Source organism: Watersipora subatra, chromosome 11 (assembly GCF_963576615.1).
Source record: "Watersipora subatra chromosome 11, tzWatSuba1.1, whole genome shotgun sequence".
Classification (NCBI taxonomy): Eukaryota; Metazoa; Bryozoa; class Gymnolaemata; order Cheilostomatida; family Watersiporidae; genus Watersipora; species Watersipora subatra.
The window spans coordinates 26,838,336-26,982,514 of record NC_088718.1 but is presented as its reverse complement, the minus strand read 5'-3'; the positions used below and the strand labels follow the sequence as shown (position 1 = coordinate 26,982,514).

Below are 144,179 nucleotides of genomic sequence, written 5' to 3'. Positions count from 1 at the left end.
CAAATATATTTTCTGTGCATACTTTTTCTATCACCCAGGCAATGCCGGGCATTCAATTAGTATGTATAGATACACATATACCTATATACACACATATTTATAATACGTATATTTATATATGTATGTATATATACATATCCATAACATATATATATATATATATATTTATATATATAATATATGTATATATATACATGTATAACATCCATAATACAAGTATACATCCACGTAATCCATGTATACATCCATAACATGTATGTATATATATATATATACATATATATATATATACATGTATACATATAGTATGTATACATGTATATATAAATATATATATATATATATACATGTATATGATATTTGTATATATACATATGCATGAATTAATTTTCTATTTGAAACTTTTGTGTAAATTGGTAATCATTTGGATCTCATAATCTAACTAAACAATGTTGTCAATAGATTTTATTTCATTTTAATAGTAACTATAAAAATAGTTATTGCTGAATTACCTTCTTTTCCACTCTTTGATCTGTCAAACCCTCTGTTAACTATTTTACGAGCATTTGCCTCTGATGTGCCATGCCAAAGTGAGGTTTTTTCGACCTCTTCCTCTGACTCGGACAGCTTTTGCGCTACATCTTTCCTCCTCACCGCATATTGCATGTACAATGCTTGGTTTTGAATCCGTAGAATCTATCATGAAAGAGAAAGTGTATCTTTCAATTAAAAAGAATGTAAGGAAGTTTACATATGTTATAGCAAAATTTTTATATATAGAATAATATGAGATTTCAAGTTTGAGAAAATGTAAAAAATATTAAATTTTGGTTTTAGTATTTAAATTTTTATAAAACCTGCAATTAATTGTTTTTTGAATGTGAAAACTTCATAAACTCCTTGATTAGTTCAACTGACTTAAAAAATAACCATTTTAAAATCACATTAAAACTAATTTCAAAAAATGATAATGTTGCCTCCTAGACTGTTATACGCAGAACAAATCGTCATTGAATTATTCCATTTGTTCCAACTTCTGGACCTTCAGCCAGGATCAGGGGTTTTCTGTATATCAACAGTCTTCTATTATGTGTAATAGTTTTAGATGTGGAGGTGTCTATGCCCAGTTTTCAATGTCTTGCGTGATGTTTTCATCCAACCTGATCTTACGAGGGTCTCATGGACATTTTCATCGCTCGCACTCACTCATTGCTCGTTGTACTAGTGCTTCCTCAGGTAGGCGCATGGTGTGGCCATGTAGACGTGGCATGCATGTGTGGCCATGCAGACGTGGCATGCATGTGTGGCCATGCAGACGTGGCATGCATGTGTGGCCATGCAGACGTGGCACGCATGTGTGGCCATGCAGACGTGGCATGCATGTGTGGCCATGCAGACGTGGTCATCATTTGGCGATTTCTTTGTTTCATGATCTTTGTTTGTACTTACTGTACAGATTTGCAGAGCTGATCTTTCTTGGCCCTCGAATATCAATCACATTTTTTAGAATTCATCTATGAAATTTGTCAATATTGTTTGATATGTTCTTGAGTTACCAGACTGTGAGGAAGGCAGCTCATGGATTCTCCGTCAAAAGAAGATCTGCCATATTCTTTTAATCAAAGCAACAAGAGCTGAGCGCAATATTTCTTCTTGTGTCAGTAGAAATATCAACAATAAGAATGAGATGCTTAACAATGATGATCCACCTATATAATTCTCAGTGTATGCGTGTGTGTCCTTCGTGTGTCCTTCGTGTGTCCTTCGTGTGTCCTTCGTGTGTCCTTCGTGTGTCCTTCGTGTGTCCTTCGTGTGTCCTTCGTGTGTCCTTCGTGTGTCCAAATATAGCGGAAAAGTTATAGGAACAAAGAATCAGCATACGACTAGATTTGAACTCAGAACCTTTAGAGTCTGCAAACAGGCGCGTTATGACCTTTATGGATAACTGTGCACATAATTACTCAGCGTTTTCAAAAATACTATTGGTTAGTATTTTGCTTTACTGTTTTTGTATTTTCATTTAAGCACGCTTACTACGTTACGCTTGCTACGTTATGCTTACTAGGTTACACTTACTAGATAACGCTTACTACGTTACGCTTACTACGTTACGCTTGCTACGTTATGCTTACTAGCTTACGCTTACTAGGTTACACTCACTACATTACGCTTACTACATTACACTTACTACGTTACGCTTACTACACTACGCTTACTACGTTACGCTTACTACGCTACGCTTACTACGTTACGCTTACTACGTTACGCTTACTACGCTACGCTTACTACGCTACGCTTACTACGTTACGCTTACTACGCTACGCTTACTGCGTTACGCTTACTACGCTACGCTTACTACGTTACGCTTACTACGCTTTGCTTACTACGCTACGCTTGCTATGTTACGCTTACTACATTACGCTTACTACGTTATGCCTACTACAGTTACGCTTGCTATGGTTATGCCTACTACAGTTACGCTTGCTACGGTTATGCTTAATTATAGTCACAAGCTGGCTTACAAAAGCTTCTGACACGGCTCTTATTATAGTAAATATTTAGTCTATCTTAAGTTGCCCAAACTCATTGAGTAAAGAAACTTGGCCAATTTTAACTACATTACCTGCTACTGTTTTAAATCTTGAGCAAATGTGTAGCATAATTACTTTACTACTTATTTTTGTACATAATTATTTCATTACTAGTTACTTTATACAATAGCATCTGGTAAAAAGTGTATAGGTTTGTGCCGCACAGGAAAACTATGAACAAAACTGCCGTAAAAGGAATCGCTAGCATTATGGCATTGTAAGTATAATTCTAAAACAAACTAGTTTACACAATGTTTTAGTATAAGGACCTACATGACTTAAGTCATTTTATACAGTCAATCAGACTGCTTATCTATGATGTCATCCTTACGAAAGTTGGCAAATCTGTCAGCGCTAGCTTACAGTCAGCTGTTCTGGCTACGTAACATATGATCTGTATATGAATCTCCCAAGATGATTATAAAGTTAAGAAAAATGACTCCATTCATTTCAATTCTCATCAAAATATTAACAATTCAATTTTCAATTCTTTCAGTACCATATGTCATGTAAGAATCAATTTAATTCACAACTCATTGCAAAGACATCACAATTCAATTTTCAATTCTTTCAGTACCATATGTCATGTAAGAATCAATTTAATTCACAACTCATTGCAAAGACATCACAATTCAATTTTCAAGTCTTTCAGTACCATATGTCATGTAAGAATCAATTTAATTCACAACTCATTGCAAAGACATCACAATTCAATTTTCAATTCTTTCAGTACCATATGTCATGTAAGAATCAATTTAATTCACAACTCATTGCAAAGACATCACAATTCAATTTTCAATTCTTTCAGTACCATATGTCATGTAAGAATCAATTTAATTCACAACTCATTGCAAAGACATCACAATTCAATTTTCGATTCTTTCAGTACCATATGTCATGTAAGAATCAATTTAATTCACAACTCATTGCAAAGACATCACAATTCAATTTTCAATTCTTTCAGTACCATATGTCATGTAAGAATCAATTTAATTCACAACTCATTGCAAAGACATCACAATTCAATTTTCAAGTCTTTCAGTACCATATGTCATGTAAGAATCAATTTAATTCACAACTCATTGCAAAGACATCACAATTCAATTTTCAATTCTTTCAGTACCATATGTCATGTAAGAATCAATTTAATTCACAACTCATTGCAAAGACATCACAATTCAATTTTCAATTCTTTCAGTACCATATGTCATGTAAGAATCAATTTAATTCACAACTCATTGCAAAGACATCACAATTCAATTTTCAATTCTTTCAGTACCATATGTCATGTAAGAATCAATTTAATTCACAACTCATTGCAAAGACATCACAATTCAATTTTCAAGTCTTTCAGTACCATATGTCATGTAAGAATCAATTTAATTCACAACTCATTGCAAAGACATCACAATTCAATTTTCAATTCTTTCAGTACCATATGTCATGTAAGAATCAATTTAATTCACAACTCATTGCAAAGACATCACAATTCAATTTTCAATTCTTTCAGTACCATATGTCATGTAAGAATCAATTTAATTCACAACTCATTGCAAAGACATCACAATTCAATTTTCAATTCTTTCAGTACCATATGTCATGTAAGAATCAATTTAATTCACAACTCATTGCAAAGACATCACAATTCAATTTTCAATTCTTTCAGTACCATATGTCATGTAAGAATCAATTTAATTCACAACTCATTGCAAAGACATCACAATTCAATTTTCAAGTCTTTCAGTACCATATGTCATGTAAGAATCAATTTAATTCACAACTCATTGCAAAGACATCACAATTCAATTTTCAATTCTTTCAGTACCATACGTCATGTAAGAATCAATTTAATTCACAACTCATTGCAAAAACATCACAATTCAATTTTCAATTCTTTCAGTACCATATGTCATGTAAGAATCAATTTAATTCACAACTCATTGCAAAGACATCACAATTCAATTTTCAAGTCTTTCAGTACCATATGTCATGTAAGAATCAATTTAATTCACAACTCATTGCAAAGACATCACAATTCAATTTTCAATTCTTTCAGTACCATATGTCATGTAAGAATCAATTTAATTCACAACTCATTGCAAAGACATCACAATTCAATTTTCAATTCTTTCAGTACCATATGTCATGTAAGAATCAATTTAATTCACAACTCATTGCAAAGACATCACAATTCAATTTTCAATTCTTTCAGTACCATATGTCATGTAAGAATCAATTTAATTCACAACTCATTGCAAAGACATCACAATTCAATTTTCAATTCTTTCAGTACCATATGTCATGTAAGAATCAATTTAATTCACAACTCATTGCAAAGACATCACAATTCAATTTTCAAGTCTTTCAGTACCATATGTCATGTAAGAATCAATTTAATTCACAACTCATTGCAAAGACATCACAATTCAATTTTCAATTCTTTCAGTACCATATGTCATGTAAGAATCAATTTAATTCACAACTCATTGCAAAGACATCACAATTCAATTTTCAATTCTTTCAGTACCATATGTCATGTAAGAATCAATTTAATTCACAACTCATTGCAAAGACATCACAATTCAATTTTCAATTCTTTAGCTATTCTAACTTCAAATGACTCGATTCAATTCAATTCTTTCAAAGAAACAAAATCAGATCTCTATCAGTCCTTTTAAGTATTGACTCATAACAATATATTAAAATAGCAATAATCTACAATTGCTAATTTAGCTACACACATTAGTCGAGTCTATTGACTGTTTGTATGGAAAATATCAACTATTTCACTAAAGATTTTACTGTTTTTTCAAGTAGATTACATGTAAGTCAACCCTATATCATTTTTTGCTGGCATGTACCCGGAATTTTTTTTGTAAAAGCACCGTTTCTGTCCTATGACTTCAATTTAAAGTTTTTCAGAATAAACCAATAATTTTACACAAGAATCAATGCATTTGATGAACAAAAATAATGTTTAATATTTTTGTAGTTTAGTGAAACCGGCCGCAAAAGAAAAACGCAATCGTATTTGCAGTTTGACCAAAATGCAGACACACATTATCTAATCTAAACATGTAGTAGCCAAAAATATCAATGGGCCAGTGTTGAAGGATTTCACTAGCAGAAATACATTTGGGTCGCTGTATACAATATTTCTTTTATTAATCCTAAGCTGAAAATTAAAAAAAATTGAAACCACGATTTTATGCTGTGTTTCAGCGAGTAAAGGAAAAAATGGTTTGTTTTTGGCACAATAATAACCTAACTTCCTAGATTTTTTGTGGCAAAGTTTTGGGTGGATCTGTAAACACTGCAATCTGTGATTGCTGTTTTTGTATAGGTACAAAGGTAGAATGAACAATGTTTGGGAGCAGAAGCTGCGCACTGGCAATCTTCTATCTATCTACATATATATATATATATATATAAATAAATATATATATATATATATATATCTATATATTTCTCAAAGTTGGTCATGTGTTGTCTGTAGGTATGTCCAGTTATAGCTATAATGCAAGCTGATTATTTTACCGATGCGGCCACGCGTTACGATGCTCCTGTTAAGAAATATTTTTCGTTAGGTTCGATTACTATATCTGGGGTTAAGGCCAATTCTTCTCACACAGACACTTATATTGTCTCCATATCGTCGTAGTCAAAGTTTTGATGGATAGCTTTTGGTGGAACAGTAACCTTTTTTATACACACACACTTCTATGCATGAATTGTTATTATTAATTCTACATAATTATTCAGGATTTTCATTTTGTTTTCTCAGTTTGTATTAATTGTATCATTACCGAATCATCTTTTATTGTAATCATAGTAAAACAGGCTTAATTTAGCTACTACTTGCTAATTATCTCACATTTACATTTAAACACTTTTATAGTTGTTTTATTTTTTTAATTTTATTTGACCTGCACGAAAGAATTTCCTCATGATATGAAGTTTAAAAGTTGTTTGAAAAAGTTTGAAAACCTTGACAGTTGTTTTATTTCCTCTCTTAATTTATTTCAATTACACCAAACACTTTTCTCATGATATGTAGTTTGAAAGTTAGAATGGCAAATGTTGTTATACAGTATGTTAAATACAAATCGATTTTTTAAACAAAGACTTTTTTATTACCCGGGCAACGGCGCGTAGCACAGCTAGCAAGCTCATAAAAAAACTTATTGTCAGTGTGCAAGCAAACCATAATGCTAGTACATATTATTGACCAATAAAATATATGCAGGGTATTGAAGTCTTGTAAAAAAGTGTGCAGGTGGCAACATGGGACTGCACTGACATCTTTGCTTTAATGCACATCAAGTAACAGATTGTGTTGCTTAGGACATCACTGTCCGTAATGTATTTTCCTACAACGCAGTAATTAGAACAGGAAGGACTGGTGCATTTTGACTCAAGTCATTTTGCTTACTAAAAATAGATAATCAAGTCAATTTTTCCATGGAGACAGAAAAGACTAGATTCAACTCTTATTGGTTGGATTCTCCGACTCAATACAACTCTACAGTAAGTAAAAGATACCAGAGAACCGATTCTTTTCAATTCGTGAAGGTGAGCCTTAAGGCTTACTCGAGCAAGCATGTGCCCATCTCCCACATAAATACAAAAAATCAAACTACAAAAAATAGAATCAAAGATAATAAAGGTCAGGAAACAAATTTTACCTAATGAAAGAGAACAAGTTGTTATATATAGCCTACGGCTTCTGATCGCGGCGTAAGATATTAATCGATCAACTAAGCCTATAATTGTGAATAAAATTGGATTATTGACTTTTCTAAAATAAACAAGTTATGAAAGATGATTTAAAATATTTAAATTGATAATCAGAAAATTGAAGCTTATCTTGATATGTCCTCTGTTGGCTACGTTGCAACCTAAGACGCTAGTGTTCGATTAGAATGTTATGTTCCACCTATGAACCTACAAGGTTAAGAATCAACTTAGCAATTCCAAATAAAAAAATGATTATTTTAAGACAACTTTATAGGAAACCAAATAGACAAGATTTTATTAAAGCTATACAAATGACATATATGTGTACATTGAAAATATGTCATCGCAGATATTATGCAAAGAGTCCTGTCTCCACTTTTGCATTTCGTTACTTTATGAAGGAAGTTTTCTTTTCATTTTGACAAGTGTATATAACCATGCTGGTTTAAAAAGATTGCACTTTTTTTACTATTGATATAGCGCAAGTGCTATCTATCTACTTATTAAGAGCAAGTTATATAGCACCCTCAATAGCCCGTTTATGTCTTGTTCATGTCCTGGGCTAACTGACACTATTGCACTCCGACAAATGCTGGCAATGCTAAACTGGCCTGTTTGAATTTAGTTATAGTTTCATATCAAATCCAGAAGCTATAAGAAAACAGACAAAATATGCTATTATGTATGTACTACTAGCAAGGTATCTATAGGGAGTGTAAAATGTTTTTGCCGACTAATAATCTCCAATACTCGTACATGACCTGAGCAAGCCAATTGCCCACTTTTACATTCACTTTCACAATGGGCTACAGATTTCAACATCCTGCATAAACTATGCCTAGAAAATTTGTATTTATCCTTCCACACATATGACAACCATCTTTTTCTATTCTGTGACACCAACATACAACATGTACATCCACCATCATATGTTTCAGTTTATGAACTCTCTGCTACTACAACCTTCAATTCACATAACCGACTCCTCCGCAGTACTATTAGATTACCAACTTTCAGAACATGTCTCTTCAACTCACATAATATTTCCTGAGTTCTGTCTTTTTAGTTCAATAATTTAAATTCAATTGTTTTTTTCTCTATTTTGGCATGTAATAGAAAACATCATTTTGTTGATGACTATCAACGCCAATTAAAAAGTTGTACGTACGTACTTATACGTGGTTAGGGAAAAGAGAGTAAATTTTGTACGACACCAAACATAATAATTTTGAAGAGATTCGTGAGAAAAGCATAAAAGGGAGTATTTTCTATAGAGTACTTACCTTCACAAATTTTACAGAGCCGTTAGCAGTAATTCTAAACTGGGTTGTAACTTCATTCCATTCATTTGAGCCAGCTTCCACCGCAACCTCCACATAACCTTTGTTTTGCGGTTCCCAATGCATTGGAAGCTCTGCACAATAAATAAACACCATTAAGTCTTATATATTTTTATTGCGTAGGTTCATCGGTTGATAAATTGTCTTACTTTAGGAACATAATATACATACCAACGACTGCATTTTGTTGCTGTTCATCAGGTATCACAAATGGCTTAGCAAGTTTTTGCTTTTCTTTCGCGCTTGATAGCTTGACATGGAAGGCTTTTTCAAATTCCTGTTTTTAAACATTTTATGTTTATAAAGGTTCAGATCCAAAACTTGACAATCTTATTGAAAATAGACAACATACATTTAAAATGCCACAAATAAAAAGCTCGTAGAGCATCTAAACCAATTTGTGAAATGTTAAAACTCATGTAGCTGACAGCGTGTATATATGGCTCATCTACATGGCAAACTACTAAGAAATATGACTCACAGACTTTTTCATTTTACCTATTTACCCTTTGCAAACTTGAGCTCACTGGTTTGTGCAATGGTCTGTATAAATTGAGTTACATAGTTTTTACTCTATTGTTGCGTATATTTAATTTTAGTAAAAATGTGTGGCCAATGTATTGCAGGTGGCGCTTTGTTTTAAGGGAAGCGCGGTTTTGTTGTGCGTTCTCTGTTTTTGAACATTATGAGTGAGTTTCTTGGAATAAATACAAGTTTGTGAATTCTACTAGAATACAGTGACTTGATATATGTAACGTCAGCACACTAGACATTTAACTTAAGGTAGAATACACCATTTTCTAGCGACAAGAATGTCTGATTCAAAGGATTCAGCGAAACATGATGGTTATAGTGTCACTATTTCTGGAAGTGGTTGCAGGAAGTCAAGTGTAAAGATATACTTGTGTGCAGGTTTTAGCATAGCCTTCACCACCATTTCTGAATTCTTTTGGAGAGCTTAACATTCAGTATGATACATAGATCAAAATGTATGAGAACTTTGAGCTGATTGGTGGTATAGGCCAGACAACTAATGATTGTCACTTTATCTCCTACATGGGTTCTGAGGGACAACGTGTGTTTTTCAACCTAGAGGTTGCTGATGGTACTGTGAAGGCTGCTAAAGCTGAGGTAAGAGCTCATTATACAGCACTTACATGGGAAGAGATTGAAAAGTATAAATTCAAAGCTCATGCACATCTCCAGAATGAATCAATAGATGACTTCATCGCTGAGCTATGGAAACGTGGGATTGATGGTAAATATAGCTGTTACGGAGCTGATTGTGAAAAAGATATGCTGAAAGATCAGGTTGTGGAAAAAGTCAATAAGCCTAAAGTACGTGAAAAGTTATTATTGTGTGCAAATGGGTTGGGCCGACAGTTCTGTAGAATGACTTTACAAGGTACTATTGGTATCGTATGCGCTACTGAAGCAGTCAAGTGTGAGACAAATATCCTTTAGGGTAGTATAGCTCCATTATCAGGTAACCTTACTGTTTAGTCAGTAAACAAAGTCAAGGGTAAAGTCAAGTCTAAAAGACAGTCATCTGACAGTAAAAGTAACTCATCAAGAGTGTGTTATGCATGTGGTATTGCAGGTCACATGTCTAACGATGAACAGTGTAAAGCTAAGACTTGTGGATGTAATATCTATAAAACTCTAGATAATTTTGCTAATAGTAAGCTGTGTAAGAGTAAAACACAGTGTAAATGTATCAGTGATAGTAATAATGGTACTGGGCAAGTGTTTTAGATAAACAACAAACATGCTGCTAAACTATACTTCACCGCTAAAGTGGTCAGTTTGAGAGACACTACCTGTTTTTTGAGCACAAGTTTCAGATTAATACAGGTTTTAGTGTTTCAACACTACTACATGATCTGTACAGTGCCCACTTCTCTAACAAACTGGTTCCCGTTCCTCAGGCCTTGTTTGACTACTTTGGCAAGCTGATTTCTGTAGCTGGTTGTTTTGAAGCTCGCGTCAAAGTTTGAAGAAAGGCATGTAAAACTTTACTGCATATAGTATTTATAGAATGATGCTGCTTTGTTAGGTCTAGATGTCATGAGACTAACTAGTCTTGATATTAGTTGTGTGATGCAGGTGAAAGATTGACCAACCCAAGATAAAGTTGAAGGGTGGTGCCAAACCAGTTGTTCAGAAGTATCGTGCTTCACATGACAAAGTCAAGGCTGTGTTAAAGTGTCTTGAGTCTGAATGTGTGATTGAGACAATTGATTCTTTTGAGTGAGTGTTGCTACTAGTAGTCATTGGTAAAAAATCCTCTGGCGATGTAGGAACATGTATTAATTTATCTGCCCTGAAAAAGAATGTTGTGGGAGATTTTCATTCCTTACCACACATTGAAGAGTTGGTTCATTCTATGAATAATACTAAGGTGATTTCTACACTTAATCTCAAAGCAACGTACAACCAGGCTCTGTTGCCAGAAGATAGTAAAGATCTTACCACCTTTATCAGCTCCGAAGGTTTATTCAGGTGGACAAAAATTTTCTTTGGGTTAGCCAGTGCTTTGTCATTTTTCAGTAAGTTGCTGAGCAAAGAGGTAGATGGGTGCCATGAGTATTGTGTGTGGTACTCATATGATATTTGTGTATATCAGATGTCTCATGATTGGAATCTCAAACTTCCATTTTCGAATCGATTTTCAAATCGAAATTCGTCAAATCTCAAGTCAGTGATTAAAAAACTTGATGATGTAGGTTTTCAGTTGAAGTATTCAAAGTGTCAGACAGCCAAGTGTCCAACTTATGGTTGCAAGGCTAGTTTTGAGGTTATTTGCTTATTAAAGAACAAAGTTCACAATGTGATGCCTATAGAAGTGAACACAAAATATCTAAGCTGCAGTTACTCTTGGGGTTAACTCAGTACTATGCTCTTTTCATTCCGTCCTTATCTACAATGACAGTGTCTCTGAGATCAAAGTTACAGTCTGAGTCAATAAATGTAAAATCGACTAAAGAAACTTTAGTTGCTTTTACTGCAGTAAAAACAGGATATGGTTTGCAATGAGTTGTTAGCGTCATTTGAATGTAGTATCAGAACCGTTGTAACAACTGACACTAATTGTCTAGGTTTAGGCGCCGTGCTCAGTCAAATACAAAGAGATGGCAATGAAAGGGTTGTACCATTTCCATCGAAAACTCTTTTTGACACTGTGAGTAGCTATAGTTCGCTTGATCCTGAAGGTCTCATTTGTATTAGCTTTGAGCTCAAGCACAAATGCAAGCTTGTGGAAGCTGGCATGTGTACCTATTAGGTAGACAATTCACGCTATGCGCAGACCATAATCCTCGCACATCCCTCTGTGGTGATGTACTGTTGAAAAGAGCAGGTCACAGAGTTTCTCGCTGGCCTTGTGGACTCAAAGTATACAATTTTGAGGTCTCTCATATTAAGGGTAGAAATAACATTCCTGCTGATTAGAACTGTCTAGATTACCCACAGGTGAAAACACACCTGTTGACAATATTGAGGATAAAGTCATTGCCTCTGTTGCATCGGCTATTAGCCTGTCTCGACAAACTTGTTTTTTGCGGAGTTGTCCCCCCGTCGAGTGGGCGAGCAACACAACAACAAAAAACAATAGTTTGTCAAGACAGGCTAGTCAGCTATAGATCTGCATGAGTTTAGAGTGGTGATTTAATTAAAGCTCTTCAAAAAGCAATTGATTCAGGGTGGAGGTGCTGCCTGATGTGCTAAAGAAGTCATATTATCAGTTACGTGATGAGTTATCTATGTCTGGTGTCTACAGTCTCTGCAGGCTAAGTTTGTTGCATGTGGTCATGACACACACCAAGGCATGATGATGTGCAAGTGATATGTTAGAGGTGTATACTGGTGAAAAGGCATGAATATGCAAATAGAGCAATCTGTTCATGATTGTGCTGTCTGTAGAAGAGATGATAAGTGCTGTGCTCCTTTACAGCTAGTAAAGCATCTATCTAAGGCATGGGAGGTTGATATAAATGTAGTCAGCTTCTTTGTGGTTGCTCTACACAATCAGGGAGTTGCCGTGACTCTAGTTGTTTACAGGAGTAAGTGGCCAAAAGTATAATTTATGTTCAGCGTCACATCTAAAAATATCAATGCTTTTTTGTAAAGGGTATTCAGTCCTGAACACAATCATGAAGAACTCATCAGAATGGCTCACACTTTGTGTCTCTTGAGTTTGAGGAGTTTCTAGAGACTCAAGGTATAAAACACTATCATAGTTCCACGTACTATCCAAGAGCAAACGGTGAGGTCGAAAGTTCAACCGAATGCTTACACAAACAATTTGGGATGCTGTTAGTGAAAGTCAGAACTGGGATCGTGCTGTGAGTTCATTCCTGCAGATTTATTGAGCCTCTCTAAACTGTACCTCAGGAGTCTCACCTAGCGAACCTTTGCGCGATCAAGCTATGCATATCAAGTTTATGGTTGCCGATTGTTAGTGCCAGTCGAGAATACTAAGCAAGTTGATGATAAAGTTGATGAGTTCCAGTCTCGTTTAAAGAAATTGATGACTGCTGTGCAGCTGTTAACCTGGGATTTGAGGAGGTTGATCAGGTACAAGTTTGTCAGTTTTATGTTGTAAAAGGAAGGCCTCAGTTCTCGACTGCTTTGATAGTTCAGGGCTGTGTTGCTCCCAACACCTATGTTTCCAGTGATGTTCAGTCAGTAAACAAGTCACACATGCCTGAGCTTTTGAGCAACCAGTGCGTCAGAGTAACCACACTCATAAGAGACCTGCATATTTGAATACGTGCCTAGCTAAAGAATGGGGAGATGTAATGGGCTGCGTAAATTAAGTTATAGAGTTATTACCTCATTGTTATGTACATTGAACTTTGTTAGAGGGGTGTGCCCAATGTATTGTAGGTGGCGCTCTGTTTTAAGGAAGGAGCAGTTTTGTTGTGTGCTTCCTGTTTTTGAACATCACGAGTGAGGTGCTTAGACTAAACGCGAGTTTAAGAACATAACGTCAGTACAATAAATATTTAACTTAAGGTTGAATACAACAATTTGTCATACTAACTAAAAAACGTTTTGAAAGAAGAAATCTGTGTGTAAACTATACATGTAGGTAGAACTCATTTGCTAGCTCTATCTATTTGTTCATATAAAAATAGCAGCACTTGAGATATAAACTGTAGCCCTTGTGAAATCAACAACCCCATCAAGACAACGAAACAAGCTATCGTATATAGTATTGTGGAATTCCTTTTTGAGGGATTCCATCATAGTGGCTTTTTAATTTTAACTAATAGAATAAATAATTGTATATATATACACAATACATATATATATATATATATATATATATATATATACACAATACATATATATATATTATATATATTATATATATGTATATATATTATATATGTATATATATTATATACATATATTATATATATAAAATGAAAGGTATGCTTGTCGTATGTCCTGTTTATAGCGATTGGTTAAAATACACATGCTTGAACAACTAGAAGAACTTCAATTAGCATGCTTGAATTACTAGAAGAAGAATGTGTGCCCACACCGCTCCAAAAACAACACTTGCAGTCCGATACGCAGTGAAAGATCATTATGTGTAACGATTATAAGCCCAAATAATCATTACATTAGCAACCTTGCCACCGTGATGGCAAGGTGGCTGCATCGCCTAGTGGTAATGCTCTTGACTTCCCATTCGTGCATCTGAACATAGTGGTACAATTCCCATGTGGTACAATTTTTTTCTTATTGTCCAGATTGAAGGACAGACAGACAGACAGACATGGCTCTTATTATAGTAGAGATTTAAAGAAGTTTAAGTTACTAGCTCAAGTTGCTTGATTTTATTGGGTAAAATAACTTGACCAATGGCAACTACATTAACTGCCACTGTTTATAAGCTATTTTTGTGTAGTATAAGAAGTAAGAAATGTTTTTCAACAATCTGTTTTAGTGATGCTGTGAGCTTTCCAATATTTGAATTATGCATTGGTCAGACACACGTAAAAACAAGCAAACACCTTCATTTAAGAGTTTGAATAGCAAATGTGGTACAAGCTGATTAAAAATAAATTTTCTTTGCCCCAACATTTTTTATTTTGTGTGAAATGCTGGGCATTCAGCAAGTATATGTATATACATGTAGGTAGGCTATTTAGCATACAGACCTGACATAAAATCAATGCAAAAATCTTATAACTTACCTTGATCATTTGATATTGTTGATCAAATATCACAACCATAACAGTAGACAGATGGCTACAAGGAAATTCAGCTTCAAATTTAACAACTGCTGATTGAAAGCATCGTGCAACACAGTTTGGGGGGTAGCCAAGTGCACCCACTCCAAGCGCAGGAAAAGCAATTGATCTGGCGGCAATGTACTCTGCTTTACATAAGCATTCCTCAATCAGGCCTGTGAGCCTCTAAAACAAAGGGGATAGTGAGCTGCTCATGTACCAAGATCTACATCTAGCTATGCAGTGCTCTGAAGCCCAATGCTGTTTCCCAAAAAATTATGACCTCTAAAAGTTCAGTGGCAACAGGAAAAAAACCCAAAAATTAAAAGCTAAATCAATGAAGAATTATTTTACTTGGTTGAGCATTTCACATCGATGCCTTCATCAACGCAAAACATTGGCTTTTCTGATAATAAGTAAAATTTGCTTTCCACTAAAACTAGTTACCCTATCTACAACTAGTTTAAAAACTAAGTTTTATTAGATACGACTATACATGTTACATCTGTAACATTATTTAACAATCGCTTGATGCAGCTATAACATGATGTAGATATAGCATAATAAAGCTATAACACGATGTAGCTATAACTTGATGTAGCTATAATATTGTGAAGAATTTTCCGTAATACCCACGTATTAATACACCTTCAAAAACTCACAGGCTATAGTTTAACTGCTGTCAGACTAATATTAACCCTAATATTTAAATAGGCCTAGATAGCTACACTAAACTGTGATGAACAGTGTCAGCGTAGCCGCATAACCCTGAAAGGATGACTTCCTGGTTATTGATAATGCTCACAGCTATACTAAACTGAGATGAACAGTATTAGTGTAACCCCATAACCCCGAAAGGATAACTTTCGTGTTATAATTGCCACTTCAATAACGTAGTCCTATGTAATTGAGACAATCAATTGACATAGGATAATCAACTTGACATAGTGATATGATGACTATGGAAAGTTGTACAAATTCAAACAATATCTGAGATTATCAGATATTGATAGAACAACGCTGTTCGGTGATAAGCCGTTACAGCCTAGAATAGCATATAGCATGCGACTAAAATCGCTTATCCACAATTTAGATTGATAGATATATAACAACAAGCTTAATTTCACAGGTTATAATTCCTTTTATTTACTAATTCAGACTAAGACATACCTTGAATATAGAATAAGAGTTAAAATGATATTCAGATACGAGCAGGAAAAAAGACTGAGTAAAAATAAGGTAACACATTATTTTTATACCTTCTAAACATAAATGGTAGACCAATAAACTTAGTCTCTATATACTTGGTCCAATCATTATCTTTTCACGTGTAGGCTATGTAGTTCCGGAGTCAGCAGAAATACCAAGCTGACATCCGTTCTTAGCAAACAGCATGATTCACCATTTCGTAATTTCAGTCTAGCGGTTGTTTGTCAAGAAGAAGGCAAATTTCTCAGCCAAACAAAAATGGCCAACATATCACATACATAATATATGCTATAAATCCATCACACAGCCCCTTCCGTTGAATGACTTAAATTGAACAAGGCATTTTAAACAACAATGATAATAAAATTGTGTAACAGTAGACCTGTAATAAGAAGTAGGGTCATTCATATTGTCCGAAATTTATGCAATAAGACTTTTCTTGGCAATCTTTAGGTGTTCTTCTTTGGCAGCAATCTTGGCAGCGAGACGGCGTTGTATTTTCTTCTTGGCCGTTTCACTCTAGCTTGTAAGTGTGGTTAGGTCCTACCTTGATTTTTCGATAAGCACCCACAAATTTTGGATAAAGCTTCTCATTTTGTCCTTTGCATCTTCTCTTTCGGACCAAGCCGACTAGATCTCCAACCTCGTACAGTGGAAGCTCATCGGCATCCTCGGTCCGGATTTCCAGCTGCTGTTGTCGAAGTTTGTCATGAGCTTTGTGTAACCGCTCAAGAAGATTGAGGACATATTGCTGTGTGGTGGTATCTTTGATGTCAGGTGTGCCATACACAATTTGGTCGGGGAGTCGTGTTTCCCTCCCAAGCATCAAATAGTTTGCTGTCTCACTGGTCGTGGTATGGGGTGAGGCACGGAACCCTCTCATGATTTGAAGCAGGAGAAGATCTCAGTCTTCCTGAGATCATCCTATTAATAGACTCTGAAGCAAATCCCCAAGAGTGCTATTCATCCTCTCCACCATGCTATTTCCCTGAGGATGATAATGGGTGGTTTTACTTTTTGTCACCTTCCAAATGCGACATAGCTCTAGCATCAGAAATGACTAAAATTGGGCACCCTGATCAGAATGCATTTGCTCTGGCAATCCCAGGTAACAGAAGATGCAACTGTCCAATGTTTCAGCTACTATTGGGGCAGTAGCATCAGGGAGAGGTAGAGCATCTTGCCATCGTGTAAAATGATCGGTCATGAAGAGGATCCATTGATTCCCCCGTTCTGTCTGGGGAAGTGGCCCTACCAGATCTACGGCCACTTTCTGCCAGGGTCTACCACTGTATAGCTTTTGGCAGCTGCAAGATTTGGGAACTGTACTCTGTTTTGCTAGCTGGCAAGTTTTACAAGTTCGAATATGCTTGCGAATTTCAGACATCATGCCTGGCCAAAACCTTTTGCATACAAACGCAACGAGCAGTTCGCATTATACCACTATGGGTGAGACGATGAGTCTCCCATATAACTGCTTTTCGGGCAGTTGTCAGGAAAACAACACAGTTACACATTCGCCCGTTTGTCTTCATCTGCAATATTAGCTTTCTCTTGAGGATCTTCAGAGCGGGTAATAAACTATGTAATCTTCGCAGTTCCCTGCTATCATTTTCCAGTTTCTCTCGTAGAATATCTCGCCCACTTTCCACTGCTTCGTAGATGTTGGCAACATCATTCGGTTGTTGCTTTCGTAACCTTACAACTTTGTCATCTACAGATGGAGAGGTCATGGTAAAAACAGCAGGAGATGATTCCTCAGTTTTTACCGAATGTGAGGGAGATGAGACCTCAGTTGTTTTGTTCCCTGGTTCGCTATTTCTAAGAACAGTATTCTCCCATTCAATTTTCGAAGATCCAGGTGATAGTACCGGAGATGATCCAGTACTCTGATCAACGTTATCTGGTGAAATAGAGATGATCTATTCTGATCCACCAGAAGTTCTGTCACTACCTCAGCTTTGGTTGGACCTCCATCTCATGTTTCTATTCTTTTGCATTGTCTGCAATCCGAGCAAGTCATCTGACTCAACCCATCCGCATTCCCATGACGGACGCTTTTCCGGTGCTCAATATTGTATTGAAACTCTCCTAAGATTTTCAACCACCGAGCCACCTGACACGAAGGCTCTTTCTTTCTAGCCAACCATATCAATGATGCACGGTCCATTCGGACGAGAAACTGATGACCACACAGATAGGGTCAAAAGTGTTTAACACACTTAATAACAGCAAGAAGTTCCTTTCTAATTACGCAATAGTTTCATTCAGGAGGACTGAACGACTTGCTATAATAAAAAATAACTCTCTCTACCACTTTGAACTTGGAACAAAACTTCCCCTATACCTTCGGCACTAGCATCTGTGTCCAAAATGAATGAAAGGCTTGGGTTTGAATACCCGAGAGCTTCTGAAGTCACCAAACATTCTTTCAAAGTCTCGAACAATTTTTGACACTCAGGCGACCAACAAAAGGAAGCAGATGTAGATGTTATCCGATGCAAAGAACTAGCAATAACTGAGAAATTTGGAACATACTGGCAGTAATAGCCAGCTGTTTGGAGGAAAGCCTTCAGCTCACAGAAACATTTTGGAACAGGCCACTCTTTCACATCCACTATCTTTTCGGGTCTGCACTCACCACGTGACCAAGGTATTTCACTTCGGCTTTGAAAAGATTACATTTATGAGGCTTCAATTTCAGACCCCCTGCTGTAGGCGCTCAAATACAGCTGCTAATCGCTCTATATGCAAATCAATATCCTCACTGAACACAATAATATCGTCGAGATATAAAAGCAAGGTTTTCCAGTGAAGACCCCTCATCACCCGCTCCATCAAATGACTAAAACAAGCAGGAGCAGAGGTGAGCCCAAAGGGAAGCACAGTCTACTTCCACAGCCCATCCCGAGTTACAAACGAGAATTTGTTTTGTGCATCCTCATCTAAAGGAAGCTGCCAGTACCCGGATATCAAATCAAGGGTGCTGAATGTTTTACTCCCGGCCATTGCATCAAAACTTTCATCTATCCGCGGCAATGGACGACAGTCTTGTTCAGTGACGGAATCCAATTGGCGGTAGTCAATATAAAACCGCCAGTTTCCATCTTTACGTTTCACCAGGATGACTGGCGAACTCCAAGCTTTATTGGATGGGGTGATGAGCCCCTGCTCCGATAGTTCTTTTACCTGCCGCTCAACTTCTGCTTCCTTTTCAGGTCCGAGGCGTCGAGGTGGTTGCTTAATTGGCCGAGTTCCTGGTTTAACCGGTATCGAGTGCTTGACCAAATGTGTCCGGCCAACATCAGCATCAGACCTGCTGAAGTCCTGAAACTCTATCAGCAGCTTCTCAATATTATGTCTTTCTCTGTCAGTAGTGCAAAGTTTTATTGCTTCCTGATATACAGAGCACACATGTTCAGGCATAGAGCCTACTGAGAGATGATATTCAGTTTGACTGTTACCTTCATTTAACACATTTGTTATTTGATGTACTTCTACCTCCCCATCACTTGGAATCTCTACCACATGGAAAATCCCCACGCAACTGCCTGCATTTATCACGATCGGTGCTCGTGTTATATTAATGCAGCATATTGGGACTTGCAACTTCTCACCTACTTTTGCTAAGCATGTTCCCAGCAACAACCCAGGAGCAGCCTTGGGATTCTCCTCCCATTTGTCAACTACCCCAACTTGGTTTGTAGTTTTCCCACATAGTCTACCCTTCACTATAATTTCAGAATGGGATGAAATGGTAACTTTGCGAACCACTTGAACTTTGCTCTGCAGTCGATCACCGAACCGATTAGTGCACTTCAGCTCTCTGCCTTTCATTTTCAAACTCTGAAGTCTAAAATCCATGACACAAGCATTGTTTTCCAAAAATGGCATTCCTAGTATCGCATCCTCGGTGACGGGCATACTAAGAATTCAGACACAAAAGCAATATCTCCGAGTCTTCCTGACAACTCGATTCTCCCTGAGATCTCCATCTGACTACCATCTGCGAGTCTTTCTTGAGACTCATATGGCATCAGCTGATCTCTAACTCCTTTAGATATTCTTTCAAAAACATGCTGTGATATGATATTAGACATACAACCAGAGTCTATCAAAAAAATGAACAGGTCTGCCCGACACCTTCCCGGGAGGAAATAACTTGGGTTAATACGTGTTGGTTCAGTTACCTGTGATGAACGAAGTAACTCCCTATTGGTCCCATTTACCACCAAAGGCGAAAGACAATCATCGCCATTTTGGGGTGATGCCAATTTAGAAGCATTGGTAGATTTCTGACTTTTCGACCTATCGGTATTGCCACAGTCAGCAGGTCTTACTGCTGTGAACTCTCTCCGTTTCCCACCTTTGACTTTGGTGTTTTTAAAGTGGGACAGTTTCTTTTTAGATGAAGACCCCCGCATTCATAGCATTGGAAAGAGATTCTTGGTCTGTTATTTGAGGCTTGCCTGGAAGATCTACCCGTATCAATGGGTTTCTGCTGTAAAAGTTGCTGTACAACCTTTGTGTTAGTTTCCATTTGCTGCAACATCTCCATCACCAGCTCCATTGGTGACTTCTTTTCGAGTGACACCTGGTCAACTTCTACAGAAGCAATGTAGTGTTTAGATTTTCCAGAGTTGTTTCCCACTTGGAAATACTCTTGGGCAGCTGTCACAGCATCAGCTACTGACTCTATTTGGAACACCAACAGATGACGCTGAAGCACATTATGATTTAGTGCTCGGGTAAAAGAGTCGATAGCCAATGTTTTCCGAATTTCTTGGCCAGCAGCTGGGTAAGCAATATCTACCTATTGCTCTACTTCAGTTCTCAGCACATGTAATGATGAATTACTCTCATACCTTAGTTGTCCCAATTTGCCTCTAGCTTGTCTTGGACTAATTCCAAAGTGAGCCCGCAGACCTTGAAAGATGATTTCAAGTGTCTCACCGCGGCTGCATGCTGCAGCCACCCCTTCCAAAGCGCACTTTGGATGTAACAAGGAGGCTCCATTCTTCCATTGGTTAGCAGCACTGATGTCAACAAACTGATGAAAAGTATAATTCAACATCTCCCCTACCATCGTACTTGGGCAGCTTGAACGTTGTTCGCCTATTTAAATTTACGTTAGCTAAAACCTGAGCTAATTGGTCCATATTTGCGCCTCCTGTTGCCATTGGTTCAGGTGACGCTAGATGACGCCAATGTGGGGGCATTATAAACTATATAGAATCCCACTGCTGCCACCAGTGTGAAGGATTTTCCGTAATACCTACGTATTAATACACCTTCAAAAACTCACAGGCTATAGTTTAACTGCTGTCAGACTAATATTAACCCTAATATTTAAATAGGCCTAGATAGCTACACTAAACTGTGATGAACAGTGTCAGCGTAGCCGCATAACCCTGAAAGGATGACTTCCTGGTTATTGATAATGCTCACCGCTACACTAAACTGTGATGAACAGTATTAGTGTAACCCCATAACCCCGAAAGGATGACTTTCGTGTTATAATTGCCACTTCAATAACGTAGTCCTATGTAATTGAGACAATCAATTGACATAGGATAATCAACTTGACATAGTGATATGATGACTATGAAAAATTGTACAAATTCAAACAATATCTGAGATTATCAGATATTGATAGAACAACGCTGTTCGGTGATAAGCCGTTACAGCCTAGAATAGCATATAGCATGCGACTAAAATCGCTTATCCACAATTTAGATTGATAGATATATAACAACAAGCTTAATTTCACAGGTTATAATTTCTTTTATTTACTAATTCAGACTAAGACATACCTTGAATATAGAATAAGACTTAGAATGATATTCGGATATGAGCAGGAAAAAAGACTGAGTAAAAATAAGGTAACACATTATTTTTATACCTTCTAAACATAAATGGTAGACCAATAAACTTAGTCTCTATATACTTGGTCCAATCATTATTTTTTCACGTGTAGGCTATGTAGTTCTGGAGTCAGCAGAAATACCAAGCTGACCATCGTTCTTAGCAAGCAGCATGATTCACCATTTCGTAATTTCAGTCTAGCGGTTGTTTGTCAAGAAGAAGGCAAATTGCTCAGCCAAACAAAAATGGCCAACATATCACATACATAATATATGCTATAAATCCATCACAATATAATATAGCTGTAAATAATGTAGCAAGAACATGGTATAGTCACAACATGATGTAGCTATAACATGATGCAGCTAAAACATTATGCAGTTTTAAATTGCTAGATGATATGGCTTATTTCATAGTACTGCTATTCCCAATAATATTACTGATAATTCCTTTACATTATAAGTTAATTAGCAACCCCAAATGCCTGACATGCTATGCTCCATTTTTTGCATGTTCATAATGTATTACCTTTAGAAAACCAAATAACTGCTAAAATGTGCTATTAATAGAACATTCTATTAATAGAACATTCTATTAATTCTATTGAACTCCTTTGCTATATTTGAAATTATATTTTGATAAATTCTGCTTAAAAATACAACTGACTAACTTCAAGCTCACACTTTGGGCAACTTTTCAGCAATTTTTTCACTTGTTGTTTGTTTTCTAACTATTTTTGTAAAACAGTTTAGTCACTTTTAATTCCTTTCAGGCCTGAGCAGTAAATTGTGTTACTGGGAAACAAAGAGCTTTTTCTGGCACCATTCCATCAGTTATTTGTAATTTGTTACCAAAATTTACAATTACACTTAAGACTTAAACCAAACATTCAAATATTCATAGATTGACTAGATCAAATCAGAGTTGCTCTCCCAGATCTGTCTTAACTTACTGACAAATCAGAGTTTCTCTCACAAATCTGTCACAAATTGGTGACAAATCAAAGTTGCTCTCACAGGTTAGTTCGAATTTTGGGAAAACTTAAAGTTGCTTTAATTATACTGTAACTTCAATCTTACAGATTGTTATTAGCAAATACCTCAACTGAATCTTCTTCCTCCCAAGATGGGCATTTAACGTGTAGGACTTTATCACAAGAAAGGCCAAAGCCTTCAGTAACCATTATATCTCCAAGTTCCAGTGGACTGCTCTCCCAACACTCTTCCTGTAGATTTTCAACCGTCTGAGTCCGCAGTGCCCAGGATACCTTTCCACTTGACAGTGATAATTCTTTTGTAGTAGAGTTTACAAGTACGGTGGCCTGCATCAATATTTCAAACTATCTTACAAATAACAAAATAACCAAATTTTAACAAAATGACTTTCATTTTTATCTTGCGTGTACTCATTAAAACCGTAACCTTAAGGCCTACCTAATAAATAATTATTTTCAGATAACAATTTTTATAACAACCGGAAAACATGTTTTAAAGATAATATAATAAACATACAATCATGTGTTTAACTATCAAAAATGGTATGGACAGCGTCATGAAAGCTTTAAAAGTTAGTAGACCAGTTAAATAAAAAACCGCATTAATTTTTTGTTCTTGAGTTGAAGTAATTAAGAATTTGACAAACTAAAGTTTTCAAGCAGCTCTACCTACATAAGTTTCAGTTTATAACATAAGAGAGTGCTGGTTTTTAGAAAAACACATAATTCATTTTTTGTAAAAGAGTCTGTAGGCCTAATGACATCACACCAGTTATTGAAGCCTCAACTCAGATGTTATGGACTACTATAAAAGCTTGTTGTTAGCTGGTATAACTGAACCTTGCCAGACCTTTGTTTAACCTCTTGATGTTTTGGCAACCAATTGGCGATCAATTTCATTCTTTACAAAAAATATTTAAAAATAAATGACTGCTAAATTAAAGAAATTGTAAGAGTTGAATGGGGTTACTTTAGATGACTATCAAAAGTAAACAGGTATATTCTACCTTTGTTGTTTCCAGATCTCCTAGGCATACCTCAAAGAGGCCAACTCTCATGGTCTTAATCACTTGAGGTAGTTTCTGCCGGAATGTTTCAAATAACTATAAAATTATGAGCTTTGCATTACAATGGTATTCTTTTACGAGTAGCACAGAGTTGAACGAAAACTTAAAATAACAACTGAAAGTTTTTTTAGATGTTCTTTGTTTCTCTTTTCTCAGATCAAAGTTGTTTTTGATGAGATTTCACGCAATTTAGTAATTTACACAGAAGGCTGGTAAGTATCCTGTCAAGAAAGTCTTGCCAAACTCCAAAAAGCCTTTAAAAATTTTATAACTCGATTAGTAGCCATCCTGCAGAGGAAATCTTATTTTTGATTGGCTGACATGAAAGGTGCTCCTTTTAATGTCAGCCAATCGTTACAACAAAACATTAATCATACCTCAAACAGCACCTTTTGATAAAACTGTGCACATACATATATAGAATTTATACATAGTTGGTGATGTGTCTTACGCGCATTTTCACATGGATAAAAAATGTATTGTTTTAGAGTAGCTCCTCTAGTTAGATTAATTTGTATATTAGTAACTTATATATTAAATAATGTATATTATTTAATGCAATAATACATAATATATATTTCATAAAATAATAATAGTACACATTTAAAATGTTAACAATATATAATATTAGTTTTACAAATTATACTGTTTTATCATGTTAATATATAAATAGACATTTAAAATATGTTTCAGAGTCCTTAACATGGTTAGATTGCTCTTAAAGTGGTATGGTTCATTGGCGAACATCTGCCTACTGTGACAGACCTTAGCAAAATAGTTCACAAGTCAAAGAGCAAGAGTTTCAAAACACCAATTGCTATTTTTCAATCGAATAAGGAATATAATATGAGATTATCTTTTGTACTTGTGGACTACCGGTCAAGTACTCCAGCTTACCTTTATGTCTGTATTTTGCTTTGTACCTCATAGGAGTATCTGTTCACATTATTGAGTAAGATAGATTGAATTTATTTGTTCTATAAACAACACCTGGGCCAAACCCAAGTACACTACACTCACTACTCTCCATCAATCACATCGCAGAATCGTTGAACATAATTATTGCCTTATTCCCAACTTGCTCATTTCCGCATTTGTGTTACAGATTTCAAAATCCTGTGTAAACTATGCCTAAAATATTTGTATTTATTCTTCCACACATATGACAACCATGGTTTTCTATCCTGAGACACCAACATAACACATCTACCCCACGTATACTTACTAAATTTGTATTTATCCATCCACACATATGACAGACATTATTCTCTATTCCATTACACAAACGTACTACATCCACCATTGTATGTTTCAGTTTATGAACTTTCTGTAACTACAACTTACAATTTACTATCCTGACTCCTCCACAATAATATTAGATTACCAACTTTTAAAACACATCTGTCCAACTCACTTAATATTTCCTGATTTCTGTCTTTTTATTTTTTCTTTATTTTGGCATTTAGCGAAAAACCTCATTTTGTTGATGTCTCAGTGTCATATCATCAATGCCACTAAAAATTTATATATACATGTACATACATAATAGGTTAGCTGGTTTGAGTATGAGGCACGCTATTTTCACTTTTTGTTTTCTTCCATCTTCCCGGCTTGTTTTGCATTTGTGGTGTTTTTCTTATTGCTACTGTAACTACTGTTATTGCTACTGTAATTTTTAAAATGAAAATGGAAGTGCGAACAAACTGCTAAAGCTATACAATCAAGAGTAATACATGTGACTAAACTGTATTCTGTTTTACAACCAATGGATATCCATAATCAACCTAGCTACAATCTGTAGGCCTATAGATAAATCTCAAAGTTTGTGTGTACTTCCGTTTGTCTAAATATAGCTATTAATATATCAGAATGAAGAATCCATATCGCAAAAGATTTGATCTCGGAATCTCCCATTTTCCAGGCAAATTGTTTGCCAATTAAGTTACGCGAGATTGATGGATTCATTGGGTGATATATGTCGCTATGTGGGTGAAAATATGCTACCGCTCTCCGTTATGGCACAATGTAATTTTAAGCTTGCTCTCACGGTTCTTATTAGTAATCTACTCAAGTTAACCATTGGCAATGTGCCAGGCTAATGGCAAGTGGATGGCAACTACCTTACCTGTCACTGCTTATAAGCTGATTTTTAATATCCGTGCAACGCCGGCCATTCTGCTACTATTATATAAGTATGGTATCTATATATACATGTATATATATATATATATATATATATATATATATATATATATATATATATATATATATATATATATATATATATATATATATATATATATATATATACATGTATATATATATATATATATATACATATAAGTGCTCAACCAAACCGAAGTGGTTGAGCACAGAGTGCTCAACCACTTCGGTTTGGTTGAGCACTCTGTGAGAGGTGTGGCACTATTTGCCTTTGTGCAAAGCTCATCACTTTTGTGATTTGAGCACTCTGGTGCCAGCACATTGACTTTCTTAAAGTCTGTGAGGCAACCTAGTTGTTTCATGGCAGGAAGTCAACTCTCATTGGTAATGAGATTTGTGTCCCTTGCCAAAGCTCTGAGCTGCACTGATGAGGCTTCAATAGCCGAAACAGTACTGTCTGTAGCATGAGTATATGCTCCCTCACTTCGGTTTGGTTGAGCACTCTGTGAGAGGTGTGGCACTATTTGCCTTTGTGCAAAGCTCATCACTTTTGTGATTTGAGCACTCTGGTGCCAGCACATTGACTTTCTTAAAGTCTGTGAGGCAACCTAGTTGTTTCATGGCAGGAAGTCAACTCTCATTGGTAATGGGATTTGTGTCCCTTGCCAAAGCTCTGAGCTGCACTGATGAGGCTTCAATAGCCGAAACAGTACTGTCTGTAGCATGAGTATATGCTCCCTCACTTCGGTTTGGTTGAGCACTCTGTGAGAGGTGTGGCACTATTTGCCTTTGTGCAAAGCTCATCACTTTTGTGATTTGAGCACTCTGGTGCCAGCACATTGACTTTCTTAAAGTCTGTGAGGCAACCTAGTTGTTTCATGGCAGGAAGTCAACTCTCATTGGTAATGGGATTTGTGTCCCTTGCCAAAGCTCTGAGCTGCACTGATGAGGCTTCAATAGCCGAAACAGTACTGTCTGTAGCATGAGTATATATATATATATATATATATATATATATATATATATATATATATATATATATATATATATATATATATGCTGGAATGTAAGAATGCTGGAATGTAAGAACAACTGTAATCCCTGTAGTCATTGGGGCACTGGGCGCAATAACACCGGCGCATAAAATGTGGCTTGCCCAAATACCAACAACAATCAACTCAGGTGAGTTGCAGAAAAGTGCGCTATTGGGAACAGCTAAGATCTTGAGGCGAGTGCTCAAACTCCCAGGTCTCTGGTAGGAGATCCGAGTTAGAGCAGAATTTACCACCCATATGGGGTATCCGGGGTGAGGAAACAATTTTTTTTATATATATGTATATATATATATATATATACATGTATATATATATATCTGTGAGAAAACCGCACCATTAAGTTTTCTCACAGTAGTGGTGTGTGAGAAATCCCTCAAAGATTTGGTACGATGTCTGCTTAGCTTATTGTTATAAGAGCATTGTTGCACAAACAAAGGGTCTGTAATCTTGGCTAGACATGTCTGAGTCCAGTGACAAAGGAACCTCAATGACTGGAGACATGACCAGTTGTAGAGAGCGATTTAAAGTTGCATGTCATTCCTGTCGCCACCACTGGCCTTTTTTGGAATTTCTTGAGAATATTTTGAAAAATTTCTTTTTGGAAATTGAATTTAAACCTGTTGCTTGCAGTTTGGGCAATTTAGCCATGGCTGCTCTATGCACACAAAACAATAGAAGAAAACATGTGGAAACTTACATCTAACATCAGCTCTGCCTCATCGTCATTGGAGAGATATATCTGAACACAGATCAGCATACTGTCTGGATATTTTTTTATGAAGTCTCTGATGGCAGTCACAAAAGATTTAATAACAATGCCTGATGGGAATCCTTTGATGCCTGTGCCAATTGCTGGGAAAGCTATTGATATGTGCTGGCTCACTGCACACATCTTCAGGCAACATAGGATCATCCTATGTAGTTCCTATAAACAAGACAAATATTGAAGGTAAAAAGCATAATTTGAAACTTTTACAAGCTTTGTTCAAACTTTCAAACTCAACATTTTTAATCAGGTGAAAATACAATAGTGGTCTGTTTTTTTTAACACGGACTGAATTTAAATACAAGAAAAGACAACTCCGAATTTTATACTTGGTGATTTCAAACCATATTTCTCAAAAAACCTGATGTTTTAGTGATTGTATGTACAATCAATGAACTGTACAACCCCTCAAAGATTGAGTGGGATGTCTGCTTATCTTACTGCAAGCAGAGGCTGTGTGTTTAAGAGTCAGTGTTATACAAACAATGACTCTGCGATGTTGGCTGTTCAGTACATGTCCATACCCGCCAACTCTCACGCATTGGGCGTGAGACTCACGCAATCACCCAAAAAAAATGAATATGCTTGAGATTTTTGCCCCAACTTCCACAATTTTATATATACAGTACTATCATTGATACATCAATTGCCCCAAAAACCAAATCTCACGGATTGCCCACCTCTTGGGTTGGCAGGCCTGTACATGTCTGAGTCCAGTTGCAAGGGAACCGCTATGGCTGAAAACATGCCCAGTTGTAGAAAGCAATTAAAAATTAGATGTTATTCCTGTCACTGCCAGTGGCATGAATTCAACCCAAACCTGTTTTTTACATGTCAAATGATCTTACCGCTAGCCCATGGCCACAAATTGCATGTGATATCCCTAATTCAAATATATTAAATGTAATTCTACAAATGATAAAACCTCGGCTGGTAAATAAAATGTGAAATAGACAAAGTTGCAGTTGGTTGGAGATCAAAAATATTGGCAAAAATTATTATTTATGTACTCTAGTACGCTGGCAATCACATCCTCTGGATTATGGCAATCTGAAGTATGTGCGAAATTATTCTACAGGGCGGCAAGGTAGTTGAGTAGCACAGATGGTAGTGTGCTTGAGTAAAAAGCTGCATATTTGGGTTTCATTCACATGCGGTGAAATCTTTTTCCTAATGTTCTTATCGCCGCTACTGATGGACCAAAATGGCTCTTATTGTAGTAAAGATTTGCTATATTTTATTTTAAATATAAAGACTTTATGTCAATTTGCTCAGAATAAGTTTTTTTCAGCTGAATTACATATTTCATAATTCACATCTTAATATGGCCAATCACAAATATGGGCTGTACAAAAAGAGCACAAAATATCAAAACTATTGTATACAGATTTTTGTGAAAGAGCATATATATATATATATATATATACATATATATATATATATATATATATATATATATATATATATATATATATATGTATATATATATATATCTATATATATATATATATATATATATATATATATATATATATATATATATATATATATATATATATATATATATATATATATATATATATATATAGTTTGAGTATATATATATAGTTTGAGTATATATATATATATACTCAAAAGTGTACAGCAGACAGTGAAGGAGGAAAAGCAAAGCATCAAAGCATATGCAGCCTCTATGGCTATCTCAGATAAGTTGCTAGCTGAATTTCAATCGGCTGCTCTTACAATGGACTTTCGCCCTGATGATGAGGAAATTGACTGGCACACGAAACCTCTTCATGGTGCTTACCACCGACAAATATCTAAGGTTGGCGATCTTCACCAGACATATATGTGGCTGAACAAAGGAAACCTAACGGCCGATACAGAGTCGCTAATCATGGCAGCCCAGGAGCAAGTGCTCCCAACAAGGCAACTCCAAACAAAAATCTATCACACTAGAGACGATCCTAGATGCAGACTGTGCAAAGATGCACCTGAGACCATCCAACACATCATCAGTGGATGCAAGCAGCTAGCAAGAAATGCATACACTGAGCGGCATAATCATGTCGCAGGTGTTGTGTACAGAAGTCTATGTGACGAGTATGGCCTTAATAAACCACAAAACTGGTGAGAAACTCCTGGTAAGGTCAATGAAAATGACCGTGCTAAGATCCTCTGGAACTTCTACATCCGGACTGACAAGCATGTCTTAGCAAACCAACCAGATATAGTGGTGGTGGACAAGGAGAACAAGAGAGCCACTATAATAGATATAGCAGTACCCAATGACTACAATATAGACAGCAAAGAAAAGGAAAAGGTAGAGAAATATCTCCCTCTTGGAGAAGAGATTGAAAAATGCTGGAATGTAAGAACAACTGTAATCCCAGTAGTCATTGGGGCCCTGGACGCAATAACACCAGCGCATAAAATGTGGCTTGCCCAAATACCAACAGCAATCAACTCAGGTGAGTTGCAGAAAAGTGCGCTACTGGGAACAGCTAAGATCTTGAGGCGCGTGCTCAAACTTCCAGGTCTCTCGCAGGAGACCCGAGTGAGAGCAGAAACTACCACCCATACGGGTTACCCGGGGTGAGGAATCAATTTTTTCAATTTTTTATATATGTATAAATATTGTTTCCTCACCCCGGGTAACCCGTATGGGTGGTAATTTCTGCTCTAACTCGGGTCTCCTACCAGAGACCTGGGAGTTTGAGCACTCGCCTCAAGATCTTAGCTGTTCCCAATAGCGCACTTTTCTGCAACTCACCTGAGTTGATTGCTGTTGGTATTTGGGCAAGCCACATTTTATGCGCCGATGTTGTTGCGCCCAGTGCTCCAATGACTATTGGGATTACAGTTGTTCTTAAATTCCAGCATTTTTTAATCTCTTCTACAAGAGGGAGATATTTCTCTACCTTTTCTTTTTCTTTGCTGGCTATATTGTAGTCATTGGGTACTGCGATATCTATTATAGTGGCTCTCTTGTTTTCCTTGTCCACTACCACTATATCTAGTTGGTTTGCTAGGATATGCTTGTCAGTGCAGATGTAGAAATCCCAGAGGATCTTAGCACGGTCATTTTCATTGACCTTACCAGGAGCTTCCCACTAGTGTTGTGGTTTATTTAGGCCATACTCATCTCATAGACTTCTGTACACAACACCTGCGACATGATTATGCCGCTCAGTGTATGCGTTTCCTGCTAGCTGTTTGCATCCACTGATGATGTGTTGGATGGTCTCAGGTGCATCTTTGCACCGGCTGCATCTAGGATCGTCTCTAGTGTGATAGATTTTTGTTTAGATTTGCCTTGTTGGGAGCACTTGCTCCTGGGCTGCCATGATTAGTGACTCTGTATCGGCCGTTAGGTTTCCTTTGTTCAGCCAAATATATGTCTGGTGAAGATCGCCAACCTTACATATTTGTTGATGGTAAGCACCATGAAGAGGTTTCGTGTGCCAGTCAATTTCCTCATTATCAGGGCGAAGGTCCATTGTAAGAGCAGCCGATTGAAATTCAGCTAGCAACTTATCTGAAGTGGCCATGGAGGCTGCATATGCTTTGATGCTTTGCTTTTCTGCTTTCACTGTGTGCTGTACACTTTTGAGTCTCCTACCGCCATCTTTCCTATTGAGATACAATCTATTAGTATCAGATTTTGGGTGGAGTGCTCAATGCATGGTCAGCAGTTTATGAGTTGCTATATCTGTTTCCTTGATGGCTTCCTCGGTCCACTTTATTATGCCTGCTGGATATCTTATTACTGGCAGTGCGTAGGTATTTATTGCCATGACTTGGTTTTTGGCATTGAGCTGGCTCCATAGGACCTGCTAAAGGCGTTACTTGTATTCGATAATGGCTTTGTGACGTACCTCGGCTTCATGGTTGATGTTGCTTTGCATAATCCCCAAGTACTTGTACCCTTCTTTTATATCTTTGATGGTACCATTTGGCATTCTTAGGCCATCTGTGAGCATAGAATGGTCTTTCTTAAGAATTAGCCTTCCACATTTCTCAATACCAAAGGTCATTCCGATGTCCTTGCTGTACACCTGATGAGGTGTATTAGCGAATCAATGTCCCTTTCTTTGTTAGCGTACAGCTTGATGTCATCCATGTAGAAGAGGTGGTTTTATCTTGGTGCCAATCTTAAACTGGTACCCATATTGAGTCTCCCTTAGAATATTGCTTAGAGGGTTTAGGCATATGCTGAAGAGCAGCGGTGATATGGAGTCACCTTGATAGATACCTCATTTAATTTTTACACTCGCCAGCTTTTTTCCATTAGCCTCCAGTTTCGTCTTCCATTTGGTCATTGACATCTTGATGAATGCCACAAGAGCAGGGTGAACATTGTACATACTGAGGCACTCAAGTATCCAATTATGGGGAATTGAATCATAGGCCTTTTTGTAGTCGATCCAAGCCATAGCAAGATTGGTATGCCTTCTCCTGCTGTCTTGACAGACCGTCCGATCCACCAGTAACTGATGTTTGGCTCCTCGGGTGTTGCGCCCAATTCCTTTCTGAGCACTGGTCATATAGTGGCTCATGTGCTTTTTCAGTTTGTCTGCAACTATTCCTGAGAGCAGTTTCCAGGTGGTGGGCAAGCACGTTATTGGTCGATAGTTCTTGGGAATCGGCCCATGCTTTGGATCATTTATCAGAAGTACAGTTCGTTCTTTGGTCAGCCATTCCGAATGGTTGCCTTCTTCTATTAGGCATTCCATCTGCTTAGCCATTCTAGCGTGAAGTGATGTCAATTTCTTCAACCAAAAGGCTTGAAACATGTCATGGCCAGGTGCTGCCCAGTTCTTCATACGCTGCACTCTGCACTTGATGTCCACTTCGCTGATGGTGAGTCCTTGCTGAGCCACAGTGTGTTGGTGGCTCTTTTTAAGCCTCTTCAGCATTGGTGTTATGAGTAGTCTCTTTCTCCCAGATGTCCTTCCAGAACTTTGAGGTGCTGGATCGAGGAGGATCTGACATTGGCCTCCGCAGTTCACCTTTGAACTGAGAATACACTTTAGATGGATTATTGATGAACAGTTTGTTCATTCTCTTGTTATCCCGCTCTTTGGTGTACCGCTTCAGTCGTGTCGAGAGTGCTACTAGCTGCTGTTTGGCAGATTCTAGAGCTTCTATTGTGGCTTTCCTTTTTGGACGTTCCAAACTGTGGTTATATCTCTCACTGAGCCTACTAACTTTCTTGCGCAAGTCTTTGATCTTATTTTGTAGCCTCAGCTGCCAATATGGAATGACTTGAAGCCTTTTTGACAGTGGCTTAATACCCATCTCCTCCAAGACGACGGTTGCTGTACTGTAGATTAAGGCATTAGTATCACTGATCGATCCAGTTGAGATCGACTCCAGTGCCAAGTTAATGTCTTCTAACAGCTTCTTGGGTATGGTCTTGCTAACTCTCTGTAGTGGTACCCTGCTTCAATAATCATTAGCAGCTGGCATCTTGTTGATGATATTTTCCGCAAGCTCCTTCACCCTTGGGTCAAGGTGCATGTCTTCTCCAACTTGTGAGTCTTGTGTTCCCTTGCAACTTGTCTTCTCCACAAGATCGTGTATGTGTGACAGTGTGTGATGATATGCACTCCTCGTTGGCCGAGGTTACTTGAGTGAACTGTTCCCTAATTTCACCTACCTCAAGTTCTGATATGAGGTGCCGCTTGATTATGTTACTCCTCTGAGCTACAAGTTGCTTAGCGGTTAGTGGCAATTCAGGGCGCATGTTTATCCACAGTTGACGCATCTAGCCCATATAGCCCCACTTGTGAGGTTCACTCATAAAGTAGCACTGCATGAGGTCCGTGTTATCAGTCCGAGTCCATTTCATCCGTTTTGAACCAGTAGCCCATTTTTCACTGCCTTGTCCTGGTTCAGCTACAGCAGAGCGGACCATGTTTGACCGGGCGACGTCCGAGCCGGCATGGCTTTGGTTATTGCACTCATCATAGAGGTTGTAGATGTTATACAAGCAAGGGTCTTGTCTAAGGACTGCCAGAAGGGTGCAGTTGTTGGGGTTTGAACCTAGGACCTAATGATCACTGGCCCGACACCTTACCAACTGCACTATCCGTCCTGTATATATATATATATATATATATATATATATATACCAACTGCGCTATCCGTCCTGTATATATATATATATATATATATATATATATATATACAGGACGGATAGCGCAGTTGGTAAGGTGTCGGGACAGTGATCATTAGGTCCTAGGTTCAAACCCCAACAACTGCACCCTTCTGGCAGTCCTTAGACAAGACCCTTGCTTGTATAACATCTACAACCTCTATGATGAGTGCAATAACCAAAGCCATGCCGGCTCGGACGTCGCCCGGTCAAACATGGTCCGCTCTGCTGTAGCTGAACCAGGACAAGGCAGTGAAAAATGGGCTACTGGTTCAAAACGGATGAAATGGACTCGGACTGATAACACGGACCTCATGCAGTGCTACTTTATGAGTGAACCTCACAAGTGGGGCTATATGGGCTAGATGAGTCAACTGTGGATAAACATGCGCCCTGAATTGCCACTAACCGCTAAGCAACTTGTAGCTCAGATATCAACTTGTAACTATATATATATATACTAGCTGTGCCACCCGGCGTTGCTCGTGTAATAGAAGAGTTTTTGGACAGAAAATTGATTTGTATTTAACATATAACAACATTTACCATTCTAACTTTCAAACTACATATCATGAGAGAAGTGTGTCGTGTAGTTGAAATAAATTAAGAGAGAAATAAAAACAACTGTAAAGGTTTTAAAACTGTCAAACAACTGTACCTTTCAAGCTACTGGCCTGGCATATTGCCAATGAAAACTGCACTAAGTTAGTTAATAAGATTAGGCTTCCAATGACAGTAAGAATTCCATGAATTTCCATGAAATTCCATGAATTTGAGTCTTTATTGTCGTCAAGCTCAGCTGTTTTAATAATGGATATAGCCGGATTTTTAACAGACAGACGGAATTCCAACACACGTACTTTGAGAAATATATATATATATATATATATATATATATATATATTTATATATATAGGTAACCACAAACAATGGCTCCCAAAATGCAGACAAATGACAGAAGACAGACGACATGCTTTGAGATCTAATCAAAGTATGTCGTCTGTATATATATATATCTCAAAGTATGTCATCTGTTTTCTGTCGGTTGTCTGCATTCTGGAGATAGATCTGAAATTTTTGATGTTGAAATTCCGCATTCCGATGGTTTTGAACCAAAACCACCGGTTGTGACCAAACTCGTTTTCATATAACGAATACACCACTGCATGCTAATTATTTTAGCTTTAGGTTTTCGACCAAATATTTGTTCATATCGGAATTCGAACATAAATTCGGTTCTCAACCAAACCGGAGCATGCGCATTGAAATTAGCAAAGCTCCGGAAACAACGAACAGAGAATGTTTTTACGCTTCATAAATTGTCTACAAAAAGTGAGGAACTATCTGGGATGACGTCTCCCCTACCGAAGAAATTTGCTAGGGAGATAACCCTTCCAGTCGAGTTACACTAAATTGTTTTGGAGGAGAATTCTTCTTTTAAAATGTGAAGTAAATGTGCCATTGCTGTTTATATTTTCTTTTACCTACAAATTTTTATGTAACTGATGTGTTGCATTTCTTGCTGTTTCATTATCAATTTCTGCAATTTTTAGTATCGTATGTTAACCTTTAAGGTTTTTGATGTTTGAAGAGCCATATGAATTATTATAATATGAAGTGTTTACTTTTGTTTTCTTTTTCCATCATCATCATAAATAAAAAACTTTTTCTTAAAATTAAACACGATCTTTATCTACCCGTTTCTATTTATAGTATGCAGTATACAGTACAGCTTATTGTGAAAAATTTTGAAAAAATATTTTACCGAAGTTGTTGTTTTTGTCCTGGAACGCATTACATAATTTACATAGTTTTTTTTAATGGGAACAATTGTTTCGGATTTTGAACAACCTTCTTACAAGTCGCTGAAATTTATGAAATTTTAAATTTACAGTGGTTTGAAACCTTTGCAGTTGTTTTATTCATTTTTAATTTAGTTGTCCTGCACAAAACCTTTTCCTCATGATATGAAGTGTGAAAGTTACAGCTGTTTGAAAAAGCTTAAAAGCCTTTACAGTTGTTTTTATTTTCTCTCTAAATTTATTTCAATTACACAAAACACTCATGATATGATATGTAGTTTTTCATGATATGTAGTTTGAAAGTTAGCGAGGCAAATTTTGTTATTTGGTAAATAAAAATAAGTTATACTAAATTACAATGATATAAAAATAAAATATACTTTTTTGTTACCTTATTTATTAAATAATTTTTCATTGTAATCATAGCTAAACAGATTATATTTAGCCATTACTTGATAATAATTTCTCATTTACATTTAAACACTTTTACAGTTGTATTTTTCTTCCTAATTTATTTCAACAAAAAACTTCTTTCATGATATGAAATTTAAAAGTTGCAGTTGTTTAAAAAAGCTTGAAAACCTTTATAGTTGTTTTCTTGTTCCTCTTAATTCATTTGAACTGCTTAAAAATATTTTCTCATGATATGAAGCTTAAAAGTTATAATGGTAAATGTTGTAAACGGTATGTTAAATAAAAATAAATTTCAAATACTTTTTTATTACTCGAGCAACGCCGGGTAGTACAGCTAGTATATAACATATACCTACATATCTGATATCTATATATATATGTATCTCAAAGTCTGTGTGTCATGTGTCTGTATTCCGGCTATAGCTATTATTAGAATAACTGTAGCTGGACAACGCTGCCTGTCATGGCGTACTCTCATTAGAAACCTATCACTTAGCAAGCTTATGGAAATTTTCCATTGGCAATGTGCCAGGCCACTTGGCAATGGCTTGCCACTTGCTGGAGAGTTGCCTGCCAGCAAGTGGCTGGCAACTCTCATTACTTCTCATTGTTTATAAGTTGATTTTTAATTCCATTTTCCATTGGCAATGTGCCAGGCTAATAACAAATGGTTGGCAACTCTCATCACTTCTTATTGTTTATAAGCTGATTTTTAATACCCGGGCAACGCCGGGAGGCACAGCTAGTGTCTACTATATAAACGGCAATCGTTGTGTGTGTGATTGATTGTCCGCCTTATAGAGTACCGTACTTTTTGGACTACTACCCGCTACTAGGTATCTAGGGCGCGTTAACGGGAATTGACGGTTAATACACGCATCTATACATAACCTACCTATTCATCGGTTTTACACAAAATCACATCACCTTCGGTTAGCGCGTGCCTCTTTACGGCGCCCAACGACACTGGCGCGTTTGAAACAGTAAATTTGCTGCCATTTTATAAAGCACCGTCCTGAGTTCAGCTGCCTGTACAGCTATACAAATGTACTAATCATTAAATAAAATAAATTAATGAGTAGTAATTTACATGCGATTAATTTTTACTGCCAACGTGTACCAAGAAGGTCACGCGAACGTTGGTTTATTGCAGTCACTAGAAAACGCAGTTCTCTCCTACTAAATTTTTACATAAAAAAGGTACAGTAAGTATTTCTTAATCAATGTTGTATTGTATATGAATTGCCACACTTCTACTACATAACCCTTTCATTCGCGTCCGTGTACAAATTTAGCTATCGGCCTACTGCCAACCATTTTGCCGATATTGCCTAATATGTATACATTATTTTTTCAATTTCAATCTCGATCTAGAACGTTTGTTTTGGTTATATACTTTATTTTGCCGACATGTTAACAAGCACTGTTATACAAAAAATTCGTTGTGTCTATACTTTGTGCATTTTAATTATCTGTGTAATCACAAAAATTTGATATGGCTATAATTTCATCAACATAAGTAGTTATTTGTTTCTTAACTCGGACGCATTTAATGAACTCGCACAAAAAATCTTCGTTTTTAAGTTGGAAATTCTCAAACGAAGATTTAAAATTAAATTTTAGGCTAATTTTATAGAGAAATCTTTGGACAACACTGTCACTACTATAAAAGTCTTAAAGATCGTTGGTTATGTTATCAACGAATAATAAAATTCAGTTGCTAGCAATTGCTGGGAAAGTGGCAAAAATGTGTTTACTGCGGTCGACCATGGAAAGCGCATGAATGAGTCTACTTCAGTGAAAGGGTTGAAAACGTTGGATTTGCCACTGTTTGTGATAGTAAACATGTTCATTTCCTTCCGCAGCTGAGTTACTTTTACTTTTTTTTTCAGCTACAAGTACTACAGATCTACAGCTACTACAGAACTTGCACAGGCACTCCGAGCGTTGCGATAGGCAACGGTGAGAAGAAAGTGAGCAGTGTATATTACAAAAAAAGCACACAATCTCATTCAATTTTAGAAACGCTTGAAGCAGTGCAATGTCTTCCAAAAAGCCTACTGCTCAAACGCAAGAACAGATTGATTCCTGTAGAGAAAGGGACCGAATTCGCAAAGCAGCAGCTAGACGAGCAGAAACTGCAGAGCAAACGCAGCTACGCCCACAACGAAGCGGAACTGCTACTGCATCTGCTAGAAGTGCAGAAACTGCAGAGCAAACACAGCTACGCCTACAACGAAACAGAATAGCAGCTGCTAAAAGAGCAGAAACTGCTGAACAAACATAGGTACATCGAGAGCAGGCCAGAATAGATGCTGCAGCCGCTAGAAGTGCAGAGACTACTGAACCGACCCAGCAGCGACTCAAACGGCTCAGAGCAGCCGCTACATCGGCCAGACGTGCAGAAACCTCCGAGCAGATGCAGCGGCGACAAGAACATGATGCACTAGCTACAACAGCTGCTCGGTGAGCTGAATTTTCTGAGCGGATGAAACGGCGACAACAGCGAGATGCACTAACTACAGCAGCTGCTACCAGGCGCCGTGTATGGTCAGAAAACTTCGCACTTGACTACAGTCCTGCAACACAGTATAGGGCCAAATTTTTTATGGGACGAATGTCCAAAAATGCTCCAGATGTAGTGCCGTACGTTGGTAAGGTTAGAGGCCATATATGTAGTTTATATAGTAGATTTTATTGATAATAAATTTTATCAACAACCACATTACTGCTGCACAGTTTGTATATACCATGTCAAAACACAGGCTATAGACGAAGAACTGGTGAGTCATGATTAGTGTTTCAAGCATGTAGAAGTCTCAATTCAATAAATGCTGGTGATAGCTAAGCAGTGCAATAGGAAAATATTTTCTAGAATTTCTTAAAATATGTAAAACTTTTCAATACTGCCAGTTTGAAGAACTTCAGTTTGCCTAGCCATGTCAATTTCATTATCAGTTCTGTGTGCAAAATTAGGACAATTCCGATTTGAGTGGTCCGAGACTGATGCATTGTAAACTAACTGTAAAACACATCGCATATTTCCATTGGTCTCCAACATTATTGACATATACAACTGCATATGTGTATGCAGTCAGATCAGCACAAAAATTTCAGTAGATTGCATATTTGGAGTTGTTTTACAGTATGAAAGACAGCTCTCAATAAAACTATTGCTTTGCGTAAATTTGTTCCCGAACACGGGCAATGCAGCTAGTATATATATATATTGGTGTATGTTATATAGGTAACTTTTAGGAAATGTGATCCCACAATGATTGCCTAGAGCTGTTTGCTACTAGCTTGTACTTAAGGTAATCTTGAAACATATGTTGACAGTGCAATGACCTTGACCTTCACAAAAGCTATCACTAAAGAAACCATAATGCGTAGAATATCTATAAAATAGTTAAGGAAAGCATAAGACAAAATTATATTCAAAACAAGAAATTTTAAAAAATTGGCAAACAAGATAGGTGCGATTGCGATCATACCATTTATTTGTTTCCCTGTTTCTTGCCCTCATGGAAGCAGCTACTACATGCAGTTACTATTTACATAACTATTTACTTTGCATCAGAAGACTAAAACATCTATGCAAACCAAGCTATAAGTATAGTCAAAAACTTCGAACAACATAATGACATCTTCAATTGAAGCAGACCATGTGTTCTTATTGCCTAATGCTGTCTAAACTTTGCTATAACAAACAGAAGACAATATTATTGAAAGTAAAAAATAATTAAAATGGTGAGGTTTGACAAAAGTTCTATAAGCAGTAGTTCATAAGAGAGTTTTGGAGTTGTGCCTACTCATCAAATGTTGGAGGTATTATAGCTGTGGTTAACAACTTTGCTTTAGGTGACAAGAGAATTAGGCAGAAACCAGAATGCGCATCAAGGACAATAAACTCTGTGACATATTTAAGTGCCTCAAGACCTGACTCAACGTGAGCTATTGGGTGAAGTTCACATTGAACAGTTTTGTATGGATTCCGCAAAATTGTGGAATCTTTTTATTAACTTTGGAAACAACTAACGTCGAGGCATATTATTATGTTAATCAAAGGAATCACTGAGAGGGAAACAGTATTGTGTGCAGTAAATATTATCGCAGCATGTTGGTGGTGTCGTGATGAGTTTTACTTAATCTGTAAAAAATTTTGTAACCACTAAGCCATGGTCTTGCAGCAACTTAGACAAAATTTGTTGCTTGTGCTTGTTGATCTTGCTTTTGATAACAAAACGTAAACACTAATTATGTGACTCCCTTATTTTAGGTACTATAACAAAAAATTTAACAAAACCTTACTCAGCAAACGACAGGTAAGTCCAAAGACTTGAGTAACCTGATGTATGTACCCTTTTGTATCAAATTTTTAGAATGGGATGTTTAAAACTTGCTTCACTAACGTTTGCTGCAGAATTTTTTCATTTGACTTTTGATCGTACCATATCTCCTCGTTAGCTCACACTTTACTCTTTTTAAAATATTTATTTTAATAAAAGTTCTTTATTATTATCATAAATATATCGAAAATTAATAGTAATATTACAAAATTACGTGTCCATCTGTCCGAAGCCACGGTTTGTAGCTGGAAAAACAATTGGCTTATAAAAATAATAATAATTAATAATAAAAAAGAAAAAACTGGATCTTACAGGATTCACACTTTCGACTCTCAGCATTGCGGGCTGCCACTCTAACATCTGCATCACTCGATTTGGCACCAGTAATCTTGAATAATTGTATGCATAGTTATTACACCAAACGATCTCTCATTGCACACTAGATTTATGGATTCGCAAAATATTTCATCGATGCATTCGAAATAAACTCACTTCAATATTTTGACCGTTCGACCAGTGATGACAGTTGCAGTGAAGAATCTGTTTGCACGGCATCCGATAACCTTTTGTTTTAACAACAGAGCCGGCAGCAAGCGGAACTTGAGCTTGGCATGCCTCCTTTAGCTGAGGTCCAGCCTTGGCAGCGATCGCTTTAGATAGAGGCGTTGAAAAATCCATAGATTCTCCAGTTGAGTTAACTATGGTGTCAGCCTGCAGAAACCATAATTATCATTAAGAAGCACTTTGAAGAAGTCACCAAGGCAACAAACAAATATAAGTACAATAAAAATGATGAAGTTTCTATTTTCTGCTGCAAACGGCAAAAGAAAAATTTAGGATGGCGAGGCATAATTAGTATAGCAATTGCCTCATATTTAGGATACTACCAAATTCCCTTTCGAAATACATTCTTACAGTTTAAAAAAATTACAAGATGTTGTTTTGTTGTGTTATTTAGGAAACTTCATAATTTACATCCAGCGGTGAGGAGTTATGTACTCTTTATTCTTTAAAAGAAGTAATAAGCTCTTATATTCACATTAACTTTTACTTGCTGTGATACATTTGCAATGAACGGTGGTTTATATTTCTATAAACGTATTTATACTGTATACTATAAACTACCTACATATACATGTATATGCTATACAATATATAACATAAACTATATAGTATATACAGGGCAGCTACATGTATATACCCTTCTCAGCTGCAATAATGCCAACATATTAGTGTGTGGCAAGGTCCCATCTACTTAGTGTATAACAAGGTCCCATCTAGTTCGCGTACAGTAAGGTCTGACCTAGTTAGTTTACAGCAAGGTCTCATCTAATTAGTGTACAGTAAGGTCCCATCTAGTTAGTGTACAGCAAAGTCCCATCTAGCTTGTATTCATCAAGGTGCCATCTAGTTAGGGTACAGCAAGGTTTCATCTAGTTAGTGTACATCAAAGTACCTTTCTGTTAGTGTTCTGCATAGATATATAAACCTAGATTGGCCAATAATAGCTATTTCCATTGGTTGCCTTGTCAGACTTAAATAGCATGACCTTACGTCATCATATTGTACCTAATGCTTGGCTGCACTGTTTTTTTACAATGGAGCGAATAAGGAGAAGGTGACAAAATCACATTTATTTTTACATAAAAACCTTCTTGGATACATAATCCAGTAAGCCAAAGCGCTTCTGTGATAATATCTGATAACCACCATAGATTAAAACTACAAAAGTTTTGAAATGTTGCACACAAATCATGAGCCATCAGGGCTTTATTTGCCCCCCTCTCCTATCTCCCTTTTCTCTTTTCACCTTCCCTCTTCTCCCAAGAAGAAGTGGGAAGGGGAAAAGAAAGAAGAGGGAAAGGAGATGGGGGCAAATAGCCCACCCACCCGAAGAACCAGACCCTGGCTAGGTAAATAGACTAATATCATGCTGAACTAAACATGACTAAATATGATGAGTATGCAAGTATGCCTTAAACCATAACTGTCACGAACAACTTTTATCGTATTTTTAGGTAAATCAGCCCCGCTGATTCCGATTTTGTACTCAAAATAAAGATTAGTCCACTAACCTTCGAAGTCATTTAGGATTTTTTAAAGCGTTTCACTATCCGTTTCGAAAACAACACAATCGGCATTACAAGATCCGCCCATAATTATGTGACAAAACCTAGCTTTTTCAGGAACGGAAGTTGGGAATGTTTAGTCCAATTTAGAATAATAGAGATGGGTGTCTTAAAACTCATTATTATCTAACTCCAGCCTGTAAAATAATCTCAGTCTTTTATGACAGGTATATAAACTATGTAAAATTGCTCGTATCTTGTTACATGATGTTTAAATAGGCTGAACACCAAGAAAAGTGAGCTCAAAAAGCGCGGTTTTATCACAAGCTAGCGTTGTTATCGCGCTTTTTTAAATATGCAATGTTAAATAGCTTATTTACCTTTCAGAAAAGACAGATTATTTTTAAGGCTGAATTCAGATATTAATGGATTTTAAAACACCCATCTCTATTATTCTAAATCAGTCTAAACATCCCTACGTAACTTCTGTTCCTAAAAAGCTAGGTTACGTCACGTATTTATGGGCGGAGCTTGTAATGCCGATTGTGTTGTTTTCGAAACCGATATTGAAACACTTTAAAAAAGCTTAAATGACTTTGAAGGTTAGTGGACCAATCTTTATTTTGAGTACAAAATCGGAATCAGCGTGTCTGATTTACCGAGTAAGTACGACCAAAGTTGTACGTGACATTTATGGTTTAAGTCAAAAATGAGACAGAATGATTATTTTACAACTGGTTATGTATCTCGGTCACTAAAGCTGAAGTGTAATGATTGTATAACTAGCATCGTGGATGTTACCAACTATGATGTCAACAAAGCAACAAATTCCCTAATCACAGATAAGAATCGTGGTGGCTTGACTTTGTCTTCGCCTGTGGTGATTGAGGTTTGCAACCACAGTGAGAAAGCGATGAGAGTGTTGCTTAGTAGTGCTGGGTTGATGACAAACTTTCCCAGGCTAGCACTAATTGCCACCATGGAGAGGTTGCTGAAGTTCAACATCATGCCATTGTTTAAGTGTAATCTTCATGCTAGTAGCCTAGCTTGTGAGATAGCAAAGAGATATATTTTGATTAGAGCACATTATGAAGCTAAGAATAGAGCTGGCACGAGTAGCTCGTCTGGTCTTGACCCATCGGGTCAGAGGTGCCCTGGTCGGGCTACCCGACACTCGGGCTTTCTTATACAAAAACACTAGTAGGTTTATGGCTAAATGAGAGCAATTGTATATCGCTTTTTAAGTGCCATTGAAATAGAGTTGCGTATAGTCCTAGCGCAAAAAGGACCAGGCGAAAGGAAACAAGGTGAGTTCAGACTACTGTATATTTTTACGTCTGCGACAATAGTCTTTGGACTATAGGTTTCACAACATTTTTCAGCAAGAAATAATCAACATGTCGGTGGTCTGGGAGTTCATGAAGAAACCGGTCAAGAAAAGGAAATACCAAGTTATTCGTACAATATGCGAAAGCAAGTTAAGTTACGAAGAAGGGTCCACCTCAATACTATTGAGGCCTTTACAACGAAGGCATCCTGAAGAACTTAAAAGCATGTGTAAGAACCTTCAATCTAGCAAACTTCTTTTATTTTCAGTTTCTTTCACTAATACCAGAAGTTTTAGGGAGGTAATGGATTTTTGCTTCCCACTATGCTGGGTTATCCATTTCTATATTTGTAAAGTATTTCTTAACTAATCTTTTCTTGTTGATTATAATAGCAGTTGAAAATAAAATCTGTAATAAAACACTAGCCAAATCATGCCATTAATCTATCACCCATTGAATAGCATTGATCCACCAATATCTAGCCATAAATTGTAAATTGCATCTATAAACCAAGCCACAAAATATAATGATTGGTGTGATAATGGGTTCTTTTATCTTAGGTTATTGATGTCACAACATTAGGCTGTAATAGAACTATCTCTTAACCTTAAATGAATAAAATCATTGCGCATGCTGACCGGTCTGACTCAATCTTGACCCTCATTGCTGACCCTGAGTCTGGCCTGACCCTGCATTTCTTGGTCTCATTCTAGCTCTAACTAAGAAAGCCACTGATTCCAATTCCCTCATCAGATCAAAACATGGCTCATCATATTTAGTCATGTTTAGTTCAGCATGATATTAGTCTTTTACCTAGCCAGGGTCTGGTTCTTTGGATGGGTGGGCTATTTGCCCCGCTTCTTTCCCCCATCTCTCTTTTTCTCCTCGCCCTTTTTCTTAGGAGAAGGGGAAAGGGAAAAGAGAGAAGGGGGATAGGAGAGAGGGTGGCAAATAAAGCCCTTATGGCTCATGATTTGTGTGTAACATTTCATAACTTTTATAGTTTCAATCAATGGTGATTATCAGATATTATCACAGAATCGCTTTAGTTTAGTGGATTATGTATCCAAGAAAGTTTTTATGTGAAAATAATTGTGATTTTGTCACCTTCTCCTCATTAGCTCCATTGTAAACAACAGTGCAGTCAAGCATTAGGTACAATACAATGACGTAACGTCATGATATTTAAGTCTGACAGGCTTTTTCCCTATTGGCCAATCTAGGTTTATATATCTATGGTGTTCTGTTTATGAAAGACCATGAATTGTCATGTTAGTTTCGTTGGCTTAACTCATAGCCAACTTGATCCAAATTTTTTTGGGCAAGTTGAAAACTATGCTCACTCAGGTACCTACTCCACAATATGAACAGCAGATAGATTAGTTCAGGGAGTAAGATTTATCCCTCCTCTACTAGGACTGATGAACTATTTTAAGCCAATCCTTGTCACGCACATATGACATCCTTGACACATCCTTGGCACATCTTTGACATGCACATGAGTTGTTATAATCACCCATAAAAGCCTTTTATGATGTAACCCACAATACCAGCTTTACCAACCAGCAATATTTACTATAATAGGAAATAAAATCAGAAGTTCAAAAAAAAGACAGCACCATACGAGATTTGAACCTTTACCAATCTGCTTTTCCACCCAGCATGTTACCGCTGAAGTGCCAATCATTCTCTTTCCAATATTTTGGAATTATTATTATACTTACTCTGTGTGCTCTATTGGCACATAACAATTTTTCACAGCACTTGAGACCGCCTGGATACTAGTAACACCAGAAACCAGAAACAAATTTTATAAACTTTATAGTCTATGAAAAGTACATTATTGTTTATAGTTTTGAATATTTTAAATAAGTCGGCAAGTATTAAATCCAGTACATATGCTCATTGCTGAGTTGATTTTTGGTTTCTAGGGGTCTCCGGTGCAGTTTTTTATCATTTTGAGTGGCTGCACAGTGTCGCTGTTAACTAAAATTTTAAATGACTTGCTGACTAGGCATGACCAACTTCACCCTACTCATACAATGTAATGTGACTCGATGTGAACCAATCAAATGCCATTTAATAAATCACTTACTGTTGACTCAGCAAGGTTTCCTTTAACAAGCTCAAGATAAACTTTGCCCTCTAGCCAAACACAGCTTTTGGAAGTTTCCTTCTCTAGCGCACAACCTAACATAAAAAATGAATTTGTTCAGGCTTGCATTTCATTTCTTTCTGCATTAAAATAAGTCACAACTTTCTCAATTGTTATTGTTGATAATAATAAAAATGCCTTGTATCCTTGTATTAAAAGGTAGTCAACCAGTGCATGCGTACCATGGCTCATTTAATCTAATTGTCTGCCTCCATAGAGCAGCTAATATTAAAATAAGTCATAGCAAGTTTCTTTAACAGTGTGAAATTTCACCGCACAACTACACTGTATATTGTACAATAGTTTTTGCTGTACTCAAATTAAACCAAAATAATATGTTTTTTTTTCAAAGTCATCAGACAGCGATAAAATGTTGAACAACAGCAGAACACACCATAGACATGCCGCTCCTTTTTATTAGAGAACGTGTAACTGATAGATCCTCAAAGCTGTATTCTAAAAGAGCAGGCTCCTCTTGTCTAACACTATCGTGGTTAGGTAGTAGTTTGAAAAGCAATTTATAAAATTCAGTTTCTTTATCACAATGTATGCCAATCGATATATTTAACAAAGAAATAGTGTATGTGTTTTATAGCAGTTCTTGTTTTATGTGTACGAAGCAAAGAGTAAGTTATGATGGCTTAAAAGGTCTCGAGATATGCATGAGATAATAAACCGTCAAGATACATGTAACTGCCATAACAAACAGTGCAATGCTGCTTCTAATTCAACTAATTCAGCAGGTAGTTAATCCTGCCAAATTAACTTTTCTTTGGAACACTTACAATATCAAAAATTCCTTTCTCTCATCAAGAATTGCTGCCTCATGAGTAAACAAGTAACTTCTCTTAGCACAAACAACTTGAAATGGGAGACCGATAATGGCCTCAATAAAGGTACATTACGAAATATTTTTAAGTTATTGCCCTGCACTAGCGAGAGCGTCTGTTATTGACCTTTCTACAATTATAGTGATTTTAACTCCTACATGTATCTACTTGTACTATGGGGATGTTGATTCATATCTACTTGTACTATAGTGTTGTTGACTCCTATCTATTTGTACTATATTGATGTTGACTCCTATCTACTTGTACTATAGTGATGTTGACTTCTATCTACTTGCACTATAGTGATGTTGACTCCTATATACTTGTACTATAGTGATGTTGACTCCTATCTACTTGTACCATAATGATGTTGACTCCTATCTACTTGTACTATAGTGATGTTAACTCCTATCTACTTGTACTATAGTGATGTTGACTCCTATCTACTTGTACTATAGTGATGTTAACTCCTATCTACTTGTACTATAGTGATGTTGACTCCTATCTACTTGTACTATAGTGATGTTGACTCCTATCTACTTGTACTATAATGACGTTAACTCCTATCTACTTGTACTATAGTGATGTTGACTCCTATCTACTTGTACTATAGTGATGTTGACTCCTATCTACTTATATTATAGTGATGTTGACTCCTATCTACTTATACTATGGGGATGTTGACTCCTATCTACTTATACTATGGGGATGTTGACTCCTATCTACTTGTACTATTTGAATTCCAATCCCGCACCGCCTCACAATTCTTTTGAGAATTACAGTAATTATGTCTCATATGGAATACACCAGGCTACAGGACAGGCAGGATAAACGCGAGCAAAACAGCATGTTATTAAACTGTTATGTATTACGCTTACTCGAAATCCTCAATGTTTTAATGTTTCCAGTCTACGTTAAAAGAAGCTTGCCTTTTAAAAACACATTTGATGTATGCTAACATATTTTATTGTATTTGTGTGTGTGTCACTGTGTTGGTGGCATATCACTCAAAACAGCATGGGCATAACTCGAAGTATTAATGAGGATAGGGCTAAACTAACGCTCATTGCGTAACCATCTCCATATTAGATTTTTAACGATATTAGCAGCAAGCAGGGCATTGTGCAGAACTTTCTTCACTTTCACTCAGATAGCCCCTAACATGTAGATTTCTAATACAAGTTGTTACACTGCTTCCTCTACGACATTCAATGAATGCATCTATGAATGCATTCATCGAGGGCAATTGTTTTTGATGCATGAGAAGGCGCATTTTCGAATTTCTAATCAGATAGATTGTGATACATTTATATGGAAAACAATAGTCTTAAGATTGCCAATTGAGCCTGGCGCTGTTTGGAGTGGACCTGATTTTGCACATTAAAAAAAGTCATGGAGCTTTGGCAGTCTAGTCATTCAATGTGAGAACTTTTTAATATCACGGAACTCCGCTCATATTGTAGCAGAGATTATTTTGTGACTCCTTAAGGCGGTTGATTAGTGCAGATAATAGAATCTACTAATTTGAATGATATAAGTTCAAGTCCTGCACACAGCAATCTTTTATAAAGCAGTTGAAGTACTGCCCATATCATTTTGTCAGGTCAACAAGATCACAGTTTCTAAGCACATGTTTAAATTTAGAAATGAGTACCCTTCTGGCATATCTGTAAAAAGATTTGTAAGCAGTCTAAGTTTGAGCTGCTGTTATAGATTGAGGTCCTAACTTGTGTTGCTCTAAAACAATCAGTGCTCAATCAAGACATCACAAGACAGTAAATTGCCCTTTGTTAAAGTCAACCTTATGCTATGTTTAATCCTGTCACAATATGACCACCCACCCCTTGACTGGCTGCTAGATATGCAACTGAAGAATCCATAATATTATACTCCTACTGATAGTTTTAAGGAGGCCAGACTATCACCAATATTGTTTGCTCTGGCTTAAAACATAGACTAGGCATGTACTTTCTCATAAACTTTTATCTAAATAAATTTTAAATGATTAAGACAGCTTTTAAATTAGATGAGTGACATTCTTCCTTAAACCTGTCTAATCAAGCCAATTCTTATAAATTTTTCACATTACATATTGGTAGAGATTGATAAAGTTTGTATGGCTCTAATTACAGCAATCCGGTATAAACATTATCATATGTCATACACTACTTTGGTAGTAGGTAAGCAAAAAGATCTGTTGCAAATACCAACTCTCTTCACATAGTAATGAGCTATATTGCTAAAAGTAGGTCAGCCAACTTGTTAATAATCTTTATCTTATCTACTCTTATTCCCGTATCTTTCTGAATATGTCATTTACATGTTTATTTAGAACATTTTACTACCTTTGCCTGCTACAAAATTACTGGCCTGCTAGCTTGTAAACAAGATTACCTTACCTGTTTCCTTTTAGAGACAATAACCTTACCTGTTGACTCGTAGAGATGACAACCTTACCTGTTGACTTGTAGACAAGATACTTACGAGTATTCTCCGAAAGGTTTGACGTTTTACAACCTGTATCATATAGGTATGATATTATAATTATATTCTGATTATTATATTACATAAGTGCTACATTATATAATAATTATAATATAACATATGCTGTTTATTGTTTGCCAGCATTAACAACATTTACAATAACTGTAAACTTGAAAAAGATGAGCAAGTCTCCGACAGTTAAGTTATCTAACTGTAGTTTCACTTGTTTACCCTGATAAAATGATGCAAACATGTCAAAATGCTACATACAAATACGCATAACAATATTAAAAAGTATCCATGTGTAAATATTATAAACATATACTACCAGACTGTCTTAGACATATACTAACAGACTATCTGAGACATATACTAACAGACTGTCTTAGACATATACTAACAGACTGTCTGAGACATATACTAACAGACTCTCTGAGACATATACTAACAGACTGTCTGAGACATATACTAACAGACTGTCTGAGGCGTATACTAACAGACTGTCTGAGACGTATTCTAACAGACTGTCTGAGACATATACTAACAGACTGTCTGAGACATATACTAACAGAGTGTCTGAGACGTATACTAACAGACTGTCTGAGACATATACTAACAGACTGTCTGAAACATATACTAACAGACTGTCTAAGAAATATACTAACATACTGTCTGAGACATATACTAACAGACTGTCTGAGACATATACTAACAGACTGTCTAAGAAATATACTAACATACTGTCTGAGACATATACTAACAGACTGTCTGAGACATATACTAACAGACTGTCTGAGACATATACTAACAGACTGTCTGAGACATATACTAACAGACTGTCTGAGACATATACTAACAGACTGTCTGAGACATATACTAACAGACTGTCTGAGACATATACTAACATACTGTCTGAGACATATACTAACAGACTGTCTAAGACATATACTAACAGACTGTCTGAGACGTATACTAACAGACTGTCTGAGACATATACTGACAGACTGTCTGAGACATATACTAACATACTGTCTGAGACATATGCTGTTTGTGACGGTAAAACTAACATAACTACATAACTGTTGCCATTTTTTCTTTTTGTTTTATGATTCTTTATATGTTATAAATTGGAAAACATTTCAGCTTTGAAATGAAACTATTGACAATAAGGTGATATATATATATATGCTACTAAAAATAAAACACACATAAGCATGTAAAATATTACAGATAAGTACATATTGAAATCTTACCCATGTTTTTTCACCAGGACAGTGAAAATCTCTCAATCTCTGAGATCATCAGTAGTTGTGATACAAAACTAAGCAGCATAACCGTTTATATTTGTGTTGTTAGCAGCAGCCAGCAACAAATCACATGACTAGAAATTCCAACATAGACATCTCAATATATTCAATCACGCTTTCATAGACCTGAGAGTGTAAGCTGATTATTAATGCCAGGTGTGGAACCAAACAAAAAAACCTCAATAAAGCTGATGGATCTAAGGCTATAAATGCACATAGATTGTATACATTATTTTGTGCTTTTCAAAGAAGGCTAACTTTAACGATATGAAGTTCTGCTAAAAATAAAATTAGAGTTTAGCTAATCACACATTCATCAAAATAATATTAACTGTAACTTGAAACCTGGCATTGTTAATTTCAGAATGTATTAAAAATGCTATTCTTGTTACTTTGTTGCCTTTAAAAGCTTATTTAGTCTTTTTGGTTGCTCTTTTGTATTGTCTAAGCAGTTCAGCTTTATCAATTTTAATTTTATATCAAAACCAGCTGATACCAGTGAGTTACATAGATTAACAACTTTTAGTCTATAGTGAGATACATAGATTAACAACTTTTAGGCGATAGTGAGATACATAGAGTAACAACTTTTAGTCTATAGTGAGATACTTAGATTAACAACTTTTAGTCTATAGTGAGATACATAGATTAATAACTTTTAGTCTATAGTGAGATACTTAGATTAATAACTTTTAGTCTATAGTGAGATACTTAGATTAACAACTTTCAGTCTATAGTGAGATACATAGATTAATAACTTTTAGTCTATAGTGAGATACTTAGATTAATAACTTTTAGTCTATAGTGAGATACTTAGATTAACAACTTTCAGTCTATAGTGAGATACATAGATTAACAACTTTTAGTCTATAGTGAGATACTTAGATTAACAACTTTTAGTCTATAGTGAGATACATAGATTAACAACTTTTAGGTTATAGTGAGATACATAGATTAACAACTTTTAGTCTATAGTGAGATACATAGATTAACAACTTTTAGTCTATAATGAGGTACATTGATATATATATTTCTCAAAGTCCGTCTGTTGGAAATCTGGCTATAGCCATTACTAGAACAGCTGAGCTGGACAACAATACAGACTCAAAGTCATGGCTTACCGTCATTGGAAGCCTAACCTTATTAACTAGCTTAGTGGAGTTTTCCATTGGCAATATGTCAGGCTACTAGCTTGAATGGTACAGTTGTTTGACAAAGTTTTAAAACCTTTAGTGTTTTTATTTTTCTCATGATATGTAGTTGGAAAGTTAGAATGGCAAATGTTGTTATATATTAAACACAAATAAATTTTCTGTCTAAAGACTCTTCTATTACACGGGCAATGCCGGGTGGTACAGCTAGTATAATATAATAATATAAAACCCAATAATGATATTATGATGTGACATTCATTAATGACTTTGCTAAAAATAGCTGCTGCTTACAATTGTTAAAAAAATTATTTTGAAATCGGCTTAATAAACTGTAAAACCTTAAATAAACTGTACAAACTATTTCTCGACTTGTAAATATAAAATATAGTCAAATAGTCATCTTCTCATTAAAACTTCAAGGTGACCGAACTAGCCTGAGTTAACTCTGGGGCAACTAATCATGTATTCGTGAAACAGTCCTTTTCCAGGTGGAGTCCTGCTGACAATACGGTTTGACCTTGAGATTTATTAATTGGCATTGTAAAGTTAAACTTGATGAAAGCCCTTTTAAACCTAAAAGGACTATCAGCAGGCAGTATACAGGTCTTTTTGTAATATGGAAATTTTCCCATCAAGCGAATCTGGAAAAATAATGGCACCTATGGTATGAGGCAATAATCTTTTACTTACCCAATTTGTTCCATTGCAGTGATAAAGTGAATCTAAACTTCTTTGTGACATAATGGAGATGCCTACTTTTAAACCTAATTTGTGAAGTAGGGCACCCGATTGTTCCAAAGAATTTGAAAATTCAATAGAAAAGTACATCACTTCTAGTTGATCTATGACAATAGGTCAAAGGCCACATGAAACTTCAATTGTATGTTGATGTGGGGTATCACATAAGTAAGCATTCAAATGGCACATGTTTCACATAAGGTATTTGAATAGTTGTTGCAAAATTTTACAGCTTTGTCAAATATTACTTTTAAAATAGTTGCTAAAATAAATTCCGATATTCTGCAAACTATTTTGAGCTTCACAGGTTGAAAACTTGAAGCAGAGAGGTTGGAATGTTAGTAGATTGAAAGGGGTGCAAAGTTCAAAAAACCGCAGGGTTGTACAGCTGGCACTCTTTCAAGTTCTAAGAACTGTTTGATGGGCATAAACAGCAATTTTAGCACTTTTGCCTAATTATGAAACTTTTATCTTAAAAGGAAAAGTTCTAAGGCGACATATTAGACATAAGGCAGAGGTATTACGACTCCACAAGTGGTTGCAACACCTGGCTAAAAAAAGCTTTGTAAACATATATTCTTAAATTATATGTTATTACATACTTTATTGACAATAATTTCATTTTAAACAGAAATATTGTCCAAATTACGCCTTATAAGAATCATAAAACATAACAACAGTAAATTTTTAGATTCTGCAGACTATTTGAGAGATTTGTGTAAGGTTCTCCACAATACAGCAGGAAGAACAGGAATGTTGAGCAGTCCGTGTGACCATAATATCCAGCAATTACAATACAGTCATGCTAAAATAGATTAATAGTAAAGGGATAATTAGGAGAAAATAATAAAATTATACTGTTATAACATTCAACATAAATGACGTGGAATGCATTTAAAAATCAGCTAGGGCCACTGAGTATACAATATGATCAAATTTAATAGACTCAGTAGTGACAGCAGATTATGGTGATTAGTGCAAGAAAAGTCTTTTAACAGAAAAACTTTGAGAAATTAAAAAATGAAACCAGGAAAGTCATTTAGATAAACATATTTAACCATTTAGCCAAATGTAACAAATTTCAGAAACTGTCTTGGCAAACTATCAGGTTCACAGATAGTTTCTAACAAATCCAGAAACTATCTTGAGAATGAGTAACAACATAACAAAGACGATGATCTGCTGCAGAACAGATCATCAACAATTAATTCTTATTTCAGATTAGGGACTGTAAACTCAACATTAGGTACCAATTAGGAAAGATAAAAACCTCTAGCGTTGTATGTATCTTAAATAATCTTACCTAACCAATGCTAGAACAAATTAAATTTACACGCTTGCAAAGTATTGTAATGGATTGTTGATCTTGTGTAGTCTACAGTGGTATCTACTGCTGTCTGATTGTTCATTCTGTCTGCTTGTCAGAGTTATTCAAGCATGTCTCTCTCTCCCTCCTCTTTTCCTCCCCCTCTCTCTCTTCGGGGGAGGAGGGGGTGGGGGGAAAGAGGGGGGGGAGAGAGAGAGATAGGGCTGACAGAAGAAAGTTGGGCTGACTTCAAGAAAGGCAAGACAACTACCAAGTTGAGAGTCAAGTATTTATTCAGGACAATATTGTTGAATTCATAATTAGCTATTGTAGTTCTTACACAATATACTAAGTGAAGTAAGGCAGCTGCTTGTTTTGTAAAAGTATTTTTGCCTGGCGAAGGGAGCAACATTGCTTGTTTGAAACATGTTTGATTTGCTCAGGAAGACCTTGGTCACGGACGTAACCATTACACAGAACGGTAGAACCTATAGAGCTAAAAACTATTTGTTTATATCTATTCAGTTTTAAAAAGGAAACAAGAATTAATATCATGACTAAGGCATGTTAGTTATCTATGCATTCAACTAAAATATACCGGTAATAGAGGTTGTAATTTCAGCAGGTTGTGTTACAATGGTTCGATGCATTCTACCTGTTTCAGCTCGCTACTGTCGAGTCTAGAGTGTAGTATCACCAAAAAGTTTTTGGTTCAACAGGCTCTTTCGGCTTCTGCAGAACAAAGAATTAAAATCATTAAAACTCAAACTGAGAGTTGTCTCCTCATTTTCTCTTCAAGACCATTACACCCCACTCATCTGCTCAACGATGTCTCGTAATAAAGATATTTCCCACATAAATGCATGGCTTATAAAAGCGTTAGGTTTAAGGTCGCTTTGCATTAAATTATAACATCTATTACAACTACCTAATCATTACAAATCAGACGATTGATCATAAAAAGTAATGTGGAAACAATAATTAGTGGTGTAAAGCATTGCATGATATCTGTATTGCGTTTACAATGCCAGGCATACCTGCCAACTCTCACGCATTGGGTGTGAGACTCACACAATCACCCCAAAGAAAAAAATGAAAATGCGTGAGATTTTTGCCCCAATTTCCACAATTTTATATATACTATCATTGATACATCAATTGCCCCAAAATCAAATCTCACGCATTGCCCCACTCTTGGGTTGGCAGGCCTGATGCCAGGTCAGCTGTAATTAGTGTCAGGTCATTGTGACGGCTGAACCATCTCTTTTCTACGGTTTGAAGGAGTTTGTTACATGTATTTTAAAACTATTTGTGAAGAAGCTATTTTTAGACAGCTGTTTGCTATGAAAGTCATGATTCGCGAAACATTTCGACAGGTCGTTCACAGCTGTTCTACAGTGAAAGCCGAGCCAAATGATTTTAGGCCGTTTAAACTCTAGAGTCTAGACTCAAGTACCTTTTCATTCGTAACCTCTTGGTTAGTTTCTTCATTGAACTTAAAAAACCTGGAATGGCAATCATGTGACTTCTACATCGATAGTGATACGTAATGCATGCGCCATATTGGAGAGCTAATCGTATACTAGTTCCGTTTGTAAACAAACAGTGAAAAATGAGGGAAACTGGAAACATACATGTTGAATAGTTATTTTCCAGCTGGGTGTTAACAAAAACTCCTCCTACACAAGGTTTAGAGCGCCCTGATAGAAAAAAAACCTATTTATAACCTATGGAGTGGGATATAACAATGATATACAGACCCCATAGGCTGTATATCATTGGATATAATAAGTGATAAGTTGATGTAAAATAGATTTTCGTGGACCATGTTATTCATACAAACTGTTGTATTACAGATGCATAAACCCAGCAAATGATATATTCGGGCAAATAAAAACTGTTCCATTATATTAAAAATTATATTACATATGCATAAACCATAATGGAGAAACTTGGCACATGAAGTATTTCGATAAAACAACACATATGCTGCCAAAACAGAAACCGCTTTCAAGATTTAAGTGATAATAGCTTATGAATGTATGATATGTATAATACAGTATCTGTAAAAGATGGAATGAACTACTGCAACAACTAAACAGAAATAAAAACAGTTGTAATAGAGGACAATCAAAATAATGCAATCAAGGAAATGCAGGAATTAGTGTAATCAAATGATTAAACTTATACATACACATTACAGAAAATGTGTAAAAGGAGATTTGTATACCACTGAATATTGAGCCAAGGTGCATCAGAGTTTCTTAGAATTAAATCAGATTAGAAATAACAGCACAACAACAGCTGCAGATGAATATTACAGTGATTACATTGTTACCGGCCTTTAAAAAGTACTGCTTTAGTATTCTTATGCCGCAAAGATGCACCTTGCAGTTTGAATGTATCATTTTTAGCCTAATGATGCTGTCGGAGATCATGAAACAACTAAATGAGGTTTCTCATCGATGGAGCACAGTGGTTGGATATGCCATCTGCTGTGTCCGTAAGTTGCTTCCCAGAGATAGCACATCACTAGATTCTACACTACTGATAACATACACGGCATAGTGGAGTGGATCTGGCTCTGCTTTAATGCGAAAGTATCGATCTGCAGCTAGCAGGATCCTGATGACACCGTCTGATGAACGCAACAATCCTCCATTGTTTTGTAGCTCGAGTAAAGTATAAAGATGTCGGTACTGGATACTTGACTTAGTGGTAACCAGCGACTGACGGCCAATGTCACGACAGCACTTTAGTTAGCTTTTGCGCAATGTAGCCAGCTATATAGACTATACTATTACCTATAATAGAAATTTGACATCTGAAATCATTGTGAGCTCCACAACCTGACCAACTTTTTGAGTAGCCTCTATGATGAGAATCTCGTTTTGAGCAGTAGCATTACCTGTCTTACCAGCATCTGATTTTGCACCACATTTGCTGATAAGTTTGCGAAAGGTAGCCTTAAACTGAGTTACAGTAGGATTATTGTTCCAACCACCTAAACAAAAGCATCAATTATAACAATTAAACAAAATTAGCAAAAATTAATGTCTTATTCACATAAACATAGTACCCTTAAGATACAACAATACAACTAATAAAATAAGCGAGAATAAAACAGGTCAAAATGCTACCATATCGCTATGTAAAATGAAAAAAGTGGCAATTTTCACTGGAAGTCATCCACACACATCTTAGGCATAAAGCTTAATGGAAATTTGTTCATCAAGCATGCAAAATGGATTGCATCCATGAGATTATTTCAATAGAAATGACAACAAACAAATTGCAGAAATACTGCAAAGATGTACTAACCATTGCCACAGATGCATAACTAGAGAAATACACATCAACATCTTCTAAGCTGCAGACATATTCATAAGAACTTGCTGTGACAGCTGTCACTGTTTTGCGTGCTGTTTAAGGTTTCTGAGCTTTTAAGATATATCTATGGCGCCTTACAGTGCCTCGCGTTGCGCGTTCACAACTCGAGTTGTACAACTCGAGTTGCACAACTCGAGTTGTGAACACGCAACGCGACTTTTCAAAAGTAAGGTGCAATATATCGGTATTACGGTAGCATAACCATAGATCTGGTTATATTAACAATGGTACATCAATAGGCACCCGTTAGCTAATAGAAATTAAACTGTATGTACTGTAAAACTAGAGCTAATAGTGAATTATACTGCGCCGAATTTGCAACTCGAGTTGCACAACTCGAGTTGTACAACTTGAGTTATATTTACCAACTCGAGTTTGTAAAAATAACTCAAGTTGTACAACTCGAGTTACACAACTCGAGTTCATCAAAAATCCAGGCCGAGTTCTTTTAACAGCAACTCGAGTTCAACAACTCGGCTTGAGAACATCTCATCTCATCATTTCATTTTCTCTAGCTATATTTTTTATATATGGAATTTATTTTGGTGCATCATTAAACGCCGTTGAAATAATTTCTATGTTCATTTTCGGTGTTCATTCAGTTTTTTGTCAGGTTCTAGAGAGATAACTCTTTTTTTCATTTGAAAAAGAAGTGGCCTACCTCCCACATAGATTGTTTTTTAGTTTGCTTTTTACATTCTACAATTGTTTTTGTCTCGTTATATTTATAGAAATAAATATGCGCAAATATTGCCAATATATATATAATTTAAATGTGTCTATATATTTAAACTATTATTATTAAATTCCTGTAAATGTTCTGTAAATGAGAACTTAATTACTCACTTTGCTTTTTTACAAACCCGCGTTAGTTTTGCGTATAACACAACTCGAGTTAATCATAAACCCAGGCCGAGTTGTACAATTCGGCAACTCGAGTTGGACAACACGGCAACTCGAGTTGTACAACTCGAGTTGTACAACTCGAGTTGTGAACGCGCAACGCGAGGCACTGCAAGGCACCATATATATCTACTTTAAGTTGAACAACCTGGCAGCGCTGTGCTTGACAATATTGTTTTGAATTCAATCATTGAAAAGCACGATTCAACATTGAAAAATATTACCTTTAAATGACATCAGTCAAACATTTTAACATGTTCTATTAAAACATGGATCATGGAAATGTTCGTTGCAGATGTGCCCAAGGATCAGGCTTATTCACTCTTCTGCGGTTGCGATACCATGTGGTAAATAACGAGAGTTCTCAGTTGCTTTGTTTGGAAATCTAAAAATTAAAATTAAACTGTAGTAGTTAGTTAGCAACAGTAGTAATAACAATAGTATTATTACTCTTACCTCCTTACTGCTAGCTATATCCAGGTACAACAATAAATAATATTATAGGCACTGCAAACATTTTTTCAAATATAAATGTTTAGAAATAACCTAATGGTTTGTAGTTCCAAAATATTAATATAATAAAAAATTCTAAAATTAAATAATAAAAAACCTTCGTTTTGAAGGAAGAAAAAATTCACTCACTAGCTTACAAATTTATCTAATCACCGACAAAATACAGCCAAACTCGTACACTCAGTAGTGACACTGATCGACTCTCACTCACCCAGTGACATACCTGCCAACTCTCACGCATTGGGCGTGAGACTCACGCAATCACCCCAAAGAAAAAATGAAAATGCGTGAGAAATGCGTGAGATTTTTGCCCCAATTTCCACAATTTTATATATACTATCCTTGATACATCAATTGCCTCAAAACCAAATCTCACACATTGCCCCACTCTTGGGTTGGCAGGTCTGCCCAGTGACTAGTGTAGTAGAACTAACTAGTGGCAGTACTAACTAGTAGTAGCACAACTAGTAGTAGTCGTGGACTTTAGCAATAGTAATTGAACTAGTAGTAGAAGTGACTCACTTGTGAAATGTCATGCCCTTTCCTTTGAAAGTCCATTCCTGCGGTTTTTGCAGCTCATAGAATAGCAATAGCACTGTGCACCTACACCATTCTCATACCTGCCAACACACACGCATTGGGCGTGAGACTCACGCAATCACCCCAAAGAAAAAATGAAAATGTGTGAGAAATGCGTGAGATTTTTGCCCCAATTTCATATACCAGGTATACTATCATTGATACACCAATTGCCCCAAAACCAAACCTCACGCATTGCCCCACTCTTGGCACTCTTGGGTTGGCAGGTCTGAATGTCCATTTTGTCTCTTTCATAAATTATTAGTAGTAATCTCAGTAGTCTGTTCCTTTGATTTAGCGGTGTATTCGTGATCTTCTATAGCTGTTAAATCTGAAATTTGATTTCTTTCTCACATCGAACGTAATGAAATTAACTCTAACGCTAACTGAACATGGCGTCGCCGGATTTCCGTACTTGCAATTGACCTCTACCATTCCAGGGGTTTTTAGTTCAATGAGTTTCTGGATCGTGAAATCAAAATTGATACCGTAATTGCTGACGATAAAGAGGACGTGTTACGACTGACGTTCTTTGGTGAAAAATACTCGAACACGGTTGTCATAGCAAAATGTAACTATAATTAGCTAGCTATTCTCGCGCTCGCAACCGGCGGTCGTTACCTGGTTTTTATTTTATTAAAATAATTTTAGAGTAGGTAATCAATACCGAGCATGATACGAGTGGGTAAGTAGCTATGTAGAAATGATGAATTTTAGATTGTTCAATTTTCATTTTGTGCAACGTCAACGGTGTGCTTGTAGTTTATTAGATTGCGAAATATCTGGTTTTGCCGAGCCCAAACTATTTTTTAAGTTGACTTCGTATTAAAGATGAACCTTTAATTTTCTTTGTAATCTCGTTTTACCCGGTAAATTATTTTGGTAATATAAAAGTTTATTTTAAAGTATTTTGGCATATAAAAGTTAATTTATCATTTGACACAGCTTGAGTATTCATTCAAAAAGGTTTTCATACTTTTCTGTTTTGCAATTAAACTGAAAATCTAATTTCAGTTTATAATCAAATTTGTATCAATTTATTTTAGAATAGAAGAGTTTCATTAAGTTTGTTTAAAGAAATAAAGAAGCATCTCTATGTTGCATTAGCTCCTGATCAATGGTTTCATTTGAAAAAAAGTCTATAAAGATCAAGGGTATATTACGAAGTTAGCGTGCAATGCCTAAAGAAGTTTTTATTAAGCACAATAACCGCTTCTCTGATGATTTCCTAACCTTCCAGACCATAGCAGCAGTCAGAGTGTATACCTATTTTGGAAGAGTTTATAAGCTATGAGAACATTGATATTTTAAAGTTTATAATTTAGTGATAAACTATGTGAGCAATTCTCAAGGATTGAATGTGCTGTATGCTTAGCATATGGCAGGTAAATGCTGTGCTTGTTTTTAAGAGTAATTTTGCATCGACTATAGCCCTGTGGTTTTGGCTGGACATGTCTGAGTCCAGTCAGTATTAAGGGAACCTCAATGACTGTAGACATGCTCAGTTGCAGAAAACAATTTAAGGTTGAATGCTATTTCTGTCACCACCAGTGGCCTTCTTGGGAATTGAACCCTAACTCATTGTTAGCAGGTCAGACATTGTAGGCCACAGCAGTCGTAAACAATTATGATAAAAGTGAATATCCATTTTGCATCAGGAAATCTTTAATTTGTAATGCGTGAACGAGCATAGGCGTGATTAAGATACATTTAATTTCCATGCTTTAAGAGGATGTTGGAATATAGCTGTACGTTTTTGTAAAGAAAGCACATAGCCAAGCAAAAGTCCAATACAGGTTTTAAGAATGATCCTTTTAAATTTATGAACAATTTGGCATAATGATGTTGAAATAGTGTTGGTAATAAATACTGTCATGTAGAAGCTTATTACAAGGCTTAAATTTCACGACAAAAGCTGTTCAATAACTATTTACAGTTGCACTAGCATGACAGGACTTGAACAAATCAATCTATTTTGTGTAATGAACCACACCATTCGAGTATAAGAGGTGAATATGAATTTTCAAATACCTATACATAAATTTCAAAGTTTGCCATTGTCTATTCAGATGTCTGCCTGTCCATCTATAGCTATTAAAATCTTAGAATGAAAAGCCTGCTGCGTGCTGGATTGGAACTCATGAAGATCACTACCGCAGGTTTTCAAACCACACATATAATCACTGAGCTATACAGTCCTTGGCGTTCTAACACTCTTACATGTATCATCTATCATATACCGTTTGCACATGCTAAATGTGCACTTTTGATTATTAACTAATCAAAAGTGTACATGACAGGACTTTACATTCGTGATTTTTTAAAATTGTTTAAAAACTAATTTTTTTCTACCATTACCTATTTTTTTAATTTGTAATTTTTGAATGTGATGTTTCTATTTCCAATTTCAAATGTGCCGTTACCCTTCTACTTTCGATTCTTCGTAAGGTTCAATTGCTGAATCAGTAAAGGCTAGTACTTTTCACATGGACAGTGGTATTATCTCGAGTAGGAATATCCTCTACATTCTCTCTCCATTCGGTCAGACAAAGTACCAGACAAAGACAGTCCGATATCTCATTTTTACATTTGTACCAGTATCGAGAGGTACCAGTATCGTCGGATTCAAAGTTTTGATGGATAGCGTCTGCTGGAACAATAACACCCCCCTGTTGAGAATAGAACATACAAGGCTTGAATCATAATGACGAACAGACACATTCTGAATATATTAAAACACTATGTTATCGAAAGGTCATTCTTTTATTACCTTTTGTGGAGAGCAATTTAATGTTTGCTGCAATTTAAGCTTTTTGGGAATCTAACCCCAAACCTGTTTGCAGATCAGGGGTTCTGGACCACTTTACTAGTGGATGGTACAAAGTTTTTTTGAAGGTATTTATTTTAGTTCCTAATCTAAAATTTTAAGAAATAAATCAAGATAGTATAACCTGTGGTTGTACTATCACAGGTGGCAAGCCTATATCACCTTTGATGTAAACTGAGTCTGATAGAGTGTGTATACTTGTTATGAATAATAGACAAACAGTTTTGGTGTAAAACTCTTATTGCTGAGAAGAACCTTTCTAGCTTTGTCTATTCCTGATCCTATATTACCAAGAATGTCAATCAGTGTGTCATTAGACACTGATGTTCTGTCAGCAGCCATTTTTCTTTTCTCGGTAGTTTAGAAGTGCCTTCGTTATTTTGGTGATATCTCAAGAGCTAAGAGTCCAATAGTAACTTCAGAATTGAATTAAGAACGTATCATGCACAAATCAACTGACCAAATTTTTCTAATCCTACATAAACCGAAAGCGTGGAAAGCTCAAAGTGAAACTACACTGCTAAGTTCACCCAGGAGTGGATCAAGTAGAAAAACAACCCTCTGAATCATCTCAAAATATATTCTAGATAATCTGAATTTTTCTTTTCATTACCACTTGGTTGGTTTGATAGACAGCGGTCATATACTGATGAACCCAACAACTTACCATGACATGGCTGTTACTTATCATTGGGTGCATGTCAACTCAAACTGGTGTGAATGACAACTGGAGCAGATAATTATAACGATTTGTGAGTATATTCGATATATCTTTTCATAATGCTGTTTGCTGTTCTCTGCTCTTCAGATTGAATTTGAAAGTTTTGCTTGACAAAACTGCAAAGATGATACAGGCTGAAGATACAGAAGAAACTGTATTTTCAACATCAATTTCAGAAGGCAAGGATTCTAGTCTCACCGAGAAAAAGAAAGGAGAAACCAAAGAAAAGAAGCTTGACAATGGTGGGCTACAAATAATCTGTCACTATGCATGACATAATTCTGACCACAGGCTATGGGCAATATGCCAAAAGGTTTAAGGGTTTTAGAAAGTGCAAGCAGCACAACAAAATGGAAGTTAATAGACAATGCTGAGGTCATGTCTTGTTAATATTACTGCTTGCTCTATACATTGAGCTGTCTTTTCTCTACAGCTCCCCGCTCGCTAACTTTGGTTCCCCTGCTATTTCTTGGTAGCCGTGTGTATGTACAGCTTTTTATTGGCTCTACTGATCATCAACAAAATGATGTTTCTCCTTGCATGTCAAAACAAACATGAAGAGACAGAAATCAAGATTTATTGAATGTGTGGAACAAAAAGTGTTTTAAAAGTTGATAATCTAACAGCATTGCGGATGAGTCAGGATAGTGAATTGAAGGTTGTAGTAGCAGAAAGTTGATAAACTGAAACATACGATGGTAGATGTAGTATGTTGGTGTTACGGAGTAGAAGACGATGTTTGTCATTTACAGTATGTGGAAGGACAAATTCAAGTATTCTTAGCATAGTTTACTCAGTATTTTGAAACCTGTAACACAAGGCAATACATTAAAATATTTTGTAATATGATTGATGGAAATGTGCTGAGCTGGAATACATAATCGGCAGTACACAAGTTTTAGTATAGATTTATGTAAGAGGGCTACCCTTGTCTGCTGCCGGTATGGTAAGATGGAGAAATATATGTCACCACCATTGATAACATGACAATGCATAAATTGAAAGTAAAACACTATTGCTGTCTTTCTGTTTATGAAATATCTGGGATACTTAAACTAAGACATTTACTTCTCCCTATTCCAAGCTTTATAATGTCTTCCTTTAATCGAGAAACATTATTTCAATAGCTTTGTTAACCACTATTTTGTAATACAAGTTGGAAAACTGAAACTGAAGGCAAGGTCATGTCTACCCTTCATACATAGGTGCAAATTCAGGAAATGATCTGATGTTTGGTAGTTTGAGTGAGTTTATAAGAAACACCTAAAGTTACAAAGATTATGGTCAGAGAGGTCAGCCAACTAATATAATTTATTTGTCAATGAGAGAGCTAAGGAAATACTGAGTGCAAACAATTAGGCAGCATGGAGGCTAGTATAAACTGTAAGCTTCATTTTAAAGTGCTGATAAACCAATCAAAACTTTTAATTTTATTTGGCCTGGTGCTTAAGCCTGGTTCACTTTAGCTGCCATTCACACTTAGAACTGAGAGTGCACTGTCAGAAATAAATTTCACTCATTCAGATTGTAATGTCTCACTTGACTGACGCGAATCATGGTAGGGAGTTGGACTATAAAGAATGGTTTCCCTATGAGTGTGTACAACACTCTAAATCTAATTGCAAAATATTGAAACTACTCAGTAGGCATAATCGCTTCATTTTAGCTTTTCCATTGCATTTTTTTATCTTGACCTAACGATATTGAAATCACTTGTCTAGTAGGTGTTCATGTATTCAATAATAACACCGACATAATAAGTTTACGTATGGGATGTTTATTGCTTTGATTACTAGTTGGAACAATTGTGTGTTCCGTGTAAATTACAGTCATAAAATTAAAAAGCTATGCTTACTTTTTCTTCCTTCTTGAATGGCCAGACGAGTGAGTTTGGGAAGATCTTGGCATTACATGTAGATTAGGCAAAGATTGGGCAATTTACATGTATTGTATTGTATTGTTTGTAGAACATAAAATTGTTATAACGTAAATGTTCTCGGAATAGATTATTTATGTTATGGGAGCATCTACTGTACTCAATTTTATGTTTGCTTCACATGCATGCTAAACTGTTGCTAATCTGTCTGTAGTGTTAAGAACGTTTGACACGAGTTTCGTTAAAGCACTTACACCATAACGACTCAAGGTAGACGTAATGAGTTTGCCGTAACCAGAAATGAAATCTCTCACTATGTTTCAGTATTATAAGTACTTTGTTTACCTGCAGTTTGTTAAGACTAACAAAACTCTTTGTTATGAGAATTTGTGAAACTGTAAAGGAAGTCTATATTTGAGCTAGTTTGCGACTCGGCCTTGTTGGAATCTAGACACTGCTTATTGCTATCAACTCTGCAGTTTTGCAGTAACAAGTGGTCATAGCTTTATAATATCTTTTTACAAAAATGTGTTTGTACAGAATATTACATGAGTGAACATGTGACAGGCATCTCATACTATGCCTCCATCATGGGAGGTCTGCACCTTTATATACACATACTGTCTTATGATAGGCCTTGCCCTCTCCTGTCTCTCTAAGCTGCTTCATATCTGGTTGGCTGACGTACTTGGAGGGCGTGTCCGTTGGGTCAGTCTTGGCTATCGCTCGGCTGGCTTCCACCACAGTGCTGACAACTTTTGTCATACAATACCATGATAACTGCATGTAATGTGTTTCACAGTCTAAGTTTATGATTGGTATTTTGCCTTAGCCTGTCTTGACAAACTGTTGTTTCTGCGGAGTTGTCCCCCGTCGAGCGGACGAGCAACAACAGCTTGTCACAAAACGTACTGCACCTGATGCATCAGCTGCACTTATAGGGAGTTGTTCTCTTCCGTCTATGCGGCTTGGCTGCGATGTTATGTCGGTTGCTCCATTGGTAATCATAATAGATTTCGTGCAAAAATTTATGTAGAAAAAAATAAGATTACAACGTTTAACCAAAGACCAGTCTCTGTGGTAAACTTCAGTAGAATTTGAGAACTTAGGCAAAAACAGCGACTAAACATGTTGTTATTTGTGCGCTCAGTCAGTTTTATTTCTATTTTTGTGACAGTGAGTTTTATTTGTTCTTATTGATTTTATTTTCAATTTATTTTATTCTTAAGTTCTACTAAAGTTTACCACAGAAACTGGTCTTTGGTTAAACGTTGTAATCTTATTTTTTTCTACATAAATTTTTGCACCAAATCCGTTATGATTACCAATGGAGCGACCGACATAACATCGCAGCCAAGCCACGTAGACAGAAGAGAACAACTTCCTATAAGTGCAGCTGATGCATCAAGTGCAGTACGTCTTGTGACAAGCTGTTGTTGCTCACCCACTCGACGGGGGACAACTCCGCAAAAACAACAGTTTGTCAGGACAGGCTAAGTTTGCCTCTGTTTATAAGCTGCTGTTATAGCGATCAACCTTTACAGATCCCATAGAGGTAGAGTCAACCATTTGGGCAGAACGTACACCAGCGCCAGAGTGGAAGCCTACAGATCAGGAACTTCCTCGTTATGTATTTAGCGGGCGGCTCAAGTACCTACCACCACCTGATAATAAAGTGGTTAAAATTTTCCTTAGCTCCACATTCTCAGGTTAGTTCAAGCTCATGAAGGCTGTCCATTTTCTATCACTCAGTCTACTGTCTATCACTCTGTCTACTGTCTATTACTCTGTCTACTGTCTATCACTCTGTCTACTGTCTATCACTCTGTCTACTGTATATCACTCAGTCTACTGTCTATTACTCTGTCTATTGTCTATCACTCTGTCTGTTGTATATCACTCTGTCTACTGTCTATCACTCTGTCTATTGTCTATCACTCTGTCTATCACTCTGTCTACTGTATATCACTCAGTCTACTGTCTATTACTCTGTCTACTGTCTATCACTCTGTCTATTGTCTATCACTCTGTCTACTGTAAATCACTCAGTCTACTGTCTATCACTCTGTCTACTGTCTATCACTCTGTCTACTGTCTATCACTCTGTCTACTGTCTATCACTCTGTCTACTGTTTATCACTCAGTCTACTGTCTATCGCGCTGTCTATTGTATATGACTCTGTCTACTGTTTAGCACTCTGTCTACTGTCTATCACTTTGTCTATTGTCTATCACTCTGTCTATTGTCTATCACTCAGTCTACTGTCTATCACTCTGTCTATTGTCTATCACTCTGTCTACTTTCTATCACTCTGTCTACTGTTTATCACTCTGTCTATTGTATATCACTCTGTCTACTGTCTATCGCTCTGTCTATTGTATATGACTCTGTCTACTGTTTAGCACTCTGTCTACTGTCTATCACTCTGTATATTGTCTATCACTTAGTCTACTGTCTATCACTCAGTCTACTGTCTATCACTCTGTCTATTGTCTATCACTCTGTCTACTGTCTATCACTCTGTCTACTGTAAATCACTCTGTCTATTGTATACCACTCTGTCTACTGTCTATCGCTCTGTCTATTGTATATGACTCTGTCTACTGTCTATCACTCTGTCTACTGTCTATCGCTCTGTCTATTGTATATCACTCAGTCTACTGTATATCACTTTGTCTACTGTCCATCACTCTGTCTAATGTCTATCACTCTGTCTACTGTAAATCACTCTGTCTATTGTCTATCGCGCTGTCTATTGTATATGACTCTGTCTACTGTTTAGCACTCTGTCTACTGTCTATCACTCTGTCTATTGTCTATCACTCTGTCTATTGTCTATCACTCAGTCTACTGTCTATCACTCAGTCTATTGTCTATCACTCTGTCTATTGTCTATCACTCAGTCTACTGTCTATCACTCTGTCTACTGGAAATCACTCTGTTTATTGTATATCACTCTGTCTACTGTCTATCGCGCTGTCTATTGTATATGACTCTGTCTACTGTTTAGCACTCTGTCTACTGTCTATCACTCTGTCTATTGTCTATCACTCTGTCTATTGTCTATCACTCAGTCTACTGTCTATCACTCAGTCTACTGTCTATCACTCTGTCTATTGTCTATCACTCTGTCTACTTTCTATCACTCTGTCTACTGTTTATCACTCTGTCTATTGTATATCACTCTGTCTACTGTCTATCGCTCTGTCTATTGTATATGACTCTGTCTACTGTTTAGCACTCTGTCTACTGTCTATCACTCTGTCTATTGTCTATCACTCTGTCTACTGTAAATCACTCAGTCTACTGTCTATCACTCTGTCTATTGTCTATCACTCTGTCTATTGTCTATCACTCAATCTACTGTCTATCACTCAGTTTACTGTTTATCACTCTGTCTATTGTCTATCACTCTGTCTACTGTCTATCACTCTGTCTACTGTAAATCACTCTGTCTATTGTATATCACTCTGTCTACTGTCTATCACTCTGTCTATTGTCTATCACTCAGTCTACTGTCTATCACTCTGTCTACTATCTATCACTCTATCTAGTGTCTATCACTCTGCCTGCTGTTCAACACTCTGTCTAGTGTCTAAAACTCTCTACTGTATAAAACTGTCTACTTCTCAACATTCTGTCTACTGTCTAACACATTCTCTACTATCTAAAACCTCGTCTAATATCTAACACTCTCTCTACTGTCCAACACTCTGTTTAGTGTTTAACGTTTTCTATATTGTCTATCACTCTGTTTCCTACGTAACACTGTGTCCACTCAATTATATAACACATCGACTACTGTCAAAAACTCAGTCTAGTTTATAACTCTGTTTGTAGTACTTTGTCTGCAGCTGTCTAACAAACTTTCCACCATCCTATAAACTATCCTGGTAGTGAGAGTAACTAGTGCCATTGCTTATAATCAGTTGACAGTTCCAGTATTTCTCAAGTATTTGAGTCTGTTAATCATTTGCTATCTTATCTTACAATTAATATGTCGAACAGACTTTGCTTTTTCTCAACTAAGCATTTCCTTGCCCCTGCTCCATATTTATTAGACACTCAATGACTCCAAGGCTATCTGTTTATTACTTCAGATATGTATGTTGAGAGAAACTATCTCCTCACTGAGATCTATCCCCGTCTCCACCGCTTCTGTCAGAATGAATACAGCCTTGAGTTTCAGGTATCACTGTTTCACTTGTTGAGCTTTTAGATGAGAATCTAACATGAAGGTTATATGAATGAAACTTTTTTGCTAAAACATCTTCAGTATTTCTGGTCAGTTCAGCTATAGTTTGCTTTGTAAGGTTAATATTTGTATATAAGTTCATTTGACTAAAGTATCCTGCCAGAGCTAGCCATTCCACTTGTGATTAGTACATCATTTAGACTCGGGTGTCAGTCAGAGCTCCCTCTCTTTCCATTGGTCAAATGGAATACCAAGATATCAGTAAATTGAGATAAGATATAGTCTCCAACTTATACCTCAGTATACAGTGTCACAGAGTTAGATAATTTGTAATATGTATTACATGTACTACTGCTTAGTGCCATGTTAAGCATGTGATTTAGGAGTTGTCCACTCTATATGGTGATTGCTAAAATATCTTGCTTCTCAGTTTCTTTGACTCTTCACGATTTAATAAAATTTGTGTACATATATTTTTGCAGATGTAATTAATTTGTGCTCGACTAAATAATACTTTGTTTGTTTTTTTTTTAACTACAGTATCTGATTACATGATGATTGACTCATCAGTGTTGAATCATGTGTTGAAGATTTTCTGTGGGTAAGTCAGCACAGTTTATAGTTACCTTATCCTTTGGCAGTTTACTGTATTATGAGAGACTGTCAGATGAGTCCATAAAGCACAGAGAATAAGCATGTGAACAACTATTCTCAAATAAGGAAGTGTGAACAATTAATCCAAATGGTGTCATGCCCCGTGCTAAGCAGAAGGTCGTGAGTTCGAATCCTGAATGATGCAATCTTTTTTCTAACCTGCAACCGTGACTTTGGACAAACAGACAGAACTTGTATTGTAGTAGAGATCGCTAAGGATTAAACGTTTTATTACTACCCTTTCATATTTTTATAAATGTTTTTTACCAGGTTGTTGACATGAGGTGGGGGGTGCGGGATGAAGCTCGACAAGACCACTCTGGATCTAAGACTTGCATGGATGAACTCAGATCATGCCAGGAGTTGTCCCTTGGACCAAACTTTGTGGTGAGTTGCAAATAGAGCTCAGGTGAACAGAAGTGGTGAATTTTTACATAATTGTGTAGATCCAAGTCTGCCTGTTTTTTCAATGCAGCACAAGGAGAGTCAGAAAAAGGACAAAAAGTTCTGTAATGTTTTTTTAAAGAATTGTCAAGTCATGTGAAATGGTTGAACCTATATAACCTGAACCTATTGAACCTGTATATAGTCAGTTATTTGATGTGATGCATTACCTGAAGTATTATATTATATACTAGCAGTGATCGTGGTGATGCCTGAGATTTCTTTCATGTTTAATCCGATAGCAGGTGGATGTTTAAGGAGCTGGTTCTCAAAAACCAGAAGTTTTAAAATTAAATACTTTTAATGACCTGGTGGAAATCACAGAGCATATGCGAGTGATATTTGGCAATATTGGGTCAGAAATAGCGTTTCTACTTTATTCTGTGAAAATGCTGTGTGGAAATGTTGCCACAGACTACGCTACAACAGACTAATGTTGCCATAGGAAACGCTACAACAGACTAATGTTTCCACAGACTAATGGAAACATTAGTCTGTAGTTATATATATATATGATATATATATATATATATATCATATATATATATGTATATATATATATATATATAATCTATATATATATATATTTATATATATATATATATATATATGATATATATATATATATATGATATATATATATATATATATATATATATATATATATATATATATATATATATATATATATATATATATATATATATATATATATATATGATATATATATAAATCTTAAAGTTTGTCTGTATGTGTATACTTGTATATGTGTACACTTTGTATATATATACAAAGTGTGATTTGTTAATATAGATTATATTAAAGGTTGACTTGCAACAAAATTCACATTACATTACATTATTTGATATCAAATAACGTAATGTGAATAAGAGAAATAAACTGATTCCAAACTACTGCGGTCTCTTGATGGCGATGATTAACTGTTCATTTTAGAGCTTTTAAGAGCTTGTAATCACATTTCCACATATTTGGCACCTACAACACAACAGAGTAAGGCATAGTGAATCTTTTGATACCAAATAACTGTAATGTGAATTTTGTTGCAAGTCAGCCTTTAAATATATGATATATATCATATATATCACATGTATTAGATATGTACAATATAATATATATATTCTATATATCACATGTATTAAATATATACAATACAATATAAGTATTATATATATCACATAAATTAAATATATACAATATAGTATATATATTATATATATCACATAAATTAAATATATAGAATATAATATATATTCTATATATCACATGTATTAAATATATGCAATATAATATATATATATTATATATATTATAAATTTCTGAAGATTAAGAATGTAATATTTAAAAGTTAGGGATTCATTCTTAGTGATGCGTTTAAAAAGTTTGTAAAATTCTAACCAAAATGATGTAACAGAAAATAATTGTGACACCCCTATGAAGAGCTAAGGCTATACACTAAACCCCTATGAAAAGCTAAGGCTATGGACTAAGCTTGCTAAAGCTTTATATTAATTATAGTAAATTAGCCATGGTTCCCCTCATCACGAAATCAACTGCATAAAACTGCTTCCACTTCGTATCTCAGTAGGATTAATTTATGTCAGCAGAAGACAGCTAGTTGGTTCTCAGGCTGTTGGTGTTAAAGAGATGATTGCGATGTTATAAGTTTTATTCCCTTAGCATCGCTGCCTAGATTTGAAGCAATTCTATCATTATTCCATCTCATTTCATAAACACTGTTTCCATGCTCCGAATGGATTCGGAGCTGCCCGCTGCCGACGAATTTGCACCCTATCATTTCAATGATTTGGAGTTGAATTATATAATGCAGATTTTCCAAGATTCATGATGCGTCACCCAAAATGAAACTTGTTAAAATAGGTAGGCTCAATTTTGAGTCATGGTAATTTCTGGTTCAGGTTTTCTAGTAAGTAGAAAAATTGTTGCACCAAGCCAGGATGCCTGATCGCAATGCTAAAATTTTTCTACCTCCATTGGGGAGAGCTAGTAGAATAGCAGTCTCACAATGATGTAAATGATGTCTAATAGTTCACTCACAGTGGATGCCTTCGCACAAGTTTAGCAAAGTAAAATGGCGTCAAATGCATTTGGATTTCACTGTTTCTATGATTCAGAGGGGAAGCAACTCCGAACCTATTTGAAGCATGAAAATTTAGTGAATGAGGCTTTTAGTGTGGTTTTAGACTTTTTCTCTCTTAATGTTGCTTCGGAGAAGCAGATGGATACACCGCTGTTATTATAGTAGAGATTATTATCTATTATTTTACTATCTGTGCAGCTTCTGTATATACACAGAATGTGTATGCACTAACATGGTTGATTGTGCTGAGAGACAAGTTTGTGCATTTCTCTGCAACATCCGATGTTTGGTTCGCTAACATGATTTTATTTGGCTACTGTAACAGTGCCTGCTTGGTCAGAGGTATGGGAATCGACCTCTCCAGTCTGAGATAAGTCTTCATGACTGGGAGATCATTGTAAGCGCTTTAGAAAGCCTTGGGGGAGAAGAACTTGATCTCCTTAAGAACTGGTACCAGCGGGATGACAACGGAATACCTGCAACTATGATACTTACGGTAAGACATGAAGCTAATTTTTCATGGTTACCAATTGGAATACAAATTACTCTCTGAATTGAGAGGGATATTTAGCCTGAGAGTCACATGACCAAGATTTGACTTGGAGGGTCACTCGCATCAAATTTTAAAATGTTTTACAAGAGAGTTTAGATTTTTTCTATCGTTTGAGATTTTGTTTGATGTTCAAAGTGATCCGACTGCCAGGATGTTTCAAGATTAAAATCAACAAAACTTGATCCCAGTTAAAACCCTTTGAAGACAAATACTTGTCCAATAATAATGTCAATAGTTGCACTTCCTGTTTGTAACTCTCGTTATGACATCACCATTAAGTTACAGTTTTACGGTTCTCTATTGATATATATTTTAATTTGTATTTGCTAATGATTGTTAGAATGAAACTCCAAATAGTAGCCTTAGATACTTTGCTATAGATGTTTCAAATGATTAAAATTAGGTTGGTTAGAGTTAGTCTCCTAGTTTTCCTCTAAATGCTGTGCATACATGATATAATGTATATATGTATACCTATATATATATACCATATACCATACCATATATATGTATACATACATAATACTGTGTAATATAAGTATCAGATACTGAAGAGATTGTATATTTATCACCTACAAACAATATGCATGACGATTGATGTCGTTTTTTGTCTGAGCATTTGAATTGTGATCAAGTTTTTAACAGTTTCAATCTTAACATCCTGGTAGTCAGATCACCTCAAACAAGGAATAAAACCTTAAAATTTGAAGTGAATGACCCTTTAATCTTTTAGCAGGTTTTCATTTAAAGTAGTCCTTGACATGGCAGAAGGTTATTTATAAGGTTACTAACTGATGGGTTGGAGGGTTTCTAAAATAATAACCTCTATTTAAAGCTATATAAGTAATGAAGGAGTTAGTATAACGTAACAAACAAGTAGTTGTCTTCATTCACAGCCTTTGAATGAGAGATGCCCAGTTGTCCAAGAAAAACAGTTCAGTGATGAGATTAGCCCAAAACTTCATGCATATTTGAGGAAGGGGGTACAGAAGGCTGTCGATGACAAGCTTATGGATGAAAAACAAGCCAATAAATATTTTTGGTCAGGTTAGTAGCTAGTGCTATCGCTATTGTTACAGTAACTAGTTGATTGCGATAAAAATATTCTTTATGTAGAGTTGATCGTGCATTGCTATTGGGTCTTTCTCTTTTCATCGTTTGTTGTTTTTGAAATTTTTGTTGCCAAAACAGTTTTATGTTTTTAATTTAGAGAGAACAAATTTTATGACATTTTTGTCTCATTACACATTCGTCGTATACTGCAGTGACAGAAGAGGAGGTGTACAAGGGTGTCCTGTCTCTCTCTGAAGAGGAGGCCAGGAACCACACTCTCTGCTTTGTCAGAAATCTTGTCAATATCAATTATCAAGATGACAAGGCAGACCGGTTTGCCGAGTTGGAACAAGTTGGTGGTGAGTTGACAGGCTGTCAAAAGGGTTTTCTTTTAAAAATTCATATGACAGAAAGTAGTATTGTAATTCAGGTAGTTATATGTGTGTACTAACCGGATATCCGGTGTTACACGGGTATTAAAAACAGCTTATAAACATTTGCAGGTAATATAGTTGTCGGCCACTTGCTATTAGCCTGGCACATGGCCAGTGGCTAATTTGAGTGAGCTAGTATTAGTATAGCTAAACTTACTAATAAGAGCCATGAGAGCAAGCTTTAGTGATGCTGCGCGTAATGCAGAGTGCTATGAGTATTTTAACCCAAATATGACTCATATCACCCAGTGAATCCATTGCATCCTGGGTAGCCTAATGGGTTAGGTTATCGCCTGGTAAACAGGAGGTTTCGAGATTAAATATGCTGTGTTGCAGATTTTTCATTGCTAAATACTAATCACTATAGCTGGGCAAACTGAATGACAGATGACAAACTTTAAGATTTATATACATGTATGTATGTTCATCCGGAAGGCGCAGAACACATGTGTGCGATGTTTGAATGAAATCAGCCAAAAAAGTGTGAAAATTTATAGCATAGCGTTTACTTGAGGTATCAGACGTTTACTTGAGCTATCAGACGTTTACTTAAGCTATCGGACGTTTATTTGAGCGATCGGACATTTACTTGAGCTATCGGACATTTACTTGAGCTATCAGACGTTTACTTGAGCTAACAGACGTTTACTTGAGCTATCAGACGTTTACTTGAGCTATCAGACGTTTACTCGAGCTAACAGACGTTTACTTGAGCTAACAGACGTTTACTCGAGCTATCAGACGTTTACTTGAGCTATCAGATGTTTACTTGAGCTATCAGACGTTTACTAGAGCTATCAGACGTTTACTTGAGCTATCAGACGTTTACTTGAGCTATCAGACGTTTACTTGAGCTATCAGATGTTTACTTGAGCTATCAGACGTTTACTTGAGCTATCAGACGTTTACTTGAGCTATCAGACGTTTACTTGAGCTATCAGATGTTTACTTGAGCTATCAGACGTTTACTTGAGCTATCAGACGTTTACTTGAGCTAACAGACGTTTACTTGAGCTATCAGACGTTTACTTAAGCTATCAGATGTTTACTCGAGCTAACAGACGTTTACTTGAGCTATCAGATGCTTACTTGAGCTATCAGACGTTTACTTGAGCTATCAGACGTTTACTTAAGCTATTGGATGTCTACTTGAGCTATCGGACGTTTACTTGAGCTATCGGATGTTTACTTGAGCTGTCAGATGTCTACTTGAGCTATCAGACGTTTACTTGAGCAATCAGACGTTTACTTGAGCTATCAGACGTTTACTTGAGCTATTGGACGTTTACTTGAGCTATCAGACGTTTACTTGAGCTATCGGACGTTTACTCAAGCTATCAGACGTTTACTTGAGCTAACAGACATTTACTTGAGCTATCAGACGTTTACTTGAGCTATCAGACGTTTACTTGAGCTATCAGATGTTTACTTGAGCTATCAGACATTTACTTGAGCTATCAGACGTTTACTTGAGCTATCGGACGTTTACTTGAGCTATCGGACGTTTACTCGAGCTATCAGACGTTTACTCGAGCTATCAGACGTTTACTTGAGCTATCAGACGTTTACTCGAGCTATCAGACATTTAATTGAGCTATCAGACGTTTACTTGAGCTAACAGACGTTTACTTGAGCTATCAGACGTTTACTTGAGCTATCAGACGTTTACTTGAGCTATCAGACGTTTACTTGAGCTATCGGACGTTTACTTGAGCTATCGGACGTTTACTTGAGCTATCAGATGTTTACTTGAGCTATCGGACGTCTACTTGAGCTATCAGACGTTTGCTTGAGCTATCAGCCATTTACTTGAGCCATCAGACGTTTACTTGAGCTATTGGACGTTTACTTGAGCTATCAGACGTTTACTTGAGCTATCGGACGTTTACTTGAGCTATCGGACATTTACTTGAGCTATTGGACGTTTATTTGAGCTATCGGACGTTTACTTAAGCTATCAGATGTTTACTTGAGCTGTCAGATGTCTACTTGAGCTATCAGACGTTTACTTGAGCAATCAGACGTTTACTTGAGCTATCAGACGTTTACTTGAGCTATTGGACGTTTACTTGAGCTATCGGACGTTTACTTGAGCTATCAGACATTTACTTGAGCTATCGGACGTTTATTTGAGATAGCGGACGTTTACTTGAGCTATCGGACGTTTACTTAAGCTATCAGATGTTTACTTGAGCTATCAGATGTTTACTTGAGCTATCAGATGTTTACTTGAGCAATCAGGCGTTTACTTGAGCTATCAGGCGTTTACTTGAGCTATCAGACGTTTACTTGAGCTATCAGACGTTTACTTGAGCAATCAGACGTTTGCTCGAGCTATTAGACGTTTACTTGAGCTATTAGACGTTTAGTTGAGCTATTAGACGTTTAGTTGAGCTATCAGACGGTTACTTGAGCTATCAGATGGTTACTTGAGCTATCTGACGGTTACTTGAGCTATCAGACGGTTACTTGAGCTATCAGACGGTTACTTGAGCTATCAGACGTTTAGTTGAGCTATCAGACGTTTACTTGAGCTATCAGACGTTTACTTGAGATAACAGACGTTTACTTGAGATAACAGACGTTTACTTGAGCTATAAGACATTTACTTCAGCTATTAGATGTTTACTTGAGCTATTAGACGTTTAGTTGAGCTATCAGACGTTTAGTTGAGCTATCAGACGTTTAGTTGAGCTATCAGACGCACACATTGACAAAGTTGGATTTAATAATACAGACTTACTCCCATAAATAATCAGGAGATCAAAAGACGTTTGAATTGGTATTCAGATGATTTATGAATATTACTTAATCTATTACTAGTCTAAATTGACAGGAAGCCTGTTAGTAGTCCCTTAAGAGGAAACTTGTATCAGCACAACTCAATCTCATTAACAGACTTGAAAAGGCTTCGACCTGCTTACTGCTGCTTTTAGGAGTACAGAGAAAATATGAGATGAATATTCATTCCATATATGCAAAACCTGTCTAGCTTTAGGGCATTGGAATCGGCTTGACTCACCTTTTACACATGTCTTTTTAAGTTTCAATCTGATTATAAAGCTTTAATGAAGTGTGTACTTCAGATGAAAAAGTTGAGAACAGAGAAACGAGTACGATGATCAAGGACCTGATCACGGCAACAAAGAAACACCTTGGAGCAGAGAACTCTTTTACCTTTGCTGATGTCGAGTGGAATGATATGACAAGTGCAAATATGGAAAATCTCAAAGGATATCTGTTAGAATTTGGAGAGAAGTTTGAGAAAGAAATAAAAAACATAATTCGACGTGTGAGTAGCCTTTCGCTAGAAGTCATTCTTTATGTGCTGTTTTTATAAACGGGTTTTGTTTTGATTTGCATTACTTATAACACTTCATAATGGAGAGCATTTCTATAGCAATTTTCATCATCGGAATTGGAGTTGTCTGTCCAACTGAAAATATTAGTTCACCAAAATCTTATAGATGAACTCCGGAGATCACTTGAGTTTTACATGCTTATTCTATTACCAGATGCTGACTAGTGCATATGTGTCGCGGTCACAAAAACCATGGTTAAGTCGCAAATCACGAAGTTGAGTTATCCGACTATGAAGTTGCACCAACTGAATTTATAATATTGGTAACAATTTTTGTTACACGTGCATCTGGACCAATCAAAGCGTGATCTTTCTGAATCTGAAGTCAGTTTAGCCAATAGAAGTCTTTAACCATCAAAAAAACCTACTTAAAACCGTTGCTATGCTATACAGGAAGTACTGAAAAATGGCGTCCGATAAATATAATAGTTTTTTTTGGTCGATTTTAAAGGTAACTCTGACATTTTGGACACATGTAATGAGTACTTTGGTATTTCAACTGATGTCAAAAGCAAAATATTTGTCGCTGTATTTAATTAGTAAAAAAGGGTCGCTTGTCATGATATTTATTTGTTAGTAAATTGAATGGTAGTAACCTGCTATGTTAATGTTATGTTGTGGCGGACACCGGGCCACAAATTTATTTCTGATGTTTTATATACTCACATATAATTACTTTTATATATTTTTTATATATTTATTTATTATATATGGGTCGCGGTCACAGAAACCATGGTGAAGTCGCACATCACGAAGTTGAGTTAACTGACTTTGAAGTTGCAATAACTGAATTTATAATATTGATAATGATTTTTGTAACACGTTCATCTGGACCAATCAAAAAGTGATATTTCTGAATCTGAAGTCAGTCAGAAGTCTGAAGCCAATAGAAGTCTTTAACCCTAAGAAAACCTAAAACCGTTGCTATGCTAAACAGGAAGTACTGAAAAATGGTGTCCAATAAATATAATCGTTTCTTTTTTGCCGATTTTAAGATAACTTTGACATTTTGGACACTTATAATGAGTACGTTGATATTCCAACTGATTTCAAAAGCAGTGAAAGTAAAGGGAATTACGATGATATTTTCTTAACAATTCTTACAAGATTATTACAATACTTAATTATAAGAATAATTATTCGATTTTATAGGATTATTATCAGATTTAATTATAAGAATAATTATTCGAATTTCCAAGATTGAAGTATATAGAGACCGATGGTGTGCAATATGTTACTGTTGTTATTTTTCTAAAGATTTTGTTGATGATTTGGCTGCGTCCGATATCGGGGTACTGCCAAGCCGTTTTTAATATCTGCAAAATTAAGTAATACATTTTCTTTTAAATATACAGGTATTTCTTTGACAACCAGCTAAAATCTGTTTAGATTTCTAAATTCATCATTATTTTTTGGGTATAAATCCAGAAATCTAGATAAATATCACAACTTCTTAATATTGGGTGCTATGACGTTTTGAAATGTAAACAAAATTGTGCATTGGTTTTCGTTCCTTAAACTTTAACACCAGTTTTCTCAGAACGATGTTTTCACACTAATGGTAAACGTGCATCCAGTTTATTGACCATAAAATCTGCTGTAATTAAGCTAGAATCAAAATTTTTTGTTGCAAAATAACTGTAAGAATTTTTTCCTTCTGCTAATGTAGATAACTCCAAATCTTACAATCCCGACTTAACCATGGTTTCTGTGATCATGACCCATATATTCTCCCATATATACAATTCTCAATTCTTCAATAACTTTTTTTATGTCATTGGTCTTATACAGTTTTCATTGTAACTTGAAAGAAAACATTTTGACTACTTTTGTAACACTCAGTTCTTTAATTTTCTTGTTATTCTCATAAGGAGGTGTTTTATTTGAAAATGGTGCAGACAACTTCGAAAGTAATTCTCTCGTGAAACAGTTTAGAACCGTTCGGCACCATTGGGCTAAAGGAGTAGCACAGATTAGACACGGACATTGAATCTTGTGGTTATAGTTAGGCATTCGATTATTTTTTTCAGACGAATAGATGAAAAGTTTTACGGTTTTTATAGCGACTGACTTTAACATTTGTTGGATTGGAGTTTCGAATGAACCAAATACAACTGAAAATTGAAGGCTAATAAGGCTTTTTAAAAAATTTAAAATAAACAAATGTTTAGTTAGTTAGAAAGAAAATTAGTTTTAATTAAAATAAATAAAGAAACAATGTAAAAACTGTAAATGAAGAAGCAAAGTTTTGTTTATATTCAATGATAGTAGCATGCAAGCTGTCCGATACCAGCTAATAGCATTGAGAAAAAAGATTGATATGCGATGATAAGTGCACTAACCATTAAGCCAGGCAGCCACTTCAAAGTTTTTTGAATAATTTTGCTTATAATCGCTACCCATCATGAACGCTGATTAAAAAGGTAACCAGTAGTATTTTTGCAAGCGCTTCAAGCGTGCATATTCTAACCAGTGTAATAAGTTTGACCACCATAATTCCATTGTATAGTAATGTGGCCCCATAGCATTTTGGTTAGCTTGCCGGTCTGCAGAACTAGTGGTTCCGAGTTCAAATCTAGTGTGAAGCGGGTTTTTCTTTCCTATAACTTTATTGCTGTAACTGGACAAACAGATGACAAATCCACAGACCAACAAACAAACCAACAAACACTGAGGTGTATATATAGACTTGATGAATGCCGGGGGTTGCCTGAGTAATAAAAAGGTTTTTGCGTAGGAAACATATTTTTATTTAACTTATTCAACATTTACCATTCTAACTTTTAAACTTCATATCATGAGAGAACTGTTCTTGTGCAGTTCAAACTCAGTACACAGGTGATTTTTCATTGCTAAAACTATCGTCATAGCTGTACAGATGAACGACAGACAAATGACAGACAAACAAACATGGAGATTTAAATATAATGTATATATAGATTAGCTTGCTCGATGTTGTTTATTTGCTATCTTATAGGCAAGGCTATCTTACTCTGCAAGTCGCTTATTCTCCAATTAGTATACCTCTCTCTCTTATACTGACTTATTCTCCAATTAGTATACCATTCTCTCTTATACTGACTTATTCTCCTATTAGTGTACCTCTCTCTCTTATACTGACTTATTCTCCAATTAGTATACCATTCTCTCTTATACTGACTTATTCTCCAATTAATATACCACTCTCTCTTGTACTGACTTATTCTCCAATTAGTATACCACTCTCTCTTGTACTGACTTATTCTCCAATTAGTATACCGCTCTCTCTTGTACTGACTTATTCTCCAATTAGTATACCACTCTTTCTTGCACTGACTTATTCTCCAATTATTACACCACTCTCTCTTATACTGACTTATTCTCCAATTAGTATGCCACTCTCTCTTGTACTGACTTATTCTCCAATTAGTATACCACTCTCTCTTATACTGACTTATTCTCCAATTAGTATACCACTCACTCTTGCACTGAGTTATTCTCCAATTAGTATACCACTCTCTGTTGTACTGACTTATTCTCCAATTAGTATACCACTCTCTCTTATACTGACTTATTCTCCAATTAGTATACCACTCTCTCTTGTACTGACTTATTCTCCAATTAGTGTACCACTCTCTTTTATACTGACTTATTCTCCAATTAGTATACCACTCTCTCTTGTACCGACTTATTCTCCATTTAGTATGCCACTCTCTCTTATACTGACTTATTCTCCAATTAGTATACCACTCTCTCTTATACTGACTTATTCTCCAATTAGTATACCACTCTCTCTTGTACTGACTTATTCTCTAATTAGTGTACCACTCTCTCTTGTACTGACTTATTCTCTAATTAGTATACCACTCTCTCTTGTACCGGCTTATTCTCCATTTAGTATGCCACTCTCTCTTATACTGACTTATTCTCCAATTAGTGTACCACTCTCTCTTATACTGACTTATTCTCCAATTAATATACCACTCTCTCTTGTACCGACTTATTCTCCAATTAGTGTACCACTCTCTCTTGTACTAATTTATTCTCCAATTAGTATACTACTGCCTCACTTTCAATTTATTTTATGGTTAAACACACATTAGAAGTTTCTCATTGGTTGCTCTGTCATATTGCAGGCAGCTGATAAAAAGAACCCCATAAAAGGACACTCACTCGCCGACATGCTGACAGAAATAGTGGAGCATGACCACCAAGCCCTCGCAAAACACAAAACCTTCCAAGGAAGGGCTGACATCATGGCTGCCATCAGAACATACATCCATTCAGAGTGAGTCTTCTAGTTTGGTCTGATCAGACTTTAATTTGTTAGATTAATAAAATTATGACCTGTTCATCGAGCATTTGTACTGATTGATTATCAGAATAGAATGTTAATGCCAGTATTCACCCAAGCATGATGGACAGATAAGAGATGTAACAATCCAATACTAAATAATCTCATCTCCTTTCTAATAAGGTTAAATGAGGTTCTAATAAGGTCACGGCACACTGGATGACCAGGGTACTAGTGCCAAATGATGTCACCTGTATTAAATTAAATACAATATATTCTTCAAAGAATATTAATTAACTATTATGTATAATATTAAACATTAACTAGTCATAATAACAATAACACAAAACATACACCTTAGACATACTTCTATGGCTAATAGTTTTGTCTGTAACAGATATTGCTAACCTGTGAAGCTATTCACGAATTGTCATTGTTTTACACAGTCAACAATAATAGAGGTTATTTTCATATATTAGACAGGAACACACTACTCTTGCGTGTAACAAATGTCTATAGGAATGACTAGAAAACACAAATAAGAAAGTAAATAAAAATCTTTATATTGGTTATTACAAGTCTTTACTATAACAAGATCCGTGTCCGTCTGCTAAGAGCATTATGGAAACAAATTCGTTACTCAGGAATCCAACTTGGATATTCCGTTTTGCAGCCAAACCCACTGCCAACTTCGCAACGAAACCTTCTATCTAATAGAAGAATAGTTGTACACATAGTTATTACACCTGACAATCTCTCATGGCGCACAGAACTTCCAGCGGACTAGTTATAATAATGTTAGTAGTGTTTACCTGTGCATACATATTGAGCTTATTACATACAATAGAAATAGTAGTCCTATTGCATTGTTGAGCAGGTCTACCTTTCCCATCATCATGTACGGTGACTCGGGCTTTGGTAAGACCAGCCTGTTGGCTGTGGCATCTATAAGAGTCTATGACTGGTTGGGGGATACTGGAGAGGATGACCTCGTTGTGATAAGACGATTCCTTGGGACAACTCCTGACTCGACGAATGTTGGTTCCCTCATAGACAGCATTACTATACAGATAAGTAATGCTTGCCAGTGAGTTCCTACTTTCTGTGAATATAACTAGTACAGAGTAGATAATTAATGGAAGCAGTGATTGGCTCTTACAGATGATTCTTAACTCTGTCAGAGACTTTTTGTTGTTTTTGTTTACTCTCTCCCATCGCGGAAAGGGCCGAGCCGGTCTCCTAGGCCCGGAAGCTTGGTTGTGGGTGGTGTCTTATGGCTCTGGGCCCTAGTATTTCTCGCCACCACACTTTTATGTTACTGTATGGCAGAACTGAATTTCTTAGCTGACTGCGTTTGCTGCCAAAGAATCACAAGAACCGATTTCTGACGAATAGCTCAGTTTTTACCTGAATTATAATCAGTGATTAGAAGTGGGTAGGTCTCTCTCATGTCATGTTGTCACGGCAGGTTTGTGGTACCACAGACAAAGGACCCGATGCAGAAACTCATCCTTACCCTCATCTCTATTCCTAAGAACTACAGAGTTGTGATATTTCTTGACTCACTTGACCAGCTTTCTGCTTACGGAGAGGTATCAAGAATATAACTAAAGTCTTTGTATACTCGCTATAATGTTAACTGTAATCTAATCCTCTACAGTGTACCTTCAGGATACGATTACTCTGATATATGATTTTTTCACCTTATAAAGTTGAACATGGTGAGGTTGTCACCTCATACGAATTTTATTTCACCATACAAATTCAAAAATATTTGTGCCCAAGTTCCCTTTTGGCAGTCGGTGTGCTTATTACGTACGTTGACATAACAGAAATGCCGAAATTCAGTTTGCCGAAAATATTTTCATACTGTTTGAAAGAGACCCGATGACCGATTTTTGTTGACTGTAATCTAATCCTGTAGTTTTATTAATTGTATGTGACTGTCAGATGCATTTGTTTAGTACTAGTAGAATATCCTGTTAGTTTGTTTTTGTTAGATGTTGTGGTCAAATACTTCAAATGTTACTTCCAAATTTTCATAGTGTGATGAAACTGCACGGAAGAATCGTAATTTGGCTGGTCATGTGTACAACAGTTGAATTTTCTTAACACTTGTAAGTTCTCAGAATTTCTTTACAGAGATCATTTGGGTGACTCTTGAATTAAGTTTATTTTTTTTGCTGTGATTGTTATCTTTGTTGCAGGATTTTTACTTACTATGTTTCATTATGTATTAACTTATCAACTCTATGTTGTCTGTTATTCTGATACTACTCATGTTGTCTGTTATTCTGACACTACTCTATGTTGTCTGTTATTCTGATACTACTCTATGTTGTCTGTTATTCTGATACTACTCTATGTTGTCTGTTATTCTGATACTACTCTATGTTGTCTGTTATTCTGATACTACGCTATGTTGTCTGTTATTCTGATACTACTCTATGTCGTCTGTTATTCTGGTACTACTCTATGTCGTCTGTTATTCTGATACTACTCTATGTTGTCTGTTATTCTGATACTACTCTATGTTGTCTGTTATTCTGATACCATTCTATGTTGTCTGTTATTCTGATACTACTCTATGTTGTCTGTTATTCTGATACTACTCTATGTTGTCTGTTATTCTGATACTACTCTATGTTGTCTGTTATTCTGATACTACTCCATGTTGTCTGTTATTCTGATACTACTCTATGTTGTCTATTATTTTGATACTACTATATGTTGTCTGTTATTCTGATACTATTCTATGTTGTCTGTTATTCTGATACTACTCCATGTTGTCTGTTATTCTGATACTACTCTATGTCGTCTGTTATTCTGATACTACTATGTTCTCTGTTATTCTGATACTATTCTATGGTGTCTGTTATTCAGATACTACTTTTGGTTGTTTGGTTATTCTGATACTACTTTAGGTTATTTGTTAGTCTGATATTACTCTTGTTCGTCTGTTATTTTGGTCCTGCTGTAGGTACTATGTTATTCTGATATTACTCTAAATAGTCTGTATTTTTCATGAGCTTGCAAAAAACAACTTTTAAACGTTTGACTTATTATTTACACTACCTTTCCTTCTATGTTTCAGGCACACACACTGGAATGGCTGCCTGATCAACTACCCAGTAATGTTAAACTAATAGTTTCAACATTGCCTGAAGACCACAACATTCTCAACTTGCTCAAGAACAGGCATTACAGTGACAAGCAGTATGTTGAAGTAAGAAAGTCTACTTTCAAAGTGCAAAACTACTTTTATTTCTGTTTTGTTGAAGAGATGCTCAGATTGGGAATTATGTCATGTTTTTTACAGCATATAGTTCATTAGATGACGGAATTTCGGTAATGGTTTTTTGCAATTGTACTCCTTGTTTTATGATGTGCAGGTAAAAATTCTAGACACCCAACTTGCCCTGAAACTGGTGAAGGATTGGTTGAGGTCTTGTGAAAGGCAAATGACTGAGGAACAGTTTACAATACTCTCTGAAAGGTGACTTTCATTTCTCATTGTTTTACCAAACAAGTGATACGATACAATTGGATACATTATAAAGATGGATTCTGATAAAACGATTGTCTGACCTTTTTCAATCAAACTGGTCAACCAGTCAAAATTATTTGGATTTTCTATGTTTCTTTGCTGTAAAAGTTTTTTAACGCTGTTATTGTAGGTTTGAGACAGATGCTAATACAAGTCCTCTTTACATCAAGTTAATCTTTGATGTCATCATTAGGATAAGGTCCTACATGGATGATATCATGCTGAAGGATTTACTGCTCAAGATAAATTCTCCTGTTCAGTGTATTCATTATATCTACAATGAGCTCAAGAAAAAGAATGGTAAATACTTTTTGGTATCATCCTTTCACCAAGATTGAAGCTGAAATGTTGTTTCATCGATAAATTCCTACTTATGTTGTTTTGTAGTTTTTCACATTGACCTTGCTAGAATTGAGAAATTATGGGACAAGTAGATCTATTATTAACGGAATAATAATTTCATGTTCATACCCACCGGCAACATGATATCAACTCTGTTTATATCTACTAGTAACATGGTATCAACTCTATGTTTATATCTACTAGTAACATGATATCAACTCTATGTTTATATCTACTAGTAACATGGTAACAACTCTATGTTTATATCTACTAGTAACATGATAACAACTCTATGTTTATACATACTAGTGATATGATATCAACTCTATGTTTATATCTACTAGTAACATGATATAAATTATATGTTTATAGCTACTAGTGGCATGATATCAACTTTGTTTATATCTACTAGTAACATGATATCAACTCTGTGTTTATTTTTACAATTAACAGCATATCAACTGTTCTTTTACTTTTGTTACAGTATTTGCTTCACGAAATACATCTACATCGGTGGACTACTGTTATACATAGCTTGCTAATTTTTTCAAAGAATTGAACATTGCACTTGCATGATTACAGCGATTGACCAGTTCAAGTTTTTTACTCTAAAGCAACTTGCATTTTTGTATTAGCATATCTGCTCAGATTTAGCAAATTTGTGTATCTCAATTTGTTGTTCTTATGGTTATTAGATTACTGCATTATTGCATTCACTACTGATACGCAGACTAATTCATCTTATTAATAGTTCACTGTTATAGTAGATCTGCTGGTACACAGACTAGTATATCTTATTAATAGTTTACTGTTATAATAGACCTGCTGGTACACAGATTTGTATATCTTATTAATAGTTTACTGTTATAGTAGACCTGCTGGTATACAGACTTGTATATCTTATTAATAGTTTACTGTTATAGTAGACCTGCTGGTATACAGACTTGTATATCTTATTAATAGTTTACTGTTATAGTAGACCTGCTGGTATACAGACTTGTATATCTTATTAATAGTTTACTGTTATAGTAGACCTGCTTGTATACAGACTTGTATATCTTATTAATAGTTCACTGTTATAGTAGACCTGTTGGTACACAGACTTGTATATCTTATTAATAGTTTACTGTTATAGTAGACCTGCTGGTATACAGACTTGTATATCTTATTAATAGTTTACTGTTATAGTAGACCTGCTGGTACACAGATTTGTATATCTTATTAATAGTTTACTGTTATAGTAGACCTGCTGGTATATAGACTTGTATATCTTATTAATAGTTTACTGTTATAGTAGACCTGCTGGTAAATAGACTTGTATATCTTATTAATAGATTACTGTTATAGTAGACCTGCTGGTATACAGACTTGTATATCTTATTAATAGTTTACTGCTATAGTAGACCTGCTGGTACACAGATTTTTATATCTTATTAATAGTTTACTGTTATAGTAGACCTGCCGGTATATAGACTTGTATATCTTATTAATAGTTTACTGTTATAGTAGACCTGTTGGTACACAGACTTGTATATCTTATTAATAGTTTACTGTTATAGTAGACCTGCTGGTATATAGACTTGTATATCTTATTAATAGTTTACTGTTATAGTAGACCTGCTGGTATATAGACTTGTATATCTTATTAATAGATTACTGTTATAGTAGACCTGCTGGTATATAGACTTGTATATCTTATTAATAGATTACTGTTATAGTAGACCTGCTGGTACACAGACTTGTATATCTTATTAATAGTTTACTGTTGTAGTAGACCTGCTGGTATACAGACTTGTATATCTTATTAATAGTTTATTGTTATAGTAGACCTGCTGGTATACAGACTTGTATATCTTATTAATAGTTTACTGTTATAGTAGACCTGCTGGTATATAGACTTGTATATCTTATTAATAGTTTACTGTTATAGTAGACCTGCTGGTATATAGACTTGTATATCTTATTAATAGATTACTGTTATAGTAGACCTGCTGGTATATAGACTTGTATATCTTATTAATAGTTTACTGTTATAGTAGACCTGCTGGTATATAGACTTGTATATCTTATTAATAGATTACTGTTATAGTAGACCTGCTGGTATATAGACTTGTATATCTTATTAATAGATTACTGTTATAGTACACCTGCTGGTATATAGACTTGTATATCTTATTAATAGATTACTGTTATAGTAGACCTGCTGGTACACAGACTTGTATATATTATTAATAGTTTACTGTTATAGTAGACCTGTTGGTACACAGACTTGTATATCTTATTAATATTTTATTATTATAGGAGACTTGCTTGTACATAGACTGTTTGCCTATCTCCACCTCTCCAACCTCGGCCTTACTGAGAATGAGCTGATAGACCTCATCTCTCTGGATGACGAAGTGCTTAACGATGTCTTCCAGTACCACGTACCACCACTCCGACGCTTTCCTGCCGTTCTCTGGGCCCGCATCCGGAACTCTGTGAAAGACTACATGGTTACCCGTGAGGCCAATGGAGGAAAGGTTAGGGGAAGGAAACTACTATTTAATATGATCGTTTTAAACCTTATGTTTTCAGAAATTATGGTGTCTGAAGTGCAAACACAACTCTGTGTTTGTGACTCTATCTTTTTACATTTGATGTCATGGTAGCCAAAGACAACTTGTATTCATTCCGAAAACTTTTAATTTAAAATGGAAAACCTAAACATTATTTTTTTACAGGTGATCGCATGGTACCACAGGCAATTTGTTGAGGTTGGTGACACCATGTTCAAAGACGAACCTCCAGTTGAAGCGTACAAGATACAAGCTTCTCACCTCTGTAACCTGCTGAGGGAGTCAATGGTAGACTACTTTACTGGTAGGGTGTTGTCGCTGTATGTTGCAGGGTTTACACGCGTTTCATTTGTGGTTTTTTGTTATCGAACAAGAGCTGGACTTGTATAATTATTTTGTTCGATAGTGACCTGCGGTGCGTTATCTTTTGCTATCAAATGCGTTTTTATTGAAGCAAGTCAATATTCAATCAAACCTTATATTTGACAATAGAGCATATAAGTTGTCATGGGTTTTGAATCACAAGGTCTATGAAAAACCTTTCGATACCAAACCAGTCGTCTTAAAATTTGGCATCAGCTGATGCTATAAAATGGTCACAAATGTTTTCATCTGCTGCTATGAGTAACAAGACGAGCATGTTCAAGGTTACACTAGTTATTGATTTTACTATACTGCAATAGAATACTGTTGCCAATATCTGTTATCACTGTCACTAGTACTATTGTTCAATAAATAATCATCAGTAGTCAGTCCATTGATCTACACTTTGCGAAACCTCCGTATCTGTAATGCATTTGATATGGCCGGACAGGGCGGAGAAAAAACTGCAATAAGAAATATGAAGTCTTTGCAAAACGAAACTATTATCTGGATGGAGCTGTAAACATATTTTCTGTCGGTTCAATCTAAGTAGATGATCGATTCCTTTTGTTCAAGTACAGATCTGATAAGCTAATTAATCAACTACTCACTAATAAAAAACGTTTGTATGAAGCCCGCTAAAGCAGCACCACACTACCTACGTTTGGTACACAGTCAATGAGCAAAGTTTAAAGTTTCACCCTGGAGTATCCATCATTCCTTGCTCTCCATATTTCTCTACTAGTATATATTCTGTGCTAGTCTGGTTTGTCTCAGTCTTAATCACTTTCATTTTATAGCACCAGCTGTTAATTCTGTATTTGACCAACTCTCATCGAACTTTGTAATATGCGAAGGGTGTCAATGGTAGGCTACTTGTCAGGTACACCATTTTGGCGATACACTGTAAGATTCAAGTGACCTTCGCTTTTACTTGTTTGTATCACACCAGTGCAGGATATGTTTATCCTGTCCTATAGCGAGATGCACTGCATGTCAATGGACTGATGTTTTATTTGGTTTTTTGGTTTCCTTACCAATTGTTATTCTGCGCCAGTCTTTGTTCAGTGCTAATACTTCTTCTGTACGAATGTGCATTCTCTACTAGTGTGCATTATGTACTAGTTTATGTTCTGTACTATTGTGCATTCTGTACTAGTGTATGTTCTCTACTAGTGTGAGTTCTGTACAATTGTGAGTTCTGCTCTAGTGTGAGTTCTCTACTATTGTGAGTTCTGTACTAGTGTGAGTTCTCTACTAGTGTGCGTTCTGTACTACTGTGAGTTCTCTACTAGTGTGAGTTCTCTACTAGTGTAAGTTCTGTACTAGTGTGAGTTCTGTACTAGTTTGAGTTCTGTACTAGTGTGAGTTCTGTACTAGTGTGAGTTCTGTACTAGTGTAAGTTCTGTACTAGTGTGAGTTCTCTACTATTGTGAGTTATGTACTAGTGTGAGTTCTGTACTAGTGTGAGTTCTGTACTAATAGGAGTTTTCTACTAGTGTGAGTTCTGTACTAGTGCTAGTTCTGTACTAGCGTGAGTTCTGTACTAGTGTGTGTTCTGTACTATCGTGAGTTCTGTACTGTGACTCTGATTTGTCTCTACAGTAATAACCTTCCTTCTCCTATCACCAGTTTTTAACTCAAATGGCACTGTGAATCATGATGATAGGGAAGAAGAGGTGCAAGACAACTTCTCATTGTCGGGTGTTTTTTGGTTGCAGGTAAATGGGCCGGAAAGAAAAAGCCCTTTACTTACACTGATAAACTGATGAAGAAACTAAAGCTAGAGTCACCCGAGTCAGAGGAGGATAGATACGTGCCCGCAATGCCCAATATTTTGGAGAACAAAAAGCCTAACCTAAGAAAGTTGGGACAGCTGCCAAATCTGTTCCTCAAGTTGAACAGAACCCCAGATTTCCTCCAAGAGGTAGTTTAAATACATTAGCAGTGATTTGGCCATCTTTGCTGTTTAACTCTGTTACTACCTGAAGCCTTTATAATCGCTCATGTATATCGATCATTCAGCCAGAGAACCTTTATGAAGGCTTACCTTAGTACTTATACGAAACATTGATCATAGATCACTGAGTTGACAAAATTTTTCCACAACAAATTTGGGATATTGGATGATCAGTTTGCCAAAAAATTTTGAGATTGAATTATTTCTGTCAGAACGAAAAAAAAATCCCGCTTTTTCACTCAAAACGAGTGAAAAAGTTAAGGCTTCTCTTATTGCATCTTCAGCGAAACAGTCAGTTAATATATTTAAATGCATCTTGTTCTTGGAATGTGATGAAAACACATTCTAAGAACAAGATGCACAAGAACACATTTATCTTATTAATAAACTACACTGTACCTACTTTTTCTACTGGTGATGGTTAAAATTCTCCTTGCTCTTATGATGATATTGAGAAGATCCCTAGACTATTCCTGTCACTTTTATTATTATTATGGTTGATTTTTTTCAGCTCTGTCTAGTACTAGTATAATGGTATTCAGTAAGGTCACCTTCCTTCAGATATCCAGTACTACTTTTCATAACATCCTTGTGAATCCCAACAGAGCAAAAGACTGCTCTCTCTATCTCCTTCCTTCCCATGTCCAACTTCTCTAATTCTTCTCTTAGATTTGCCACCAGTGCTACGATCATAACAGGTAGCACACTCACTGGCCTCTTCCACAGTTTTCCTTTCTGTCTAGCCGGTTCCTGATACTCAGTTAGTATATTCAAAAGCATCTTGTTTTTGGAATGTGATGGAAACATTCTGTCTTATTAATGAACTACACTGTACCTACTTTTTCTACTGGTGATGGTTAAAATTCTACTTGCTCTTATGGTGATTTTAAGAAGATTCCTTTGTGACTAAATAATAGTGACTGTTCCTGTCACTATCATTAGAATAATAACAATAATTATTATTATTATGGTTGATTTTTCTCAGCTCTCTGTCTAGTACTAGTATAATGGTATTCAGTAAGGTCACCTTCCTTCTGATATCCAGTACTTTTCATAACATTCTTGCGGATCCCAACAGAGCAAAAAACTGCTCTCTCTATCTTCTTCCTTCCCATGTCCAACTTCCTAATTACTCTCCTAAATTTGCCGCCATCCCCGGTGCTACAATCACAACGGGTATCACACTCACCGGCGTCTTCCACAGTTTCCGTTTCACTCTAGCCGGTTCCTGGTACTTATCTCTTTTTCTCTTGCTTCCTCCTCCACTCTCTCATCACCAGGCGCCGCAATATCTTCTGACCACTCATGATGTATTTCTTTATCTAGCATCAATATGTCGGGTCACCTTGTCTGTATTATCTGGTCTGTTTGTACGGTGAAATCCCGCGGTACTTTTCCCCTGTTGGTCTCTACACTTTTTTCTGCTAGATGGTCATACCAGTTCTTTCCATGTGGTAGTTCATACAACATAAGTTCCAATGTGAAGGCTATGCAACCTTATCGTGTCTCTTCTTATATTCAGACCAAGCAAGTTTTTCACACTCAGGCTGAGAACTATAGTTTTGTCTCTCTCGTTACACCTACTGCATTTTGGTGTTCCTTCTTGCTTTTCTATATTGATTTTTACTGACCATCTTGTAGGTATCGCTTGGTCTTGTGCTGCTGTTGTTAGTCTTTCAGTTCCTTTTTTTATAAATCATTCTTTATCCACTTGTAACAATTATTTCTTCCACAATTCTTTATCATTTTTGGGTATTGTCCCTGCGGAGCCTTTTCAGACCAATCTTTTTTATTCCCTTGTTTTCTCTGCTGTTCTCCTTTTCGCTGTTGTTCTTTATGTATGAGTGCCTTCAACAGTCTGTTGTATTCCTATTTTGTTCTTTATGTAAATGAACTTAGCATGCCACCAGTGTATCTGAGAATAGCCACCGCCTGTGTGTTGATGGCTTTGATTATATTCCCTCCAATTAGTTTCGACTCTAGTACCCAGTAGTTTCGATTCTAAAATTTCCAAGTATTAGTATCCATTTTATTTTAGGTCTTTCATCATCTTTCCATCAGGCAACCGTACACCATTGTCTTCTTCACTTTTCCTCCTTTTATCACTAATGAAGCACACTTTTCTACTTTAATCAGCATTCTGGTGTCTTCCTTGGCGTCTGCACCGGAGATTCTAGATCATCCTTTGTCTTGCCAAATAGTTTCAAGTTGTCTATGTATAGCAAGTGGTTAATCTTATCAGATTGAGATCTGCTAAGGCTATATCCCTTCTGGTTGTTCGCAAACAATCTGTTCTGATGATATTGTTGTACTCTATCTTCATATCTGTTTATTATCATTGCTGTTTCTGTTAGCCTCTGTTTTAGTTCCTCAATAACTTGTTGGTATCCCTTCTTATTGATGTAAAATTTCTTTTCCATCTTTCTCTTCTGCCACCAAAATTTCTGCTCTTTGCTTCTTCTAGTCTACTGATATCTTGTTTTAGTTCTTTTATTTACTTCTTCAGCTTAGATTTCCAGGCTGTTTCTTTCTTCTGTACTATTTCCCATCACAACGACTGCCGTTGCAAAGAATGTGCCATTCAGATTCGTCTGGTTGCTTATTGGGAAGTACTCTGCTATATCATTCTTCTTTCTTATCTCCTTAATTAAGTTACTTTTGTCTATCTGTCTGAAATTTGGTAGTTGCTCTCTCATTTTCCTGAGCCCCTCTCTTATGCTCGTTATCTTTTCAATTGTTAGGTGCTCTAGCGTGTGGTTAGCCATTGTGGCTCCCTGATCTCAATTTTCTCCCGATCTACTGACAAATCCCACATTGGCAATAGCCCTTACAATGCCTGAGAAATCATCATACATGTACTTGTTACATCTGCCAATCTTCAATGACTAATTCATTTAGCACATTTAAAGATCATGATTGCATGAGAGATCATGGCGCAATCTTTTCTCCTAACCCTACCTTCAGACACGGCTCATATTATATTAAAGATTTAGACTAGCTTAAGTTACTCAAATTTATTGGGTAAAAAAACTTAGCCAATGCCAATTAGATTATCTGCCCCTGTTTATAAGTTGCTTTAAATCTTGAGCGAATGTGTAAAATAAGAAGTAAGTGTGTTGACTGCAAACAAATTTTCTGTGCAACAACTTTTTTATCACTTGCGAAATGTTGGGCATTCACCTAGCACATTGTAAAGGAAAAAGTTTTGTTTCTCACCACATATTCCACTCTAAAAATATATTGTTTTTTTGTAATTTATACTCTTCTCTGTTATGTTGGTGGTGCCTGGCCCTGTGATAATAAGTCTCATGTCTGCTGATTTACCATGTAACCTTTCTTGTGTAGCTTCGGTAGTGCCACTCAAATATTTTTATGTTGTCTTCTGTTGTAAAGCTCCTATGGTTTGCTGGTTTTTTGTACTCCCAGTAAAATAGTACTTACCTCTTTTTGGTTCTAAATAGAATTATTATTACTACTGGTATCTTTAATCTGTCACTAGCTGTCTGTGTTAACATGATGCATTAACATCTGTGTTAACGCATGATGTTAGCATGAATTCACGGTGTTAACATCTGTGTTATTGCTGTAAATTTCTTTGAAGTCAATGTAAATTATTTCCAGATGCACACCTTAAGAAATAGTTTCACGTTACTGATGGCTTTCTTTAGCAGTTCCAATCTAGTCAAGTTCTTACCATATTCTCCAGAATATACTTACAAACACTTGTAGTTATTGTAAGTCGGTAGTTGTTTCACATCTATGGTAATTCGCTATTGGTTCTATTATTATGCGTTATTTTGGTTTTTTTTATTTTTGATAAAAACAGCAGTTATATTATGATATTATCATGATGCAGTTAAGCTTCTGCTAGGGTTGTTAGAAAGTGCAAGAAGTGTAAGAAACTATGTGAATGTCCAGGGTTGCGCGGGTAATAAAAATGTTTTTTGTGCAGAAGATTTAGCATTAATTGCTAAATTTAGTTGCCAATAGCTTAATTTCTTTACCTATTGAATTTGGGTAATTAAAGCCAGTAACCTATGCTAGTAACTTACTATAATAATAAGAGCCGTCTGAAGCCCGCTAGCTTATAACCTTTAATTACTTACAAATGGTTGGACGTTACGCTTGACATTGCTTCAGGCTTGCTGCTTATGCTGTAATCTGCATTAGTATGAGCAGCTTTTGCATAAGTATGTGAGCAGTAATACTATAGTATGGAAAGGACAGCTTGCCGTAGTGATTAGACGCGCCTGTCTGTAGACTTACAGGTTCTGAGTTCAAATCCAGTGTGTTGCAGAGTTTTCATTTCTAGGTTTTAATAGTTATAACTGGATAACCAACCTGAGACAAACACTGTGATTTATATATATATATACGTATATAGATTATGCTCGGAAACTTGCCTTGTATCCACAGGTGTTTGGGGACATTGAAGGTCTCACTGGTTTGTTTGGCATGTACTCGTGGTCAGAGATCTCTGAAATGACAGATAGAATCATTTTCAAAAATCAGAAGGCTATTGGAGAGGACAAGGATGAATTTGTTGACTCAGGTAGTTCTATCCTCTTAGATATATACGCATCAAGATGTACTTGAATGATGAGACAACTGGTTGTAGATTACTAAAGTCTCATGCAACACAAGTTACCGAAGTTAAAAGCAATGACTAAGGCCTAAACAGTAATTTTAAATTGTTTAATATGAATTTGGATAACAAGAAAGTAATTTGTTGTTTGTTTTGTTATCTGATAGTATATGGCAGGCGATGGAGTAGTGTTCATTTCTATCATGTTTATACAATATATGTAGTACAAATGAAGGGATGGCATACCAACCTCACACATGATGGTTTCAGTAAATCGGTGTCTGGTTGTAACTGCTCATACTTTTCTTACTTCCTCCTTCATTACGATTTTCACATTGAAACTGTCTCTGTTTAATCTCTGATTGGCATCATCGATATTCTCTGTTGTTATTTCAGAGGAACTGGAGAACTCGTTCAATAAATTCTTACAAACTTTCACGCTTAGCTCTTCTCTACTAAGTGCCTATCCTCGGATGGTTGGACCGATCACACTTGGTCGTCTTCTAGCATTTGCTCCTGGTTCTGAGCTTATCAGCAATTTTGTAAATGGGGTCTATGAGAAAGGTTTGTTGATCTTTTATTGTACTAGTTTGTTCTGTATCTAGTAGATACCTTCAATTTATCATTGATATTCATCTATTTATGTTTTAGGGCCAAAGATAAATTCATTTATTTGCCCTCATCCTCAACTTGAAGGAATTGGCACTCACCTCGTGATGGCGATGCCTAATGACCATAGTGGCCCCTGCATGGCTGTGATAGAGCTCACTCCTCATGATTGTTCATTCTATTTGACGTTGTCACGGAAAGCAGTTCTGTTCAAATTTGTGGGTGAGGAGCTTTTTATCATTTAGCTAAAATTAATTCAATCAGCTCAATATTCACAGATCCAGTGGACCCCCGCCATACGTTATTGGACCCCCGCCATAAGTTATTGGACCCCTGCCATACGTTATTGGACCCCCACCATACGTTATTGGACCCCCGCCATACATTATTGGACCCCCGCCATACGTTATTGGACCCCGGCCATATGTTATTGGACCCCCGCCATATGTTATTGGACCCCCGCCATACGTTATTGGACCCCCGCCATACGTTATTGTACCCCCGCCATACGTTATTGGACCCCGCCATCTGTTATTGGACCCCCGCCATATGTTATTAATTAATTCCAGTGTTGGCATCGTAAAGTTAAAATTTTATATAGAGGGGTATAGAAACCCTTAGTAAATATCTAATGCAAACATTTTCTGGTTGAAAGAATCAAGGTTTTATATATGTACTGTACATATTACACTTATTAACAAAATAGTATAGTAACCTTCGTAACTATAGTTATTCTACCAATTTACTTATTTATGTCTAGCTTCGTTTCCATGGAAATCATTTTTTACTTCGTCCTTTAACATCATTATCAGACTTAAGAACCATGGCTAACGAGCTAAACTTATATGTCATTATATAGTTTTATACATATAATGAGGTAAAGTTTATAGTAAATATTATATTAAACATTAAAATGCACAATAAATTTTCACTTTCGCTTTTCACAAATTTTCGTTTCACTCATGTATTATCAAGCATTTATGACACACGAAGAATGTTAAAATGAGAAAGATCACACGATCATCGTATCTCTTTCAGGTGTTGTGAGAGGGATTTCGGCAAAAAGCGTATCAGCATATTTATAGTCTTATATGTCTAATGGTTTCAAAGTATATATACATCTTAACTGTGAGACCTACCGGACTGACCACACACTTATATTACCTGAGCTCTTGTCTAGTGTCAAATATAAAGATGCCTCTTGTTTATCTCATTCTGCCATTCATGTGCTTTTTTGGACATGCTGAAGCATTCTTTCAACTCTTCTCACATAATCGGTTTGGAATTATTCTGTATGCGCGACTTTGCGTAAACAGCTTGATAGTGAGATGGGTTGGTAATATATAAAAGGCCTTAGAGTCAGACAACCATTTAGGTTTTAATTGCCCCTTATTCAACAGGGTCACATGATGTTGTAGTATTCATACAAGACTTATCCCTACCAGCTAGATATTGCCATGTCAATGGTACAGTCTCAATAATCCTAGGTCCATAGACTATAATCTAAACCATACACAGTATTAGAACCATCCAGTTATTATAATTTTGACATTCATGTCTTTCTCCCCTGTTTTATAACCAGTCTCTTATATAATATATAAATCCCAAAGTCTGTCATGTGTTGGGTGTATACCCATTTATAGCATTTAAATTCTAGCAATGAAAAATCCACATCGCACTGGATTAGAGCTCAGAACCACCAGTTTTGGAGGCAGCAAGCGTTCCCATTACGCTACACGGGCTACTTGTAATAAATTGGATTAATCGTGCATATACTCATTGCATAAGTTAAAATATGCATAGCGGTGCTGTGAGATGCGTAACATCACTAGAGATGTCTTATTATAGTAAGTTTAGCAATATACTAGCTTTAAATTATTCAAATTAGCCAATGGCAACTACATACCTGCCACTATTTTCAACTGTTTTTTTATTACCCGTGCAATGCCAGGCATTCATATAGTACATACATATAGGAACTAAAGGATGAAGAGTGAAGCGAGTGAAAGACATAAAGTATGAAAAATAACGCTGAACTAGTCATCTAGTATTGAGCTCTGTACAGTCTATAGAAAATCAACTCGTGAAGTTATCTTGACAGATGGCAGTATAAAGATGAGATACACACCACCAGACCTTCACAAAGGCGACTCCTTTCATCTTGTGGCTGCTTACGAGCCCATGAACAATCCAACAGAAGTTGTGGCGACCACCAGAATCATTCCCAAGATTTACATTTTCTCGTGTAAGTCTCTAAGACTCCTGTTTACTATTGATTGATGTATTTATGTCCATGAATATGATAAATATGTCATTGTCTAAGTCCTGATTTGTTTCTAGTTATCATAGTTATTATATTGTTTTCATCAGTCTCTCTCTTGCAGTCAGTCAAAGCGACTAAGACCGTACTATGGCTTTGGCTTTGTTTTGATTGCGGCTCTCCAAGACAGTCTGTTGTTTGCTGTTGTTTGCCAACATGTTGTTCGCATGTTTCTCCAAAACATATTGCGTTTCGCTACATCCTTGAATCTGAGTCTAGGCCTTCTCCGATTTCTCCTTCCCTCACAGAGCTGTGAGTAGAGCAGTTGTCTGGGGAGTCGGTCTTTCTCCATCCTGTGTACATGGCCAATCCATCGAAGGTTCTTCTTGACAAGGATGTCGGCCATTGAAGGTAGGCTAGCACGTCTAAGAGCTTTTTCGTTTGTAACGTTGTTGGACCACTTTATCCTCATAATGTCAGTCAGCTGTCTCATCATGTACGCATGTAGTTTCTTTACCTGAGTCCTGTATACTATCCAGCTTTCTGATCCATAGAGTAATGTTGATAGTATTACTGCTCTGTAGACTTTACACTTTGCTTTTTTGGAAACATCGGTGTTGTTCCACAGCTTGCCCCGGAGTTTGCCAAAAGCACCGCTTGCTTTTCCCATTCTGTTCCGAAGTTCCTTGTCAATCCTGGAGGAGTTTTTTTGTTTGTTTTGTGATTTATTTTCATCAACAAAATTAGTTAAACAAAAGAAAAAAGCTGGAAGAGTGATGAAGCCAATAATACACAATAGCATAGCTAGTTGTGGCTTTGGGCTTGTCGTCATCGTGTAATCAACGTCAATTTTTATGGGTAATTAGGTTTCATTCACCTGTTAGAAGATGCAACCTAAGTTCTCTTTTGAAACCGGCCACCTTCTTTATGCTTTTATTAATCTTAGGGAGTTGGTTCCAAAAAATGGCTTGTTGGAAATTTACCCTGCGATGGCCTGCACGGGAAGAAGATTGTGGGAGATTTAGATGGGAATTTGAGTATCGGGTTTGATATATTGTGCGAGGGATGTAATTACAATAAAATTCTTGATAGGCTAAAAGTATAATGTTGTATGAATATAGTGAACTGATAGGTAGTATGGATGATGATTTGAAAAGAGGTTTGGTGTGGGTGAGGCGGGTTTTTTTGTGAATAGTCCTTATCATGCGCTTTTGAAGTGCTATTAAATTCGTAAGATGGGTGGGAGGTGCATTGCCCCATGCCTCGATGCAATATGAAAGTTTGGAATTTTTCATGGAATTGTATAATAAAAGCAGATGTTAGTGGGGTAAATATTCAGATGTGCGGTAGAGTAAACCTGATAAGGGTCTCGCTTGTTTTAGTAAATATTCAATGTGTTTTTTTCCAGGTGAGACTAGAATCAATAAAAAAACCTAAGAATTTAGTGTGATGTGTCTGACAGATTGGTTTGTTGAAAATGAAAATGGGATGAGTGTTAGCTAGATGAAATTTATTTTGGGGATTTTTTAATAACACGAAATTAGTCTGATCAACATTTAGGGTGAGTTTGTTAAAACTGCACCAGCTTTGAATAGCAAGAAGTTCGTTATTTAAACAATCTATGTGCTCGTTGATGTTAGAGGATTTGAAAAAGAGATTAGTGTCATCTGCATAGAGCAAAGGTGTGAAAATGTTGGTGACATGTGTTAAATCATTTATGTAAATTAAAAAAAGAGTTGGACCAAGGCTGGAACCTTGAGGTACACCACACGTTAAATCTAGTATTTAAGATAAAATGTTACCAGTAATAGTGTGTTGTTTACATTTAGTTAGATAGCTTTTGATCCAGTTAATTGCGATGATGTCAAAATTAAGATCGTGGAGTTTTGAGTACAATATGTTATAATCTATTGTGTCAAAAGCTTTACTAAAATTTAGAAAGATGCCAAGAACATATTTACCATCGTTTAAGGATTTTAAAACATTGTTAGTCAATTTAATTAGTGCATCCTTGATGCTGCGCTTTCTCCTAAAACCATATTGCCCATCGTTAAGCAGTAAATTACCCTCAAGGTATTCCATAATCCATTTATTTACAGCTTTTTCAATTATCTTACTTAGCACTGGTAGCAAACTAATGGGTTTGTAATTAGAGCAAATTTTATTTGTGCTCTTTTTAAACAAGGGTTTTACTTTAGCTATTTTCATTTTACCTGGTGCTTGAGAAGTTGTTAAGCTGAAGTTTAAAATGTCAGTTATTACAGGAGCAATAGCTTCTGCTGCATCATTAATTAATTTTGATGGAATGTTGTCAAATCTGGTTGCTTTGGCTGGATTAACCTTTTTTAGAAGCTTGGTTACATCATTGACGCCGATTTGCGATAATTTGAAAGTTAAACTTTAAGTTGATAGCCTTTGCGTTAGCTCTACTGGATTACGATAAAACTTTTCAAAATGTTGTGCCAGGGACGAACCAATAGAAGTAAAATAGTTATTAAAGGTGTTGGCTATAGCAATCTCTGTAGTCAGTTCTTTTTCATCGTGTATTATAGATTTTGGGGCTGATGATGATGATTTAGTTTTGCCAATCCCATTATTTAAGATTTGCCGGAGGTGTTTAGGCCCAGAAGCACTTTTTATTAGGGATTCAAAATAGTTTGATTTGGCATTGCGGAGCTCCATGGTTATTTGATTCCTTAATTTTTTATAACGAATTTTAACTTTGAGTTAAGTGGTGAGTTGAGTGTTTGACAGTAGAGGTAGTCTCGCTTTAAAATAAGCTCGTACAGTGTATATACGAGCTAAAATCCAAAGTTTTTTGTTAGTTGTGTGATCGGGTGATGAAGGGGTATTAATGAAAGGAGCATGCTTGTTGGAAATTGTTTCAAAGATGTCTAAGAAAGTGTTATACTTTGTTTCAGTAGAGTTTGTTTCATATATTGAGTGCCAGTTGGTGTTAAAAAGATCAGAAGTAAAAGCTTGTTTGTCATTGGTTTTGAAAGAGCGATGATACGAATGATTGTCTGAGGAATGTGGTCTGAAGTTGGTGGGGTGCAGAGCAATAAAAGTTGGCAAATGGTCACTTATGTCAGTATGAATGGTACCACTCTGTATGGAAAAATTGTCAACGTTTATGATAATGTGGTCAAGACAGGTTTTGATGCGAGTAGGAATAGTGATAGTATGGAGATAGTTGGAATGCGCTAAAATGTTATTATACAATCTACTCACCTGAGTAGATTTTAAAATGTCAATATTGATATCTCCTGTACGATCTGTTTTATTCCACCTTCATTTTCAAGAAATTTATCCAGCTCATCTAAGAATTCTAATCTGTTTGAGGATGGTTGTCGATAGATGATTAAGAGAGTGAGGCCAGTTTCAAGTTGCTTCCGAGCCTGTAAATTTTATTTCGCGGTTTTCAATGTTGTCATCTATGCCACTGCGTATGTAGGCTCCAACTCCTCCAGCTCGATCTGGTCTCTGATCACCTGTAAAAAATAGTTAGGTAGGTGAAAGTAAGATGTTTCATTGTCATAAATAAAAGTTTCAGTTAAACATAAGACATCAAAAAGTTTGGGGAGTAAAGAATTCATAGTGTCCAATTTCTGAAATTTCTTCCGTAGACTTTGTACATTAGCATTAAGGATGAAAATTGAGTCCAACATAATAGGGTCCAATTGATCAATCATGTAGTTTGCACATGTGATACTCGGATTCATAATATCCAGAGAATTATCTAATCAATGACTTTCAGGGCATGGTTTATTCTAGATGCTTAGGATCGTCTTCACAGTTGATGTGAATCAGGGGAGAATCACTAGTCTTTCTTAAGTATATATTTTGGTTGGCGGTCCAGGCAAACTTGTAGTTATGTTCTTTCTTGAATTTCCTGGTTTTGTAGAATAACTTGGCTTGGGCAGGGGTCAGGTAATTGTTGATATAAATTTGTTGAATGTGTGGATGTTTGAAACCAAGGCATGAAGTTGATTGAGGGTTTTCTTTGAAAGCTTTTATGAATGAATTTCGTTTGTGTGTATGGCTGAATTTGACCATGACGCGATCAGAGTTTTTTATCCGAATGACATTATCAATATCGGTTGGCACAATAGCATGCGAGATCTTTTGACCAATGCTATCCAGGGCTGCCATGATATTATCATTTGGTTTATGTGGTATGCCATTTACTATCACGGTTTTGGCTCTTTCCTGGTGTTCAAGTTTGGTTAGAGTTTCTGTCTCATTATTAGTAGTTGTAGTTGCAGTAGATTTGATGTGGTCCTCCGATTTGCCATCAATAAACTCCAATGTTTTCTCGAAATCTGATTGCTTCTGGGTTACTTACTGTATGAAGTCCATTTTCAAGTTTGCGTAAGCGCTCGTCAAACATCTTCATTCTGTCTAAAATCTTGTCCAGCTTTTCATGGATGAAGGCCATATCTTCATCCTTCATTGATTGGGTTCTACCCTTAGTTTTAGACATTTTTATAAGACTTACCAATTGTAGGGGCAGCCCATATAGATTGCACTGCCCCTGTCTGGTAGAAGAGGCTCTGCAGATCCTTCCAGTACAGTGCTGAAAGGATTACTGTCTAGATAAATGAAGTCTTGTCTGAACGATCGGCTTTTGGTTTTTGTAAAAATCATCGAATCACCTGTAGAAATCCACAAGGCTCAGGAGGGAATGGAGGAGCTTGATTCGTTGATACAAGCATTCTGTTTTTTTGATGTTAATCTTCAGGCTGAACATAGCTGCTTCCCATGAGAATCTCTCCACCAGTAGTTGTATGTCAGTAGCACAATGCGCCACCAGTGCACTATCGTCGGCAGAGAGCATTTCTCCTACGAGGTATCTGGTGGTGCTTGTCTACCTTAAACTGGGATACATTGAAAAGGTCAGCATCATGCCTTGTCTGTATGTAAATTCCTTCATGAATGTCTTTGAATGCGACGTGGAGCATTGCAGTGAGATAAAGTGAAAACAATGTTGGAGCTAGAACCCACCCTTGCTTCACACTGTTTGTTACTGTGAATCCTTGAGAAGCGGCTTTGCTCTGTACTACTTTGGCTTCTGTACCATCATGAAGAGCTTGTATCAAGTTTATAATTTTATCCGTGCTGCCAAACTTCTTCAGTTTACACCAGAGACCTTCCTTTGATACTGTATCAAAAGCTTTTGTGAAGTCTTTGAATACAGCATACAATTCCATGTTCTGTTCTGTACATTTTTCTTGAACTTGTCTCAGGCTGAAGACCATGTCGATAGTACTCCTGTTGCTTTGGAAACCACTTTGGGTCTCAGGCAGAATGTTTGGTGAGATCTTCGCGTTTATTTTATTTAAGATGATACGAGCCATTATCTTTCCTGCAACCGATGAGAGAGAGAGAAGTCTCTATAGTTCCCACATTCTTTCCTACTACCCTTTTTAAAAATAGGCACAATGTTAGCATTCTTCCAGTCTTGAGGCATTTGCTCTGATTTCCAGATGTCAACAATCAGCTTGTACAGCCACTCTTTTAGGTTTAATCCACCATATCTCCAGACTTCTGGAGTGATTCCACGCCCACCGAGAGCCTTGTTTTCTCTAGTAGTGGCTATTGCCACTGAAACTTCCTCGCAACTAGGTGTGTTATCCAAGCTTCTATTGGTCATCAAGTTTGGTAAGTTTTCCAGTGCTCCTTGATCCACTGTTCTAGGTAAATTTGTGAGCTGTTGGAAATGTTCTGCAAATCTCTTCAAGATCTCATCCTTATCTTTCAATGCTGTATTGCTATCCTGTGAAGTAAGTTCAGCGAATTCTCCTTTCTGTGGGCCGTACACTTTTTCAGGCAGTTGTACATGTAGAATGCTTGCATATCATTTTAGTCAGCTGCCAGTTGTAAACCCTCTGCTTTCTCCTCCCATCATTTAGACTTCATATCTCGAGTGTATTTTTGAATATCACTTCCAGCCTTGGTAAGTCGTTCGGTGTTAGCACGAGTGCTCCGCTGTAAATTTCGTGCTTTTGCCTTGTTGCGTTCTTCAAGCGATGTGTTGAGCTAAGCATCACTCTCATCAAACCAGTCTTGATGTTTCTCACTGGTTTCCCTAAAACATCAGCAGCTGTTGTGTAAGCCAACTTCTTCAGCTCGTCCCATTTATCTTCAATGCTTAATCGTTCATCAGTAGTGTAGTTTATGATCTCATTCATCTAATCTTGAAACCCTTGAATTACAACCTGGTTTCTTAGGCTCTTCACATTTAACTTTACAGGTGGCTTCCCTTTAACGTTCCTTGTAGGTCTTTTTGGTGAGAATGCAACTTTGGATAACATCATGTTGTTATCGGTTCCACATTCAGCACCTTGCATTGCTCTGGTGTCCTATATGTCTTTTAGATTTTATTTCTTGTTATCACATAGTCCAACAGGTGCCAATGCTTTGATCGAGGGTGCATCCATGTAGTTTGATGAGGTTTCTTGTGCTTGAAGACAGTGTTTGTGATGTCAAGACTGTGCTCCGAGCACAATGCCAGTAATAGTTCTCTGCTAGAGTTGCATTTTCCGCTATCGTTTTTCCCAATTACTCGAGCCCAGTTTTCGGTTTCAGTCCCAACTCTAACATTGAAGTCACCAGCTATGATCCGCTTATCTGTAGTGGGCACTTCTTTTAATGTTTTTTTAAGCTTGTTGTAGATTTCCTTTTGCTCGTCCGTGTTGATCATCGTTGGAGCGTAGGCACTCACTTTTGTCATACAGGCACTCTTCTGGAAGGGCATTCTCATGCACGTAATTCTGTCGCTAACTGGTGATGGTTCCTGTTCAAGCCTACCGACGATTGCATTTTTAATCGCAAGTCCCATATCAGAATCTCTTTTTTCTTCTCCACCTTCTCCACACAAATGTATATCCGTGATCTACCATGCTGCCATGATTAGCCAATAGAGTTTCACTCAGAGTGACAATGTCGATGTTGTACCTGCTTAGTTCTTTAGCTACGAGTGCCATTTGCCTTTCAGGTCTTTTTGAGCCTGCTCTGTCCATCAGTGTTCAAACAATCTATTCCGCTATCCACAGAATCTTCTGTTTCTTCTTGCCTCCTAGCTGACTTTTCACTGGCTGCTGGAGCGAGAGCAAACCAGCGTGAACCTTTTTAACCCGGGCGACGGTCGAGCCGGTATGAGAGTCTGTAATCATTGCCATATTTCATAGAATTGCTTTGCGAAAAGCTACATGATCCTTGGCTTTCACCTTACCAAGGACGCTTTCTCGGCAGTCCAGAACGTTATTCAACGGGCAGGAACAGGTCGAGACATGTTGCATTCCCTTTCTGCTGCAGTGGCTGGCTGCATGATAAGTCTATTTATCGCCGCCCTTTGGTGCTGCCACAAGGCACCAGCTGGAGTGTCCGCAGGCCTTTGACAGATATTGCGTTTAGTTAAACCTGGATGACCAGCTATACCATCCCCAATTCAGTCACGAGAATAGGGGCCACTGGTTTAGTCGCCAAACGGTCCGACCCATGCAACAGGTAGTACCAGGTTTAATGGATTACCAGTAGCAGGCGAGCTAATGCCTGACCTGACTTATGTTCTCAAACTTATGTTTTCATCAGTACTCTATGAAATAATAAATTATGCGCAGCAGCTCTACTATAGCGTTAACATTTTTCTTTTTGTAATGAGATGGTCAAGGGATTTTCGTTACTAACAGTTATTTTTTATCGAATTGTAAGAATATTTCGGTAACTTTTGAAGATCTTTATTTGATTATATGTGTCATTATTTGATTATCAGTGTTATTTGATTATCAGTGTTATTTGATTACCAGTGTTATTATTTGATAATCAGTGTTATTATTTGATTATCAGGGTTATTATTTGATTTTCAGTGTTACTATTCGATTATTAGTGTTATTATTTGATTATCAGTGTTATTATTTGATTATCAGAGTTATTATTTGTTTGTCAGTGTTATTATTTGATTGTCAGTGTTATTATTTGTTAGTTGATATTTAATTTTTATTTATAGTGGAGCGATTTGAAATTGACAAGGTAATTGATTGTCGTCAAATTGCTGGTCATGAGGAGATGGTGATACAAAGTCTAGAGGTTTGGTTGATCCCGTCACGCGAGGTGACAGCCATATTTGTGCATGGTAATGCTCATGATGGGCTACTCGTGTTTGATATCACAAGTCAGACACTGCTCTGCAAGTGAGTCACGGTTTTAAGAGCTTAACTTTATATTATATTTCATACATTTTATGTACTTTTTTTGTATGTTTTACTTGTAGTTATTTCTGCTCTGGAAATTGTTGCTTATACCTTGTCTTGCTGTGTATTACTAAATCACAAGCACCTACCACTCTAGTCTGTTTTTGTTTCCAGCTTCACACTTTTGACAGTTTGTAACTATGAATATTCCGAGGTAAACTTATGTATATTGCCTATTCCATTGTACAGTCGAGTTTATTTGCGATGTGCAGTTATTTAGATGTTGTTGCCGTACTTTTGAGAATGTGTTGCTCAGTTTTGCTTGAAGTTTACCGTGGTATTTAATGGCAGTTGTTTTATTTGCATCTATACTAGTAGTGTCATTTTTCATTTTCGTCGTCATTGGTTAAGAATAATTTTAGTATAACCCAAACTAATTTTGGTCAAACACATAAATGAATGAGAGCACACCTTCCTGATTCAAATCTCAGTGCTTTATTAAAAACATAACACTACTTTGAGTTAGCAAACACTTTTAATAACTTTTTATGAACTATTTATTGCTAAAATTTTGTAGTGAGACAATTTAGTTACTGTACAGAAATTATTGAAGTCCTGTACGCCTTGTGAACTATGCAGGTGGCCTGGTTTAAGAGAGGAATGCTAATGTTTAGCATTGATTACTTTCAACATCTAAGCAAACTACATAGTTTGCTCTAACTCACTAACTTCTACGAACACTGCAAATACATTCTTTAACTGAACTTAAGTGAAATCTGTGTATCACAGAATTTGTAATTTGTAACATATACTTATATTATTAACTGGAGTATTAACAAAACACTTCATAAACTACCTTAGACAGGTTGTTCTATACTGCCACAATATCTTTATCCAGCTGCAGAGAAACGTAGTCAAATTATTGTTTAACTTCTTCTAGATTCCAGAATGAAAAGCCAATACTCTTCATGTCACTAAATGATGAAGAACACCTCCACATTGTTCAGCCAAAGAACCACACAATCATGGAGCTAACTAAAAATGGTGATTCAGAGGAGCTACTGGTAATCCTTGTTATGGCGTCGTAACATAAAGATATCAGTTATACTAGTTCTATTTACTGTTTATAAATATGATAGTATGTTATAACTTAAGGCTATATTAGTTCCATTTACTGTTTATAAATATGATAGTATGTTATAACTTAAGGTTATATTAGTTCTATTTACTGTTTATAAATATGATAGTATGTTATAACTTAAGGTTATATTAATTCTATTTACTGTTTATAAATATGATAGTATGTTATACCTTAAGGTTATATTAGTTCTATTTACTGTTTATAAATATGATAGTATGTTATAACTTATGGTTATATTAGTTCTATTCACTGTTTATAAATATGATAGTATGTTATACCTTAAGGTTATATTAGTTCTATTTACTGTTTATAAATATGATATTATGTTATAACTTATGGTTATATTAGTTCTATTCACTGTTTATAAATATGATAGTATGTTATAATTTAAGGTTATATTAGTTCTATTCACTGTTTATAAATATGATAGTATGTTATAACTTATGGTTACCCTAGGACACTTAAGTATTCGCGGCATCTAACTTTCGCGTTTTCGCGGAGTCATCATCACGCGAAAAATTCATGCGCGAAACTAAACTATCATAACGAACTAGCGAAAATTCGAAATTAAATAGCTATGTTCTACACAGGCCTGTATTCACTGGTTGCAAGTTGGGGGGCTAATGTTAGACGACTAGTTATGAACATCTGGGGTGTGGAGAAGGAGGGGGGGGGGTGCTGTAAGCTCCCAACAGGTTTTTCTTATGTAGGGCCTCAGCCGGGCCTCTCACGTGAAGTTTTAAAAATTTTTATTGGCAAGTATCAACATTTTTCTATTTTTTGAGACTTGCTTTGTTTTAGCTGATGTGACTGACGAAACGTTTTAAAATTAAAACAGGCAAAACTTGTATGCAGTTAAAAAGCTCAGAAAGAAGACATCTTTTTCTTTTAAGCGTTTTAACAAAGATCATTTTTGCCGATTTTATTTCAAGTTCATTAAGTAGGATATGGGCAAGCAGATGTTTGGTAAAACTTGATATTTTGCAAACCTTTATAAAAGTCGTTAACAAGAATATTTTCCCGCTGATGAAGATAATAATGACGACTAAGAACTACTAAAAGTTGATGTTTGTATCTATGGCTTCGAATAAAGTGATATTCTACAGCGATAAAAACCTTTCTATAGCCGTTGGACTATGAAATTCCTAAAAAGTTGGGGCGTCTTAGCCGGCCAGCTGTCCAAGGGAATACGGCCCTGTAGTTCATTGATAGCCACAACAAAATCGTGATATTAGAAATGCAGATAATTTTGTGTGTGATTGAGCTCATTGGGAAATTTCTAGTAAATTCGTTAATACACCGAATGAGCAGCATGGCAAAGCAAATTAAGATAACAAGTTTTTTTGGAAAAGCCAAGACAAACGAAGAAGATGATGATATCAGTTTAGTCACCGAATTTGTAACTGATGAGGATGAAAGTCTGGTAGGTGAAGTCATAATACTTATTGTAGTGATGAATTTTACTGCCAACCAAAAACGATAACAACCCTCACCAGGTCCAACCATGTTATACAGTTCTGGTTGTGATGTTGGTTGTTATCTATTTTCTTTTTTATGAGACATGTACTGTATTTGATTTTTTTTTAGTGGAGTTGGTATAGCAACTACATAAATTATTTAGTTAACATATTAATTAATTAGCTAGTTAAGGTAATTAATTACAAGGTAATTATTTAGTTAACATTCTAAGCACTCATTTGTTTTGTAGCTTGCTGATCCTTCACTCTACACAAATAAAAGGGGAAGTTACAAGCAGTACACACCAGAGTTCAGGACCATGGTAGGGAGATTTGCTGCAGCAAACACTGTGAAGGCCACGCAGCTCAAATACCCCCATATTCCAGGTGCAACAATAAGAACATGGCGGGGTTTATACGAGAACACGAAGAAGAAACTACAGCGAGAAAATGGGGCTAATTTTGATGAGAGTGTTCACACCATTAAAACACTATCAGAAGCGAAGGTTTTTTTATACGAATTCTTGTATTCCAAAACAATATCTTTGATGTATATCACAAGTAAACATTCACATTACCTCCTTGTCACCATGTCATATTGGCTTAATTGTCACTGTGTACTACCTACGAGGTGGTAGTAAAACTTATCCGCCACTCCTAGCCTGGGCATGCCCGCACCTCCACCCCTCTAGTATGGGCCAGTTTTGGCCTAAATGCTAGCACGCTTTCATTGTTACAGATGTAGCTGTCAAGTGTGTTTTTTGTTATAAAATATATTATGAACGGTCTGCATTTTTTAGGCAGGCAGACCACTTAATCTTGGCACTTATGACGGAGAGGTAAAGGAGCTTGTGACAAAGCTCAGAGAGAAGGGTGGAGTCATCAACACCCGCACTGTAATTGGAATAGCGCATAGACTGATTAAGAAAAAAGATCCTTCGAATGAGCATAAGTATGTGTTGGGCAAAGGGTGGGCTGCCTCACTCTTCAGAAGGATGGGATTCTCTAAGCGGGCTGCCACTACAGGCAAACTGGAAGTTCCTAGGAGCTTGCTTTTGGAAATCAAGCACTCATTCACAAATGAAATTGCTTCTGCATGCCATCTTCATAACATTCCACCAAACATGATCGTTAACTTTGATCAGACCCCCATCGAGTACGTTCCAACAGGGAAATATACTATGGCTGCTAAAGGTTCTAGTGGTGTGTCGATCAACGGTAAAGGAGATAAAAGAAATCTCACATGTGTAGCAGGAATAACCATGGGTGGAATCTTCTTGCCACCCCAGCTGATATACAAAGGATTAACCAAACGCTCTACTCCTAAATTCCCATGTCCACAGTCTTTCCATATAACGGCCAATGCAACTCATTGGTCCAATGAGGAGACTATGAGTGAGTATGCAGATCATGTTCTCCGACCACATATTGAATCCCAGAGGGAGATACATGGTAGTGAACAGAAATGTTTGCTCATATTTGATAAGTTTAAAGGACATCTCACAGCCTCCTTCAAAGAAAAGTGCAAATCATTGAATGCTATTGTAGTACATGTTCCAGCCGGTTTCACAGACCACCTACAGCCGCTGGATTTGAGTGTGAACAAGTCATTGAAGAATTTTATTAACAAGCAGTTCAATGACTGGTATGAGCACACGCTTTCACAGGATGACAGTGGGGACTTGGCTACCACAATTCTGAAATCGGGAGTACAGCTCAGGGAACTAAGTTGTGAGTGGATGGTGAGGGCTTACCACCATTACAATCTGGCGGAGCAGACTCAAATTCTCACCAATGGTTTCAAGGCTGCAGGGGTTTCTGATGCGGTCCGTGAAGGCCCCAAAGATGATGACCCATTCGCAAACTTGAATAGCAGTAGACCTAATGATATTCTTCCATGAATTGTTTCTTGGTCAACTCTACTGAAATTCTGGTTGTTTATTAATTGGTTAAGTAAATTTTGGTTTTTGTTCTACTCGAAGATTATAATATAATTTAATAATATAATATATATAATATAATAAGTTTAAAATATGTTTATGTAAAAATAATTAATCTGAATCCGATAACACAATCAATTTTGAACTTTTTCTCCTCCTGGCTGTTATGGAGCTTTCTTCATCAGAGCTTGATGCATGCCTTGTGAGGGATTTGGTAGGACCAGGAAGAATATGTGAGGCAGTGGCTTGCTTCTTATTCCAGTCTTCAATGGATGGCTGGAGCAGCTCTTTAATTCTGCAAAATTATATGTATCGTTTAAATTGAATGTCAAATTTACACCAGCCCCCCCCCACAGCCATAAAAATGCTAACTGTCAAATCGTCACGATAAAAACTTATTCACTGATAGTGTTATTTGCAACAAGTGGTTGGTCACGATTAAGGCAGGGGTAATATTGCATTATCATTGGGAATAGACAATAATTGAGTTTCCTTCACAGTCACTGACCTATCCAAGTATTGTTTGATTGTGTGACTGGTGCACACTTTGATGGTAATCTCCAGCCTACCAAGGAGGATTGGAGATTTCTTTATGGTAGTAGAATGCATAAAACATTCCACCAGTCCACCATGTTTCACAAAATACGTCATATGACGTGAAATCTCCCGTGGCAGATGACCAACCGTTCTGAGACACCCATTAACTTGGGTCTTCACTCCAATGGCAAATGGATCTATCCCATTGTTTGATTCTAGCTCTACCTGTAAATAACAACACCAAGAGCATGTGATAATGATCTTGTGAAAACACAAATATTGTTGTTACTATGTATGTTTGTGGTCAATGATTATTTTTTTACTTTTTATGTCAAGTTGTCTTGACAGTTGAGTTTAGTGAAAATAATCATTGATCACTTCACATCGAGCCCAGACTGATAAAAAAGTACACCTGAGCAGCATTTCACTTTCTGGTTGTGATTGGTGCATCTATGTAATGACTAGGCTGTCTACACCCATCTGATCTGGTAACTAACAAGTCTACTTGCCAACACCTATGTTTTATCACCTGTAGGAGCTGATTAGTTATACAAGTATTTTATGAGCTTTGGAAACTTATTGCTAGAAAGTTAAGGAAACCAATGGTGATTTTCTGAAATCTGTTTAATATGGTGTTTGATAAATTTTTGCAATAAATTAAATTATTTTTGTTTATCGATTAAATCAAATCACTATCCGTTTCCTTAACAAAAAAAAAACTCCATGAGTAATTGCCTTCCTTCTCTGCTATTTTTAATAACATACTGTCAAAACGTCTTCCATGTCTGGAGTCCAGAATTCTCGGTAAACATGGAATCCTCTCAGCCCGCAAGTGAACTCAAAACGAGCCATGGCCATCGCTTGCTATAAATACTTGAGATCTAATATTGGTACCGTATCGGTCACGACGGAAAGGACCGAGACGTCATTGATAGTCCAAGAAACAAATGGCAGCAAGCGATCACGTTGAATTATCGATTTCTGCCATACATTTATACCTGCGGGTTACAAATACAAACTAGTCGCAAATATAAAAACTTTTTTTACGAGAGGACCGGACCTGAGGAATCTAATTTGTTTGTTCCATTGTATTTATTTTCACATCACTATATTTTCGCACTCATCAGAGCTGCGAAATTAAGTTGCAGCGAAATTTTACTCTGTGTGCTACTCACGAAACTAAATACTAGCGAAATATAAGTGTCCTAGGGTATATTAGTTCTATTTACTGTTTATAAATATGATAGTATGTTATAATTTAAGGTTATATTAGTTCTATTCACTGTTTATAAATATGATAGTATGTTATAACTTATGGTTATATTAGTTCTATTTACTGTTTATAAAAATGATAGTATGTTATAACTTATGGTTATATTAGTTCTATTTACTGTTTATAAATATGATAGTATGTTATAACTTATGGTTATATTAGTTCTATTTACTGTTTATAAATATGATAGTATGTTATAACTTAAGGTTATATTAGTTCTATTTACTGTTTATAAATATGATAGTATGTTATAACTTAAGGTTATATTAGTTCTATTTACTGTTTATAAATATGATAGTATGTTATACCTTAAGGTTATATTAGTTTTATTTACTGTTTATAAATATGATAGTATGTTATACCTTGAAGTTATATTAGTTCTATGTACTGTTTATAAATATGATATTATGTTATAACTTATGGTTATATTAGTTATATTTACTGTTTATAAATATGATATTATGTTATAACTTAAGGTTATATTAGTTCTATTTACTGTTTATAAATATGATAGTATGTTATAACTTAAGGTTATATTAGTTCTATTTACTGTTTATAAATATGATAGTATGTTATAATTTAAGGTTATATTAGTTCTACATATGGTTCATAAGCATAATAGCACGTTTACATCAGGTATTGTATGTTTACAGTTCAGACTGTATAGTTTTCTGCTAAAGGAAATTGTAGAGAAATGCACAGGCTAGCGTTTGACAAACTTTTTTTTATTCTCACATTGACCACCTGATCATGATGATATACATTTTTGATTTTGCCTGGTTTAGGATAGACTAGATTAGTGCATGTCGTTGTGCGTGTCATTTGTGTAGCCCTTTTTATGATCTGCCCTAGCTCGCAATAGATTAGGCGAACTATTACTGGGCTAATCTTGGGAAAAGTTGTTGCAAGCCTGTCACTCCGGTTTCTCACGCAGGTTGTTGAAAGTTGCATGCATTTTTTATAATGAATGTCAACAGACCAGATACCATAAATTCCGGTATATGAGTCGAGGTCTAAATTTTGGTTTCAAAATTTTGGCTTTCGATATGTATTTTCCGTATAAGTTCGCGCTCTTCTCAAGCTTAAATTGCTTGATCTGAATAATTCAGTCGGCATTGGAGGCATGCGGTGCGCAGCTGGTAAAATGATTTAAAAAAATGGTATTATCAGAAACGCCCATGCTTTTGGTGTCATCGACAGTACAACAATTAACAAAAGAACGAGAGAAAACAGTTCTAGTGAAGACCAGAGCACAAAAAACCACACTTCACCATCGTATTGACCCGCCTCGCTAATAGAACAAAACTGCCACTTCTGATAATTGGTAGTCAACAAAAAAACACTGCCGCAAGACAGATTTCTGTCAGGAACCGTGATTCATGTACAAGAAAAAAGGATGGACCGATGACAGTGAATGCGTTAAATGGATTATCAAAGTGTGGGCTTGTAGGCTGTTACTATGGCAAAAGCATTTAATTTGAAACAAAAACATTGTTCCAGAAGAGAATCCTTGCGATGACAATTTGAATAGTGAAAATTGGGACTTTGTGTTTGATCCATCTCATGTTGAGTGGGATTACTAGTATTTTACTATTTTATAAATAAATCCCTATGTGTCATATTATGTAATCTTGATTTGTGATAGTTTTTTGAATTTGGACTTTACTAGATTTCGTGTCATAAAAAACATCACCACTTAAGTCGTGCATGAATTTTTATGCTTGAAACTTGTTGCCAAATATTTGTCATGATGCGCCAGAATTTACACTAATCACAATTGCAAAACAAGATTTCCTATTACCCAAGTAAATAGTAAGAATAATGATATACATCTATATATATATATATATTTCTCAAAGTTTGTATGTCTGTGTATGTCCGCTAGAGCTATTAAAATCTTGGAATGAAGAATCCATATTGAGGAAGATTTGATATCGGACCCTCTCATTTGCCGGTCCCATCCTTTACCAGTTGATCCACGCGAGCGTAATGGATTCATTAGGTGACATTTTTTGCTCTGTGAGCGCAAATAGTCTACCGCTCCCCAATACAACGCAACGTAACGGCGCTCTTATTAGTACGTTTACTGAAATTAGCCTTTGGCAATGTGCCAGGCTAATGGCAAGTGGCATCATATACATATAGTATATAATATATATATATATATATATATATATACTATATGTATTAAATACATTGAATGTTCAAATGTCTGCTTTCTGTAGTTTCAGCCTGTTGCTGCATGTCAGCTGTTGCTACCTGGAGACTCCGTTATAACCGCCAAGTCTTTGCTGCCCTCTGGCAGAATGGCATTTGCTACTGAAGATGGACACATCTATTTTGGTAAGTCAAACAAAATTTGCTTCACCATCTTTGCGTTTTCTGTGACATTATACCATGCCCACACTGGGAGTAGATTTACGAATGCTGTGAACCCTAGTATCCTAGTAGTCAAATATGCCATGAGGGTTCATCAGGTGTAATCAGTATACGCACAATTGTTCTGAAATGTGGCATGGTGGCGGAGGTGTGCGGATGGTAGTGTGCGTGGCTGCTAAGCCAAAAGTATGATTTTGAACCTTGTGTGATGAAATCCTTTTTCCAGCATTCAGAAGAAAGCACGGACACGATTCTCATTATAGTCAAGAATGCAAATGGTTAGTTCGGAGTTTTTATGTGAACAAATCGTGCAAATGCGTAGTCAAATTCATTATCGTCAGTGCTGAGGAAATTTAATGGTCGAGAATTCCTATTTGAGGAAACAACTCTGAAATAAATTCTTACTTGTAGGTTCTATAAAAAGACCAGGAACCTGGACAAGGATTCTTCTTGATTCTCCTGCATCAGATGTCACTATTGCTTTTGAGGTCAAGGAAGAACGAAGGTTGAAGCAGATAATGGTTTGATATATTATGCTTGTGCTATTAACTTCAAATAAATATATTTGATTTGCTTCAGTAAATCAATTGTTAAATATATAAGTTTATATTAAACTTTATTATTAATATTAAACTACTAAATTTATTAATATAATTATATAATATTTATATTTGCACTGATCACTAAATTCCTTCACTTGGAACCGAACATCTATAGTAGCTTTTTGTTCATCGCAAGTCATGCGCTCAAAGATACACCAAGTACATTGCACTGTGGTGGAAGCCAGCCAGAAGAGCCAGTTGAGTTCACTAACAGCCGGCCAGCTTGCTGGGCTGTCACTAACTGGATGCATACACAATCAGTCAAGCATGAAGAAGTTAGCCAGCCAGTTAAATACAACTACCGAAAACCCTCTATTTGAACGCCACCTCTATTCGAATGCTACCTATTTTGACTGTCGCTTTAGGAGAAGGGTTGAAAAATAGAGCACCACCCTTCACTTGAACACTACCTTTATTTGACCGCCACTAAATGAAAAAAGCTGAAAAATAGAATGACATCTCTTCTTGACTGCCACTCTGTCACTGTTTGGCCTTTATGAACCCATAATAGCAAGTTATCAGCTGAAAATTGTCAACAAAATGGTACTAATAATGACTCGGTTACATCATTGTTTAGGCGCTAATATCAACTAGCTCAGGATTGCGGAAGAAGAGTTGAGGTCAGAAGACATTGTGGAAAGTATTGAAAAGCCAAAAGAAAATGAAATGGTTCCAAACGAAAACAACAACCAGAACACCACTGGCTGAGAAAACGATGCAAATATTTTTGTTTGGAAAATGTTAATTTTTGTTTTTAAATTTATTATAAATATGCTTTGTTTATGCCGCTTGTTCTTGTATATATATTTGTAGCATTTGATAGGATATTATCATATAATTTATAAATTTACAGGTTTATGGCATATTATTTGATAGCATTATTGCGATTATCTAAACTCGGCTTACAATGAATCAACGCTCATAATTCCTTTTTCTATTGCACATAAAATGCCAAGTATGCACCAAGTACAGAGCGGTAATAGTTGTAGCACACCAAATACATAGCATATATGCATGTATGAGTACACCTGCTTTCGTCTCTAAATTCCAACTCACAAATCTTTTTGCATGAGTTCTAAAAAGCTCTTTAGAAAAGGCCCCTGCACAATTTTAGAACACTTTTCTGTAGATGACAGCGTGCACAAAGAATTACTGCTACATAATCTTAGCTTTTGGTGAGGATGAGGTCAGTATAGTGGACCAAGTTGGCACACTTGGGTATCAACTAACAATCAGGGCAAAGATCAAAATCTCTCTCACAAAACTACGTAAGTTTGTGATCAGTTTGTTGCTGATCTATGTAATAGCTATTCTTTATGAGTTGAATCGCAGTGTAAAGTAAGTCCTGGTAGTACTTTACATTGCTATTCTGTAAACATAACCATATCATGATTTTTATCAAGTTCTATGTAAAACCTGACCGCTTGCAGTTGAGTGATTATGGCGTGGCCTGTCTATTACCACAACAAGTGGTAAACACAACACAGTGGCCCTTTTTAGATACTTTACAATACCACATTCTTTTTATTAACAAGAAGAACATTTGTGTTTCCACACTGCTCACTAGAGTGTGTTACTAGATTTAATGAAAATCTTGTTTCACTAGAACCTAATAAAAGTCTTGTGTCACTAGAGTTTAATAAAAGTCTTGTGTCACTAGAGTTTAATAAAAGTCTTGCATCACTAGAGTTTAATAAAAGTCTTGTATCACTAGAGTTTAATGAAAGTCTTGTATCACTAGGGTTTAATGAAAGTCTTGTGTCACTAGAGTTTAATAAAAGTCTTGTGCCACTAGAGTTTAATAAAAGTCTTGTGTCACTAGAGTTTAATAAAAGTCTTGTGTCACTAGAGTTTAATGAAAGTCTTGTATCACTAGAGTTTAATAAAAGTCTTCTATCACTAGAGTTTAATGTAAGTCTTGTGTCACTAGAGTTTAATGAAAGTCTTGTGTCACTAGAGTTTAATAAAAGTTTTGTGTCACTAGAGTTTAATAAAAGTCTTGAATCACTATAGTTTAATAAAAGTATTGTGTCACTAGAGTTTAATGAAAGTCTTGTGTCAATAGATTTTAATAAAAGTCTTGTGTCACTAGAGTTTAATGAAAGTCTTGCATCACCAGAGTTTAATAAAAGTCTTCTATCACTAGAGTTTAATGTAAGTCTTGTGTCACTAGAGTTTAATGAAAGTCTTGTGTCACTAGAGTTTAATAAAAGTTTTGTGTCATTAGAGTTTAATAAAACTCTTGCATCACTAGAGTTTAATGAAAGTATTGTGTCACTAGAGTTTAATGAAAGTCTTGTCACACTAGAGTTTAATAAAAGTCTTGTGTCACTAGAGTTTAATGAAAGTCTTGTGTCACTAGAGTTTAATGAAAGTCTTGTATCACTAGAGTTTAATAAAAGTCTTGTGTCATTAGAGTTTAATGAAAGTCTTGTGTCACTAGAGTTTAATAAAAGTCTTGTGTCACTAAAGTTTAATAAAAGTCTTGTGTCACTAGAGTTTAATGAAAGTCTTCTATCACTACTAGAGTTTAATGTAAGTCTTGTGTCACTAGAGTTTAATGAAAGTCTTGTGTCACTAGAGTTTAATAAAAGTCTTCTATCACTAGAGTTTAATGTAAGTCTTGTGTCACTAGAGTTTAATAAAAGTCTTGTGTCACTAGAGTTTAATAAAAGTTTTGTGTCACTAGAGTTTAATAAAAGTCTTGAATCACTATAGTTTAATAAAAGTATTGTGTCACTAGAGTTTAATGAAAGTCTTTTATCACTAGAGTTTAATGAAAGTCTTATTTCACTAGAGTTTAATGAAAGTCTTGTACCACTAAAGTTTAATGAAATTCTTGTATTGCTAGAGTTTAATAAAAGTCTTGTATCACTAGAGTTTAATAAAAGTCTTGTGTCACTAGATTTTAATGAAAGTCTTGTGTCACTAGAGTTTAATGAAAGTCTTTTATTACTAAAGTTTAATGAAAGTCTTATGTCACTAGAGTTTAATGAAAGCCTTGTATCACTAGAGTTTAATGAAAGTCTTGTATCACTAGAGTTTAATAAAAGTCTTCTATCACTAGAGTTTAATGAAAGTCTTGTGTCACTAGAGTTTAATAAAAGTTTTGTGTCACTAAAGTTTAATAAAGGTCTTCTATCACTAGAGTTTAATGTAAGTCTTTTATTACTAAAGTTTAATGAAAGTCTTATGTCACTAGAGTTTAATGAAAGCCTTGTATCACTAGAGTTTAATGAAAGTCTTGCATCACTAGAGTTTAATAAAAGTCTTCTATCACTAGAGTTTAATGTAAGTCTTGTGTCACTAGAGTTTAATGAAAGTCTTGTGTCACTAGAGTTTAATAAAAGTTTTGTGTCACTAAAGTTTAATAAAAGTCTTGAATCACTATAGTTTAATAAAAGTATTGTGTCACTAGAGTTTAATGAAAGTCTTGTGTCACTAGATTTTAATAAAAGTCTTGTGTCACTAGAGTTTAATGAAAGTCTTGCATCACCAGAGTTTAATAAAGGTCTTCTATCACTAGAGTTTAATGTAAGTCTTGTGTCACTAGAGTTTAATGAAAGTCTTGTGTCACTAGAGTTTAATAAAAGTTTTGTGTCATTAGAGTTTAATAAAACTCTTGCATCACTAGAGTTTAATGAAAGTATTGTGTCACTAGAGTTTAATGAAAGTCTTGTGTCACTAGAGTTTAATAAAAGTCTTGCATCATTAGAGTTTAATAAAAGTCTTGTATCACTAGAGTTTAATGAAAGTCTTGTATCACTAGGGTTTAATGAAAGTCTTGTGTCACTAGAGTTTAATAAAAGTCTTGTGCCACTAGAGTTTAATAAAAGTCTTGTGTCACTAGAGTTTAATAAAAGTCTTGTGCCACTAGAGTTTAATAAAAGTCTTGTGTCACTAGAGTTTAATGAAAGTCTTGTGTCACTAGAGTTTAATAAAAGTCTTGTATTACTGTAGTTTAATAAAAGTCTTGTGTTACTAGAGTTTAATAAAAGTCTTGTGTCACTAGAGTTTAATGAAAGTCTTGTATCACTAGAGTTTAATAAAAGTCTTCTATCACTAGAGTTTAATGAAAGTCTTGTGTCACTAGAGTTTAATGAAAGTCTTGTGTCACTAGAGTTTAATAAAAGTTTTGTGTCACTAGAGTTTAATAAAAGTCTTGAATCACTATAGTTTAATAAAAGTATTGTGTCACTAGAGTTTAATGAAAGTCTTGTGTCACTAGAGTTTAATAAAAGTCTTGTGTCATTAGAGTTTAATGAAAGTCTTGTGTCACTAGAGTTTAATAAAAGTCTTGTGTCACTAAAGTTTAATAAAAGTCTTGTGTCACTAGAGTTTAATGAAAGTCTTCTATCACTACTAGAGTTTAATGTAAGTCTTGTGTCACTAGAGTTTAATGAAAGTCTTCTATCACTACTAGAGTTTAATGTAAGTCTTGTGTCACTAGAGTTTAATGAAAGTCTTGTGTCACTAGAGTTTAATAAAAGTCTTCTATCACTAGAGTTTAATGTAAGTCTTGTGTCACTAGAGTTTAATAAAAGTCTTGTGTCACTAGAGTTTAATAAAAGTTTTGTGTCACTAGAGTTTAATAAAAGTCTTGTGTCACTAGATTTTAATGAAAGTCTTGTGTCACTAAAGTTTAATGAAAGTCTTTTATTACTAAAGTTTAATGAAAGTCTTATGTCACTAGAGTTTAATGAAAGCCTTGTATCACTAGAGTTTAATGAAAGTCTTGTATCACTAGAGTTTAATAAAAGTCTTCTATCACTAGAGTTTAATGTAAGTCTTGTGTCACTAGAGTTTAATGAAAGTCTTGTGTCACTAGAGTTTAATAAAAGTTTTGTGTCATTAGAGTTTAATAAAACTCTTGCATCACTAGAGTTTAATGAAAGTATTGTGTCACTAGAGTTTAATGAAAGTCTTGTGTCACTAGAGTTTAATAAAAGTCTTGTGTCACTAGAGTTTAATGAAAGTCTTGTGTCACTAGAGTTTAATGAAAGTCTTGTATCACTAGAGTTTAATAAAATTCTTGTGTCATTAGAGTTTAATGAAAGTCTTGTGTCACTAGAGTTTAATAAAAGTCTTGTGTCACTAAAGTTTAATAAAAGTCTTGTGTCACTAGAGTTTAATGAAAGTCTTCTATCACTACTAGAGTTTAATGTTAGTCTTGTGTCACTAGAGTTTAATGAAAGTCTTGTGTCACTAGAGTTTAATAAAAGTCTTCTATCACTAGAGTTTAATGTAAGTCTTGTGTCACTAGAGTTTAATGAAAGTCTTGTGTCACTAGAGTTTAATAAAAGTTTTGTGTCATTAGAGTTTAATAAAACTCTTGCATCACTAGAGTTTAATGAAAGTATTGTGTCACTAGAGTTTAATGAAAGTCTTGTGTCACTAGAGTTTAATAAAAGTCTTGTGTCACTAGAGTTTAATGAAAGTCTTGTGTCACTAGAGTTTAATGAAAGTCTTGTATCACTAGAGTTTAATAAAATTCTTGTGTCATTAGAGTTTAATGAAAGTCTTGTGTCACTAGAGTTTAATAAAAGTCTTGTGTCACTAAAGTTTAATAAAAGTCTTGTGTCACTAGAGTTTAATGAAAGTCTTCTATCACTACTAGAGTTTAATGTTAGTCTTGTGTCACTAGAGTTTAATGAAAGTCTTGTGTCACTAGAGTTTAATAAAAGTCTTCTATCACTAGAGTTTAATGTAAGTCTTGTGTCACTAGAGTTTAATAAAAGTCTTGTGTCACTAGAGTTTAATAAAAGTTTTGTGTCACTAGAGTTTAATAAAAGTCTTGAATCACTATAGTTTAATAAAAGTATTGTGTCACTAGAGTTTAATGAAAGTCTTTTATCACTAGAGTTTAATGAAAGTCTTATTTCACTAGAGTTTAATGAAAGTCTTGTATCAGTAAAGTTTAATGAAATTCTTGTATTGCTAGAGTTTAATAAAAGTCTTGTATCACTAGAGTTTAATAAAAGTCTTGTGTCACTAGATTTTAATGAAAGTCTTGTGTCACTAGAGTTTAATAAAAGTCTTGTGTCACTAAAGTTTAATAAAAGTCTTGTGTCACTAGAGTTTAATGAAAGTCTTCTATCACTACTAGAGTTTAATGTAAGTCTTGTGTCACTAGAGTTTAATGAAAGTCTTGTGTCACTAGAGTTTAATAAAAGTCTTCTATCACTAGAGTTTAATGTAAGTCTTGTGTCACTAGAGTTTAATAAAAGTCTTGTGTCACTAGAGTTTAATAAAAGTTTTGTGTCACTAGAGTTTAATAAAAGTCTTGAATCACTATAGTTTAATAAAAGTATTGTGTCACTAGAGTTTAATGAAAGTCTTTTATCACTAGAGTTTAATGAAAGTCTTATTTCACTAGAGTTTAATGAAAGTCTTGTATCAGTAAAGTTTAATGAAATTCTTGTATTGCTAGAGTTTAATAAAAGTCTTGTATCACTAGAGTTTAATAAAAGTCTTGTGTCACTAGATATTAATGAAAGTCTTGTGTCACTAGAGTTTAATGAAAGTCTTTTATTACTAAAGTTTAGTGAAAGTCTTATGTCACTAGAGTTTAATGAAAGCCTTGTATCACTAGAGTTTAATGAAAGTCTTGTATATATGTTTGTATGAAGTAAAGTCCCTATAACGTAAATGTTTTAGGAACAGATTATTTGCTTTCTAAGGACGTTTAGTATAATTTGTTTGTGATTATAATATGTGTTTTAATATCACCACATATATTAATATTATATATTATTAATATTATTAATTTAATATTTCCAATAATAAATAATATTTCTATCATCATATTAAATGTCAATATATTAATATGATATAATTATAGTATTCATATACATTTGGCTTTGTCATCTCGCTAGTAAAGGTGTTGACACCAGTTCAAATTAGCCAGCTACCTCAAATATGCATTCTGATTGGAGGAGTTGTGCTGCAGCTTTTACATTTTCGAGAGTGACACATCGGGGAGTTTCGAATGTTTATTAGAGTTTGTTGGTTTTCAAGTAGAACTAAAATACTCCACACGTGTTATCACTATTCGTGTGTATGTTCAACGCGTGTTATTATTGTTCATATCTATGTTCAATGCGTGTTATCGCCATTCATATCTATGTTCAACATGTGTTATCAGTGTTTTTATCTACCTTCAACACTTGTATCATTGTTCATTTCAATGTTCAACACGTGCTATCACTGTTCATATCTACTTTCAATGTGTGGTATCAGTGTCTATATCTATTTTCAACGCATTTTATCACTGTTCATATCTATGTTCAATCCGTGCTATCACTGTTCCTATCTATGTTCAATGAGTGTTATCACTGTTCATATCTATGTTCAATGCGTGTTATCACTCTTCATATCTATGTTCAACATGTGTTATCACTGTTCATATCTATTTTCAGTGCGTGGTATCAGTGTTCATATCTATGTTCATATCAACTCATGTCGCCACTTCTGTTATTCATTTCTAAGGCCTGATAAGTGACACATTAGCCGTCGGCTACCATCTTGGAGAGATATATGCTTTCAAGATGGAAAATCAAACCGTTGGAAGTTTGGCAAATGTTTGGCAGATTCAAAAATTCCTTGGCCATTCTGGAGCAATTACGAGCATGATAGGCGATGGCGATCGCAATGATGATGGTGGTGAGATTCCACACTGAAATAAAAAGTTTTGTTTGTTTTGGCAGTCTTTGACTTTGATATGATGGATGTTTTGCTCCTGTGCAAATTCTATGTGTCTGTGCATTGTTAAAACTTACTACATATTCGTCTTTGTAGAAGCTTTAGTCGCAACAGGCGCAGAAGACGGAAGCGTGAAATTGTTCCTGGTTGGCTTCAAATTTGACGAAATCTTGTATGAAGCTGATACGTTTGATAGAATGACGTCTCCTATTGACAGAATTTCAGCTACTAGCAAGCGGACGGCTTCTCTTTCTAATGAGTCAAAGTAGGTTAATTCTATTTTATTGAACTCTCATGTCACCAGCATGACTGTATTAACTGTAATTCCTGGTGAACTACAGATGCTGGTTTACCCCATCAGTTAAAAGGTGATTCATTGTCAGTTCACTTCTGATCTGAGTGATATCCTAGAGCAGTACTAGCTGTTTAGTTCTCTTACCTGTTAAATCTTACAGTAGTTCTAACTGATCAGTGCACTTACCTGTTAAGTCCTTTAGTATTACTAACTTATCAGTACTCTTATCTGTTAAATAATTTTTTAATTTTATATGTAATTATCTTGAAGCCTGTAATATATCACAAAGTATAATATGTCAGCATGTCTGAAATATCTAACAAAGTCTGTAATATGTCACCATTTCTGTAATATATAACAAAGTCTGTAATATATAACAAAGTCTGTAACATATCATAAAGTCTGTAACATATCATAAAGTCTGTAATATATCACAGTCTGTAATATATCATAAAGTCTGTAATATATAATAAAGTCTGTAATATATCACCATTTCTGTAATATATCATAAAGTCTGTAATACATAACAAAGTCTGTAATATATCTTAAAGTCTGTAATATATCATAAAGTCTGTAATATATCACGAAGTCTGTAATACCTAACAAAGTCTGTAACATGTCATAAAGTCTGTAACATATCATAAAATCTGTAATATATCACAAAGTCTGCAATATATCATAAAGTCTGTAATATATCACCATTTCTGTAACATAACATAAAGTCTGTAATATATCACAAAGTCTGTAATACATAACAAAGTCTGTAATACATAACAAAGTCTGTAATATATCATAAAGTCTGTAATATATCACAAAGTCTGTAATACATAACAAAGTCTGTAATACATAACAAAGTCTGTAATATATCATAAAGTCTGTAATACATAACAAAGTCTGTAATATATTATAAAGTCTGTAATATATCATAAAGTCTGTAATATATCACGAAGTCTGTAATACATAACAAAGTCTGTAACATATCACAAAGTCTGTAACAATTCACGAAGTCTTTAACATTCATTCTTGATCTGTGAATACCTTCACAAATCAAGGATGAATGTTGCAGACTTCCTTACATGATGTCTGCAACGTTCATTGCAGACCTCATGTAAGGAATGTCTTTACATGTTGCTAGCTCAAAAGTTGAAAGTTTTAAAGGAAGAGATGGATAGATGGAGATTCACGAAAATCTAGTTTTTGCTTTCAGCCATATATAATTGAAATTTAATTAAAATGTTTTGAACTTTTTAGCTTGGTCGCTATATGGAACACAGCCTCAGGGAAGATCACATCCAACCTCATGCACACCCTACAGCCCGATGAATTCTTGACAGATGTTGTATGTTTCCCTGATCATACGGTGACAGTGACCTCCCAAGGCACTCTCAGTTTCTGGGGTACGAGAGCTGAACTTATGGAACAAGTGGTGGTCAGAAATTTTCACATGCTGGTTAGTACATTCTAGATCAGAGGTCGGGACCCTATGGCTCTCGAGCCATATCCGGCTCTTTTGATGATTACATCTGGCTCTTTGATAAATCAATGAAAAAAAATCCATAATTTGGCTGTTAATTGTATTAACATAATACAGTAGACGCTCCTATAACGTAAATTTCAGATAATGTAAAGGATTTATGTGAAGTTTTATCTTCCTACCACGTAAAAAATTCCATGTAACGTGAAGCATCAAATACGGCAAGTTCTTAAGTTCGATTTGAATGATAATTTATCTCACCGCACTTGTGAAAGAAAAAACAACGAGCGTATAACGTTATATCTATTATACATATATACTATTTCCATGGCATTTTAGTTCGTCGGGATAGATCATCAAATGTGTCAACAAAACAAAGAATAGGTAGCCGCCTAATTGTTAATTGGTACTTGGAAGCGATTGATTGGTTGATTGATTGGTGCAGGCGTTACAGCGTCGGTCCACCAATCCAATTGTCACGAGTTGGAGTATCGTCGAAAGTTCTCTTTTATCCTAACCTTGACCCTAGACGCAGATAGACAAACAACAGGTAGTACCACTTTTTGTACAATATTTTTTTGTCTTGCTTTCTTGTAGGCATATAAAATATTGTTATTAGTTTTACTTCGCAGAAAAGACTTTGCTGTTTAGAAAAAATAAGCAAATTATTGTAGGTGAAAGTCGAATTTAATTTGTTTAAACGTTGAACAATATGGTTTGTCAATTAGTTAATACAAATTAAACGAATAAAATAAATCCATTTTTTGCATATACTCTAAAATTTCTCAAACATACTAAATTGGTTAGTCTTCTGTTTCGATTTCATGTTTTCAAGATTTAAAATATATGTACATATGGCTCTCCTAGAATTAAATTTTGAATCATTTGGAATTTTGGCTCTCGTCCAAAAAGGTTCCTGACCCTTGTTCTTGATGAACATACATTCAACAGGTTTTTTTTTATACGTGTCTATCTCATGTTAAAATTAAAGTCTACTCCACAAGACATCATGTATAATTCCTATGGTGTATATACTTCTATAAATCCGGTTCTGGTAACCGAGACCAAACTATTTATTATATTTATCATAACATCTACCTACAATTTCATTGCAGAAATCTTATACTGTGATTGAATTGAATGTTGACATTATATACAACGCGTAGAGTCAAGGATGCAGCCCAAATGAAGTGCTTGTCAAGTGTAAGGCAAGTTGGCACAAGTTTGATGCAGTGACAGGAAATATGACAACAGAGTGTGTGTATGATGATCGGGTCATTCTAAAGCACCACTATGTAAATGGACAGTTATCACTCCTACAGGTGAGTAGTTCTAGCTAATAACTTCTACTTGCCTGTATATAGCGACAGTTACTGGTCAGTTTATAGTGACAGTTACTAGTCAGTTTATAGTGACAGTTACTAGTCTGTTTATAGTGACAGTTACTAGTCTGTTTATAGCGACAGTTACTAGTCTGTTTATAGTGACAGTTACTAGGCTGTTTATAGTGACAGTTACTAGTCTGTTTATAGCGACAGTTACTAGTATGTTTATAGTGATAGTTACTAGTCTGCTCATAGTAATAGTTACTAGTATGTTTATAGTGATAGTTACTAGTCTGTTTATAGTGACAGTTACTAGTCTGTTTATAGTGATAGTTACTAGTCTGCTCATAGTAATAGTTACTAGTATGTTTATAGTGATAGTTACTAGTATGTTTATAGTGACAGTTATTAGTCAGTTTATAGTGACAGTTACTAGTCAGTTTATAGTGACAGTTACTAGTATGTTTATAGTGATAGTTACTAGTATGTTTATAGTGGCAGTTACTAGTCTGTTTATAGTGACAGTTACTAGTCTGTTTATAGCGACAGTTACTAGTATGTTTATAGTGATAGTTACTAGTCTGCTCATAGTAATAGTTACTAGTCTGTTTATAGTGACAGTTACTAGTATGTTTATAATAATAGTTACTATTTATAATAATAGTTACTAGTATTTTTATAGTGACAGATACTAGTATGTTTATAGTGATAGTTACTAGTATTTTTATAGTGACAGTTACTAGTATGTCTATGGTGGCAGTTACTAGTATGTTTACAATGACATCTATTCATCTACCAGTATCTGTAGAGGCTAAATGAAGAAGAGGAATTGCTGATAGAGATAATTAATAAGGAAGGAAATACAGAGGTGAACTTGTCAAAAGAAAAAGACCTTTCAGTTGACAAACTGCAAGATTTTTTCTGCTGTCAACACTTTCTTGTGCTCCTCTACCGAAGGGTGTACATCTTCTTCAATTGGTACACTAACGATGTTGTTAAAACAGAAAAGGTACTATTCATACACATTCCTCCTTGTGCCATGTAATTAGACCTTCTGTTATTTATAATGATTCTAGTCTAAGGCTCACAGTGCCACAGCATTTTTGGGACGTTGGGTTGAACTTCATTAACGCCATAAGAGGTCAAAATAACTTTTTCTGTAATGATTGGGTCTGCTTTATTTGTACCTGGTCAGCTGCTACACTAGGTGTTATAATAGTATTTGTATTTTGTTACATAACACCAGTAGATAGTAAGAAACCATTTTAGTATGTTTTTTAAAGTTAAACTTTAAGTTTTCACTTATTATCGACTGAATTTCCACTTATTATGTTTTTCTCAGTTACTTATCCGCCTAGTTTCATTTCTTTCTGAATCTGTATCAATTGTAGGGATCTAATAGTTCCTTCATTATGTTGTCGTTATACTAGTTCCTAATTATCATTTTTGTATTTTTGATATATATCATATTTTACAGTTTTATCACATACAGTTTTGTTAAAACTCATGTCACCCAACGTGACATGAATATAATAAATGAGCATGAAAATAGCATAGCGTAATATGTTTTTTCAGTTGAACAAGCCAACACTCATATCGTCTGTCTCCAACACAATCGCTCTGAGAAACAACCAAAATGTACAGATCTACAGGATTGATAAGGGTATCGACTCCTTTCAGCAACCCCTCAAGCTTCAGCAAAAAAATGATCAGCTTTTCCTTAGTAAGTTTTCCTAAATTTATCCCTTGAAGCTTTCATATTTGCTATGCTGGGTGTCACATGCATGGTGACAGCAGCACTGGTATCTTTGAGAGGTAGTAGCAGGTTGATAAGTACTTGTAAATCACACATTACTTGTGAGACCTAGACTTAGATGACAGGTGTCAAAAAGTGGTGCCATTACCAGTAGCATTCTCATCGTCAGAATGGCTATTACGCACTATCAATGCCAAGTACGCATTCTGTCACTTGTTCAATCCTGCAACATGAACAAAAGATTTCAAACTACCCTTCCAACCATGATGCATTGAAATTTGTTAGAAACGCGCGATAGATGTTTATATACACTGCGTTTCCATGACCAGCATAATTCGCAAATTAGAGCCAATCCGCAAGTTATCCGCGTCATGGAAATGGCATAAATCTGCAAGCTAAGCGAGTTTTGCGATCCGCAAAACTTTATCGAATCCATCGTGCTTGCGAATCATGGAAACGATACTTGCGATTAATGCGCATTAGAATATCGATGGCTATTACATTAAAAACATTTTCACGCTTCAGTCATTTTTATTTCGATTTCAGCAGTCTCAATGCGCCAACGTTCGGTTCCGAACAATCGCTGCTAAGCTAAGCGTGACAAGACTGCTTAGCTATTTATAGAGTCATTAATTAGGCTAATACTTGACCTATGGAGTCAAGTACTGGTGTTAAATCTGCATCGCCAGGTGTTCATTGAAACGCTCGATTGCTAAGTGACTCAACTTGCGGATCGTTCGAATTATGTGAATCATGTGGATTATGCGAGCCATGGAAACATAGTGATACAGTGGACTCTTGAGTTACGGCGTCCCTGTCTTACAGGTTTTTTTGTCTTTTGATGTGGAACACAAATTTTTTCTGGCCCCTCGTTACAGCAATTTTTCCGCCATACGACATCAGCATGTTTCTTTGAAATTCAAGTTTGAACAGGATCACTCAGTCTTGTCAAATTAGCTTGAAAAAAGTTTTAATAAGGTCGGCTAAAAGTTATAGCCAACGTGAGGCGAAAGGCGCCAAACCGGAAACGGATAAAAAATCGAAACAGAAAAACTTAAGTAAGTTTAGTAAAACATTAAAACATAATTTTATGTGTGTGTTTAGTCAGCTAAATCCATTTATTATCTATATTTATACTGGCATATTTGACATCGTTTTGACAGGTGTTTCTACTAATGTTAATAATTTAATTTAAAAAATCTGGTGATACCTGACCTACATTTATCCTGTTGTGTAGTCGAATGCTTGATTCTTCATGTAGCAAGAGCACTGCTGAATACGTGTAGACACACATCTAACTATATGTTTAAATATGTGTGTTCATCTGTCCAGTTATAGCGATAAAGTTTTAGTAACAAAAAATCTGCTTGGCAGAGGATTCGATCTTGGAACCTCTAGGTCTGGCGGCATCGAGCTTACCCATTACACTTTGCCTTCAATTGAGCATAGCAATCAATAATAATGAAGGTAATAATTACATTGGCTAAAATACGCTTAAATAATATGTAACTATATGTTTAAATATGTGTGTACGTCTGTCTATACATAGCATTAGTTTTAGTAAAGAAAAATCCGCTTTGCAGAGGATTCGATTTTTGAACCTCCAGTTCTGGAGGCATTACCTATTAGACTACGTCTCCAACTGAGCTTACCGAGTAATAATGGTAAAGATATTCATTACATCGGCTAAAATACACATACATAATACACTAAATACGCGAAATGGTTATCAGCTGTGCTCATGCCATCACAAGATGAATGCGCAGTGTTGCACTGGTAATAAAACAGCTTATAAACAGTTGCAGGTAGTGTGAAGGAAATGTAGTAGGTGAGGTAATGTAGGTAATGTTTATAAGCTGTTTGTTTCTTACACGTGCAATGCAGGGCATTCAGCTAGTGTACATATAAATTCTCACAAATATTTGAGGGACAATATTTCACCAATCTGGCTCAATTGCCCATAGATATGTTGAAAGGTATATTTTTGATTGTCTGGTTTGTGCTCATGCTAGCATATTTATGCATGTTCTGGCTTGTTGACTTTGGTAATTACATCTTATGCTTGCATCGGATTTAACTTATTCCAGAGTTTTATTGGTAATTAGTTCCATTTTGAACCATATAAATGGCCTGACATCTTTTCACTAGAGAGCAGTACACTTTTGGTGCTCACTGTATACATTTCAAGCTTTTATGCATACACAACTGTTGCTTGTGTGAAGAAAACTTTACTAAGCGAGGATACAGACATAAAGCTCTTCGTAACAATTGTGGTTAAAACGTTGAGCTGCATTTTACTGCAATAATGGCTATCACTGACCACCAGGAGTTTCTCAAACTTTCACATAGCCACATCGACATTTGTGACAAGTGGGGGCTTGTCCTAGAGACGCTTATTTTCTCCAGTCACAAAGAGAAGCAATAGACATTCTCGTCAACATCTGTGCAACAGGTTTATAGCACCTTCACAGGTATGACCTCACTAATCAAGAATGTGAAACACAGATGGAGAGTTCGAACACAATGATGAATAACTATCAGTGTTTGTGTAGAAAAATGTGCCTATAGTCACAGCTGAAAGAAATGAGCAACAATAAGAATGTCATCTACAATGTGAGTTTAAGGTGTAATTAGAATGAGTAACAAGGGGAAATGAACCAAATATGTTTGAGCTAAAACTTAGCACAGAAATGGAGGTGGAAGAAAAAATGATGCAGCATGAACCGCAAATAAAAAAATAGAAATCGAAACTAGTTTGGAACAGTGTAAACATGAAAGTACCAGAATGGAATTCAGCACCAGAATCAAACCAAAACTACTTTTTTTTTGGTAAAAAAGTCGGCAGTTAGGACGGCTACTTGGAACGGCTCAAATGGATTGCTGAGGGCTACAACTGGCATCAAGATGATTAGTCACACCACATCAGCCAATACTTGGTTGGAAAGGAAACAAAAGAATGTATCTGCCTACTGCTAACAAGCAGAAAAAATTATGACAAAGTGAAAGGAGCTTTGTTGGAGATATTCAAACTGACACAGGAAGGCTACAGAAAATACTGCGGAAGTTGGAAGCACACAAGGATGAGACACCCATACAGTTTGTGAACTTTCTAAGAAAATACTTCGACAAACAGGTGACACTGTCAGACCAAGTGTTTGGCTGAATTGATATTTATTGAACAGTTCATCTTGACATTTCCTTTATGACTTAATGATACACTTGAAACAGTTTGAAAATTGTGAGTGACAATGCACCGCTACTTCTCTGTATCTACATGCTCACCGGACGAAGATGGCAACCAAGAAGGAATAACCCTAAAAGAGATTATACTGGTAGATTATACTCATTTTTGCTGGTGCTGTTAGAGAGCTCTATCAGTTCCAGAAATAACTTGAATCAAAATGTGAGTAAGATTGAAGTCGCTTATTGTATCTGCAAAAATAAGACTCATTTTGCCTGTAGCTGCTCACAGTGTGAGAAGTGTTATTCACACTGTAAGATGACTAACTACAACGCCACTGATTGTAAAAAAACTCATGGACGAGGTCTGCTCAACCAGTGGGGGCCTTTTCCATTCCAGACGGTGAAGAGACCAGAGAGAGAGAGAGAAAAGACAATACACCAAAGGGAGTCATCATTGGAATCGGGGTTGTCAACAAGAGATTTGTCAAGCCTGAGCACTACGTGGGTGAAGGAACATAACTGAGAGAGGCAACGTATGCAAGGAGATCTACAGCATCACTTTTTTCCAAAGGTTTCATCAATGCTACCATACTCAAACAAACGGTTTGTGACCTTCTCATTGGAAACATATCAGAAGCGCTGTCAGCAAATTAACTGGAAAGACTGACGCAATCTCTAGAGCTCAAGCGTCTCTAGGACAAGCCCCCACTTGTCACAAATGTCGATGTGGCTATGTGAAAGTTTGAGAAACTCCTGGTGGTCAGTGATAGCCATTATTGCAGTAAAATGCAGCTCAACGTTTTAACCACAATTGTTACGAAGAGCTTTATGTCTGTATCCTCGCTTAGTAAAGTTTTCTTCACACAAGCAACAGTTGCGTATGCATAAAAGCTTGAAATGTATACAGTGAGCACCAAAAGTGTACTGCTCTCTAGTGAAAAGATGCTCTAAAGGTAAAGACTGGAAAGCAGCCACTGGTTGTCAATGCTGAGTCGGAATTGCTCAAGGTTGAAAAACAACAACTGATCATTCCACAAAGATAAGACAAATCATTGGACAGATTCTTCTATTACCGAGAAATCAAGAAAGAAGACCAGAAGACTCGACTCGATGAAAAACAAATTTCTATACCCTATCAAACTTCTATAATCCTAAAATTAAACAATGGGAAGCCAGTCAAGCAACTCATGGTACCTCAGTCATTTAAGTAGGAGGTTTTGCAGCATGCCTATAACTGCATAATGAGTGGACACCTAGGACTAATAAAGATAATATACCAACCTGCATTCAAATTTTACTGGCCTGGACTCAACGTGGCCTCAACTACTGTCAGTCATGTGACATCTGTCATAAGGCTGTCAAATGGGAATCAGGCATGAATGTTTTTTTACAGCCAACATTGCTGATCGACACGCCTTTAAAAAGAAGTAGATACATTCTCACACTGGTCAACCATGCAACACGTTACCCTGATGCCATCCCCCTTAAAAGCATTGACTCAGCAACTGTTGCTGTGGCACTATTAGACATGCACAGTCGGGTTTGTGTTCCAGAAAAGGTCATCAGCAATCAGGGAACTCAGTTCATCTCTGACTATATGTAAGAATTCACTAAACTACTTGGCATGCAACTCACAACAAGCAAGCTACTCACAACACCCTATCATGCCATCGCCAATGAACCGAGAGAAAAAGTCAACGGAACATTGAAGGGCATGCTGAGGAAACTGTCAAATAACCAAGACAATGGTACAGACTGATCAACGAAACACACATCGCCAATAGGGAAATGCCACAAAAATTACTCAAGTTCTCACCATTTGAGCTGCTGTATAGGAGGATGGTTAGAGGGGCAATGTACATCCTGAATCAGTTATGGACCAAAGCAGGCACTTTGGATGATGTAAAGATCAGGTAGCAGTATATAGTAGATATCAGATATCATTCCACTCAAGTCAAGTGAGGTACAAGCACTACTTTGACAAAAACGCAGATCACAAATAATTTGCACCTGGAAACTAAGTATTGATTTTATTACAAACAAATGGAAACACGCTTTAGAGTCTCTAACAAGGACCCTCTGTCGTTGAAGATAAGATCCTACTAAATGACAATGCAGTGAACGTCAAAAGGAAAAGATTAGTTTATCATTCCAAACATACTAAAGAAGCACACTAGAGTACATATTTATACATAATATATATGTATACGTATATATATGTGTGTATGTGTATATGTATATATATATATATATATATATATATATATATAAATTGTTTCCTCACCCCGGTTAACCCATATGGGTGGTAGTTTCTGCTCTAACTCGGGTTTCCTACCAAAGACCTGGGAGTTTGAGCACTCACCTCAAGATTTTAGCTGTTCCCAATAGCACACTTTTTTGCAACTCACCTGAGTTGATTGCTGTCGGTATCTGGGCAAGCCACATTTTATGCGCCGGTGTTATTGCGCCAAGTGCCCCAATGACTACTGGAATTACCGTTGTTCTTACATCCCAGCATTTTTCAATCTCTTCTCCAAGAGGAAGATATTTCTCTACCTTTTCTTTTTTTTTGCTGGCTATATTGTAGTCATTAGGTACTGCTATATCTATTATAGTAGCCCTCTTGTTCTCCTTGTCAGCCACCACTATATCTGGTTGGTTTGCTAGGACATGCTTGTCAGTCCGGATGTAGAAGTCCCAGAGGATCTTAGCGCGGTCATTTTCATTGACCTTAACAGGAGCTTCCCACCAGTGTTGTGGTTTATTAAGACCATACTCATCACATAGACTTCTATACACAACACCTGTGACATGATTATGCTGCTCAGTGTATGCGTTTCCTGCTAGCTGCTTGCATCCACTGATGATGTGTTGGATGGTCTCAGGTGCATCTTTGCACAGTCTGCATTTAGGATCGTCTCTAGTGTGATAGATTTTTGTTTGGAGTTGCCTGGTTGGGAGCACTTGCTCCGGGGCTGCCATGAGTAGCGACTGTATTGGCCGTTAGGTTTCCTTTGTTCAGCCACATATACCATGTATGTCTGGTGAAGATCGCCAGACATATATACATATATATATATATATAATTATTGTTTCCTCACCCCGGTTAACCCGTATGGGTGGTAGTTTCTGCTCTAACTCGGGTGTCCTACCAGAGACCTGGGAGTTTGAGCACTCGCCTCAAGATCTTAGCTGTTCCCAATAGCGCACTTTTCTGCAACTCACCTGAGTTGATTGTTGTTGGTATTTGGGCAAGCCACATTTTATGCGCCGATGTTATTGCGCCCAGTGCCCCAATGACTACTAGGATTACAGTTGTTCTTACATTCCAGCATTTTTCAATCTCTTCTAAACTATATATATATATATATATATATATAAAATCATTTCCTCACCCCTGATACCCCGTATGGGTGGTAAATTCTGCTCTAACTCGGGTCTCCTACCAGAGACCTGGGAGTTTGAGCACTCGCCTCAAGATCTTAGCTGTTCCCAATAGCGCACTTTTTTGCAACTCACCTGAGTTGATTGTTGTTGGTATTTGGGCAAGCCACATTTTATGCGCCGGTGTTATTGCACCCAGTGCCCCAATGACTACTGGGATTACAGTGTTTCTTACATTCCAGCATTTTTCAATTTCTTCTCCAAGAGGGAGATATTTCTCTACCTTTTCTTTTTCTTTGCTGGCTATATTGTAGTCATTGGGTACTGCTATATCTATTATAGTAGCCCTCTTGTTCTCCTTGTCTACCACCACTATATCTGGTTGGTTTGCTAGGAGATGCTTGTCAGTTTGGATGTAGAAGTCCCAGAGGATCTTAGCGCGGTCATTTTCATTGACCTTACCAGGAGCTTCCCACCAGTGTTGTGGTTTATTAAGGCCATACTCATCACATAGACTTCTATACACAACACCTGCGACATGATTATGCCGCTCAGTGTATGCGTTTCCTGCTAGCTGCTTGCATCCACTGATGATGTGTTGGATGGTCTCAGGTGCATCTTTGCACAGTCTGCATCTAGGATCGTCTCTAGTGTGATAGATTTTCGTTTGGAGTTGCCTTGTTGGGAGCACTTGCTCTTGGCTGCCATGATTAGCGACTCTGTATTGGCCGTTAGGTTTCCTTTGTTCAGCCACAAATATGTCTGGTGAAGATCGCCAACTTTAGATATTTGTTGGTGGTAAGCACCATGAAAAGGTTTCGTGTGCCAGTCAATTTCCTCATCATCAGGGCATAGGTCCGTTGTAAGAGCAGCCGATTGAAATTCAGCTAGCAACTTATCTGAGATGGGCATGGAGGCTGCATATGCTTTGATGCTTTGCTCCTCCTCTTTCACTGTCTGCTGTACACTTTTGAGTCCCCTACCGCCATCTTTCCTATCAAGATACAATCTAGTAGTATCAGATTTTGGGTGGAGTGCTCCATGCATGGTCAGCAGTTTACGAGTTGCTATATCTGTTTCTTTGATGGCTTCCTCGGTCCACTTTATTATGCCTGCTGGATATCTTATTACTGGTAGTGCGTAGGTATTTATTGCCATGACTTGGTTCTTGGCATTGAGCTGGCTCCGTAAGACCGGCCGAAGGCGTTTCTTGTATTCAGTAATGGCTTTGTGACGTACCTCGGCTTCGCGGTTGATGTTGCTTTGCATAATCCCCAAGTACTTGTACCCTTCTTCTATATCTTTGATGGTACCATTTGGCATTCTTAGGCCATCTGTGAGCAGGCTTTCTTAAGAATTAGCCTTCCACATTTCCCAATACCGAAGGTCATTCCGATGTCCTTGCTGTATACCTGAGATGTATTAGTGAATCAATGTCCCTTTCTTTGTTAGCGTACAGCTTGATGTCATCCATGTAGAAAAGGTGGTTTATCTTGGTGCCAATCTTAAACTGGTACCCATATTGAGTGTTCTCCAGCATATTGCTTAGAGGGTTTAGGCATATGCAGAAGAGCAGCGGTGATAAGGAGTCACTTTGATAGATGCCTCGCTTAATTTGTACACTCGCCAGCTTTTTGCCATTAGCCTCCAGTTCTGTCTTCCATTTGGTCATTGACATCTTGATGAGTGCCACAAGAGCAGGGTGAACATTGTACATACTGAGGCACTCAAGTATCCAACTATGGGGAATTGAGTCATAGGCCTTTTTGTAGTCAATCCAAGCCATTGCAAGATTAGTTTGCCTTCTCCTGCTGTCTTGACAGACCGTCCGATCCACCAGTAACTGATGTTTAGCTCCTCGGGTGTAGCGCCTAATTCCTTTCTGAGCACTGGTCATATAGTGACTCATGTGTTCTTCCAGTTTGTCTGCAACTATTCCTGAGAGCAGTTTCTAAGTGGTGGGCAAGCACGTTATTGGTCGATAGTTTTTGGGAATCGGCCCCTGCTTTGGATCTTTTATCAGAAGTACAGTTCGTCCTTTGGTCAGCCATTCTGGATGGTCACCTTGTTCTATTAGGCATTCCATCTGCTTAGCCATTCTAGTGTGAAGTGATGCCAATTTCTTTAACCGGAAGGCTTGAATCATGTCATGGCCAGGTGCTGCCCAGTTCTTCATACGCTGCACTCTGCACCTGATGTCCTCTTTGCTGATGGTGAGTCCTTGCTGAGCCACAGTGTGTTGATGGCTCTTTTTAAGCCTCTTCAGCCAATTTGCAGTGGTGTTATGAGTAGTCTCTTTCTCCCAGATGTCCCTCCAGAACTTTGAAGCGCTAGATCGGGGAGGCTCAGACATTGGCCTCTGCAGTTCACCCTTGAACTGGGAATACACTCTAGATAGATTATTGATGAACAGTTTGTTCATTCTCTTGTTATCCCGCTCTTTGGTGTACCGCTTCAGTCGTGCCGAAAGTGCTACTAGCTGCTGTTTGGCAGATTCTAGAGCTTCTATTGTGGCTTCCCTTTTTGGACGCTCCAAAATGTGGTTAGATCTCTCACTGAGCCTACTAACTTTCTTGTGCAAGTCCTTGACCTTGTTTTGTAGCCTTAGCTGCCAGGATGGAATGGCTTGAAGCCTTGTTGGCATTGGCTTAATATCCATCTCCTCCAAGATGACGGTTGCCGTACTGTAGATTAAGGCATTAGTCTCACTGATTGATCCAGTTGAGATGGACTCCAGTGCCATGTTAATGTCTTCTAACAGCTTCTTAGGTATGGCCTTGCTAACTCTTCGTAGTGGTACCCTGCTTCCATAATCAATAGCAGCTGACATCTTCTTGATGATATTTTCCGCAAGCTCTCTTACCCTTGGGTCAAGGTCCAAGTGCATGTTTTCTTCAACCCGTGAGTCAACACATGTTCGTGTATGTGTGACAGTGTGTGTTGATATGCACTCCTCATTGGTTGAGGTTTCTTGGGTGAACTGTTCCCTAATTTCATCTACCTCAAGTTCCGATATGAGGTGCAGCTTGATTTTGTTACTCCTCTGAGCTACAAGTTGCTTAGCGGTTAGTGGCAATTCAGGGCGCATGTTTATCCACAGTTGACGCATCCTTCCCATATAGCCCCACTTTTGAGGTTCACTTATAAAGTAGCACTGCATGAGGTCCGTGTTATCAGTCCGAGTCCATTTCATCCGTTTTGAACCAGTAGCCCATTTTTCACTGCCTTGTCCTGGTTCAGCTACAGGCAGCGTGGACCTTGTTTGACCGGGCGACGTCCGAGCCGGCATGGCTTTGGTTATTGCACTCATCATAGAGGTTGTAGACGTTATACAAGCAAGGGTCTTGTCCAAGGACCTCCAGAAAAGTGCAGTTGTTAGGGTTTGAACCGAGAACCTAATGATCATGGTCCCAATACCAACTGCGCTATATGTCCTGTATATATGTATTTGTATATATATATGTATATATATATATGTAAATATATATATATGTATATATATATGTATATTATATATATATTATATATATATTATATATATATATACATATATATATATATACATATATATATGTATATATATATGTATATATATATGTATATGTACATAATTTTCAAGTAACAATGTCCTTATTTATATTTGAAAATGAATAAATATACAGTGTATTTATAATTTGTACACTTATACTCATCGCGCACTTCGTTAGACATTTTTGCTTCCCAACTTACATTTTGTTGCTTTTTGTTTAGACCTCATTGTTAAAAATCATCACTTTTTGTGGCTCTATTACAGCTCCAGATGGAGACCATCTGATTGTTATGGAGCAGAAAAGGACGCTGTCAATGTACAGGGTTGAGAATTTGACTGAGCCCATTGGTCAGTACTCTCTTTATGGGGAGGCAGAAAAAGTGGCATTCACACATGACTCAGCTTACATAGTCATAGGCATCGCTGACAGGAGGCTGTTCTTCCTCATGCTCTGTGATGTGCAAAAAGAAGGACACTATGAAAGGGTCAAGGTCAGAAGATATGTTTTTAAATTCGTATTTCTCTTAAATGGATCAAACATCTAGGCAACAATGTGAAATACCCTAGGACACTTATATTTCGCTAGTATTTAGTTGCGTGAGTAGCACACAGAGTAAAATTTCGCTGCAACTTAATTTTGCGGATCTGATGAGTGCGAAAATATAGTGATGTGAAAATAAATGCAGTGGAACAAACATAATTGAATTCCTCAGGTCCAGTTCACTAGTAAAAAAAATTTCAGTTTTGGACTAGTTTGTATTTGTGAACCGCGGGTAGAGATGTGTGGGCGAGATCGAAAATGCAACTTGATCGCTTGCTGCTATTTGTTTCTTGGACTATAAATGACGTCTAGGTTCTTGCCACCGTGACTGATGTGGCACCAATATTACATCTCAAGTATTTATAGCATGCGGTGGCCATGGCTCAAGGTTGTTATTCTTTTTGGTTGGTAATAAAATTCATCGCTACAATAATTATTGTTCAATTTTATGACTTTTCCTACCAGACTTTCATCCTCATCAGTTACAAATTCAGTGACTAAACTAATTTCGTCATCTTCCTCGTTTGTCTTGGCTTTTCCACAGGCCCGTATTCCCTGGGGCGGCTGGCCAGCTGAGCCGCCCCAACTTTTTAGGAAGTTTTGGCGGCTAAGTATAGTCAAACTCGGAGAACTCGCCCTCGGATAAAATGTAAAATTTTATCACGAACACTTGGTTAACTCGAACGGATTTGTTTGGTCCGTTCCCACGTAATGATAAACTGCTTTAGATAACTCGACCTCCTATTTGATCATTTATTCGAACAGTTATTTGCCAAACGGCTATGGGAACGGTTTTTATCGCTGTAGAATATCACTTTATTCCAAGCCATAGAGATAAACGTTAACTTTTAATAGTTCTTGGGCGTCATTATTATCATGATTGGCAAAATATTTTTTTTAACAACTTTTATAAAGTTTTGCAAAAGGTCAGGTTTTACCAAACATCCATTTGGCAATGGCCTAACGAAAGCGTAAAATCCTTGGGATGAACTAAAAATAAAATCGGCAAAATTGATCTTTGTTGAAACGCTCAAAAGAAAAAAGATGTCTTTTTTCTTAGCGTTTCAACTGCGGTCAAGTTTAGCCTATTTTAATCTGAAAACGTCCTAGCAGTCGCTTCACCTAAAACAAACAAATCTCAAATAATAGAAAAAATGTTTATACTTTCCGATAAATTTTTTTTAAACTTTACGTGGGATGCCCGGTTGAGGCCTTACATGAAAGAAACCTGTTGAGGGGGCTGATACCGCCCCTCCAAACCCCCAGATGCTCATAACTAGTCGCCTAACACGAGCTGCTCCAATTTGCAACCAGGGAATACTGGCCTGCTTTTCCAAAAGAACTTGTTATCTCAACTTGCTTTGCCACGCTGCTCAGTCGGCGTATTAGCTATAATGAGTTTAGCAGAAATTGCCCAATGAGCCCAACCACACACAAAGGTTATCTGCATTTCTAATATGACGATTTTATTGTGGATATCAATGAACAAAGCTCTTTAAATTCGCGTTTTCGCTCTTTCGTTATGATAGTTTTGTTTCGCTCATGAAATTTTCGCGAGATGAATGACTCCGCGAAAATGCGAAAGTTAGATGACGCGAATACATAAGTGTCCTAGGGTATGTCATGATAGCAATATAGATTTACACAACTTATTAGCCTACAAATTAATATTTTGATTCGTCAAATTTAATTGTTGCGGAAAAATTGTTGTGGAATTGTTGAGGAAAAGCGTGGAAAAGCGTATACCAATTGGCTTGAGGTCTGCGTGTTCCCATAAGGATACATTTTCATATTTAATGCTAAGAATGAGCTAAGTGTTTACCTGCATATTTAATTTACTTAAATGTTGATAGAAGCTACAGAGGACTGAGTTCACAGATGAAGAGGTGATGAGAAGCCGTCTATTGATGGAAGCTTCATCAAAGATTTATTCAAATGATGAGGATCCAAATGATGACGGTGAAGGTGAAGATGAACTTCTGATCAACGTTAACGAGCTGATTCGTAAGTAGAGATAAGATAGACTATACCTGATATACTGTATATGTAGGTTACAGTATCAGTTAGTATACCTGATATACTGTATATACAGGTTACAGTACCAGTTAGTATACCTGATATACTGTATATACAGGTTACAGTACCAGTTAGTATACTTTATATACTGTATATACAAGTTACAGTACCAGTTAGTATACCTGATATACTGTATATACAAGTTACAGTACCAGTTAGTATACCTGATATACTGTATATACAAGTTACAGTACCAGTTAGTATACCTGATATACTGTATATACAAGTTACAGTACCAGTTAGTATACCTGATATACTGTATATACAAGTTACAGTACCAGTTAGTATACCTGATATACTGTATATACAAGTTACAGTACCAGTTAGTATACCTGATATACTGTATATACAGGTTACAGTACCAGTTAGTATACCTTATATACTGTATATACAGGTTACAGTACCAGTTAGTATACTTTATATACTGTATATATAGGTTACAGTATCAGTTAATATACCTGATATACTGTATATACAGGTTACAGTACCGGTTAGTATATCTGATATACTGTATATACAGGTTACAGTACCAGTTAGTATACCTCATATACTATATATACAGGTTACAGTACCAGTTAGTATACTTTATATACTGTATATACAGTTTACAGTACCAGTTAGTATACCTTATATACTGTATATACAGCTTACAATGCCAGTTGGTACGGTGTATATGCTGTGTATATACTGTATATATGTACTGCGTATATGCTGTGAAGTGTAATTAAAACAGAAAATTCTTAAAGCTTTTAGCTGGTTCAGTCAAACCCTAGTTACATTTGAGATGAAAGTAATTTGGTGGAATAATTAACTGAACTAATTTTCAAGGTGTTTACTGTAAGATAAACTTTTTATGGGCTATAAATTGTAGAAGCTGTTAGTTCAAGGTCATTTATAAATGAGCAGAGGTACATATCAGAAAAGATAAATTATTGCTGAGTAAGCGTTCATTTACATATATGATACATTGTTTATCTATATTTATGACATATATACGTATATGACATCAAATATATAGTAGAACTGGTGTCGTATTCACCTCCAGCTTCATGTACACTGGTAGCTTTTTGTATATATACTCTTAGATGATTACTCTCAACATGATAACAGTTTCTAGCAAGAACTTAACAATCGTCCATTAATATTTATCTCAAACACTTCTGTTATGTACGCTCCTAGACAGTTATGTTATGTACGCTCCTAGACAGTTCTGTTATGTACCCTCCTAGATAGTTCTGTTTTGTAGGCTCCTAGACAGCTATGTTATGTACACTCCTAGACACTTCTGTCATGTACGCTCTTAGACAGCTCTGTTGTGTACAATCCTAGACAGTTCTGTTATGTACACTCCTAGACAGTTCTGTTATGTAGGCTCCTAGACAGTTATGTTATGTACGCTCCTAGGCAGTTCTGTTATGTACGCTCCTAGACAGTTTTGGTATGTACACCCATTGAGAGTTCTGTTATGTACGCTCTTAGACAGTTCTGTTATGTACGCTCCTAGACAGTTCTGTTATGTACACTCCTAGACAGGTATGTTATGTACACTCCTAGACCGTACTGTTATGTTTGCTCCTAGACAGTTCTGTTATGTACGCTCCTAGACAGTTCTGTTATATACGCTCCTAGACAGTTCCGTTATGTACGCTTCTAGACAGTTCTGTTATGTACACTCCTAGACAGTTCCGTTATGTACGCTTCTAGATAGTTCTGTTATGTACACTCCTAGACAGTTATGTACACTCCTAGACAGTTCTGTTATGTACGCTCCTAGACAGTTCTGTTATGTACACTGTCAGACAGTTCTGTTTTGTACGCTCCTAAACAGCTCTGTTATGTGTGCTCCTCGACAGTTTTGTCATGTACGCTCTTGGACAGTTCTGTTATGTACGCTCCTAGACACTTCTGTTATGTATGCTCCTAGACGGTTCTGTTTTGTACACTCCTAGACAGCTATGTTATGTACACTCTTAGACGGTTCCCGTATGTACGCTCTCAACCAGTAGTGTTATAAACGTTCCTAGACAATTCTGTTATACTTACAGCAAGTAAAATGCAGAGGAATTTCAACAAAGTAGAGAAGGTTATGACAGCCAGAAATCTTCACCGTAGATATCATCCTCTGAGGGCTTTGAGGGCTGCCCGAAACAAGCGTCAAGTCACTGAAGTCTAATCGCTTTAAAGAGTGTCTATGGTAATATTAGTTGACTTCTCCTAGTAAAATTTATATAATTTTATTAGATTACTAATTGTTTTTTATTAAAATTTTTGTCCTTACAAAAATTTTGTAGGAACAATCTTACTCAAAATCCATTTTCAGTTTTGAATATACATGTATTTACATTTTCTACAAGATAAATGATCTGTTGTCGGCTATATTCATGACGAATTACTTTGCTTTATTCCGTGTTATTTTCCTAAGAAACTTCATTGATATCTTTTTCTGCTCCATCATTTCTTTCTCTACACATCCAGTATTTTTTACCTAATAGTTTATTTGAGTCTCTTCTGTTATTTTCAGCCATAATCAAGCTATAGTAAAGTTTATTTTTAATATTAACAAGCATTATAAGAGTTATATAGGTATGTACATGTATTTATCCTTCTGAAAGAAAACTGTAAATAGTAACTAATCATGTGACAGTAGGTGCTTGTCAAGCAGCTAACGTATTGGCTCTTGCATATATACTTTTTCTTGATATTTGTTTGATATTGTAAGAGTTATTCTCCTTTCCTATGCAAAGTTCCCAGTTTTCCTTCCTCCACCAGTTATCGAAAACTATATAATTATACCATAAAAACATAGCCCCATGGCGCTCTGTTTTTCAACTCCTATTAAATGGAGGTGACGTTCATATAAAGGTAGACGTTGTTTTTTCTAACATCTTGGCATAATTTTCAAAACATTAATTTCACTGGCGAAATGAATGTCACCTATATTTTCGGATGCAACGAATTTGCTAACTTACTTCCAACTTGTGAAAGATCTCTAAATAAAGATGCACAAGAAGCTGGTACATGTTGATACCAATTGATATTTATTGCTTGCGATTAACCTACCACGATTGTATAGCCTGCGTTGCAATTTGTTGGAGATTACAAGTTTTTATTTCATTCTAAAGTTTAAGGCATATTTTCATTTTATA

General features: G+C 36.1%; 2 protein-coding genes across 2 annotated transcripts; both read left to right on the top strand.

Annotated features, from left to right (window-relative positions):
• Positions 1-63,185: 63,185 nt before the first annotated feature.
• On the top strand, positions 63,186-83,115 carry LOC137407926 (NACHT and WD repeat domain-containing protein 2-like). The gene is made up of 10 exons (XM_068094311.1): positions 63,186-63,303; positions 66,482-66,646; positions 69,039-69,127; positions 70,058-70,174; positions 72,676-72,846; positions 73,800-73,950; positions 74,169-74,312; positions 77,477-77,682; positions 81,867-82,018; positions 82,902-83,115. Exons 1-10 carry the CDS (start codon positions 63,186-63,188, stop codon positions 83,113-83,115), a joined length of 1,527 nt encoding a protein of 508 aa, XP_067950412.1.
• A 405-nt stretch (positions 83,116-83,520) lies between these two features.
• Positions 83,521-138,961, top strand: LOC137407925 (uncharacterized). The gene is made up of 24 exons (XM_068094309.1): positions 83,521-83,616; positions 85,119-85,250; positions 85,417-85,520; positions 85,702-85,871; positions 88,215-88,435; positions 88,637-88,775; positions 90,556-90,761; positions 95,211-95,346; positions 95,776-95,943; positions 96,031-96,210; positions 98,090-98,233; positions 106,257-106,440; positions 107,381-107,504; positions 109,290-109,511; positions 109,839-110,864; positions 115,014-115,131; positions 115,579-115,688; positions 116,899-117,037; positions 123,567-123,735; positions 125,017-125,215; positions 126,406-126,561; positions 127,373-127,573; positions 128,140-128,287; positions 138,681-138,961. The coding sequence occupies exons 1-24, from the start codon at positions 83,521-83,523 to the stop codon at positions 138,959-138,961; spliced, it is 4,773 nt and encodes a 1,590-aa protein (XP_067950410.1).
• The last annotated feature ends 5,218 nt before the right edge of the window (positions 138,962-144,179 follow it).

What these genes read in the sequence shown, in the direction of transcription:
- LOC137407926 (XM_068094311.1), top strand. Translation starts at nt 63,186, where the DNA reads ATGATACAGGCTGAAGATACAGAAGAAACTGTATTTTCAACATCAATT. An exon ending in TAAAAAACATAATTCGACGT is followed by an intron (nt 77,683 to 81,866) that starts GTGAGTAGCCTT and finishes GTCATATTGCAG; the next exon opens with GCAGCTGATAAAAAGAACCC. An exon ending in AGAACATACATCCATTCAGA is followed by an intron (nt 82,019 to 82,901) that starts GTGAGTCTTCTA and finishes ATTGTTGAGCAG; the next exon opens with GTCTACCTTTCCCATCATCA.
- LOC137407925 (XM_068094309.1), top strand. Translation starts at nt 83,521, where the DNA reads ATGCAGAAACTCATCCTTACCCTCATCTCTATTCCTAAGAACTACAGA. An exon ending in AGCTTTCTGCTTACGGAGAG is followed by an intron (nt 83,617 to 85,118) that starts GTATCAAGAATA and finishes TCTATGTTTCAG; the next exon opens with GCACACACACTGGAATGGCT. An exon ending in TGAGCTCAAGAAAAAGAATG is followed by an intron (nt 85,872 to 88,214) that starts GTAAATACTTTT and finishes TTATTATTATAG; the next exon opens with GAGACTTGCTTGTACATAGA.